The sequence below is a fragment of the Podarcis bocagei genome (assembly GCF_964188305.1).
Source record: "Podarcis bocagei genome assembly, chromosome: 7".
Lineage (NCBI taxonomy): Eukaryota > Metazoa > Chordata > Lepidosauria > Squamata > Lacertidae > Podarcis > Podarcis bocagei.
The window spans coordinates 37,991,318-38,119,578 of NC_138132.1; the positions used below are offsets into that span (position 1 = coordinate 37,991,318).

The 128,261-nt window shown below is 46.3% G+C and overlaps 2 protein-coding genes across 2 annotated transcripts in view; one reads left to right on the forward strand and one right to left on the reverse strand.

Moving 5' to 3' along the window:
• LOC308591729 (uncharacterized protein) overlaps positions 1 to 9,134 on the reverse strand; it is a 10,387-nt gene extending 1,253 nt beyond the window's left edge. Inside the window, exons 1-3 of the mRNA XM_081202624.1 lie at positions 8,922 to 9,134; positions 2,675 to 2,801; positions 1,581 to 1,798 (exon numbers count right to left, since the gene is read on the reverse strand). Of these exons, the coding sequence (XP_081058750.1) occupies positions 1,581 to 1,798; positions 2,675 to 2,692 (236 nt within the window). The 5' untranslated portion in view covers positions 2,693 to 2,801; positions 8,922 to 9,134. The remainder of the gene's footprint in view (positions 1 to 1,580; positions 1,799 to 2,674; positions 2,802 to 8,921) is intronic.
• Positions 9,135 to 47,284: 38,150 nt separating this feature from the next.
• Positions 47,285 to 121,639, forward strand: FA2H (fatty acid 2-hydroxylase). Its single transcript, XM_081203396.1, has 7 exons — positions 47,285 to 47,625; positions 88,918 to 89,010; positions 107,572 to 107,714; positions 109,696 to 109,802; positions 112,391 to 112,563; positions 116,201 to 116,453; positions 117,395 to 121,639. The coding sequence occupies exons 1-7, from the start codon at positions 47,338 to 47,340 to the stop codon at positions 117,472 to 117,474; spliced, it is 1,137 nt and encodes a 378-aa protein (XP_081059522.1). The 5' UTR covers positions 47,285 to 47,337; the 3' UTR covers positions 117,475 to 121,639.
• Positions 121,640 to 128,261: the final 6,622 nt, after the last annotated feature.

Genomic DNA, 128,261 nt, shown 5'->3' on the forward strand with positions numbered 1-128,261 from the left:
CCGCCTTTTCGCATAAAGGTGAACTCAAAGCAACAAGGACATGGGAGAGCAGGGTTCAAATCCTCGCTTGGCCACAAAGCCCACTGGGTGCCCTTGGGGCAGTCACTGCCTCTCAGCCTAACCTACCTCACAGTTTCTCCCCTATATACTTCAAAATATATTCTTCAGTGTCCCCTATAATGGGCTCCCTGGCTGAACTTAATTCCAAACACCACTTCTTTTTTTTGCTGCTTTCTGTCTTCTGTGCTGTGAGATGTCTTCAGTCACTGCTATCAGGCTGGTTTCCTAAGCAGTTTTATGAAATGGCTCCATGCTAGGGCTGAAGCCTAGGCCTGCTGCAGATTTTTTCCTGGATCTGGGAGGCTGGACTAAACTGAATCAGAAAGTGCGCAGTTACAGCAGTCTGTTGGTGCCACCCAGCTCCACTTCCCCATTCAGATTCCAGGCCAAGGGCTGAATGAGGGCCAATAAGCTGAAGGTGTATGTTAACAAGATGGAAAACTGGACCACCCGGTGGTCCCCTCAGACAGAGCAGTGGGTCCCAAAGTGGGTGGTGCTACCCCTTGGGGGGGGTGCTGGGATTACTTAGGAGGACCCTAAGAGGCAGGGGTGTGGTGGAGATGTACATTGATCATGGCATCAGGTTCATTAGTTTTGTTGACTTAATGAAACTTAAAACAGTTTTAATTTGATTTTGAATATGCAAGTAATTGTAGGTTGTGCAAACTGCTATTCTGAACGAGGGTTTTCGTAGGGTAGGGTTGGGGCACGGAGGGTGAGTTTATGGAGCCAAGGGGCAGGGCCACCCAAAAGTTGTGGGAGTCACTGAGATAGAGGATACCTTCAAACAGAGGGCTAGCTTTCATAAAGTGCAACACACAGCCACCCTAGGAAAAAATGTTTTCTCCCTCTCTGAGATTCTCAGCCCCCTTTCCCAGCTCTAGAGTAGCCGCTTACTCAGGACAGATCTAGAACCAAGATTGAACCTGGGTAGAACCTTTAAGCAGCAGACTGCCTGGGATGCTGGAAGGCTGCTTACCCCCCCCCCCCCGCAGGCTATGAATGAATGAATTGGCCTTTTCCAGCTGCTCCCTTGTAAGGAGTGAGGGAGCAAAGAGCTTCATTTAGGAAGGCTGAGAGAAGGGACAGGACCATAGCTGCTCCAATGCCTGCTGCCTCGAGGGTATGGGGTAGGGCAGTTCCCACCCAAGGGACTTCCCAGTTTCCCTGGAATTATGCCATCTGACTTGGTGGCCTGTTCTCGATGGATTAATCAATCAGATTTATACACCTTTTTCTCCAAGGAGCTCAAGGGGGCATACATGGTTCTCTCCATTCAATCCCTCACTACAACCCTGTGAGGTGGGCAAGGCTGAGAAACGGTGACTGACCCCCCCACGGTCACCCAGTGAGCTTCATGACCGCGTGGGGATTCAAACCCTGGTCTCCCAGGTCCTTGCCTGACACTCTTAACCATTGGATCACACTGGTATTTCAGCCTACAGAGATTTCCCCATGCCCCAGTTCCCTAATGGGCTGTGGCAGCTATCTTTGTTTCCCCCTTGCCCCAGTTTGCTCACCTCTGTGCTTCAGGCAGTTTGTTCCCCTTGGCATCCCGGAGGTTCAGCTTCCTTAGGACGCGGATCAGCTTGCTGATCTGCCGCAGAGTCATTTCTGGGGCCTGGCATGCCAGCCGCTGCCGCTGGCTGATCAGGCAAGGCGGGTTGGCAAAGAGGGAGAAGTAGCTGTTTCTGCCCAGGAGCTGCACCGCTTGCTTGTTCCCATAGCAGGAGGCGTACTGAGGGCGCAAGGAGGGGAGAAAGGCAAAGCAGGTTAGCGCCAGTCGAGAGGCTGACCCAGAGCAGGATCACCAAGTTGCACGTTTCATCGGATTAGGTAAGGCTAGCATATTAGGTGGTGGCTCTTTACTCCGTAAATATAAGGTGTATATGTTTTAGCCAGAATCTCTTTGCAGTCTTCTCTGCCAGCTCCTGTTGGTTAGCATCCTTTACTTTCAGTATTGCTGTACCATTTTAAGAACATCTTTAAAACATGCTGGACAAAGCCAATGGCCCCTCTGGTCCAGCATCCTGATCTCACAGCGGCCAGCCAGATGCCTGTGGGAAATCTGCAAGAGCACAAGAGCTCTCTCCTACGTTTCCAGCAACTGGTATTCAAAAGCATTGCTGCCTCCAACTGTGCAGGCAGGGCACAGCTATCACGGCCAGCAGTCAATAGCTGCCTTCTCCATGAATTCATCTAATAACCTTTTAAAGCCATCTAGGTTGGTGGCCATCACTGCCTCCTGGGGTAGTGAGGGCCATAGCTTAGCTATGCACTGCAAAAATCTTAACTCCACCTTAGTAAAAGAGATGCCTTCACATTGAGACACCTTCCCACGGATGCCCTTCTCTCCTAATATAAAACATGCTGGTGATCAGTTTAGCTGTGATTCTTGTACTGCGGGGGTTTGGACTAGATGAGCCTTGGGGTCCCTTCCAGCAGTTCAATCCCGGGATTCTATGTACTAGCTGAGTTCTTTGATCCTGTTGCACCTTAGCAACATTTTAGATTATAAGCACTAGCAACACTTGGTGCAGATATCATTCTGGGGAGAAAGGTGGTCCACAAATGGAGTAAGTAAATCAATGGGCGCAGCTGGATTGTTTCTTACCGGGACAAAGGTGGCCATATGTCTTCCGAAGCAGAAGAGGTGGTCCCAAGAGTTGTCTGTGAGGTTGATTAGCTGCTCAGCCCTTGAGAGTCCCGTCACTTGCCAGCTTTATAGGGATGCACCAGTGCTGTGCCGGAAACCAAAGGATACAGGCTGAGCTGTGCCTGCTGCCCACCCCCTTGCCCCGTTCCAGTGACCTCATCCCTGGTCAAGTTTCTCTAAGCAGTGCCTGTGCCTGCCTCTGCTGGCTCATCTTACCCAGAGGGCGGAGGCAGCCAAGAAAAGCAATCAATTAATTATTGGCCGCCATTGTGCTCTCACAAAGAGAGAGTTGGGCCTAGGAAGAGCGGCAGCAAGAAAGTAGGGCTTTTGCAAGTAAGTGATGTGAGTTGGGCTTACGGCATTTATACTCCTGAGCCAAAATGAATACAAGACAAAACACTCTGAGGCTCAGAGATCAAACATAGATAGCCACATTGGTCCATTAGCACAAAGCAACAACAGCAACACAAGGGCACCAGTACTTGTCTTTGTTCAGCCATTAGTCCCCCAAAGCAGCTAACAAGATGCAGGAATTAAAAGCCAGCAGAAATGGATAATAAAAGCAGCAATAGCATAGGACTCCAAATAGTTGCTAAGGATGCTTCTAGATGGGTGCTTAATATGTAAATGGCTTATTGGTAACGGACAGACTGCGTTTCATACTCTCCCAAGTGTCCCTATTTTCTGGGCACATTCCCAGATTTACGAAAGCCATCCCGGCTTCTGATTTGATCCCGGAATGTCCCTATTTTCTCCACCAGCGCCACAGTGGCAGCTGTGAAGGGAACGTCCTGTTGTCTCTCCTTGGCCTCTCCTCCCTTTGGGCAGCTTGTAGCAGCTTCTGAAGAGCGGCTGAGGAGGAGGAGAGGCTTCTGCTGCCAAGGCCCGGCCTCGCATGATGCGCCAGCTCTGAGCGGCAGGCAGAGGGAAGAGGAGCAGAGTTCAAGGAGTCTTGATTTAAAAGAAACACAAAACCTTTGTGTGTCTGCATCTAATATTGCCCCTTTCCAAAATTTATTTGTTGGTGTTTGTTTTTCTTTTTGTAAATCAACCAAAGAATAAAATAAAATCAGAATTAAGAGGCTTTTTCAGGACAATGGAGGGCATGTGTGCTGTGTCCCGTTGGTGAAGTGGTGGCATTCATCCTTCCTCGCTAGGTGTGGGTTGACAAAAGAGTGGGGGCTTGAGGAGGGTCAGTTGGGGGCGGGGAGTGAGAAATGTCCCTGTTTTCATCTGAGGAATGTTGGAGGGTGTGGGATTTCCCCCTGAAAAGGATAAATCTGGATAAAATTGGTGTGTGGGGGTGTGTGGGGGGAGAGAGAGATGGAAAAAAACATAGAGGCTGGTGGTTTTTATATATATATATATAAATTTTTATTAGTTTTACAAAATTTTTAAAACAATACAAACATATAAAAAGACATACAAACACATATAATTTCATGACCTTTTTTTTTCATAAACCTTGTTTCTCGGACTCCCCCATACCTCCCCTTTCTGCATCCCAATGTCCAAAATTTTCCAGCAACTTCTAAGTTAGTTCTGTCAAACATATGTCTTCTTAATCTTTCCTTCAGTCTAATCTTGTATCACTGTAACCCTTTCTTTCTCAAAACCTCGACATTCTAACATTCATCAAGTTTATAATAGTCCTTAAGATAGATTTTAAATTTCTTCCATTCTTCTTCCGCTGTCTCCTTCCCCTGGTCGCGGATTCTGCCAGTCATCTCGGCCAGTGTCATATAGTCCATCACTTTCATCTGCCATTCTTCCAGAGTGGGTAGATCTTGTGTCTTCCAATACTTTGCGATAAGAATTCTTGCTGCTGTCGTAGCATACATAAAAAAGATTCTATCTTTCTTTGACACCAATTGACCGACAATGCCCAAGAGAAAGGCCTCTGGTTTCTTAGAAAAAGTGCATTTAAGTACCTTTTTCATTTCATTATATATCATTTCCCAGAAAGCCTTAATCTTCGGGCACGTCCACCAAAGGTGATAGAAAGTACCTTCAGTTTCTTTACACTTCCAACACTTATTATCAGGCAAATGATAGATTTTTGCTAGCTTGACTGGGGTCATGTACCACCTATAGATCATTTTCATAATATTTTCCTTTAAGGCATTACATGCCGTAAATTTTATACCGGTGTTCCACAACCATTCCCAGTCAGCAAACATAATGTTATGACCAATGTCCTGTGCCCACTTAATCATGGCCGATTTAACTGTTTCATCTTGTGTATTCCATTTCAGCAGCAAATTATACATTCTTGACAAATTCTTGGTATTGGGTTCTAACAATTCAGTTTCTAATTTTGATTTCTCCACCTGGAAGCCAATTTTCCTATCTTGTTTGTAAACCTCCATTATTTGATAATAATGGAGCCAATCTCGTACTTTAGGTTTCAATTTCTCATAACTTTGTAATTTCAATTTATCTCCATCTTGTTCCAAGATTTCCCAATACTTTGGCCATTCGGCCTCCATATTGCGTTTCTTCAATGCCTTAGCCTCCAATTGTGACAACCATCTAGGGGTTTTGTTTTCCAACAAGTCTTTATATCTTATCCAAACATTAAATAACGCTTTTCTGACAATGTGATTTTTAAAGGCCCTATGCACTTTGATTTTATCATACCATAAATATGCATGCCAACCAAATGCATTATTGAAACCTTCTAAATCCAAGATATCTGTGTTCTCGAGGAGCATCCACTCTTTCAGCCAGCAAAACGCTGCTGCTTCATAGTACAGTTTTAAGTCCGGCAGGGCAAATCCCCCTCTTTCTTTTGCATCTGTAAGTACTTTAAATTTTATTCTGGGCTTTTTGCCCTGCCAGACAAATTTCGCAATGTCTTTCTGCCACCTCTTGAAACAGTCCATCTTGTCAAGAATCTGCAAAGTTTGAAACAAAAATAACATTCTAGGCAATACATTCATCTTAATAACTGCAATTCGGCCTAACATTGACAATTTCAAATTTGACCATATTTCTAGATCTTTTTTAATTTCTTACCAACATTTTTCATAGTTGTCTTTATACAAGTTCAAATTTTTAGATGTCAAGTGAACCCCTAGGTATTTCACCTTCTTAACCACTGTCAGACCTGTCTCTTCTTGAAATTTCTCCTTCTCCATGACTGTTAAATTTTTTTCTAAGACTTTAGTCTTTTGTTTGTTCAGTTTGAATCCGGCTACCTGGCCAAATTGTTGAATTATCTCCAACACCCTTTTCGTACTAGTGTCTGGCTCTTGTAAGGTCAATACTAAGTCATCTGCAAAGGCCCTTAACTTGTAATGTTTAGCTCCGACCTGTACACCTTTAACCTGCTGGTCATTTCTAATCATATTTAGCAACACCTCCAGAACAGAAATGAAAAGCAATGGGGAAATTGGGCACCCCTGTCGTGTTCCTTTTTCTATCTTAAGTTCCTCAGTTATCACATTATTTACAATCAGCTTAGCTTTTTGTTCAGAGTATATCGCACCCATACCATTCTCAAATCCTTGACCTACCCCCATCCCATGAAGATTCTTTTTCACAAAACTCCAAGAAATATTGTCAAAGGCTTTCTCCGCGTCCACAAAAATCAGCACTGCTTTGGTGTTTATGTTCACCTCTAGTAGTTCCAAGATGTCTATTATATTCCTTACGTTGTCTGACAAATGCCTTTTTGGGAGAAAGCCTGCTTGGTCCTTATGAATCTTCTCCATCAACACTCTTTTAAATCTTTTTGCCAAAATGTCTGCAAAAATTTTGTAATCCACATTAAGTAATGATATTGGGCGGTAGTTCTTTAGTTGAGTCTTTTCAGTCTCTGTCTTTGGTATGAGTGTAATATAAGCTTCTTTCCACGACTCTGGTGCCTTTCCCCCCTCTAAAATCTCGTTGCAGACTTCCTTTAACGGTTGAACCAACCACTCCTTCAAAAGACAAAAGAGTGGGGGCTTGAGGAGGGTCAGTTGGGGGCGGGGAGTGAGAAATGTCCCTGTTTTCATCTGAGGAATGTTGGAGGGTGTGGGATTTCCCCCTGAAAAGGATAAATCTGGATAAAATGGGTGTGTGGGGGGAGAGAGATGGAAAAAAACATAGAGGCTGGTGTTTTGATGCCTCTGACATTGTGTGAATGCAGCTCCTTTTATGAAGAAAAAAAGAGAGACTTGCATGCATGAGTAGCGCCCATTCCACCATAACTACCCATCTGGAAGCAACCTAAATAAGAATAACCCATGGCACCTTCACAAAAGCACCGAGCAAGATGGCTTACAGTTGCCTTAAGTGATGGCCACCACCTTGGATGCCTTTAAAACAGGGTTAGACAAATTCATGGAGGAGAAGGCTATTGAGGGCTACTAGCCACGATGGCCATGCTCTGCTTCCGCAGTTGAAGGCAGTAATGCTTCCAGATACCAGAGGAGGTGAGAGTGCTTTTGTGCTCATGGAGTTGCTGGGAGTTGCAGTCCAAAACTTCTGGAGGGCACCGTGTTGCGGAAAGCTGCTTCAGATAATAAATCTGTTGGACATTTCTAAGCACCGTAGAGTTCCTAACGTGCTCTTGAGAGAGCATCAGTATTTAAGAATAATGATAAATATGCTTCTCAGGGAAACCTTGCAGGTATTTTATATTCTGTGGCAATACAAAGCCAGCTGTGTCCACCAGCAGCTGTCAACATCATCCATAGCATGTCCCACCTCACACTGCAACTTGGGTGAAAAGGGCCTTGTCTTTGGCAATCAACTGGATGCAGAAAGAGCTACCTTGCAAAGCATCCTTCTGTCTTGTTGTGCACTCAGGGTGGGGACAGTATTTATTTATTTTTCAGAGGGACTGGCAACAGATACAGCTGAGGACAGAAAATGTCAGTGGAGGGGCTTATGACCGAGGAAGAAGAGCCCCAGGAAGGGACCTATGCCATTGTGTAGTTAATTGTGATACACATTCACTGTACCAACAAATGCTATGGTGGCAGATTTCCTCCATCATCGGGATGTCAGGCAGAGTGGTGTGTCTGAAGGTGGAGCATCAGGTTATCAGTATCCAGGAAAAGAAATGCATGACCACAAAGAGAAGAGAGATTTATGTGCATGCATGCAGATGCACACACTCAGAGAGGTATATTTGAACGACATATGGCAAAACCTCAAGAGAAACAGAAATTCTGCCCCCCAAACCCCCCCCCACATCAACTTCAGAATGAAAACAATATTAACGGACAAAAAGATGAAATCAAACAGAGAAATTTCTTCTGTCATTTTGAAGCCCATTTCACAAGAACTTTACAAGACAGGTGAGATGAGAATTTGTAAAGGAGGTGCATGACTTTTTATGGGAACTTGTATGGTGCCTTGAAGACTAGCAGGTTTTTCACCACAAACCTATACAGTGGTACCTCAGGTTACAGATGATTCAGGTTACAGATGCTTCAGGTTACAGACTCTGCTAACCCAGAAATATTACCTCAGGTTAAAAACTTTGCTTCAGGATGAGAACAGAAATTGCACGACGGTGGCGCAGCAGCAGCAGGAGGCCCCATTAGCTAAAGTGGTGCTTCAGGTTAAGAACAGTTTCAGGTTAAGAACGGACCTCCAGAACGAATTAAGTTCTTAACCTGAGGTACCACTGTGCCTGTTTCTGTTTTCTGTAAATCCTCTTGAATGCAGTGGGGTATATTCTCAGGTGAGTGGGTGTTAGGAGTGCAGCCTTATTGTGTGACATCTTCTACTGACTACAGCTCACTTGACTGGATGCATGGAGAGTGATTCTCCATAGGGAGGGGAGGCTCCTCACGAATGGGAGGAAGGCCTTTTTTTTAAGTTTAATGCAAGACTACCGGATCCGCTCTTCTCATGCCAACAAATGATCTGAAACACAGCTGTCCTTCAAAATTCACGGTTCTCCAAATTTTGTGGTGCAGTTTGACCAGAAAAATGCATACATTGGTGAAAAAGAAATGCGAGAGCTTAAAACTGACTGATTCATTTATCCCTCAAGTGAAAACATACATAAATAGGTACAGGAAAAAAGGGGGTCAAATGTTAGCTGCCTAATTGATGAGACCACGTTATTCATATCCTTTGATTTCAGTGGCTCTGAGTATGACAGACATTGGGTGCAACCCTATATTTCCCTGCACCAAGAAAACTAGCAGGCCATGTGGGCAGCTAGATTCGAATCCCTCTCTGATTTCCCCTGTTCTTGTACCTGGTCCAGACAGAAGTGAAGCAGGCGCAGATGGCAACATTTTTGATGTGGCCTCAGATGATGGTGTTGCGCTGACAAAGCAGACACAAATTCTACCAGGCAGTTCTGCTTTCCCCTTCTGATCACCTACAGGATTTTGATGAAGAAATCAGGTTTGTCAACCTTTAAATTGCATAATGTTTTCGGGAAAGTCTACTGCACTACAATAAATAATCACTCCAGGGTGTATTGTTCAAGTTCTCGTTTAAAGTTGTGGAAGCCAATTCTGGATCCACACGTCCTTCCACAGTGGGAGCATAGGTTACAAGGCAGGAGTTTTTGTGTTTTTTTTAAATAATATTTTATTAGGTTTTATCAATAGAAAAATTTAGAAAAAACAAACAACAAATGCAAAACAGATACAAAATACAAAAGCACAAAAATACAAAATACAAAAATACAAACATTAAACACAAAAACCAGAAAAAAGAAAAAACACATATAAAAGAAAAACAAATTTTCTCTCTTTTTTAATCTCTCCACTTTAGTTAACTTATTTTCCTGACTTCCTCACGTCTCCCATTTTTGTATCCCTTTTAAATTTGGTTCAGCAAATTCATAATCTATTAGTTTATCTATTATTAATCCCCTCATACTTTTTACCTTGTTGCTAGAGCCCCTTCAATTCATTTCAATGTCATCAGCATTCAAAAATTTTACAATGTTTCTGCAAATAAATTTTAAATTTCCTCCAATCTTCTTCCACCGACTCTTCTCCCTGGTCTCGGATTCTGCCAGTCATTTCCGCCATCTCCATATAGTCTATTAGTTGCATCTGCCATTCTTCCAAGGTGGGTAGGTCTTGTGTCTTCCAATGCTTTGCGATGAGAATTCTTGCTGCTGCTGTAGCGTACATAAAGAAAATTCTATCCTTCTTTAACACCACTTGGCCAACAATGCTCAGGAGGAAGGCCTCTGGTTTTTTTGGGAAAGTATATTTAAATACCTTTTTCAGTTCATTATATATCATTTCCCAGAAAGCCTTAATCCTTGGGCACGTCCACCAAAGGTGAAAGAATGAACCTTCAATTTCTTTACATTTCTAGCATTTGTTATCGGGCAAGTGATATATTTTTGAGAGCTTGACTGGGGTCATGTACCACCTGTACATCATTTTCATAATATTCTCTCTTATGGCATTACAGGCCGTAAATTTAATCCCGGTGGTCCATAACTTCTCCCAGTCAGCAAACATGATGTTATGTCCTATATCTTGTGCCCATTTTATCATTGCAGATTTTACCGTTTCTTCCTCAGTATTCCATTTCAACAGCAAATTGTACATTCTTGAAAGTGTCTTAGCATTGGGTTCTAACAATTCTGTTTCTAACTTTGATTTTTCCACCTGGAAACCAATTTTTTTATCCAAGTTATAAGCTTCTCTTATTTGAAAGTAGTGTAACCAGTCTCGCACCTTCTCTTTAAGTTTGTCATAACTCTGCAATTTCAATTTGTCACCTTCCTGTTCTAAAATTTCCCAATATTTTGGCCATTTAGCCTCCATGTTGAGTTTTTTCAAAGCTTTCGCTTCCATAGATGATAGCCACCTTGGAGCTTTACTCTCCAAAAAGTCTTTGTACCTTATCCAGACATTAAACAATGCTTTCCTGACAATATGGTTTTTAAATGCCTTATGTGCTTTTACCTTGCCGTACCATAAATATGCATGCCACCCAAATATGTTATCATACCCTTCAAGGTCCAAAACGTCTGTGTTCTCAAGAAGTAGCCATTCCTTCAGCCAGCAAAAGGCTGCTGACTCATAATAAAGTTTAAAGTCTGGCAGGGCAAACCCCCCTCTGTCTTTAGCATCAGTAAGAATCTTAAATTTTATTCTGGGCTTTTTGCCCTGCCAGACAAATCTAGATCTATCTCTTTGCCACCTCTTGAAACAGTCCATCTTATCAATGATTTGCAATGATTGGAATAAAAATAACATTCTCGGCAATACATTCATCTTAATAACAGCAATACGACCCAGCAAGGAAAGCTTCAAATTCGTCCAGATTTCTAGATCTTTTTTCACCTCTGACCAGCATTTCTCATAGTTGTCTTTAAATAAGTTCACATTCTTGGATGTCATGTTAACCCCCAAGTATTTTACCTTCTTTACTAATGTTAAATCTGTCTCTTTCTGAAACCTCTCTTTCTCTATCGGCGTCAAATTTTTCTCCAAAACCTTAGTTTTCAGTTTATTCAGTTTAAAACCTGCCACTTGACCAAAATCCTGAATCACTTCCAGGGCCCTCTTAGTACTAGATATTGGCTTCTGTAATGTCAAAACGAGATCATCTGCAAAAGCTTTAAGTTTGTATTGTTTAACTCTGACCTGAATACCTTGAATCAATTGGTCCCTTCTAATCATATTTAGCAAAACCTCCAGGACCGAAATGAAAAGAAATGGGGAAATTGGGCAACCTTGTTGTGTCCCTTTCTCTATTTTAAACTCTTCTGTAACCACATTATTTACTATCAATTTAGCTTTTTCCTCAGAATATATCGCCCCTATACCATTTTCAAAGTTTTGTCCCACCCCCATCCCCTGAAGATTTTTCTTCATAAAACTCCAGGAAATATTGTCAAAGGCCTTCTCCGCATCTATGAAGATCAAGACTGCTTTTGTATTAATGTTCACCTGCAACTTTTCCAAAATGTTAATTATATTCCTCGTATTATCCGATAGATGTCTTCCAGGGAGAAAGCCAGCCTGGTCTTTGTGAATCACCTCTGCCAAAACTTTTTTCAATCTTCTAGCCAATATATCTGCAAAGATTTTGTAATCCACATTGAGTAGGGATATGGGGCGGTAATTCTTAAGTTGTGTCTTTTCAGACTCAATCTTTGGTATAAGTGTGATATAAGCTTCTTTCCACATATCTGGCGCCTTTCCCCCCTCCATAATTTCAATACAAACCTTCTTTAGTGGTTGAATTAAATAGTCTTTCAAAATTCTGTAGTACCTGGAGGTCAATCCATCTGGCCCTGGAGATTTGCCCAGTTGCATATTCTGAATGGCGCCTTCCACCTCTTGTTCAGTTATTTTGTAGTTCAATAATGTTTTATTTTCTTGAGAATTTTTTTGTAATCCATTAATCTTCAGAAATTGGTCAATTTTCGACTCGAACTGTGGCCCTTGTGTGTAAAGTTGTTTAAAATATCTCTGGAAGCAAATCCTGATCTCCTGTGGATTCTGAATATTCTTTCCATCCACTTCAAGATTGGTGCCTGTATTTAATTTTTGTCTCTTCTTCAACTGCCATGCTAGCAACTTTCCACATTTGTTAGCTGATTTGAAGGTCTTTTGTCTCATCTGTTTAACTTTCCATTCAATGTCCTGATTTATCATTTTCATATATTGTACTTGGTATAACTTAATTTCTCTCAAAATCTCTTGTGATTTTGGTTTAGCTCTAAGTTTTTTCTCTCCTTCTCTTATTTTTTTCAAAATCTTCTCTTTTTTCTCATTTTGAGTTCTCCTTTTTATTGCATTTTTATACTCTGGCTTCTCCTCAGATCGTATAAATCTTTCGCCTTTTACAAGGCAGGAGTTCATCACAGTGAGGGTTTGTCAAACTTGTCTTTTAGCTCTTAGCTCGTTTCTCCTTGTCACCCTAAGTTTGTGCTTCTTCAAAGTCCATGACACCTCTGGTAAAGGCTGTTCTCCAGTAGGAGCGCTCACAGGCCAGTGTTTCCCAGTTGTCAATGTTTATACTACTTTTTTTTAAAGATTTGCCTTGAGAGAGCTTTAAACCTCTTTTGTTGTCCACTGTTTTTGTTGTCTTAAATTGGGAATAGAGTAGTTGCTTTGTAAGACGATAATCAGGCATCCGCACAACATGACCAGTCCAACGAAGTTGATGTTGAAGAATCCTTGCTTCAACACTGGTGATCTTTTGCTTCTTCCAGTACACTGAACATTAGTTTGCCTGTCTTCCCGAGTGATGTGTAGAATTTTTCGGAGACACCGTTGATGGGATCTTTCGAGAAGCTGGAGGTGGCATTTATAAGTGGTCCATGTTTCACAAGCCCACAGTAAAGTTGGTAGTACAATCGCTTTGTAAACAAGCATTTTGGTCCCCCTGCGAATGTCCTGGTCCTCAAACACTCTGCACTTCAATCAGGAGAAAGCTGCACTCGCAGAGCTCAGGCGATGCTGGATTTCGACATCGATGTCGGCCCTTGTGGAAAAATAACTGCCCAGGTAGGAAATGTGATTGACACTTTCCAACATTACACCATTAAGTTGGATTTGTGGTGCTGCAGAGGGGTTGTTTTGTGCACTTTGGTTTTTTGGATATCGAGTGATAGACCAAGCTTTCCATAAGCTTCTGCAAAAATATTTAGGATGGTATGGAAGTCATCCTCTAAGTCAGTGTTTCCCAACCACTGTTCCGCGGCACACTAGTGTGCCGCGAGATGTTGCCTGGAGGGAGGCGGGCGAGTCGGGTGGCGAGAGGCGGGGCGGCGACGGCGAGGAGAGGCCGCCCAGCGCGGGGCTCTTGCTGTCTGCCTGCCTGGCTGCCTGCGAGCTCGGCGGGCAGCACCTCCGTCCGCAGCGCCCGCCTCGCGGCTCTCATTCCCTGCCAAAGCTCACCCAGCCAAGCCGCGCTCTCCTTCCTGCCTCGCTTTGCTGCCTCCTCCCCCCCCACCCCCAAAGCTTGGAGGTTCCCCGGCAAGGGGGAGGGGAAAAAATTGAAACTTACACTTTCGTGCGTCCCTCCCGGCGTGACGCTGCGCGCTGACGTCACGGGGCTGTAATGGTGGTGTGCCTCGAGATTTTTTTCATCAAACAAGTGTGCCTTTGCCAAAAAAGGTTGGGAAACACTGCTCTAAGTGCACACACTACATTGCCATCAGCATGAAGCTCTAAGTACTCCCAGTACAAATACAAATACAGCAAAACAAAGCATCAAACTGAAACACACCATAAAAGCAAACACAAAGGTCAGAGGAGTAAAATTTTCACACCTATTGCTGCTCCCAGTACTTAATCACTGGTTGAAATGATTGTGCCTAAATGAGTCATACCCCTTAATTTCACTGGACAGGCATGACTAAATAAGAAACTCTTCAGCAGACACCAAAAAGAATACAGTGAAGGTGTCTGCCTGATATCAACACTCAGGGGTTCCAAAGTGTTGCCACACTAAATGATCAAGTTTACAGATGTGGCGCAGGTATTATGTGGCATCTGTAGTAGTGCTAGTTCTGCCAATCAAAGTGGTCAGGTGGGCATGTATGGGCTAAGGCGATCTCTTAGGTAGCATGGAATATAGCTCACAGACACAGTTTCCTATTCTCCCTCTCTGCTATTGCAGTACAGAGCACTGAAGTTCATTGTTTGCTCAGTGTGTGTGTGTGTGTGTATTGTTCAGGCAATTGTTGGGGGAAGGGAGCAAAAGGCAAGGGGGAGGCGGGGGGAGTATAAATGACTGGAAGTATAAATGACTACCAGACTTTGAAAAGCAGATACAGTATGACTAGATCAAGTGCATCTATTTTGTTGAATTAATCAGAATTTGAATAAATGTGCAATTAATTGTTAGTACTTTCAATCTTATTCTGTTTATCTTCCTTAGTGGGTCATGAAACCTGCCAGTCTGCAGAATGCTTTTTATAGTATGTGTCAGGGCTGCTTCCAGATCCTAGCTCACAGAGGATCACGCTAGCCAACGTTCACTTTATAAAAGTCTTTATTGAGTTACAGTTTCCAATTTCAAACTGCCGCAGGCAGCCCTACGTCTTATCAGCTAGACCGGCGAAGCTCCGTCTGAGTCCCCGCCTCCTGTACACCAACTTAATAACCTCGCCTTACTCCACCTTTTCCGCCTTCCCCTCCTTCTCTGGGTCCCTCTGCCCCCCGTGGTCTCTTCCTGGATTCTTCTGACGCTGACCACCCGGACCCTTCTGTCTCCTTGCGGCGGGCTTTAGGACCTGGCTCCCTTTCCGGGCTGCTTACTCTGCCGCCTTCCTGTGCATTTGAACTTGGCGCGCGCGCCCAACCTCCCACTTTCCGCTTGACCGTTCCTTCGCTCCCCGATGGGGGTGTGGCCACTCCTGACTCATGCCCTCCCCCCTGCGGCGAGCCGCCGGATCCCGATACCTGGCGCCCTTCCTCCCCACTGCGCTCTGTTGGGGACGTTGGCCCCGATTTCCAACTGCTGCTCTCTGAACCCCCTTTTGTCCCTTTTTCCTGGGGTGTCCCCTTGATCTCCCCCCTCGCTCTGGCCACTGGCGCTCCTTTCTGTGAATCTTCCGATTCACTGGAAAGACTCGGAGATCTCGGGTCGTCGTCATCGCTCATCTTCCCTTCGGACTCCTCCCCCTCGCTCTCTGTTTCCTCCCTTGCCCTCGCCTCTGCTCCTGAACCCCTGACAGTATGGTATGGCATAGCATGGACTAGGGATGAGTTTTTGGAGCCAAGAAGGCAGTGGCCTGAAAAGGCATTTATTATTTTTCTTATGCTACCCCTTGGATGGTGAAGTAACTTCTGTTCATGGCCTTCTTTTTTGTTAATCCTTTTTATGCCTGTAATAAAAGATGGCAGAGAACTCCCTCCCCATACCTTCTCTCCTTGTGAAGAAGGTGTTTGAGGCCAGAGGACAGAGGCTTTCAACCTTTTTGAGTCCACGGTTCCCTTGACCAATTACATTCTTTCTGCAGCACCCCTGTGGGGCTCAGGAGCCCAGTTATGTCACCCCTTGCCTGCAGAGCTGGCAGCCTCTCACCCTTTTCTCAACACCCTCCCTTGTGGGCTGTTCCCTCTGGGCAGCCACCGCTGCCGTCCCTGGTCTCTGAGCTGCCAGTCACCCTCCCACCCCAAAGAGAGGTGCCTCCCAGAGGCACTATCCGCTTGCAGAGCTTATAGCCAGGGCTGCTGCAATAAACAGCTGTGTAAGCCTTTGGGAGGCAGAGACGCAAGAGGGCACCAGAGAAGGGAGGGAAGGAAAGAGGGATGGAGGCCAGTGTAGCCCACAGCACCCCTGACCATCATTCAAGGCACTCCAGGGTGCCACGGCACACTGGGTGAAAACCACTGCTATAGGACATCCGTCACCCCATCTAGTTCATCACTAGGCTTGCAGCTGGGGAAGGAAGGCTGTCTCCAAATTTCCTCTCCCCCTTAAGTTTGTGGGAATGTTCTGGGGTGCAGGAGAGGATATATTGGCTAATTATATCCTTATCCAACTTGTGCTAACAAGTTCCCAAAATATCAGCAGAGTTTATGGCATTCCCCTTTTAGTTCACAACGGTAACGTGTGCACAGGTTCGCTAGAACCTCTATAATAATTACTCTGGTAATTTCCCCTTTGTTCCCTCTTAAAATACAAGACACAACAGTCTTTATAAAAGTATAAAAGAGTTTACTCACGTTCTGTTCACAATATGATCCCAGAAGGCAGACAGCTTAAAAAGGTTACATACATTCAGAATCTATCTTGTAGCAAGACTAGAAGAAATTTAAAGACTATTTACAGAAACATTGTAAAATTAATGAATATTAGAAGGATGTTGGATAGAAACTAAGCGGTTTCCAGCTGTAATGCTTTAAGAGATATGAAAAAAAAAGGTTTCACAAATGGTTAAAAGTTTAATGGTAAGGATTTGCTGAACTAACAAATCGAACTGGAATACAGTGGTGCCCCGCAAGACGAAATTAATTCGTTCCGCAAGTTTTGTCGTCTAGCGAATTTTTCGTCTTGCGAATCACGAAATCCCATAGGAATGCATTGAAAATCAATTAATGCGTTCCTATGGTCAAAAAAAGTCCAAACAAAGCCAAATTTGGTACAACAACAGTTTATTAACTGCTCTTTAAAGTCACACATACTGTAAAGAGCAGTTCAAAAATTGAAGGGAAAATAAATTAACTTTATAAACATGACAGAAAAACATTTAAAAATCAACAAAGTGTACAGTACATTTTCTAAGACTCTGGGGGACCACTCGAAGAAGGCTCCTCTTCCACTCTTTGCTTCTTGCTCAAGAACCTGTCCATAGTCTGCTGCTTCATCCGCCTTTTCAGCACCTCCCTGAAAGGCGACATGACCCTCGTATCAAAAATGTTCCCAACGTCATGTGCCACGTGCTTCTCAGGGTGGTGCTGCTCTGCAAAAGTCTGCACCTCCTTCCACTTCAGGCAAATGTCCCTCAGTTTTTCGGAGGACAGCTGTTCCTCAGTTGCTTCCTCCTCTTCCAGTGAGGCCTGCTCCTGCGCAGCCTCTGCCTGCAGTTCGACCAGCTCCACGGTGGTCAGCTCGTCGTCGTGCTCCTCCACCAGCTCGCAGACGTCCTCCTCTGTGACCTCCAGGCCCATGGTCCTCCCCAAGGCAACAATGTCCTGCACCACTGTTGACTCTGGTGCATCAGAGTCACTTGGTGCCACACAGTCCGGCCACAGGCTGCGCCAAGCGCAATTCAAATTTCTCTGGCTGATCCCGTTCCAGGCCGTGGTGATCATCTTCAAGCAGGTGACGATGTCGAAGTGGTCCTTCCAGAATTCCCGCAGGGTGATGGTGGTGCAGTCAGTCACCTCGAAGCATCGCCTGAAAAGCTCCTTGGTGTAGAGTTTTTTGAAATTGGCGATGACCTGCTGATCCATCGGCTGGAGCAGTGGCGTGGTGTTAGGCGGCAGGAACATGATGTTGATGAAACTGAACTCCTCCAACAAGTCCACCTCAAGGCCTTTAGGATGGGCAGGAGCATTGTCCATCAGAAGCAAAGCCTTCAGCGGCAGGTCGTTGTCCAGCAGGTACTGCTTGACAGCAGGGCCAAAAGCAAGATTGACCCAGTCCACAAACAGCACACGTGTGACCCAAGCCTTGCTGTTGGATCGCCACATGACACTCAGCCGCTCCTTGTTGATCTTGTGTCTCTTGAAGGCCCGTGGGTTCTCCGAGTGGTACACCAGCAAGGGCTTGATCTTCAGGTCGCCGCTTGCGTTGGCACAGAAGAGCAGGGTCAGACGGTCCTTCATGGGCTTGTGGCCAGGCAACTTGGCCTCCTCCTGTGTGATGAAAGTCCTTTTGGGCATCCTCTTCCAAAACAGCCCGGTCTCGTCGCAGTTGAAGACCTGCTGTGGAACGTAGCCCTCCGTCTTCACAACCTCCAGGAACTCCGCTGCAAAGTCTTCAGCCACAGAAACATCAGAACTGGCAGCCTCTCCATGCCAGAAAAAAACACACAAGCTTCCAGATTCTTGCAAACCCCTCCCCAACTGTTCCCCCAGCCACCCAGCACACAGAAATTCAAATCCAGAATTTTTTTTAAAAAACAGCAGAGTGGCCCAATGGTCACAGAAAATCATAAAAATGCAGAAAAAAACACACAAGCTTCCAGATTCTTGCAAACCCCTCCCCAACTGTTCCCCCAGCCACCCAGCACACAGAAATTCAAATCCAGAATTTTTTTAAAAAAAGAGCAGAGTGGCCCAATGGTCACAGAAAATCATAAAAATGCAGAAAAAAACACACAAGCTTCCAGATTATTGCAAACCCCTCCCCAACTGTTCCCCCAGCCACCCAGCACACAGAAATTCAAATCCAGAATTTTTTTTAAAAAAGAGCAGAGTGGCCCAATGGTCACAGAAAATCATAAAAATGCAGAAAAAAACACACAAGCTTCCAGATTATTGCAAACCCCTCCCCAACTGTTCCCCCAGCCACCCAGCACACAGAAATTCAAATCCAGAATTTTTTTTAAAAAAACAGCAGAGTGCCCCAATGGTCACAAAAAATCATAAAAATGCAGAAAAAAACACACAAGCTTCCAGATTCTTGCAAACCCCTCCCCAACACCAAGTCCTTGAATTCCAAACACCCCAACCCAAAATCCAAACCCCCCCCAAAAAGTTTTAAAAACTTAACTTACCAAATGGCTGCAAAAGAAGTTCTGGAAAAGCTTCAAAAATCACCAAAGTCTTTAAAAACCTCAAAAAAGGCTACTATGTACACTGCGTTCTATGAGTTGCTCCTCGAAGTCAAGTCGCAACTGTATTAACAGTGTTAAGAAAAAGGAAACAAACTTGCAAGACGTTTTCGTCTTGCGAAGCAAGCCCATAGGGAAATTCGTCTTGCGAGGCAACTCGAAAACGGAAAAACCTTTCGTCTAGCAAGTTTTTTGTCTTGCGAGGCATTCGTCTTGCGAGGTACCACTGTACAAAGAAGGGAGGTATGAGGAGGTCCGAGGAAATAAGTGTATGGAAGTTATGTTATTGAAAATTAATGTGTGTTTTTAACTGTTTTTTATTTTGTATGTTTATTTTTCTTTTCTTCTGTTATATCTTAAAAACTTTTAATAAATATCTTTTAAAATATATATATAAGTATAAAAGAGTTTACTCACGTTCTGTTCACAATATGATCCCAGAAGGCAGACAGCTTAAAAAGGTTACATACATTCAGAATCTATCTTGTAGCAAGATAGACCTTATCTCCTCTCTTGGCTGGGAGCCAAGAGAGCATCCTTGGATGTTTCCTCATCGAAGGAAGATGGCAGAGAGAGAGAGTGGCTGCCTGCCCTGTGCTTTTATCATTACCTGCACAGGTGAGGCCACACCCACCTCTGGTCACATGCGGAGGAAGTCCGTCCCCAGGAAGTTTACCTGCTTGCTGGACAGACATCCCTCCCCATGTTCTAACATGTACACTCTAGGAATGTTGTCATTGACTGCTCCTGTGTTTACATCCCACAAAGTTTTGTTAAAACAAATAATTAAATGTGCAGCAAAGCCTTTGTTTAAAGGTCTTCTTGTAATGTTTCTCTCTCACAGAGGCCAAGCAAACTTCTAGGCACCCTACCGAAGCCAATCAGAAGCATGCATTCTTAATGTGCTACTTGAAGTGTGCAGACATCATGCATACCTAAATAAAATAAAATAAAATTCCTTCCTGTAGCACCTTAAAGACCAACTAAGTTAGTTCTTGGTATAAGCTTTCGTGTGCATGCTGGGGCAGATGTTCCCACCCCCCGCTTCGGAACAGCGTTTTAAAATGCTGGGGGTCGGCAGCGAACGCTCCCGACCCCCAGCATTTTAAAATCTCCCCGGGACAGGGGGAGATTTTAAAATGCTGGGGGTCGGCAGCGCTTCGCTCCCGACCCCCAGCATTTTAAGATCTCCCCGGGACACGGGGAGATTTTAAAATGCTGGGGGTCGGCAGCGAACGCTTCACTCCCACCCGCCAGCATTTTAAGATCGCCGGGGCAGGCGGGGGGAAGGCAGGTGGGGGGGGAGCAAAGACTTTTGCCCCCCGCCGGCCTTCAGAAGAGGTCCTCTTCTGAAGGCCGGCTGTGGGCGAAAGTCTTTGCTCCCGACCGCCAGCATTTCCCTATGGGCTTTCGTCTTGCGATGCAAGCCCATAGGGAAATTCGTCTTGCGAAGCGCCTCCAAAACAGAAAACCCTTTCGTCTTGCGGGTTTTCCGTCTTGCGAGGCATTCGTCTTGCGGGGTACCACTGTACTAATTATTCTTGGGTTTTTATGATGGAAAAACCACAAGAAACCTTAGAAAGGTTTCAGGAGTTTTGTGACAAGGTTAAGAATATGCATAATGCTAACATTGATTGTCTCTTCACAGATGACAAGCAAGTTTTTCTGTTACAGAAGTTTCAGAAGTTCCTGGATGGAAAAGGGATAGACCACAAAGTTGCTGTTTCAACCGAAGCATGGAACAGGGGGGTCTGTGTGAGGGTGAACAAAGAATTGCAAAAGGGGATGCATGCGCAATTGCTGAGTTCACATTTGCCACATGAATATTGGGCGGAGTCGTTAATGTCCTATGTTCACGTGTGGTTGAGAAAAGTCTCAAAAGAGTTGGGAAGTTCTCCTTTTGAGAAGCTGTTCCACAGAAAACCTTCTGTTGCCTATTTTAAGGTTTTCGGGTCTCATGTGAGAACAGAAGCTCCAGGTGGAGTAAAGAATGCCAGAGGCATTTTTGTGGGTTATGAAAAGGGTCTCTACAGAGTAATTTTGTCTGAATCTGGTCAGGTGATTCTCACAAAGTTTCTGGAGAGTGCTCCTGAACAGGAGCGGGTTGTAGTACACACATTTCCCACAGATGACAATTCAGATGATGATGATTTTTCTGATTTCACAGATTACAGTGGTACTGAAGATGACAGTGATAGCTCAGAGAGCTCAGTTGTAACAGTCATTGAGAGGAAATCTCACACAGTGGATAGACCTTCACAGGTGAAGGGTGAACCACTGTTAGCCATTGATACTGGTTCTCATCAAAATCCAGAGGTTGAACCAGTGAGCAGAGAGGATCAGCAACTCGTACGCAGGTCTGAGAGAGTCACAAAGGGTGTACCACCAAAGAGGTACTCGAAAGAGTTTGCTAACTTAGCTGTTGCATGTGTTGCTATAGTTAACAACTCGAAACAGGTTAAAGCAGTGTCTAAGTCAGAGACAAAGACACGACAGAGGGCTGCTAGCTAAGGTAATGCAGAAACACTCATTCCTTGGAAGCCAGACAACCAGAGTGGTACACTGGTGGAACCAATGATGGGGAGTTCCAAGGGTGGAACTGAAACAACAGGGGACTGTTATATGTATAACAACTGTTTGTTCTCTTCTCTGGATCATGTTTTGCCCATTGATGCTTTTGGGGGAGGTTGTCAGGAAAAAGCAGCAATGCAAAAGCCAGCTGCAGGTGGCTGGAAAGCAAAACAGGATGTTGTGGTCTGGAACTGTACTGATGGGAAAAAGGGGCAGTCCATTCTCTGTACTGAGCACCGGATGTTAGCTCAGAGTGTCATCTGACCTGTACTGGAAGTGCAGGGGTGGAGCAGTGACTCTACTGCCAGAGTCTAGAGGGTACAGACACGTTTTCTCTGTACTGCTGAATGACAGGAATAAAGACATGTAAATAGGACTCCTGTCTGTCTTTCTTCCCCTCCCTGGGGAGTGCAGGGAGGGAGAGAAGGAGGAGGGTGTGTTCTCCTCACGTTTGAGGAGGATCGCTGATTTACGACCTTGCCTGCCGGGAGACGCAGACGGAAGGTCAACAAGGATCCCAGCCGAATGCCTGGAGAGAGGCCAGTTTACCTGTGACCACGGCTGGAATCCTGACAGAAATCACAACGGGGGTCTCCATTTGAGGAAGAAATTTAAAATCGTGTATTTATTTTTTACATTTATATACCACCTTTATCTTCTAAGGATCTCTTCCCCCCTCTTTTATGAACTTATTTATTGATACTTATTCATAGATATACAAAAATACATACCCATTACATCTTTTTAGGGTTGCCATATGTCTGGGAAGCCCTGGGCATGTCCTCTATTGGGGGGCCTACATGCCCATCCAGGGGGATTTTTACAATTTTAAGCAAGTGTTTGGGTTTTGGGGGGTTTAAAAAATTGTGTGTCTGTTCAGGTTCAGGCTCGTGCTCAGGTGTGGGCAAGGCCACGGTGGATGGCAAGTGGGCGATAACTCAAAAAAAGCTCAACAACTTTTTTGCCCAGATTTTTTTTACCTCTGGAAATATGGCAATCCTAATTATATACTAAGATAAGACAGCCACTTAGTCTAAAAAAGAACCAAGTCAGACAGAAGAAAATACAAGAAAATAAGAGACCTAAAAAGAGAGAGAGAGAAATGGAGAGAAAAAGGACTTCCGGGGTGGCACCATTGGTAATGGCAGACTCCCTCTGATCCGGAGGGACCAGCTCTGCGGGAATCGGGTCTGTTCCGCTGCGGCGAAGCGGGGACCCTTGAAAAAATCACAGGCGGGTGAAGCCTGTGACTGTGGGACTCAGCGGGCACCTTTTGCGCCCCCCCAACTTGCAAAGGAGCCCGATTACGGTTTCCGGAGCGGAGCAGGGAAGCGGCGCGGTGCTGTGAATCAACTGCTTTTTCCGTGGAGCAAAGCTGCACAGCTGTTACCGGAGAGCGCTGCCTTTTTCCTGGGACAATTTGGCTACAAAACAACTATCCGTGAGTAGGCTAATTTGGGAAACAAAGGAACAAAGAAGCAATTTGACACCGAAGCGGAGAGGCATAAACAGGAAGTCTGCCTTCCGTTCTTTGTAAATAGAGCAAAGCAATGAACTTGTAAGCGAAAACCTTGAAAGACGTTTGAAAATACAACCTTTGAAAGAGGTCTGTAACGAAATAATGGAGGGGAAAAGGGCACCAGAATCGTGGAAAGAAGCATATATCACACTTGTACCGAAAACAGAGACTGAAAAGACGCAGCTCAAGAACTACCGCCCCATATCACTGCTTAATGTGGATTACAAAATTTTTGCAGACATTTTGGCTAAAAGACTAAAAAGAGTGCTAGTGGAAGAGATACATAAGGACCAAGCAGGCTTTCTCCCAGGAAGACATCTATCTGATAATGTGAGAAACATAATTAATATTTTAGAAAAACTACAAGTGAACATAAACACTAAGGCAGTTTTAATCTTTGCAGACGCGGAGAAAGCCTTTGACAACATTTCTTGGATTTTTATGGGGGAAAAACTTACAGGGTATGGGGGTAGGCCAAGGCTTTGAAAATGGTATAAGTGCAATATATTCTGAACAAAAGGCTAAATTAATTGTAAATAATGTGGTGATGGAGGAAGTTAAGATAGAAAAAGGGACACGACAAGGTTGCCCAATCTCCCCATTGTTTTTTATATCGGTCCTGGAGGTTTTGCTGAATATAAGAAGGGACCAGTTGGTATACAGGTATACAGGTCGGAGCCAAACAGTACAAATTGAGAGCATTTGCAGATGACTTAGTATTGACGTTACAGGAGCCAGAATCTAGTACTAAAAGAGTTTTAGAACTGATTCAAGAATTTGGTCAGGTTGCAGGGTTTAAACTGAATAAGTCAAAAACCAAGGTTTTAGAGAAAAATTTAACACCAATTGAGATAGAGAGGTTTCAGAATGAGACAGGTTTAACAGTGGTTAAGAAAGTCAAATACTTTGGGATTAACATGACAGCAAAAAATGGGAATTTATTTAAAGACAACTATGAAAAATGCTGGGTTGAAGTGAAAAAAGATTTAGAAATTTGGTCAAATTTGAAGCTTTCACTGCTAGGCCGTATTACTGCGATAAAAATGAATGTATTGCCTAGAATGTTGTTTTTGTTTCAAACATTGCAAATTGTGGACAAAATGGGCTGTTTCAAGAAGTGGCAGAGAGATATTTCTAGATTTGTCTGGCAGGGCAAGAAGCCTAGAATAAAATTTAAAATACTAACAGATGCAAAGGAAAGAGGTGGATTCGCCCTGCCAGACTTGAAACCTTACTATGAATCAGCAGCTTTTTGCTGGTTGAAAGAATGGCTGCTTCTTGAAAACGCAGACATTTTGGATTTAGAAGGTTTTAACAACGTATTTGGATGGCATGCATATTTGTGGTATGATAAGGTCAAAGCGCATAAAGCATTTAAAAACCATATTGTCAGGAAAGCACTGTTTAATGTCTGGATAAGATATAAGGATTTATTGGAAAATAAAACCCCAAGGTGGCTGTCACCGATGGAAGCGAAAGCTCAGAAAAAACTCAATATGGAGGTCAAATGGCCGAAATATTGGGAAATTTTGGAACAAGATGGAGATAGGTTGAAATTGCAGAGTTTTGAAAAACTAAAAAACAAAGTGCGAGACTGGCTTCATTATTATGAGATAATGGAGGCATACAATTTGGACAAGAAAATCGGCTTCCAGGTGGAAAAATCAAAATTAGAAACAGAATTGTTAGAACCCAAAACTAAGATTTTGTCAAAGATGTATAATCTGCTGTTGAAATGGAATACTCAGGATGAAACGGTGAAATCTGCTAAGATTAAATGGGCACAAGATGTTGGACATAACATAATGATGGCTGACTGGGAACAGTTCTGGACCACAGGTATGAAGTTTACGGCATGTAATGCCTTAAGAGAGAATATTATGAAAATGATATACAGGTGGTACATGACCGCAGTCAAGCTTGCAAAAATCTATCATTTGCCCGATAATAAATGTTGGAAATGTAAGGAAACTGAAGGTACATTCTTTCACCTATGGTGGACGTGCCCAAGGATTAAGGCTTTCTGGGAGATGATTTATAATGAATTAAAAAAGGTATTTAAATATACCTTCTTGAAGAAACCAGAGGCCTTTCTTCTGGGCATAGTCTGCCAATCGGTGTTAAAGAAGGACAGAACTTTCTTTATGTATGCTACAACAGCAGCAAGAATACTCATTGCAAAGTATTGGAAGACACAAGATCTACCCACTCTGGAAGAATGGCAGATGAAACTGATGGATTATATGGAATTGGCGGAAATGACTGGCAGAATCCGGGACCAGGGAGAAGAGTCGGTGGAAGAAGATTGGAAGAAATTTAAAGACTATTTACAGAAATATTGTAAAATTAATGAATGTTAGAATGATGTTGGATTGAAGTTAAGGGGTTTCTAGCTGTAATGGTATAAAAGAATATGAAAAAAATTGGATTCTTAACAGGTAAATTTAGGTTACAATATATCAAGATTAAAGATCAGGATAAAATAAGGAGGGAAAGGAATTGCTGAACTAATAAATTGAACTGGAATACAAAAAGGGGAGGTATGAGGAGGTCCGGGAAGCAAGTAAATGAAAGATAAGTGATGAAAAGATCAAATTGTTTTTAACTATTTTTATTTTGTACTTTTTCTTTTCTCTTTTTCATTTTGTAACATTGTAAAAACCTTAATAAATATTTATTTTAAAAAAATGAAAAGGACTATAATTCTAACATCAAACAAGCGATTTCCCCCCTTGATTGCAGGAGAGCAGGGGGGAAAGGACTTCAGGTTCTGCTCTGCCTTAATAGAGGCAACACCCACAACAGTAGGAGATCGTTGGCTAAGGAAAAACAAGGATGATTGAGGGTAATTATCCTTCAAATTCCCCCCAGGGATGGGGACGGACGGACTTTACTTGCAGTTTATCTCGGTACCTGGCTATCACTCCAGCATGGGTTGCACGAGGCAGGGAGGCGCTGAGTGCTAAAGCACTTTGCCTGCCAGTAACCCTTCTACACTGCCATTAAGAAGCAGATGTTCTCCTGTTAATTAGAATTTAATTGGACGCGTACTAGAAGAGATGAGATCACAAACTGCGGAACAAACTAACTGCAAGGACTTTAAGGTTTGAACTTGAGATAAGACTTCATTCAGTGCAAAAGACAGTGGGAGTGAGGGGAGCTACAGATTCTTTGTTTAAAATTTTCTTCGCTACATTTATGATTTGGCAACCCTCCTCTGAATCTTAGTTCAAATTATATTTCTACAAGCAAGGAATTGGATTATAAAGATGGAATATAACATCAAATGGAACTGTGTATGAAAAAAAGGAAAAAGGCAGAGAAGCTCTATTTTGCAAAAGATTTACGATGGAAACTTAGAGCTGATTCTTTCACATCCTTTATTATTTATGAATTGAACTGAATGACACTAAGAGGACTTGGAATTTAATTTACTTGGCAGTATAATTGCTCATAAATCTTCAGTTGGAAGGGAGGATGAAAGGAGTCTGTGAACTGCCAAGGAACTGATGAGGATATTTATATTAGAATTCCTGCTCCATAATTGCAGTCATGGGATTCTTGTCTATCACATGATGGTGTATGTTTTGACTCCACAGAGTGGGACGTGACAGAGGCAGGATGTTTGTGTCACTTTGTTCCGTGAAGTAGGACTATTGTCCTTTGTTCTCTCTCTTTGCTGTCTGATGCTAGAGAGAGACGGAGCCATGTTGCAGTGCTCCATGTGTGTTTATATGTAAATAAAGTAAATAAAGTAGATTAGCCAAAATAAAGTAGATTAGCCAAATTAATAAAGTAAGTAGAGTAGCCAAAATGCTGAGTTGCTGAGGTCTGTCACGTGAACTGCACAGACTCTGCGGATCCCTAAGTGTGCCAGTGTCTGTTGGCATCAGTTTCTGTGATGTTCGGGCAGAAGAAAGCTTTTGAAGCTCCCAAACGAACGACCAGGAGGGAGAGAAAGTGCCAGTCGGGCATGTGTCTCTGCCAGGGTCCTACTCGAGTGTAGGATGAGCTCCTGGCAATTTACTGAGTTATCGGCAGTTCGACAGACTGCTCTTCTTCCTAGGTTGAGAGGAAAAATGGTGACAACAGGTAATATTTATTGGGACAGAGCGACTTTTGCAGCTGTTGTTAAAGTTACAAAACAATGAAGGATGGGACAGAGCAATGGAGAAATTTCTCGAACAACAATGGGCTATCAGCTCTGCCCAAGGCATGACGGATAACTGTAACAACCAAGGAAAAGAAAGACATAACATTTTACAAGGACAGGAAGAAACACCATGGACAGAATAACTGCCATACAGAGTAAGAACAAGGATATACAGTGGTGCCCCGCAAGACGAATGCCTCGCAAGACGGAAAACTCGCTAGACGAAAGAGTTTTCCGTTTTGGAGGTGCTTCGCAAAAGGAATTTCCTATGGGCTTGCTTCGCAAGACGACAATGTCTTGCGAGTTCCTGCTGGGTTTTTTTCCTCCCCCCCTTTTTCTAAGCCGCTAAGCCGCTTATCAGCTGATCCGATCAGCAGATAAGCCACTAAAAGCCGCTAATAGCGCTAATCCTTCAATGGGCTTGCTTTGCAAGACGAAAAAACCGCTAGACGAAGAGAATCACAGAACGGATTCTTTTCGTCCTGCGAGGCACCACTGTAGTTTGAGTTCCTCACTTGTAGTTTTATAAATCACTTAATGTATCAACATGAATAGAAGTTATTATGATTGGAATGTAATTGAAATTAATAAGATTTTGGAACACAGATACAAAGAAAATCATCAAACCATCAAACCTAGCATGTGGGGGGCTACTTTATCGAAGTTATATAATTCGGTATTTGAACAATTTGTATTAATAATTGTATTATAAATTGGTATTGTTATAATGAGGCTATTATTGGACTGTAATTGAAAACTAATAAAGCTATTATTTTAAAAATATTTTAAAAAGGACTTCCTGCTCTCTGTTCTCCAGCTACATATGATATTCATTCCTTAAAATCCAAGCATGCTATCTTCCATAAACCAGTATTTTTGCAGTCTTCACATCATGATATTACAAGTTCATTTTCTCTTTCATAAGAAATTTCCAATCCTTAACGAATGTCAGTAATGATGTTTTTCTAATTAAACATGTTAACTTTGCCCTCTCAGCCAGATCCAATAACTTTATCAGCCATTCTTCTATAGTGGGTAGGGCTTTATCTTTCCATCTCTGTGCATATAGCAATCTCACCACTGTACTGATATATTGTAGTAAAAATAAAAATAAAAATCTTCCAAGGATCTCAAGGTGGTGTACATGGTTCTGCTCCTGCCCATTTCATCTTCACAACAACCTTGTCAGGTAGGCTAGGCTTAAGCAATGGTGACTGGCTGAAGGTCAGTCGGAGTGGGGATTTGAACCCTGGTCTCCCAGGTCATAGTCTAGCACACTCACCATTACGCCACACTTATCATTGCTCCTCCTTCTCAGGGAGGTGGGAGAGGAGAGGAAGCACCCTTGTAGTAGGGTTGGTTGGAGGAGATGGGAAAGTGTGAACCCAGAGGAGAGGGAAGTGAACTGGAAAGAAGTGGGAAAAGTGAAAGAAAGAAGAGAAAGGGGGGAGTAGGGAGGATGGAGAGGAATAAAAGTGCAGTGAAAAGAGCCAATCATGACCAGGAGAGAAGTACTTGACACTTAGCTTACCCTGCCCACAATGAAAATCACTGCCACTCTCCAAACATTTGGGGCTGGGGAAAGAGGGACTGCCCACTTGGAAGTCTACAAACAGCTGCTTCTCCACTTCCAGCTCAAAAGTGGAACAGCAGCAACCCAGAGTTGAATGATGGATCTACAAGGAAAAGACAGTGAAGAAGGGACAACCACAATTTTTAGCACCGGAGGCTGCTACAGAGACTGAGTTACAAATTTCTGTGAGGGAAAAGACACAGAAATTGGGAGGATCACCAGAAGCAGAGCAGATAAACATACAACAAGTGCTGGCAATAATTCAAGATATGCCTTCTCAGATCCTGTTGCTCTTTTTTGATAAAGTTACAAGCTTGGTGGATCAGAGAAATGCGTTTAATTACTGGATCAATAGTGTAAGTCCACACTTGACCTTTGAAGGTACATCTAGTCCACATCATTTACTTTTTCTTGATGTAGAATTTTTTGTGGATGAGTCCAGAATTAAAGTGCGTCCTTATAAGAAATTGTCTTCCAATACTTAGCGATTAGTATTCTTGCTGCTGTTGTAGCATACATAAAAAAAGTTCTGTCTTTCTTTTGCACCAATTGGCCGACAATGCCCAGGAGAAAGGCCTCTGGTTTCTTCAAGAAGGTATATTTAAATACCTTTTTCAATTCATTGTATATCATTGTATATCAAATTCCGATTTCCCCTTGTTAGGTGCATAAATTCCCACAATCAAAAATTTCTCTCCTTGTACTTGAATCTCAATTGCCAGAAGTCCTGTTCAACGCCACACAATTCTGAACAAAGACTTGCAAAGTTCTGCCGTAAACCAAGCATCTCCGACTCTCTATGAACGTTCGCTGGTGCACTTTGATGGTACAGCAGCGCAGCCTCACCATATTATGTGCAGTGTGTTTGTATGGTTTTCGTATGCGAACATCGTGTGAATGCAACACTGTTGCTGGGCGATACACGTTGTGTTTTGCTACGCACACAAGTTTAACGTTTGAATTATACAGTTAGTTCAGCAACGGCCGTGCGGGCGATGTTACTATTGAAATTAGTCATAAGGATATGAATAGTCTCAATAAATATTATCATATTTATTACTAATAAAAATGAGAGCATGCATTTATTTTATATCCTGTGTAATGATTTAGAACTGCTCCACCCTTTGTTTTGTTGCCTGAACTCCCTCTTGGTGATCCAGGTGACCACTGGGACTGGAGAAGATAAGGGGAGTGGATGAGCCTGATTAATATAATATAATAAAATAATACAGTGGTGTCAGGGCTGCCACTCAGTCCCAGCTCACATAGGACCACGCTAGCCAGCGTTCAGGTTAAAAGAGTCTTTATTGGATTACAGGTTCCATTTCCAAACTGCAATGTGCAGCCCTACTTCTTCTAGGTCAGACCGGCGAAGACCCGTCTGAGTCTCCGCCTCTAGCACACCAGCTTAATACCCTAGCCTTGCTCCACCTCCTGCGCCTTTCCTTCCGTCTCTGGGTCCTTCTGCCCCCCGGGGTCTCTTCTTTCCTACTCTCTTCTGACGCGGACCCCCCTGACCCTTCCGCCTCCTTGCGGCGGGCTTTGGGACCTGGCTCACTCTCTGGGCTGCTTACTGCGCCAGCTTCCGCTACATTTGAACTTGGCGCGCGCGCCCAACTCTCCACCTTCCTCTTGATCGTTTCGTCGCTCCCCGAGGTGGGCGTGACTACTCCTGACTCATGCCCTCCCTCCTTCTGAAAGCCTCCGGAACCCGATATCTGGTCCCCTTCCTCCCCGCTGCTCCCGGCTGGGTACGTGGGTCCCGATCTCCAACTGCTGCTCTCTGATCCCTCTTTGGACCCTTCTTCCTGGGGTGTCCCCCTGTTTTCCCCCCTTGCTCTGACCGCTGGCGCTCCCTTCTGGGAATCCTCGGACTCACTGGATAAGCTCGGCGATCTCGGTTCGTCATCCCCACTCATCTTTCCTTCGTATTCCTCCCCCTCGCTCTCTGTCTCCTCCCTTCTCTGCGTCTCTGCTCCTGAACCCCTGACATCCATCCCCCCCTCGAAGCCCCCCCTTCCCCCCTCCCCGCTTTCAAGGGTGGTTGCTGGGTGCTCCATCATCACAGGAGTGAATGCCGGATACAGTTCGCTCCTCGTCGCTGGCCGCCAACTGAAGATCTCCGAGTCTTCCTCCTCGCGTTCGTCAACGTTGAGCTGCTCCGCCTCCATTTCAGTGCCGCCGTGCTCGAAACCAAGATCCTCCCCGCACACGTCCATGTCAGTCTCTGCGTCGGTCGCTTGACCTGGCATCTCCAGCCACCTCCGGCGCCACTGCTCCTCTGGCCGATCGTCCCACCAATACGAGGTGTCGGACGCCGAACCCTCCGGTGACCCCTCTGGGGAACGTGTGCACTGTGCGGGCTCCCCGTCCGAGTCGAAGCCATGGAACGTGCTGGAGGAAAGTGTGGGTGTGAACAGCCAGTCGTCGAAGAAGCCTGCTGGCATGGGTCTGTGTGGGAAAAGGGCATGAAACTCGTCCTTGAGCAGGGGTTCCTCCAAAGCGTAGTCTGGCACCCAGCTATTAGCACTGGCCCGGGTGCCCTCTCTGGCTAGGAGGTATTCCACTCCGTCTTCCCCCCATCTGGAGTCCAAAATCTCCGTGACTTCGTTGATGGGGTCCTGCTGTGGCAATCTCCCCGCCTCCGTCCGCTCCTGAGACGGACTCGGTGCTGTTCCTGATTCCTGGAACCTGTGAGGTGTCCTGTAGGGAGTGAGCACCGACCTGTGGAACACCGGATGCATCCTGGAACCCTCCGGTAGCACCAGCCTGAAAGCTACTGGGTTGATCTGCGCTTCGACTTGGTATGGACCGAGTTGCTTGTGCCCCAACTTCTTTTTGGCTAACGATCTGGTCGGCACTGCGTGGGCTGCCAACCAGACCCAGTCTCCCACTCGGATCTCTTCGCCAACCCGCCTGTGCTTGTCCGCTTGCACCTTGTAAGCGTGCTTCGCTAGCTCCAGCTGCCGTCGGAGTTGATCGTGGACCTCCTGCAACTCAGACGCGAAAGCGTCCGCTGTCTGCGGTTCCCCTTCCCCCACTCTGTCCAGTCCCGGGAAGGTTCTGGGATTCCTCCCATTGTTGGCGAAGAACGGCGTCACCCCTGTGGACACGTGCTTCGTGTTGTTGTAGGCGAACTCGGCGAGCGGCAGGTAATCCACCCACGTCGCAGGCTGTTGATTGGCATAGCATCTCAGGTACTGCTGCATGATGGCATTGACCCTCTCCGCTTGCCCGTTGGTCTGCGGGTGTCTCGCTGATGTCAGGTTGATCTTGACGTTCAGGAAGCCCATCAGCTTCTGCCAGAAATTCGAGATGAACTGGCGACCGCGGTCGGACAGTATAGACCGCGGCAGCCCGTGCACTTTGAACACGTGATCTATGAACAGTTTGGCTGTTTGTTCTGCCGTGGCCACCTTCGCACACGGTATGAAGTGTGCCATCTTGGTGAACAAGTCCACCACCACTAGTACAGCTGTCTTGCCTCTCGAGCTGGGGAGATCCGTGACAAAGTCCAGGGCCACCCTCTCCCACGGTTCAAACGGCGTTTGCAGCGGTTCCAGCAGTCCCGCCGGTGGTTTGTGCACCGGTTTGGCCCTCTGGCAGGTGTCGCACCTCGCGACGTAGTCCGCGACTTCCCCTCTCAGTCTGGGCCACCAAAAGTCCCTTGCGACTAATTCCACCGTTTTTTCCGTGCCAAAGTGCCCGGCCGTGGGTGCGTCGTGCAACTGCTGCAGTACCTTGGCGCGAAGTTCATCTCCCGGCACGTAGATGGCCCCTTTACGTAAGAGCAAGCCGTCCCGTATCTGGAACTCGTCGCTCTTCGCTGTGCCCTTGTGCACCTCGGCCATCTTCGCCTGCGCGAATGAGTCGTCCTGCAACGCCCGCCGCACCGCATCCAGGTCTACTGTGGCTGAAGCGCACGCCCACGCAGCTGGCGCGAAGATGTGCATGGCTGCCGCTGGCGTCGCCTCTTCGAGGTATTGCGGTTTTCGGGACAGTGCATCCGCCATGATGTTGGTGTCGCCTGGGACGTACTCTATTCGGAAATCGAAGTCAGCAAAGAACTCCGCCCAACGTATCTGCCTCTGGTTCAGGAACTTCGCCGTGCGCCAGTGCTCCAGATTCTTGTGGTCCGTGCAGACCTGCACCGTGTGCTTGGCGCCGATCAGGAAGTGTCTCCACGCCTTGAAGGCTGCATGAATGGCAAGCAACTCCCTGTCCCAGATGGTGTAGTTCTGCTCCGACTTGGTGAGCTTTCTGGAGTAGAACGCTCCCGGCCTCCAGACCCCCTGTGGGTCCCTCTGCAGCAGGACAGCTCCCACTGCTCTATCGGACGCGTCTGTCTCTACCCGCATCGGTCTGCTGGGGTCGATATGCAGCAGTTGCTCTTCCGACGCGAAGAGACGCTTGAGTGCCTGAAAGGACTGCTCCGCCTGCTCCGTCCAGATGAATTTCTTTTTCTTGGAGCTTAGCGTGTCCGTAATAGCCGCCGTCTGCATCGCGAACCCTTTGATAAACTTGCGATAGAAGTTGGCGAAGCCGACAAACCGCTGGACCTCCTTCCGGTTGCACGGGCTCTTCCAATCCAACACCGCTCGAACCTTGGCGCTGTCCATGGCTAGCCCCTTGTCCGACAACTTGTAACCCAAGAAATCCACCTCCGTCGTGTCGAACTGGCACTTCTCCAGTTTGGCGTACAGTCTATGCTGCTGCAACCTCTCCAGCACCTCCCGAACATCCTGGTCATGCGCTTGCTGCGACTCGGAGAATATCAGGATGTCATCCAGAAAGCAGACGCACTTCTTGTAGAGGAGTCCCGCCAACACATGATGCATGAAAGCTTGAAAACAGTGAGAACCGTTTTGCAATCCAAACGGCATCACTCTGTACTCGTAGGTTCCCAGAGGCGTGAACATGGCTGTCTTCCACTCATCGCCCTCCCTCATGCGGATGAGATTGTACGCCCCTCGCAGGTCCAACTTGGTAAACACGCGTCCCTTGCGCACCGTCGCCAGTAGGTCGTCAATCCTGGGCATGGGGAAATCAGAGGGCTTGGTCATCTTGTTCAAGAGGCGAAAATCCACCACCAGCCTTTTTTGGGGCGTGTCCTTCTTCTTCACAAAGAAAACAGGACTGCCCCCTACTGCCCTGGACTCCCGGATGAAACCGCGCTCCAAATTGTGATCTATGAACTGTTTGAGTTCCTGTAGTTCATCCTCCGACATGGAATACAGCTTCCCCTTCGGTAGCGTCGCCCCTGGTAGGAGGTCAATCTTGCAGTCATATTGCCTGTGCGGTGGTAACTTGTCTGCCTCCTTCTCGCAGAAGACCTCCAGAAAGTCTGCGTATTTGTGGGGGACTGCTTGCAACGTTCCCAACTGCAGTTGTGATTCCTCCTCCTCTCCCTCCTGTTCGGGCAGGATGCAGTGTTCTGCGCAGTAAGAGGAGCCGAAGATCAGCTGTCGCTGGTACCAAGCCAGTGTCGGACTGTGCCTGTCCAGCCAACTCATGCCCAACACAATGGGTGTGTCCGACAGGCGGGTGACGTTAAAACTGATGACTTCCCTGTGGTTGCCAAGGCGCATCACCATTGGCGGCGTTTGCTTCACCACCTGCCCCCCCAGCAACTCTCTACCATCCACTGTGACGACTTGCAGGGGCAGAGTGGCCGGTAATAGCTGTATAGCGTGCTGCTCCACAAAATCCTGTGCTATAAAGTCTGCGTTGCTTCCAGAATCCACAGAAAGCGGCACTTCGATAGTGACGCCATCGGGCAGCTGGAGAGATGCTGTGAGTTGCACTACTGGTTTGGGTGGGAGGGGGTCCATGGGTTGCAAGATTGCTGGGGACTGCTTCAGTGATGCGTCTGGCTGGGCCCCAGTGCCTCTGTCTCCAGCCAGACATCGTCGTTTCCCTGCTGTTGTTCGCTGTGTTGCGTGGCCGCTTTCACCGTTGCGGAGGCTGCAGTGTGCTTGGAGCTCCTCTGGGGACACTCTTTCGCCAAGTGTTGAGAGCTGTCGCATATATAACACTTCCTGGTCCCTCTAGGAGGTTTAGTCTTGACTGCCGCCGGTGCAGGGGCTCTGGTAGCTGACTGAGCCCTGGCGCCTCCCACCTCCATAGGTTCCACTCCCCCTCCTGGCGGAGGTGTGGATTGCGCACGCGCAGCTTCCCTGGGAACGAAAGAGAAACTTCTCACTGCTTCGCGCCCTCCACGTCCTTCGTCTCTGCACCATGGACGTTCTTCCAGCCTCACCCCCACAGTCAGCGCCCTTTGGACCACCTCCTGCGTGCTCCGGGGCCTCTCCCCCCTCGCAATTTCGTCTTTAACAGCACTGCTCAAACCTTCCCAGAAGAGGTCTCTGACTGGGGGCGAATCCCGGTCCCATTCTAAGGCACTGACCAGCGCAAAAAAGCGGGCGTGATACTGGCGTACGCTCGCCCTCCCTTGTTTCAGTCCATGAATCTCCCGTCGGGCAAGATCCACGTCAATGGTAGATAAAAAGCACGCATCCATCGCTTTGATAAAGGCATCTGCATTCTGAAGCGCCGGATCTTTATCCCTCCACAAATTGCGTAGCCACGCTTTCGCATCCCCATGCAAATGGGATAGTATAAACCCCACTTTCTCTTCCTCATCCCTAAAGTCTTTCGCCAGCAGTTGCAGTGCGCACATTACGTCTGCTCGAAAATTGGGGTACTGTTGTAAATTCCCATCGAAGTGAGCCACAAGCCCTCCTGCTCTCCGTGCCAACCCAACCCCCTCCGGTCTGGGTCCTGGCTGCCCATGCTTAACCAATGCTTCAAACCTGGCGTGGAGATCTCTGTAGGCGGCTGCCGCATCCTCCTCCCTTTTCTTGGATGCCTGTACCTCCGCGTTCAATTGGGTCACTGCCTGTTGCAGCGCTGAAATTTTCTCTGCTTCCGTCATCTCTGCCAACCGTTGTGAGCTCGCTCCCAAACACCAATTTCCTCCTCTCGCTGCTTCTGCCTCCGCTGCGAGGTATCAGGTGTCCGAAGCTTTAAAGAGACGGGTCTTACTGTCAGGGCTGCCACTCAGTCCCAGCTCACATAGGACCACGCTAGCCAGCGTTCAGGTTAAAAGAGTCTTTATTGGATTACAGGTTCCATTTCCAAACTGCAATGTGCAGCCCTACTTCTTCTAGGTCAGACCGGCGAAGACCCGTCTGAGTCTCCGCCTCTAGCACACCAGCTTAATACCCTAGCCTTGCTCCACCTCCTGCGCCTTTCCTTCCGTCTCTGGGTCCTTCTGCCCCCCGGGGTCTCTTCTTTCCTACTCTCTTCTGACGCGGACCCCCCTGACCCTTCCGCCTCCTTGCGGCGGGCTTTGGGACCTGGCTCACTCTCTGGGCTGCTTACTGCGCCAGCTTCCGCTACATTTGAACTTGGCGCGCGCGCCCAACTCTCCACCTTCCTCTTGATCGTTTCGTCGCTCCCCGAGGTGGGCGTGACTACTCCTGACTCATGCCCTCCCTCCTTCTGAAAGCCTCCGGAACCCGATATCTGGTCCCCTTCCTCCCCGCTGCTCCCGGCTGGGTACGTGGGTCCCGATCTCCAACTGCTGCTCTCTGATCCCTCTCTGGACCCTTCTTCCTGGGGTGTCCCCCTGTTTTCCCCCCTTGCTCTGACCGCTGGCGCTCCCTTCTGGGAATCCTCGGACTCACTGGATAAGCTCGGCGATCTCGGTTCGTCATCCCCACTCATCTTTCCTTCGTATTCCTCCCCCTCGCTCTCTGTCTCCTCCCTTCTCTGCGTCTCTGCTCCTGAACCCCTGACAAGTGGTACCTCAGGTTCACTAAACTCACTAAACTAAAGGTAATACCGTGAAACGATTCATACAGTTTATATTCCATAAAATGACTGGGTCACGCTTCAGGGGGAAGCCTTCTTAGAAAATAATGTCTTCATTAGCTATCTAAATGCCACAATGCTTGCCTAATTTCAGTTGGCAATTTATCCCAGATGGATGGAGTTGCAATACTAAAAGCCCATTTTCAAAACGCAAATGAAGCACACCTCTGGGACATACAGTACTCTCAACCAGTGTTCAAAATTAGCCAGATGCCAGGGACATTTTGCTACTGGCATAGATCCAGTTGAAACTATGTGGAGATTTCTGGGTGCCAGGCTGGCAACCACAGTTTAAAAACCTCTGTGCCTTACTCCATAGTTAATTTGTTGTTTAGTTGTTTAGTCATGTCCGACTCTTCATGACCCCATGGACCAGAGCACGCCAGGCACTCCTGTCTTCCACTGCCTCCCGCAGTTTGGTCAAACTCATGTTAGTAGCTTCGAGAACACTGTCCAACCACATCCTCTGTCGTCCCCTTGTGCCCTCAATCTTCCCCAACATCATGGTCTTTTCTAGGGAGTCTTCTCTTCTCATGAGGTGGCCAAAGTATTGGAGCCTCAGCTTCAGGATCTGTTCTTCCAATGAGCACTCAGGGCTGATTTCCTTAAGAATGGATAAGTTTGATCTTCTTGCAGTCCATGGGTCTCTCAAGAGTCTCCTCCAGCACCATAATTCAAAAGCATCAATTCTTCGGCGATCAGTCTTCTTTATGGTCCAGCTTTCACTTCCATACATCACGACTGGGAAAACCATAGCTTTAACTATACGGACCTTTGTTGGCAAGGTGATGTCTCTGCTTTTTAAAGATGCTGTCTAGATTATTTGCATTACTTAGTGCTTTAACTACTGATGAAGCCCAGGACGGCGAAACAAGGCCAATATTCTGGAAATCCTTGTCTAGACTTTGTGAAAGGATTTTGTAGAACTGTAACAACCTTTCATGTGGATTGTTTGGAGTTTATGAACAGACAGGTGGAATAGACACCATTACACGGATGGACCTTATGCATGAACTGACTAGAGAATGATCTGATCCACTGGGTCTTCTGCTTTGTTTGTTTGTTGAACTTTATGAGTTACTTCTGTTGAAATTTACATTTTGATACAATGAATAGTATACCTTATTTATCTAAGAACAGAGCCGGTTACATCTCGTGTGGTTATTGAGGATGCTTTATGTGACCATAGGTTCTACACTTATGCAGGAAGAACCAGCTGCACAAATATAAGATGGGAACACATGGCTTGCCAGTAGTACATGTGAAAAGGATCAAGAGGTCTTAGTAGACCACAAGATTAACATGATGCAGCAGTAGGGAAAAGGCTATTGCTATTGCATGCTGCCTCAGCATCCTGTAGTCTACAATTAAGGTCGACGATTGACAGGGATTGCAATATAAAATTGATTTGCAACGCTGCATAGCTGTGGCTTTAAAATATATAGCAATAATGTTGGCAGGGGGGTGCTCATGATAATCCTAATTTTTACCAGGGGAACATCATGAATCTTTCTTAAGGATGAGCTGTACCGTCAGGACAATGCACATTCATAGACACTCTCAGCACATGGGCAGTTCATAGCAAAAGGGAAAAGGAATAAAAGCTTTCCAGAATATGGGAAATGTGTGGGTTGGGCTCTGTGCAATGGCTGTTGCAGGCTTTTATTGTAGAGGCAGCTGATGGGGGAGTGGCTCCATTTATGGGGCTTCAGCCTGAGAACCACAGATAAATGAAGGCGAGGAACGCCATTGCTCAATCCACCACCAGAAAGAGCCCTGTTGGGTCAGACCAAAGGCCCTGCCACCTTCTCCCTCTCTAGTCCACAGGGAACAAGTATTCAGAGATGTGATGCCTCTGAGAGTGGAGGTAATACAGCCATTGGTGGTCTTGTCCATATAAGGCCTTCAACCTTTGCAGGACCGTCTGTCTCCAGGAACTGCATTCCAAGGAAACCAGAACCTGAATATGCATTGCACCACTGGGTTTCTCCCTGCTTGGAGGAGCGTGCAGAACAATGCAGCACATTTTAATGGCATGTTTTGAGGCTGTCTGATACATTCCATGCACAATCATGGTGCTAATCCTTACAGCAGCTGGCAGAGTCTGAGATGGTGGCTTGCTTCCTGTAAGCCGCCTAGTGATCTCAGAACTGAGGGGAAGGTTTAAACCTAGGACTTCCTAGTTCCCCCATTTAGCCGCAATGTTCCACCAGCAGTCTTTAAGGGAGGAGTCTGACCAAGGGGTAGTCAAGGAGTTGTGGACTGTGGGGTGGTGGGCAACCAATGGTCTTTCAGGCAAGGTTCCTCAGGAAGTTGTCAGACTTGATTAGTCCTGCATTTCCTTGACCATCATTCTCCAATTAATGAGTGGACAATGCATTCAGAAATTATCAAAAGGAAGAGAAAATTCTAGAGAAATTCTCATAGGTGGCATGAGTGCAGGCAGGAATGTATGAATGTGCTTCAACCTGTTCCAACATTCATTTGAACTTTGACCCGGTATTTTTCATTCTGCTGCATTGGATTTATTTTGCACTAGTCTTCCTTCAATTTCGCCAAGGAGCTATATATGTTTTTTGAGGTACAGCATATCCCAGTGTACAATATGCCTGCAGATCTCAGCCATCAACAGACATTTACAAATCAGTTACCTGCCTGCGTGTTCCCTTTCAAAGCTAATGGACTTCCAGAGGGGTAGCCCAATTAGTCTTTTGCAGCAAAATCAACAAAAAAGCCTTGTGCTAAAGCTAATGAAGGAGCTAATGGTCCCTCATAAAGCCATCTATGTAGCCTTGCTATCTTGACTTAACCATTTGGTATACTGTATTTTTCGCCCTATAGGACGCACTTTTCCCCCTCCAAAAATGAAGGGGAAATGTGTGTGCGCCCTATGGGGCGAATGCAGGCTTCGCGGACCTCTCTGCAAGCAGCGGGAGCCAGCGCTGGGCTCCCACGGCTTGCAGAGAGCTGCCTGTTTGGGGGCTGGGGTAGGGGGAAGCTCGGGCTTCCCCCGCCCCAGCCCCGCGCCTGGGGAAAAAATAATCCCCCCCCTTTATTTCCCCCCCAAAAAACTAGGTGCGCCTTATGGGACGGTGCGTCCTATAGGGCGAAAAATATGGTAAACTTATCCTTCTCAGACATCAAAGAAAAGACAGTTTCACATCCTGTTGACAGATTGTTCTTAGTGTCTCAACATGCCCACAGGAATTCATTAAAACATTTCTCATTTGTTCACTCTCCTATGATGTACATGTATCATTTTTGTATTACAACACTTCATTTCATAAGTGTGTTTCATACAGAAAATGGACATGTGGGTGCATCAACAGAAACGTAACACGGAAGCTTTTATCTGCAGAACTGGTCCTGTTACAGGTGCCAAATAATACCTGCTCCTCTTCTGTAATAAATATATCTTTTAGTGTGCCAGCACTCACACTGGAACTCCTTGCCTCTTGATATCAGGCAGGAACCTTCACTGTACTATTTTCACTCTACTATTTTGCTTAGACAAGCCTACCTGGATATTTAAAACATTGATGCATGTTTTTATCTGCTTTGTTTATTGCTGATTTTAATATTTTGAATGGTTTAAATTGTTGTTATTCATTGTTTCATTTTTTGGGGGGTAAACCTGGACTGGGAAAGGCTTGCAGTAGTTCATGCATTGCTTACTTCAAGACTAAAATGTGCTCTGTGTGGGGCTTCACTTGCACTTGATCTGGAAGCTGCAGTTAGTGCAGAATGCTGCAGCATGGTTGCTTACAGGAGTGAGGTCTTGTCAGCATAGAACACCTGTGCTCAGAGATCTGCACTGGCTGTCAATCTGATACTGGTCCAGGTTCAAGGTGTTACTATTTGCATGCAAACCCTATCTGTAAGACCTCTTTTAGTGTGACGGCGCCTAGACTTTGGAAATCTCTGCTGATTAAGACCAATCAGGTGCCTTCAGGCGTGCCTTTTTCAGCACCTGCTAAAAACTTGGCACCTACCCAGATGCTTAGAAAGTTGAGGTAATTTTAATCTGCTTTTGTATGTTTTATAGTGTGGTTGTTAATCTTTCTCAATTCCCCCCCCCCTTTTGTAAACTGCTTTGAGGTGGTGGTGGTTTTTACAACCCAGCAGTGCATTTATGAAATAAATGAATAAACTAAGTAAATAAATTGGTGAACGGAGGAACTGATTGGGCTGCTTAGATGTGACACAGACCCACCAGGGTGAGATTCTCAAGGAATAAAACTGGGGCATCTGACATAGACTCACAGTGGAAAATCGATATGTCTGCCCAAAGTACAATAATGCCAAAAAGTTCGTTTTAATGGTGACCGACATTTTGTGTAAGCATACATGGGCTGTCAGCCTGAAGGATAAGATAGGGAAAATGTGGGGCATTATTCATACCCTCCAACATACTTCTGCATGTTAAGATTTTTTATAAAAGTTTTTCATGATACAGGCAACCCTCCCCGGCTAACTCCAGTACCCACGCTCAACCCCCATAATCTCCTTATCCCCTGCCCGCCAGGCCTGCCTGCACCCTTCCCCACTACTCAACCATCCTAAGGGCCTGCCCAGGACCTCCTCCAGCTGCTGCCTTCTCTTCAGGCCCGACTCGTTCTCCTTGTTTTTATTTGGCATGGCTGGCAGGATGGCTGGCGGGGGAAAAGTGCCAGCCTCCCACTGCAGGGATGGTTGCTGTGGCATTCCTATTGCCTCACTCCCCCCTCCTTCTCTTCTTCCCACTACTTCTGCTGCTACTCCACTGGCCAGCCGACCGGCCTTCCTATCTCCTTCCCTCAGATCCAGTGCAAGACTCTTCCCCCCACACCCTGCCTGCCTTCTCCAACTCCCAGGAGTGGTGACAAAGGAGGTGGTGATGGTGGAGGAGTCCTCAGTCAGCAGCACTCTCTTCCTCCCTGCTTCCCCCAATGTGGAGCCATTTCTGGTTAGCGTAGCCTCAAAAATGATGGGTATTTTTGACTCTGCATGAAAAAGTGAGAAGCCATGGCAGCTTAAGGTCAGCAAGCTTTTTCAGCAGGGGGCTGGTTCATCTTCCCTCAGACCTTGTGGTGGGTCTGGACTATATGTGGGGGGGGGGGATGAATGAATTCCTATGCCCCACAAATAACCCAGAGATGCATTTTAATAAAAGGACACATTCTACTCATGTAAAAACATGCTGATTCCTGGACCGTCCGTGGGCCGGATTTAGAAGTCGAGTGGGCTGCATCCGGTCCCCAGGCCTTAGTTTGCCTACACAAGGCTTAAGGGTTTCCATGACGACCCTTGTGGGGGGTCTGGACTATATATGTGTGGGGGGGATGAATGAATTCCTATGCCCCACAAATAACCCAGAGATGCATTTTAAATAAAAGCACACATTCTACTCATGTAAAAATACCAGGCAGGCCCCACAAATAACCCAGAGATGCATTTTAATAAAAGGACACATTCTACTTATGTAAAAACATGCTGATTCCTGGACCGTCCGTGGGCCGGATTTAGAAGTCGAGTGGGCTGCATCCGGTCCCCAGGCCTTAGTTTGCCTACACAAGGCTTAAGGGTTTCCATGACGATCCCAGCATTTCCAGGGCACTTGGAGACTATGCTAATAGAATCAGCTAACCATAGGACTGTGAGGAGGGCAGGCAGGAAGCTTCATAAGCTCAGGGGCACCGTCTTCTCTTCTGCTCACTCAGGGACCCTGTACAGTAAGGAAGCAGGCCTCTCAGGGCACACAAGTGGGATGGGTGCCACTATCAGGGCAGATGAGGCAGCAAGGTGGAGGCTGCCATATTTTCAGAGGTAAAAAACTGGACAAAAAAAGTTGGGATGTCGGCGAGCCCACACCAGAGACACCTGAAACAGAGCCCGAAACAAAGCCCAAGATCTCCATGTCAGAGCCCAAGACAGAGGCAGAGCCCAGGTCGCCTGAGAACAATCCTGAACCTGAGCTGTCTGCATGCACACAATTATTTAATGCCCCCCTACCCAGACATTTACTTAAAATTGTAAAATAAAACCCAGGTGGGCATGCAGGCCCCCCAAAAGAGGATATGTCCCGGATTTCCTGGACATATGGCAACCCTACAGTAAGGGGGAGGAGGATAAGGAGGAGGGTGGGGAATGAGTCCTCCTGGGATGCCACTGGACAGCACCAGCCTATCAGACAAAACAGCAGTGGATAGTGGATTGGTCATACAGACTGTTAGGTGGATCCAAAGTGTTGTGTTAGTCCAGCCTTCCGCAACCAGGCACCTTCAGATGTTTTGGACTATAACTCCCAGCAGCATGGTCAATGGTTAAGGGTGATGGAGTTGCAGTCCATAACATACGAAGTGTACCGGGTTGCGAAAGGCTGGGTTAGCCCATGCACGGGCCAGTCTATTGCTCCATGTGGCATTCATCTTTATTTTTTTGTGCGTGGATGTCTCCTTACCTTATTAAAGGATTAGATTTGAACTTTGGACCTTGTACATGTAAAATGCAACCTCTTCCAACAAGCTATGTCTCCTCTTTCAGGCCCTCCGGTTCCGCTCTGCCTTAATGGAGGCAGCCCCCACAACAGTAGAAATTGTTGGGGAAGGAAAAACAAGGATGATTGAGGGTAATTATCCTTGCAATTTCCCCCCAGGGATGGGGGGGCGGGCGAATGGGCTTCACTCACAGTTTGTCTCTGTACCTGGCTCTCGCTCTGGCATGGATTGTGAGAGGCAGGGAGGCACTGAGTGCAAAAGCACTTTGCCTGCCAATAACCCTCCTACACCGCCATTAAGAAGCAGAGATTCTCCTGCTAATTAGAGTTTAATTTGGACTAATGTACAGGCACGTGCTAGAAGAGATTAAATAATAAATTGTGGAACTGAATCAGCTGCAAGGTCATTAAGGTTTGAACTTGAAATGCAAAAGACAGATAGGGGTGAGGGGAGCTATGGTTTCTTTATTTAAAGTTTTCTTCTCTACATTTATTATTTGGCAGCCCTCCTCTAAATCTTAGTTCAAATTATATGATAATAGTTTTTACCGGCAATAAGTTATATGTAATTGAATTAAGGAGTAAACAGGAGGTCAGGTCTTTATTCAAAAGACCTATTTTCTTTTTGTTACAATGCTTTGTGTTTGTTGTTGTTTTTTACTTCACTTATTATTATTTCTACTTGTTTTTTTGTTTAGTTTTGATGTATGATTTTTCCCATTGTGCATTAATAATAAATAAATAAATTTTAAAAGTAAAGAAAAAAAGAAAGAAGACTCCATTCGGTGTAAAAGACGGTGTTGGGGGAGGGGAGCCTACGGCTTCTTTATATAAAGTTTTCTTCTCTACAGTTATGATTCAGCAACTCTCCCTTGAAATGCTAGTTCAAGTTATGTATGTACAGGTTAAGAGAGATGTAACTGGATTGCAGTTATGGAATATAATGTTAAATGGAACTCTGTGTGTGTAAAAAAAAAAAAGGAAAAAGGGAGGGAAGCTCTATTTTGCAAAAGGTTTACAAAGGAAACTTAGAGCTGATTCTTCCCCATCCTCTATTATCTACAGACGGAACTGAATAATGCTGAAAGGACTTGGAATTTAATTTAATTGGAAGTATATTTGCTGATCTTTGGCTGAATGGAGGGATGAAAGGAATCTGCGAGCTTGATTGTGGATGGAGGACTTGACCAGGCATGTGTAACAGAGACTTGGCTGGATGAAGCAGATGGACCTGTCTTAGCTGCTGCTTGTCCACCAGGTTTTTCTTACGCACAGCAATCCAGATCATGTGGGTCGGGAGGGAGGGTTGCAGTGATTTTAGAAAGTCACTAGCTTGCATCAGGCATCCTACTGGGAAGACCCAGTTCTCTGAGTGCATGTTCTGGAAGTTGGGCAATAGGGGCAGTACAGGATTCCTTTTGGTGTACCGACCTCCCCTCTGCACCAAGGATTCCCTGCCTGAGCTGCTTCAGGTCATGGTAGATGTTCTCCTGGAGACACCTAGTTTGGTTGTCCTAGGGGATTTTAACATCCATGCCGACACGACCTTACAAGGGGCCGCTCGGGACTTCGTGGAAAGCATGGCCTCCATGAGGCTGTCCCTGAATAAGTTTGGCCCAACTCATAGTTACAGACATGCCTTAGACCTGATGTTCACCTCTAGTGACATGAGTGATCTGACACCAAGTAAAAGTGAAACAAAAGAAGTGCCATGGTCAGATCACTTCCTGGTGCAGCTGGACTTCTCCGTGACCCTTCCCCTCTGCAAGGAGGTGGGACCAATTCAGATGGTCCGCCCCCACCACTTAATGGATCCAAATGGTTTCCAGAGAGTGGTAGGGAGTGCTTTATCCCATGTTGATGGCCTTTCAGCTGATTCCCTGGTGGCCCGCTGGAATGTGGAGTTAACCAGGGCTATCAACTGTCTGGCTCCAAAGTGCCCTCTCCGATTACATGGAGCCCGGACAGCCCTGTGGTTTTCTTTGGAGCTGAGGGTGAGGAAACAATCGCTGAGACAGCTAGAGCGTCAGTGGCAAGAAAACTCATTCTGAATCTGACTAGACACGGGTTAGAGCTCAACGTCATCTTTAGACCCGGCCAATTTGGCCAACTATCGCCCAGTCTCAAATCTCCCATTCTTTGGCAAGGTGATTTAGCGAGTGGTTGCTGAACAACTTCAAGTGCACCTGGAGGATGCAGACCATTTGAATCCCTTCCAATCAGGATTCAGGCCTCATCATGGGACTGAAACTGCCTCGGTCGTTCTGGTTGATGATCTCTGGCGGGCTAGGGACAAAGGTGAGAGCTATTTCCTAGTTCTGCTGGATCTCTCAGCGGCGTTTGATACAATCGACCATAACATCCTTCTGGACCGTCTAGAGGAGCTGGGAGCTGGGGGCACTGTTATACAGTGGTTCCGCTCCTTCCTCCTGGGCCATGTCCAGAAAGTGGTGGTGGGGGGAAATGAGTGTTCAGACCCCTGGGCCCTCACTTGTGGGGTGCCTCAGGGTTCCGTACTCTCCCCCATGTTTTTTAACATCTATATGAAGCCGCTGGGAGAGATCATCATGGGGTTTGGACTGGGTGTCCATCAATATGCAGATGATACCCAGCTCTACCTCTCTTTCAAATCAGAACCAGTGAATGCAGTGAAGGTCCTGTGCGAGTGCCTGGAGGTGGTTGGAGGATGGATGGCGGCTAATGGATTGAGGTTGAATCCTGACAAGACAGAAGTACTGTTTTTGGGGGACAGGGGGTGGGCTGGTGTGGAGGACTCCCTGGTCCTGAATGGAGTAACTGTGCCCCTGAAGGACCAGGTGCGCAGCCAGGGAGTCATTTTGGACTCACAGACGTCCATGGAGGCGCAGGTCAATTCTGTATCCAGGGCAACTGTCTACCAGCTCCATCTGGTACACAGGCTGAGACCCTACCTGCCTGCAGACTGTCTCGCCAGAGTAGTGCATGCTCTAGTTATCTCTTGCTTGGACTACTGCAATGCGCTCTACTCAGGGCTACCGTTGAAGGTGACCTGGAAACTACAACTAATCCAGAATGTGGCAGCTAGATTGTTCACTGGGGGCGGCCACCAAGACCTACATTGGCTCCCAGTATGTTTCCGAGCACAATTCAAAGTGTTGGTGTTGACCTTTAAAGCCCTAAATGGCCTCGGCCCAGTATACCTGAAGGAACGTCTCCGCACCCATCGTTCTGCCCGGAGGCTGAGGTCCAGCGCCAAGGGCCTTCTGGCGGTTCCCCCACTGCGACAAGCAAAGCTACAGGGAAGCAAAGCTACAGGCAGAGGACCTTCTCAGTAGTGGCGCCCACCCTGTGAAATGCCCTCCCATCAGATGTCAAAGAGATAAACAACTACCTGACATTTAGAAGACATCTGAAGGCAGTCCTGATCAGGGAAGTTTTTAATGTGTGACATTTTAATGTATTTTTAATCTTTGTTGGAAGCTGCCCAGAGTGGCTGGGGAAACCCAGCCAGAAGGGCGGGGTACAAATAATATATCATCATCATCCTCATCATCATTATTTTGGCTGTGAGTCCTGGAAGACCTGCAGGCATTTTTCCACCTGCGCTGGGGGGGGGGGCGCAACCAGATGCCTTTGGGAAAAGCCCAAATAGGACCCAAGAGCACTTTCCCCACCGATGGTTCCAGCAGCTGGCATTCAGAAGCTTCTCTGCCTCCAACCATGTAGGAAGAGCACAATCATCTTGGTTAGTAGCCACTGGGAGTCCTCTCCTCCAGGAATTTGTCTCCTCCTCTTTTAAAGCCCTCCAGCTTGGTGTCTCTCACCGCCTCCCGCAGGAGTGAGTGCCATAGTTTATGTTCCGGAAAAAAAAAACCTTTTCTCCCCACCCCCCGACTTCCCCCAGCTTCGTTGGCTGGTGGTGTGGGGGAGAAAAACTTCTCCGCTCCCGCACAAATTGTTTCAACTTCTTTTAGAACGTCGCCAAGTTCCGCCGCCCACCCCGCTGCCCATCATGGGTGCTCCGTCTCGCCCCGAAACGAAAAGGTCCCCAATGTTGTAACCTTGTGGCTTTTGGTCGCCATCCTCGGTTAGTGAGAAGGTGGATGGGCGTGGGGAGGGAGCGAGGCGGCAAGCGCGGCGCTGCGTGGCGCCCGGAGACCAACGGGACGGGGCGTGTCCGCGCCTCTGGCTTAAGTACTCTTTGGGAAGCCTGGGCAGCAGCAGCAGCAGGTGCCTGGCTCAGTGCTGTGGAAGCCGTCGGAAGAACTGCTGCGCCGTCGCCCTCGAGGATTTCGCTGCCCAGCCATGGCTCCTTCCCCGCAGCAGCCCCGCGGGCACACACGCACCGAGATCCAGCAGCGCTGCGCGGCGGGCGAGTGCCTAGTGCTGGTGGGCCCCCGGCGCGTCTACGACCTGTCAGCCTTCGTGCGGCTCCACCCGGGCGGACCCGAGCTGCTCCTCCAGCGGGCCGGCACCGACGTGAGCGCCCAGCTGGACGGACTGCCGCACCGGCACTCGGAGAACGCGCGCCGCTGGCTCGAGCAGTATTACGTGGGCGACCTTGAAGACGACGACGCGCGGCAGCAGCAAGAGGTAACGCGGGCGCCTCCTCGAAAGCTTTCTCCACTCTTGGCTAGGGGCAGGCAGGAATCCAACCGGGAAAGCCGCCGCCGCCGGGCAGCTGGTTCTTTCGGAGGGGTTAATCAGTGGGGCGGGGACGGGCGCGCGGATTACAAACCCCAGACATAATTAAATATACTCTTTCTTTGTGGATGTTGAGTGGGCGAGTGCCTGAAGAAAAACAAGGGGTGTGTGTGTGTCTATCTGTGGGTAGCCTGGAAAGCCAAGTGGTGGCTGCCAGGCACGTCTACAGGTGTTCAGCAAGCTGGGGGCATCATCATCATACCCACCATCACTGCAGTGGGGTGTCTGTGTAGCAGCACCTGTTGCCCCAGGTACACCAAGGTGGAACTATCAGCTGAGGGAACATGAGCAGTTCAGTTTTGCTCTTAGCTGTAGCCAGGATTTGTAGGGGGAGGGCATCATCCCTCACCATCCTCTGTCCGGCTCTGTCTACTAGCAGATTCGAAACGAAATGTCTCAACAACAGTTGTTACATTCTTTTGACCCCAAGTGTTCAGAAAAATATCTCAAAATCTTCTTACGATTTCTACTTTTAGTTAAGTATTTTTATTTATTTACTTGATTTAGTGGGGGGGGGTAGCTGCTATCCCCACCCACTGGCTACACCCATAGTTGTGCTGTCATTGAATGGTGGAGGGGGAGGCTGAGGGGGCAGAATGAACCCTCCCCCCTTCCCCATCCTTTGATATTTTCCCTCCAATCTAGCCATTATTTCCCCTCCAGTTCAGCCAAATTGTGGTCCCCCACTCCTAGAAGCAAGAGCTAAGGGGGCGGCTATCCCAAAAGGCAACTGGGGGCTCGACTGGCTTGGTCTGGTCTGGCCTGGCCTGACCCCCATCTGGCCTTCCTGTAATTTGAGTGTGGCTGGATGTGCATCTTTCACAACCCTGGAAGAGCCTGTGTTGAAGTAGGCAAGTTTACTGGCAATGGGCAGTGCCTGTGCTGGGGGTGGCTTGCCCCCTTCCCCAATGGGGTGTGTGTGTGTGTGCTGGTTGAGCAATGCTGCAGGTGAGGAGCAGGAATGTGCTTTTACAAGGCTGTTCATTCCATTTTTGAAACATTTCCCTAACTGTTTATTTCCACATTTTATTTGAGCTTTCTCATGTGCCTCTTCCGGAACTATAGTGGAACGTAGTGCAAGTTTGGTGCTTATTTCCATATTGCTTGCAAATGGATTGTTTCTGGAAGCAAACGGCACGGAATACCAAACTTGCACTATGTTGCAGTTCCAGAAGAGGCTTTTGTGTCATATGAAAGCTCGGATATAATGTAACGCAGGTGTGTGCTGTGTGAGGTGAGGTGCCATGGAAAACCCCCAAACTGCTACATGAATTGTAGAGTTGGAAGGGATCCCAGGGGTCATCCAGCCCAACCCTCCCTCCAGAATGCAGCCCTAGAGCTCCAGTTGGGGCTTGAAAACCCAGCTGGGCTTGGCTGTGTCACAATAGCACAAGGTGACAGTAGCTCTAAGCAGGGCATTCCTTGATCAGGAGAGGCGTTGGCAAGTGCAGAGATTGTGATGCCATCAGCAACGGTGGGTGGAGGGCACCTCCTGTGCCCTTGGGAAACTTTATGGTAGGTGCTTAACTAACTTGAGGAATTCACCTGGGCGGCTTGTAATGCGCCGAAGGGTTAGGAAACTCAAAAGGCCTTCCCTGCTCCCGCCGCTGTCACCCACCCCACCCCAGATCCCTCAGCATGGCTGATGGTTGGGGATAGTGGTCAAGCAATATTCGGAGGTCCTCCCCCCATGCACCAGAGAGACCTTTTGTCTGATTCTGTTGGGCCATGTGCTTGCGCTCGCACAGCGAGTGAGGTCCCCCCTCCCCGTTCTGACCTCTGATTTGCCAATGTCTGTGGGGTGTGTGCAAGGAAGGCACTTTCAAAGACAATGACTGTCTGCTGTCATGAAGGAGTGGTGCTTATGAAACGATATGTAATGAATGGTGCTGCTTATCTCCTTGTCTCTCCTCCCTATTGCAGATCATGCCCCTAGTCCCTTAGTAAGTATTCAGCCTCTTAGGGCCATGATTGAAATGATGAGATAAACTTTGCCACAGTGTATGTGTTTCACAGTAAAGAGAGGTAGATCCCCAGCGAGGCTGCCCTTTTGAGTAGAAGACCAGCATTCTTCTGCTTGGTGCTTTCCGCTCTTGTCATTTTCCTGCTGAAGATCACCCTCCCTAGACTGCTTTGCTCAGTGAGAGAGTCCCCTTGCCATGATAAAAGCACCTTTGGAAGGGTACATGAAAACATCCACACAAAGAAAACATACCACCACAAGTTTTTATTTTACACAAAAGCAGCAAAACGAAGGAGAGGATCATTTTGGTGTGTGATTTTGATCTGAGAAAATGGCTCTTTCTCCACCCACCCACCCACTGATTTTTCTGCTCAAGTCTGCAGCCTTCTGGGGCAGATTTATCTTTGTATACATTTGCGAAAAAATGGGGACAGAGTAACCTGCTGCTATGCAGCTCGTCCTCTTGGTTAATTTAGTGTTGGTTGCCTTTAGGGCACAGGTGAAAGGTGGGGCTCAGTGGAGGGATCCACCTGCAAGCTGGATGCCACAGCAAATAGGAAGCACCTTTGTATGAGCCAGCATGGCCAGGCCTGGGCTGCTAATGATTATCTGGGATATTTTGCCTCCCATGCTTGAGCTGAGCTCCCCTGCAAAGCTACACACTCTCCTCCACCTGCTCCCCCCCCCCGACTTAATCAGGTTTCTGAGAAAGGACAGCATGGTGGGGCTGTTTGTGGAAGACCCAGCCGGGCCATTTTAAAACTGAGCTTGCTGACTTGAAACGACAGGTGTGCACAGATGCAAAACCAACTATTGGGAATCTTAGGTGCTTTTGTTTTAAATGCATTTGTTCAGTTTCCCAGGATGCTACATTGCAACATCAAAATGCATGACAAATGGACATTGATTTCAATCTTGCAGCAGGGAGGAGTCATGTTCTTGAGAGTTACTTTCCATATTAATTAATTAGCAGAAGGCGTGAGCCTCTGAAAAACTTTGATTAAAACATCGTAAAAGCCCTGTTGGATCAGAACTCTGGCCTACTTAGTCCTGCACCCTGTTCCTCATAAAGGCAATCAGATGCCCATTAGAGGAAAACTGCTAGGATCACCATGTGTCTGGAATTTCCCAGATGTAGCTGAGATATGTCCATCGAAAATGGTGTCTGGGTGGAATTTTCAAAAAGCGGCTGAAACGTCCAGGAAAACCCAGGCACATGGCAGTCCATATTGGAAGTGTTAATTATTTGGCGATTTCCCTAAAAAATAGGTTAAAAAACTCAACAACCTTTGTGTCCGGATTTTCATTTTTTCAAATATGGCAACCCTAAAACCTGCAAGCCTCACCTGAGCATAAGAGGGCTCTCCCTCCCTACCCCTGTTGTTCCTAGAAAATGAAAAGAAATGAGCCTGAAAGGGCAAGGCATGGGACAACCTTGTTGGTGTTGTCCCCTGCCCAAGACAATATGGCCAAGTGGGTGGGTGAGGCTTGGAGGGCAGTTTCTTTGAGTCTGCTCCTCCTGTATGACCAGTCTTTTAAGGGCTTGCCCATCGGTGGGTATTATGTCCTCTCTCCTACTCTTGACAAAATGTTGAGGTTTAGGAAAAGGCAGCAGAAGTGTTGTGTTCCTCCTGCAGGGAATTTTCAAGGTTCGTTAATATGCCCTTGCATTGAATGGATAGCGCTGCATTTGGGGCCTTGGTGTGAAGACCTGACTTCTGAAAAGACCTGTGGCCGAGCACCAAGGGGCCTTGCGGTTTGGAAAGCTCAGTTGCAAATAAAAATAGTAATGATGATGATAACAACAACAATTGTAGCCCGCTCATCTGATTGGGTTGCCCCAGCCACTCTATGCGGCTTCCAGCGTACATAAAAACAGAATAAAACATTAAACATTAAAAACGTCCCCATACAGGGCTGCCTTCAGATGTCTTCTAAAGGTTGTATAGTTACTTATCTCCTTGACATCTGATGGGAGGGTGTTCCACAGGGTGGGTGCCACCACCAAGAAGCACCTGGGTTTGGGGTTAGTCCCTTGCTGGTGTGGGAATGCTTACCTTTGGCTTGTGCGACCGGAAGAAAAGCAGCCAGGGAGGGACTGGCATGCCTGATGGCGTGGGGTGCCAGATCCACAGGTGGGCTAAAGCTGAGGTGGTGGTGAGCCAGATCATGGAACTGGGGATGCTTTCTGAACTGGGGGACCAGGGGTTGTGGTGGAACTCTGGACTTAATAGACTTTTTTGCTGGGGGACAGTGGTCTTTAGATTGTCGTGTGTCTTCATTTGCTTTCTCAAAATGTGCAAGCCAGGCATTTGGGGGCCCTCATTCTGCTGAGCGGTGCCCTTGATCTCCACCTCTAAAGTCCTGCCCTCAAAGTTCCAGAGAGGACAGGAGTTGAGGTCAAGGGTAGCTAAGAAGAGTACTGAGTTGGGGGAGCTAAGTGGTCTGTCCCAAGGAGTACAGCTGGGACGGGACTTTCGCTCCAGGCAAAGTAAAGTTCTGGTCAAGCAAAAATCCAAGCCTGACCTGGAAGTACTTGCAGCCATGCCAGGAAGAGCTGCTGGCTGCTCTGGGGCTTAGGGTCATGCTCAAAATTAGGAGGTCACCTCTGGCTCCTCTTCCCCTGAATCCTTGAGTCCAACACCAGTTGTTGGAAACCACAGGAAGGCAGAGTGCTGCCCTTGTGCTTCGGCCCTGCTTGCTAACTCCCCACAGGTATCTGGTTGGCCACTGTGAGAACAGGTTGCTTGGGGCTGATCCAGAAAGCTCTTCTAATGTTCTTATGGCTAATGCTCAAAGAAGATTTCCTGTGCTCCTTCTAGGAGACTTGGGCATATACATCCTTGATTTGACTCAAGCTCAAGAAGCATGCCAATATAATGTGGAGACGGTAGCAGTTGTTGATGCCCAATTCTGGGAGAAATGTGTGTTTTAGTCTTCTGAACTGTTTGTGTGTGGACAGAATAGGTGCTTTATTCCTCCTGTGTAATCTATCATACAGGTGTGGCCTTCCCTGTTTCGCCATCTGAGGCCTTGCTTACCAGCTGCTGCGGCCGCTGCTGGAGATGGGACGCTTATAGGGACACTGCCCCATGGCATCTCACCATCTGAGGCAGGTGTTTCTGTCCGCCTCATGGGTGGGCCGGCCCTACTGCCATGTTTAGGAGCAAGTTTCAGAAGCAACTTGACCTATGGCCAAGGTCTTTATGAAGGCTTGTACTCAGTGAGGCAAGAGCACATGGCAAAGCACCTTTCTCTAAAATCCATGTGTGGTAATACAGGGCCTTTGTTCCCCTCCAGGGCCTTTTGGGAGCCTCAGTCAGTCACTCTGGGACAGAATTAGCTCCCTGCTTGTCTCAGCGCACCAAGGTAGCTTTGCAGTGGGGCCCGAGGCACAAGGATGAGGCAACCACGCTTCTGTGAGACAGTGAAAAGGAAGCCCTCCTTCATGCAAGCACGTAGTTAAACTATGGAACTCGTTCTCACAGGATGCAGTGAGGGCCACCAACTTGGATGGCTTTCAAAGAGGGTCAGGCAATTTTCTGGAGGAGAGGGGCTGCTGATGGCTGCCTCTTGTTCTGAGCCTGCAAAGTGTGTAACTCTGCCATACAGATTAAATAAGAAACTTAGCAGCAGAGAGGGAGCAAATCTAGATGATGTCAGCCATTGGGAAAACCGAGGGATTTAATCCAGAAGTGGAAGGAGGGCCGCAAGACTTGGGCCAGTACCATTTTCTGATTCTGATTAAAATTGTTATTAGGATTGGAATAGCACTTGCAGTTTACTGCTGAATTTTGGATATAATGGAGATGTAAAAGATTTGAATTATTATAAAAGAGGCAGGGGGAAATGATTAACAATAGGACCCATAAATTTAAAAAAGTGTGTGTGTGTGTGTGTGTAAAAAAGTTTGGGCCAGTACCTCTTGGCTAATGATGGACAAAATGCAATCTTTCTCAATGTTTGTAGAAGCAAAGCTTGCTTCATTTTATGAGGCTCAGTGCAGCCATATAAAGCCTCCCTCCCCCACTTTTAAACATACCCACACATTTCTTTGCTTATAGGGCAAATAAAGAGCCCAGCATCTTAATTTCCTAGAGGGGTTGCCCAAGCATCCTCCTCCAAGGTCTCAGCCACCTCCCGGGGAGTGCGCAGGTGCTGGGCTCCGACCCCCTTCCTCCTGGCTGCCTGCTCGTGTCTTCTGCGCCTCTCTCTTCGCCATCTCCTTCCGTGCCCCTCGGCTCTCCTTGCCCCTCCACAGGCAGAACGAGTCCAGCGAGGTTTCGGGAATGCGCCAAGCCAGACAAACGAGTTCTTATTCTCTCCCCTTTGAAATGCCATTGATGATGTGTAAAGGCAGGCGATATGGGGAAGCAGCCACGGAGGCAGACCGAGCACAGCCTGGCACCAAGGGAGCGGCTCGCCAGCGGCGCTGGGGGCCACTGGCCTCGGTGACAATCGCCTTATCTTGCCCTTGTCAGAACCCGACCCAAGAGAAACACTCCGCGGTGACATGGGGAGGAAAGAAAGCAAACAGGGACCTCCTGCTGCCGCACAGCTAGCCTCAGGCGGTGCCTTGCAACGGAGCTTCTCGGTTATTCTCTGGGGAAAGAGCCAAGACGAATCAGAAATTAGGATGCTTGCGTGTGCCTGCGAGTGCGTGCTCTCACGCTGCTGTCGGCACAGGGGGCGCTTTCAGTGAAAAACGACTGAATGAAACAAAGACACATTTTTAAAACACACATCAGAAGTCAGGTGCGGAAGGAAGCAGGTGTGCTGACAGGCGAGGGGAGGGTTGGTTTGGATTGCATTTGAGCCAAGCCAAGCTGCTCTTTCCGAAACGATACAGGCGTCCTTTGAAATTTGTACTTATCGGAATCTTGCAATGCAGATACAGATAGGTAGCCGTGTTGGTCTGCCGTAGTCAAAATAAAAAAAATCCTTCCAGTAGCACCTTAAAGACCAACTAAGTTAGTTCTTGGTATGAGCTTTCGTGTGCATGCACACGAAAGCTCATACCAAGAACTAACTTAGTTGGTCTTTAAGGTGCTACTGGAAGGATTTTTTTAATTTTGCAATGCAGAAAGATGCATATCTAGGAAAACAAGTGTGCATTTTAAAAAACCACAACCCACAACAATATTAGTGAAATCAACCAATTAATTAAATTTCTATACCACCCTTCCTTTGAAGATTACAGGGTGGTTTACAATAAAAAACCACAAAAATACGTACCATAATAACAAGCAAAACCATACTCCCACAGTTTAAAATGCCATAGATTGTTTAATTAGCCCAAGGCCTGGGAGAAGAGGAATGTTATTGCCTAATGTCTAAATATATCTAATGAAGGCACCAGGCAATAATAATAATAATAATAATAATAATAATAATAATAATAATAATAATAATAATTTATTATTTATACCCTGCCCATCTGGCTGAGTTTCCCCAGCCACTCTGGGTGGCTCACAATCAGTGTTAAAAACAGTACAGCGTTACATATTAAAAACTTCCCTGAACAGGGCTGCCTTAAGATGTCTTCTGAATCTCAGGTAATTATTTATCTCTTTGACATCTGATGGGAGGGCGTTCCACAGGGCGGGCACCACTGCCGAAAAGGCCCTCTGTCTGGTTCCCTGTAGCCTCACTTCTCACAATGAGGGAACCGCCAGAAGGCCCTTGGCGCTGGATCTCAGTGTCCGGGCTGAACGATGGGGGTGGAGACGCTCCTTCAGGTATACAGGACCGAGGCCGTTTAGGGCTTTAAAGGTCAGCACCAACACTTTGAATTGTGCTCGGAAACGTACTGGGAGCCAATGCAGATCTCTCAGAACCGGTGTTATGTGGTCCCGGCGGCCACTCCCAGTCACCAGTCTAGCTGCCGCATTCTGGATTAATTGCAGTTTCCGGGTCACCTTCAAAGGTAGCCCCACGTAGAGCGCATTGCAGTAGTCCAAGCGTGAGATAACTAGAGCATGCACCACTCTGGCGAGACAGTTCGCGGGCAGGTAGGGTCTTAGCCTGCGTACCAGGTGGAGCTGGTAGACAGCTGCCCTGGACACAGAGTTAACCTGCGCCTCCATGGACAGCTGTGAGTCCAAAATGACTCCCTGGCTGCGCACCTGGTCCTTCAGGGGCACAGTTACCCCATTCAAGACCAGGGAATCCCCCACACCAACCCGCTCCCTGTCCCCCAGAAACAGTACTTCTGTCTTGTCAGGACTCAATCTGTTAGCCGCCATCCATCCTCCAACCGCCTCCAGGCACTCACACAGGACCTTCACCGCCTTCACTGGTTCTGATTTAAAGGAGAGGTAGAGCTGGGTGTCATCTGCATACTGATGAACACCCAATCCAAAGGCAAGTCTTCCAGGAGAGAGCAATCCACAAACAGTGCCCCTGATGATTAAATAAGGTTAAAACGTATTATATTAGGGATATCAGCCTTGCAAAAATGTGTATATTAAGAGAAGTTAGCACAAAAAATGTTGATGAATTGGCTTTTTTCTTTTTTAAATCACAAACTGATTTATGGTGGTTGTTGGGTTTTTTTTGGTAATTCTGTCACTTTTCATACCACAAATGTTTTCAGTCTTTTTGCCGCACGTTCTTTGTGCTACAGTGCAAGATGGCAATAATGTGCTAACGTTAGGGAAACATTGCAGAAGAAGTAATACAGCACAATGATGTGTGGATGGTCCAGTATAATTCCAACATTGATGTACTATAATTGCATCAGTGACATACTGCAGAATATACCCCTTATAATAATAATAATAATAATAATAATAATTTATTATTTATACCCCGCCCATCTGGCTGGGCCTCCCCAGCCACTCTGGGCGGCTTCCATAAAAACCAAAAATACAGTAAAATGTCACACGTTAAAAACTTCCCTGAACAGGGCTGCCTTAAGATGTCTCCTGAATGTCAGATAGTTGTTTATCGCTTTGACATCTGCTGGAAGGGCGTTCCACAGGGCGGGCGCCACTACCGAGAAGGCCCTCTGCCTGGTTCCCTGTAGCTTTGCTTCTCGCAGTGAGGGAACCGCCAGAAGGCCCTCGGCGCTGGACCTCAGCGTCCGGGCAGACTGATGGGGGTGGAGACGCTCCTTCAGGTATACTGGACCGAGGCCGTTTAGGGCTTTAAAGGTCAGCACCAACACTTTGAATTGTGCTCGGAAACGTACTGGGAGCCTTCCCCTCGAAAAAGCCTATAATATGAAAAGTAACAGGATTTCTGCATAAAATTGTGGGATATTGCAGTGACGGAGTGAAGCTGTATTTGTGCCCAGAAACAGGTGCAAAGAGTATTGAAAGGGGAATTGTGTCTAACCACCTTGAATACCATCATAAATACCAGTAATCACGAATGCACGATGAAAAGAACCTCTGGAGGGATTGCTTACTGCAACATTTCCAGAAAACTCACATTGTTGACTAAATGAATTGACCCCCACATTGTTCGCATTAAGGGGCAATTCAGGTGTGAAGGGGCTGTGGCCGTCCCACTGCTGTGCTTGATTCAATAGCCTGGATGTTTGAGGTAGGGGAGCTTATGCAGGTAGCGGTCTCTATGTGAGTCAGGTGCCTATACACAAAAGCTTCCTGTCCATTTGATATGATGCAGCCTTTCACCCGAATAATGTGTCTGGAGAGAGAGAGAGGTGGTGTTGGCAAAGGAGGATCCCTGCTGATCAACTGCAAATCATTTGCAGGTCTCCCCAGTGCCGGATTTATGTATAAACTATAGCTTAGGGCCCCAGTCTCTTGGGGCCCCCAAAAAAATTAAAGGAAAAAACCCCCTGGATGTACATTTCCAAAATATAAGATAAAAAACAAATAAAACTTACATACAGGTAGAGCTTAATAATTATTTCACTATTAATATACTTCTTACTTGTATTTCAGTTCAACAATTACTTTAATAAAATACATATTATGTTATGTGCAAATGGCTTTAGATGCCTATTAGGTCCATAAATTACCATACAGCATATATCCAACACAAAAAACAGTGACAATTTGTTGTTGACAAAGGATAGCTGGACATATAAAGGGCCCCATTACCTTCAGTAGCTTAGGGCCTCATCAAACCTAAATCCGGCCCTGGTTCTCCCAGTCAATCCTTCACACAAAACACCTAAACCTAAATACAATAACAATACATAACAGGACACATAACATCCTTGCATCGTAACACTGAAAAGTTAATTATCAACAACAGCTCATTTGATTTATGTTAACATTTAAGTAAGTGTGCAGTTTATTAAAAGGACACGTCAAATAATCCCTTAAGCAGCTGGAAGGTTGGGTAAAGCAGGTGAAAAAACGCCAACACTGAGCCTCTCCTTCCTTTGGAAACAGCTCCCTTCCATCTTCCATAGTCAGCTTGCGAGATGCCAGTTGGCACCTCCTAGCCCAGGGCTTTCTAGACGACATCTGCAACCTCACCTAACTCCAGGTTAGTTACAGTACTTCCTGGGAACATAGAGCAGGGGTTTTGCAACCCACAGCCTCCTAAGTTCTCCATCACCGGCTGGCTCATCCGGTTGCCCATTGTGGGACTTTGTCAACCCTAGCTAGATTTGCTTGGCTGCATTCTGACCATGCATTTAATTTTGATATAAGAAACCGTGCAGTAAAGAGGCAGCAGCCACACACCCTTTGAGAGAAGTGAGCGCTGCTGAGTAATCCACTTTTGCAACAGGGTTGATGAATTGTTGGTCATGCTTGCAACCTGCTCTTTCAGCTGAAACACTCACAGATTTGTGTGTTAGTGTGGGCTGAGGTTGTACCTCACACCCTCTCAGTCAACTCGACAGGACCCAGGATCAATATTTACGGTGTTTGACTCCACTCCTTGGTCGCGTTTCGTCATTCTGGATAGTTTTCAGTAGCAAGCATGTGAACGGTGCCTGGTTCTCTTCCTTGAAAAGAGACATGTACGTGTGTCTGTAGGGGTCCCTTAGATTGCTTTTTATATTGCTTTAGTTTTATTAGTGCTCAATTACTACTTAATGATGGTATTTCCTCCCCCCCCCTTTTTGCTTGTGATTTGTATTCTTTTTGTAAACCAGCTTGAGTCCCAGTTTGGGTGAAAGGTATGAAACAAAGAAAGAGAGAATGAATGAATGAATGAATGAATGAATGAATGAATGAAGAGCCTGTTGGATCAGGCTAATGGACCATCTAGTCCAGCCTCCTGTTCTCACAGTGGCCAGCCAGATCCCTCTGGGAAACCAGGATCTCAGCACAAGAGGACTCATCCCTCCTGTGGTTTCCAGAAAGTGCTATTCAGAAGCATTGCAGCCTCCAAGCATGGAGGCAGAGCACAGCCATCATGGCTAATAGCAGTGCTTTTTTCTGGCGGCATGCAACATTATGCAGTACCGCCACCTTTTGCCCAGCTTAGGGAAGGAGGCATGATGCTTTGACAGGATCTTGGACCCTGCTGCCTCCTTCCCAGAACTGGGCGGGGGAGGCCTCTTTGCCTGGGTGGCAGCACCCCAAGTAGGTAGGTGGGTGAGGGAACATCAAGCAACTAACCTGCCCTCACTGCCCAGCCTTGCCATCAGGCCATGTCCCTCCCCAATGTGCTTGCCCCTCCTGCTGCTTGCTGGTGGCTGCTGGCACTAGCTGGTAGCCATTGGTAGCCTCCTCCCCCATGAATTTTTCCATGCCTTTTTAAAAACCCATCCAAGATGGCGGCCATCACTGCCTCCTGTGGGAGGGAGTTTCATATCTTAACTCTGTGCTGTGTGAAGTAGGACTTTATCTTGTCTTTCCTGAATCTTCTAACGTTCCACTACTAGTATTATGGGGGGGTATTTTTCTAGCCACTTTACATATGCTATACATAATTTTATAATATTTTTGAGCTGTGTCTGAGACCTGCGGTGGGATTCTTGTTAGAATAAAGTTATAAACTCAAACAGAAAGCAGCCAATCCCTGGTGCCCCCTTCCTCCGCCAGCTTACGCTCCGTGGCCCAGAGCATGTGTACCTGGCTGCCCCACCCCCCACACTTGCTTGTTTCCCCCCCTGTGGCTGACTTAGCTCTTTTCTAGGTCACCTCTAGATGACCAGTTCATTGAGTACTCATCATGATTTGTTTTTGGGAGGGGTTAGATGAGGCAGCATTAAGCAAAAATGTCCAGGTTTTTGGGGAAGTGGGTTTGCTGCACAGGGAGCACAAAATCCACTCCAATGGCACCACCTGAATTTGCTCTGGTGCGCAATTGAATCTCACCCACTAAATAGGGATGGTCAGGAATCACCCTAAATTGAGTAGCAAGTGTCCACTCCATCGATGTTACCTGCTGGTTTTAAGTGGTAGCTATGAAAGTTACGAAATTGAGAAAATAAAAGTTACAAACATAATAAGCAATACATAAACAAAAGGACAAATGAAAATGGCACAGAACAACATACCACCTTTTGAGTTCTCAGGACCTGGCTCTTTAGGATGTTAAGCAAAACCAAGGAGTGGGTGAGAAAGTGAAGGCCCAGAATGATGCTGGAGCACAAAAGTCTGCAGGTGCATCAATATGATGATGAAATGCAGGAGCAGTTCGACCAACTTAATTGGATTAGTCTCTGGTAGGTGCACAACGATTTCAGAATCCCCTGAAAGTTGCTGTGGTGAAACGAAACAAACCTTTATTGTTACAATGGCCAAGACGGAGGGAAAAAAATGAGAAGCACATTAAAAATGCTATCCTAATGTGTCTAATAGCATAAAGGAGAATCAATTAAAATGAGTTAGATTAAAAAATAATAACACCAAGGAAAATAAAATGGACATTGATGTCTTGGCTCACCCCAGCTAAGGAAGACACCTGTCTGATAGTTAAGTCTTTATTGACAAAAGAAGCACTTTCAGCAGCTTCCACAGTACTCTGGCTGCACATGCACACACACACGTGCTTCTAGTCACTAGGCAGCTGTGCCTTAGACCGTGCCCCTCTTCCGGCTTATATACCCTCCCCGAAGGATTACGCACCTGTAACCTGAGACTTCTCCTGCACAGAAGTCTCCACTGCTCTTCCCACTTCAAGCCCCTCCTGGTTCTAGGAGACAGTGGGGTGAGGGAAGTTGAGGCGTCTACTGACCTGCCTGCTGTCAGAACAGCATCTTCTTGAGCCATATCTGGCTCATCTTCCCTCTCCTCGGACTGCCCTGACTCTTCCTCTTCCCCCTGCCCTCACTTCTGCTTTGCAGGCTGTGCCACACCCCCTACATCACTAGTCCCCTCTCCTGGGTCACTCCCCTGGTCCCCGGCCTCCGCCACCCACTCTTCAGAGCCCTTACAGTCCCCGACAGTTGAGATGAAATCCTCTCACCAACTCCAAGCAGGGAAGCTGCAGAAAATCTGCAATCAGTTCTGGCGGGTTTTGCTCACTGAAGAGCCCAGTCCTTGGCCACACTGAACATGACAGATGCATCCTGAGCCAAAAGGCATAAATTAGGAGGTTATAAAATGCACCTGATCATCCTGGCAGATTTGATCAGAAGGGTTTGATAAAGTAACAATAAAAGGAGAAATATAGGATGACCAAATGGTCACCAACTGGTCCTCTCCAGAGTCTCAGGGACACTTGTATCCATGGTGGTGGTGGAATTATTCCCCCCCCCCAAATCTTGAGGATATAAAATTGTCCCTTGCTCAAATGGGAAAACTGACTCCTTTGTGAGGCAGAGAGCAACACCCAAGGGAAACATGGTGGTTTTTGTATATATTTGCAAAGTTGGAGGTTTTAGGTAGAGCCACCAGGTAAAAGGGCAATGAAAGCTGACGTGGGTAGCACGGGCTGTTGGTTGGGACCTTGTAACTCCCACCCCCCACAAAGTAAAGAACTGTGTTCAAGTGGTAGAAGGCATATTCTGTCAGCGTTACAATCCCATCTGTAGCCAGCTGAACTCAGCAATTTCATAAGCTGTAAAAATAGGGAAGATGCTATGTTTATTCATTAGAAAATAATTTTCAAAATCACTATAGCGCAGTAAGTGTTGTGATGCCCCCCCACCCCCTGGACCAGCACATCTGCCTGGGTTTATGGTATAGAAAACAGCAAGTTTTGCCTAGGACAATCTTGAAATCTCTCTTCAACCTCCTGCATCTCTTGATCAAGACAGGGCAACTTGCCACCCTTCAGATCTTACTGGACTCACAATTCTCAGCAGCCAATGATGGGAGTTGGGAGGGATGATGAGAGTTGTAGTCCAACAACACTGCAAGGGTCATGAGTTTCCCACCCTGAGGTATACATTAGATTCCCCACTCTTCCCTTATATGTGAATAGGGCAGATCAGTGCGAACCAATAGGTGTGGCTGCTGATTGTCCCAGTTGGTGTGACCCTTAGATAAGGTATGCAAACCTCTTTTTTGAAGGAGCAGAATCTGGGCAGAGGGGAGAGGGTTGGGCACATGGCTGGGGAGAGCTTTGAATGGGAGGACAAGGAAGCAGAAGCGGTGCAGCCTGAGTCATTTTGTGGCCTGATACAATTTAGCAAATGGCTCCCCTTACCCCCAAGGCAAGGTGCAGCGTTCCCAAAGCTCCGTGAGAATCTCACGAGTGCCTCTATTTGGGAGTTAAAATTGGGAGTACTAATTAGATTACTGTTGGAGAAAATATACAGAAAAGGTTTTCTCCCTTTCTCTGAACACTAGAAGTTGTGGACATCCATTGAATTCTGGATGGTCCAGGACAGATAAATAGGAGGGACTTCTTCATACAGAGCATAGTTAAACTATGGCACTCCCTCCCACAGGAGGCAGTGATGGTCATAAACCTAGATGGCTTTAAAAGAGGATTAGACAAATTCATGGCTACTAGCCATGGCGCCTATGTTCTCCCTCCACTGGAGGTCCATGAGTTCTAGTGCTATGAGGCAGATAGAAAAACCATTCTCTATCCGTTTTATCCATGCAGTGCTTAACTTTATAAACTTCTATCATGTTACTTTTTACTCGCCTTTTCTCTAAACTAAAAAGTTATAGATACGGCAACCATTCCTCACACAGGGGTTGCTCCATCACCCTCATCATTTTTTGTTTCCTTTTCCAATTCTGATGTAAACTTTTTGAGAACAGAACAGGACTGTATAAAGTGTTCCAAGTCCGGTCACATCATATAGGTTTGTCTAACAGTGTTGTAATATTGGCAGTTTTATTTTCAAGGGCTCTTATTTTCAACAGCCAAGTCCAAAACAGGCTGGATTATTAGAAACCTCAGAGAAAAGGGAGGTATCAATGGCCATTGTTGGTTGCATCCCAAAAAACAAAAATAAACTCTATTTGGCTGTTCCTGGTGATTAGCTAAACCGAGATTGCAAAGCTTTAAGGCTTGGGAAACGCTGCTTGTTGGATGAGGCACCTGCTGGCTAAGGGTATGAGAAACCCTGCTTCCTCCTTGGCTGCCCAGCATTTGCCAGCTTCAGCCCTAAGAGGCAGGACAAATGTTGCAACAGTTGGAACATGTACATAATTTTAATTGCTTGGACTACTGCAATGCGCTCTATGTGAGGCTACCTTAGAAGGTGACTCGGAAACTACAGTTAATCCGGAATGTGGCAGCTAGACTGGTGACTAGGAGTGGCTGCTGAGATCATATAACTGAAAGACCTATATTGGCTCCCAGTACGTTTCTGAGCACAATTCAAAGTGTTGGTGCTGACCTTTAAAGCCCTAAACAGCTTTGGCCCATCTCCACTCCCATCATTCAGCCTGGACACAGAGGTCCAGCTCTGAGGGCCTTCTGGTGGCTCCCTCCCTGTGAGAAGCGAAGTATAGGATAATAATAATAATAATAATAATAATAATAATAATAATAATAATAATAATAATTTCTTTTCCACTTTTTCTCTGAGGGAACTCAAGGTAGCAGATACACTTCTCCCTCTCTGCACATTTTATCCTAGCAGCAACTCACAGCAACTGTAGGTTAAACTGAAAGGCAGGGACTGGCCCAAAATCACGCAGTGGGCTTCATGGCTGAGTGTGGAATGGAACCCTGGTCTCTCAGCTCCTAGTCAAGAATTCTAGCCACCACTCCACACTGGCTCTGGTAAGTGTTGTTTGGTCAGCTTCGGAGGTTTCTGCTGTTGTCTTCAGTTGTGCCACTTCTGTACACATTAGCAAATTTTTCATGCTACTGAAATATGGGGCAGGGATCTAGAAAGAGAACGAGGATTGCTCCATGTGTAGGCAGTTGTAAAAGAAAAAAACCACCCAAAACGTTCTGAAAGAGTTGCCGAGTCAAGATTTCTGAGCAGGTGATCTGGTACGTGAAGGAAGGGACTCATTTTTCCCCAAAAAGATGTGAAGGGGGCAGAAAGGTCAGGATGGAAGCTGTTTTTTGAATTATTTTATTGTTCAGTACCATGAAAGGATGAGAGAGAAACATCACTTGGGATGAGAGGCATGGGGGAAATTCTATTCAGTTGGCATTTAGAGGCAAACCCACTTAATTCGCACTTTTGGAACAATGAGTGAATCGAAACACAGCCATCCTTTTAAATTTGCCCTTTCCCAAAATTTGCAATGCGGAATTTCCAGCCAAGAAATGAGTGTATATACTAGGGCAAGGCATGCAGAGATCAGGCAACATCATACAAGAATAGATTATATTATGGAAAATTGCTTTGCAGAAATGTGTATATACCAGGCAAAAGTATGTACAGTACACAAAATGTGTCAATTTTCCCAACAACTTTCTTGGTTTTTTTTTTTAAATTGTGATCACAAACTGATGTGGAAATGTGAAGAACTGGACTTAAGATGGAGGGAATGAGAAACGGACAGAAACTGAAATTGTCAGGTTCTGCCGTCTCTGCTGGGGAGTGAAAGGGAAGGTAGCAGTTTATGGCTAATCAGCCTGAGGGCTTTCCCTCCCTGCTTCCTTTTGGAGAACTGGGCTTTGCTGCTAATGAAAGGAGTGCTGTTCCAATCCACACCCCTTCTCTGCCTGTCCTACAACTTCAAGGGGATCAGTTGCCTAATTCTATGGTCTCTTGGAAATGATGCTGTGACTCTTATGAAGGCAATTGTGGAACTGCCTTTCTATGAGTCATGTTGGTACCACCCCAGAAGTCAGAAAGATGTCATGGGATAAATTTCTCTGGTTTCCATTTTGAAATCTTTGCCTGTGGGGATAGGAAAAGTTCTTGTGCCAGTAGTTTGAGCTCGCTTGTGTAATACAAATGATGAGCCAAATCCTGTGTCTTGAAATGCTGCGCTCTCAGAATAGGGATGGGTTAAGAACTGGGGTAAAAGCACATAATGCTTCCTCCAACCTGTATCACCTCCTGATTGCCAGTATTTTGCGGGAGAGATTCAGCCACATACCAGAAATTTACATTTGTGCAATTAAAGTAGCCTAGTGCAGCAAATCCAATTTTCTTTTTCTTTTTTTAAAAATGGACTTTTCCCACTTAGGAAAGTGTCAGGGATAATAAACAACTTATGAATGGGAAGACATGTGTGAAAATCACCTGTGTGATAATCAGGAGGAAAACTCCTACCCACAAACCAACTGGAACAAATGCTCACTAAAGACCAGACATTGTCTTGCCTCCACCTAAGCTTTGCGCAGGCGAATCAGGGTGAATGCTCAATAAACAGGCTGTCTGGAGGAACCCTGGAAGTGCCCCATGGATGGTTTGAACTCCAGCTATGTCCTCCACAGCCAGCATGGCCAGTTATGAGGTGGGGTATAGTTCCACAATATCTGGAGGGCCATAGTGTCCCCATTCTGGCTCTACTGACTCACTGGACACATCTGCACTACAAACATAATGTTATGAGTTGGGGGGGGGGTTGGTGGGGGGAGTAGGCTGTATGAGAGCTCCTTCTAACCCCTGGATCCAGAAAGTGTTAAAATATAATCCAGGCTTGCTTCCTCTGTTGAGGTGATCGCTTGGGTGATGGGCCATTAAGGGAAACAAAGGAAAGAGGTATCTGAAGAAGTGTGCATGCACACGAAAGCTCATACCAAGAACTAACTTAGTTGGTCTTTAAGGTGCTACTGGAAAATTTTTTTTTTATTTTGACTATGGCAGACCAACACGGCTACCTATCTACTAAAGGAAAGAGGCTCTGTGTGAGATGGCAAATGGGTGCTCTCCCCATCAACTGGCTAGCAGTTAGAAAAAGACAAAGGTGAGAGTTGGGAGAGGGCAGTGAGGTGAGCTAGGTGTAAAGCAGCAAGCTGGGAGAAAACGGAGACAGAACAATTTTTGAATCTGAGGCTGCGGCTATGGGAGAAACAAGACCCCTTTGAGGTGTTGATTCTATGAGCCCCTGCATCGTAGGCTCAGGTTGTATATATGCGCTGATTTTCCGCCCCCAGAAAAAGAGGTATCAGAGCTCACCATGAACACCTCCCTTGTTCTCTTAGAATGGCAATGGCCACTGGAGAGGTGCTGGAGCTGAGTTCCGGCTAAAAAACCCCTGTATATATGTGTAAATAAACCATATATTATAAAGACACCACAGTCGCCGCTGTGCCTCATTTCCAAAAGGAAGCATGAACCCTGGGTAAGTTCCAGGAGCTCCTGGCATCTCGTACCACTCAGAGATTGGGGTGGCAACAATACTATCTATCAGTTTTGGAACAGGTGCACTGTTGTGGATTTCCCTTACAGTTCCTTAAGTCTCCATTTCACAACTTCTGCTTCTAGAGCTTCCTAGCAAAAAGGTAAATGATGATTGATCCAATTTGTGCAGATAACCTCTCTGCATTAGGGCAACGATGTTGCCTCCCCCCTCTAGGCATACAGGTGACTAAACGGCTACTGCAGGGGTGCTCTCCAGATGTTACTGAACTACAACTCTCAACAGCCGCAGTAGCCAGCCAGCATGATCAAAGGGTCAGAGATAATGGGAGTTGTAGTCTCAACATCTGGACAGTATGTTGGCTATCCCTGAGCTACTGGAACCATTGCAGATTGTTTCTGCAGGGCTGTTGTAATTCCAGTTCAGAGAGAAGTGTTTTGAGAGTCCAAGAATGCCTGGAAAGTACCTAGAACTTGCCCAGGCAAGAGCAGTTTTATCATATAATAATAATAAATTTTATTTATATCCCGCCCTCCCCAGCCGAAGCCGGGCTCAGAGCGGCTAACAACAGTAAAACGATAAATCATTCTAAAATCATTTCATTATCAAATTAATTCCAATCAAATTAATGGGAACCATTGGGCTAGAAGTTCTGTGAGGATTGCCAAAGGAGGGAGTCAGGCTGTGCCCTGGCCAAAGGCCTGTTGGAACAGCTCTGTCTTGCAGGCCCTGCGGAAAGATGTCAAGTCACGCAGGGCCCTAGTCTCTTGTGACAGAGCGTTCCACCAGATCGGAGCTACAGCCGAAAAAGCCCTGGCTCTGGTTGAGGCCAGCCTAACCTCTCTGTGGCCTGGGACCTTCAAGGTGTTTTTGTTTGAAGACCGTATGTTTGAAGTGGATGAAGGCAGCGATGGATGTACTTTAAAAGAGTAAAGTGTGAGAACAAATGATACCAGGGAAACCAATAATCCCTAATAACTTCGGTGATTGCATATATTCAAGACACAAATGAGAGGTGCAATTAATTTATATGAGTTTTCCTGAAGGAACCACCCACATGCTTTCCTTAGAGGTTTAAAGGAAGCTCAATTAATTACTAGCTTCATTTAATTTATTCAGTGTTGGCTTGGGTTTCAATATTTCCAGAGGTAAAAATCTGGACAAAAAATGTTCTTAAGCTTTTTTTGGGTGATCACCCTGCTCAGCTCCTGGCTGTCCACTGCTGCCAAACCCAAAACAGAGCCCAAGACAGAGACAGAACCCAGGTCACCCAACCACAAGCCTACGCGCGCACACACACTTTTTAAAAACCCCTACATACCTGGGTATTTGCTTAAAATTGTAAAAATCCCCCCGGATGGGCATGTAGGCCCCCCAAAAGAGGACATGTCCAGGATTTCCCAGACATATGGCAACCCTAATATTGGCTCCCCAGCTGTTGTAGCACTACAACTCACTATTCCCAGCCAGCTTAGCCAATGGGCAGAGATGATGAGAGCTGTAGTCCAACAACATCTGGGGCCCAGGTCTGAGGAACACTCCCCCAACCTTCTGCCCTCCAGGTGTTTGGGGAACCAATTCCCATCAGCGCCAGCCAGCATGGTCAATGGTCAGGGATGAGGCAAGCTGCAGCAGAGGCATAGGAAGGGGGGTGCGCTGGGTCTCAGACCACCCCGGGTGTCCTCAATGGGGGGGGGGTTGACATTCAGCACGCCACCTGCCCGCAACTCCTGAATACAAACATGAAACAATATCTTCAAGGGCAGCCCCATAAAGAGCGCATTAGAAGAGCAGGTTGTGACGGGTGGTTTCTGAAAGCTCATCCTTTTCTGAGAAGGAATGTGGCTGGAATAGTGGATGCAATTGGTCAGTGCTGTTCAGGGCTACTCTTGGGCTCTCTTTCTAGTCTATAGAAATCTAGAAACATGGAATGGTAGAGTTGAAAGGGACCCCAAGGGTCATCTAGTCCAACCCCCTGAAATGCAGGAATCTCAGCTAAAGCATCCATGACAGATGGCCACCCAACCTCTGCTTAAAAACCTTCTCTCCTGGAGAGACTTGAAGTGGACCAATTCTTTGTTCTTCAACTTCTCCTGATGCATTGTGAAAATAAGGGTCATGACACCAAAGGAACTATTGTGCACCAGACAAACCAGACCAAATATGACTTCTGTGTACCACAATGACATGTTGTTATACGTGAAAAATGGAAGAAAAGCACTCACGTGCAGATGTTCCTCAGCATTCTCTCCAGTGGTGCAGCTTCATTAGTTTCTGCAGAATAGAACAGAAATCACCACCCAAACCTCCAGCTGTGGTGGTCTCATCAGGACAGCCTAGCCATGTGTTTTGCCAGCTTTGCCTTTCCTAGGACTTGCGAGGCAATGCAGAAGGGAGCAAGGCCAGCTCTTGCCTTGCTCTGCCTTGTTGTTAGTAGCTGGAAGAGATCAAACACTGCTGGTTTCCATTCCCATAGGCAAGTCTGAAAGAGGAATCTGTTTGTCCTCTTGTGGCTTCTGCGTTGCCCTGGAGGATGCCACTGAGGGGCATTCAATGGGATTTCTGGCCTGGCAGGCAAGGCCTTCCAACTCCTGAACAAAAGTCCGCTTGAAAGCTGCTGCCACAACCTCCATTTTTATCACTCCTGCCCAGCGAAGGCGTGGGTTTCTGCAAAAGCGAGATAATTAGCCTTGGCCAAGTTAAAACTGGGACTGCCTTTGTGCTCTTATGGACCGAGGGTTTGTGTGTCTGCTTGCAAGCAAGCCCTAATAAAAGGCATGCAAGTTTGATCTAGAGTTGCGTAGGTGAAGAATCTGAGTAATGCAGGAAGACCAAGGCGCAGAAGAGAATTTCATTTGCTGCTACCAGCTGGACCTGAATGCCTGTTGTTCTTCCTGGTTCTGTCCCCGTATCATATCAGCAGCTGTGGCACAGCTCACGTCTACAATCTTTCATGATAGACATCCACACCCACAGTGCTCCAGTGTCCTGTCCCTCTGGGTATTGCTAGCTGCGCCCTGAGGTTTATTGTCAGGGCTGGAGTGAGGCGTAGGTCACTGACAAAACAACAAATAATCTGAGGCCAGTGAAGTTAATTCTTTATTCAAGGAAACAAACCAGAGCCAGAAACTCTCTTTAGGAGGCCTAGTTCCGAGCCTTCTTTCCCTGGGGGTTCCCTGTCTGGTGTCTCCCACCAACTCCTCTGAACCAACCAGTCCATGACACAAAGGGATATACAACTGGGACATTTACAATTTGCATCCCAACATTTTTAATTTTTAAGACAACAACTCTGGCACCTTAAGGTGAGTTCATGCTGAGTATAGAATCATATGTGTTCCACCCTCCTTAAGGGGGATGAAAAGCTTTGTTCTCTCTCTCTCTCTCCCCCCCCCCCCGCCCGCCCGCCAAGAAGGACCAAACACCAAAGTCTGGCTTGGAAATGTGAGGCATCTCAGCCCCCTTTGCAAACAGGAGCCAGTAATGTGTGCAGGGAATGGCTCTGAGTATGGACAGAGTGTTTCTTTCTCTATGTTTTATGTATTGTTACAAGGGGGTGGGTAGTCCACTGAGCCACTTGGTCAGTGTTTCAAATCCCCACAATGGGGTGAGCTCCCTTTGCTCTGTCCCAGTTCCTGCCAACCTAGCAGTTCGAAAGCACACCAGTGCAAGTAGATAAATAGGTACCACTCTGGCAGGAAGGTAAACGGCGTTTCCGTGCGCTCTGGCTTCCGTCACAGTGTTCCATTGTGTCAGAAGCAGTTTAGTCATGCTGACCACATGACCCGGAAAGCTGTCTGTGGACAAACGCCAGCTCCCTTGGCCTGAAAAGAGAGATGAGCGCCACAACCCCATAGTCACCTTTGACTGGACTTAACCATTCAGGGGTCCTTTACCTTTTTACATAGAATAGAATCATAGAATCATAGAGTTGGAATAGACCACAAGGGCCATCGAGTCCAACCCCCTGCCAAGCAGGAAACACCATCAGAGCACTCCTGACATATGGTTGTCAAGCCTCTGCTTAAAGTCCTCCAAAGTAGGAGACTCCACCACACTCCTTGGCAGCAAATTCCATTGTCGAACAGCTCTTACTGTCAGGAAGTTCTTCCTAATGTTTAGGTGGAATCTTCTTTCTTGTAGTTTGGATCCATTGCTCCGTGTCCGCTTCTCTGGAGCAGCAGAAAACAACCTTTCTCCCTCCTCTATGTGACATCCTTTTATATATTTGAACATGGCTATCATATCACCCCTTAACCTCCTCTTCTCCAGGCTAAACATGCCCAGCTCCCTTAGCCGTTCCTCATAAGGCATCGTTTCCAGGCCTTTGACCATTTTGGTTGCCCTCCTCTGGACACGTTCCAGTTTGTCAGTGTCCTTCTTGAACTGTGGTGCCCAGAACTGGACACAGTACTCCAGGTGAGGTCTGACCAGAGCAGAATACAGTGGCACTATTACTTCCCTTGATCTAGATGCTATACTCCTATTGATGCAGCCCAGAATTGCATTGGCTTTTTTAGCTGCCACGTCACACTGTTGGCTCATGTCAAGTTTGTGGTCAACCAAGACTCCTAGATCCTTTTCACGTGTACTGCTCTCAAGCCAGGTGTCACCTATCTTGTATTTGTGCCTCTCATTTTTTTGCCCAAGTGCAATACTTTACATTTCTCCCTGTTAAAGTTCATTTTGTTAGTTTTGGCCCAGTTCTCTCTTTTTTTTTAATAATAATATTTTATTAAGATTTTCACAAAAGAATTAACATCCACAAAAAAAGCAACAGAAAAGAGAAAAAACAAGCAACAAACATCAAGAAAAAAAGAACAAACAAAAAAATAATAAGAAAAATACAAAAAGAAAATTTTGCATAAAAAAGAACACTTTTTTGCATTATTACCTTTCAAAACCTTATTCTCTTTGCTTCCACCCGCCTTCCCTTCTTGTATTCTATTTTAAAAGTTAGTTCAGCAAGATCGTTTGATATTCATTCTGAATCCTTATCCCTCCCTTTATGGTCTTATTTATCTTAAACGCTAGAACCCCTTCATTTCATTTTCAGAGCCTTCAACATTCATAAACTTTGCAATGTTTTTGTAGATAGACTTTAAACTTCTTCCAGTCCTCTTCCATCTGCTCCTCTCCTTGATCTCGGATTCTGCCGGTCATCTCTGCCAGTTCCATATAGTCTATCACTTGCATCTGTCATTCTTCCAAGGTGTGTAGATCTTGTGACTTCCAATGCTTTGCGATAAGTATTCTTGCTGCTGCTGTAGCATACATAAAAAAAGTTCTATCCTTCTTTGGCACCAATTGGCCGACTATGCCCAGGAGAAAGGCCTCTGGTTTCTTCAGGAAAGTATACTTAAATACTTTTTTCAGTTCATTATAGATCATTTCCCAGAACGCCTTGATCCTTGGGCACGTCCACCAAAGGTGAAAGAAAGTTCCTTCAGTTTCTTCACATTTCCAGCATTTATTATCAGGCAAATGATAGATTTTTGCAAACTTGACTGGTGTCATGTACCACCTATAAATCATTTTCATAATATTTTCTCTTAAGGCATTACATGCCGTGAATTTCATACCGGTAGTCCACAACCGTTCCCAGTCAGCAAACATAATATTATGACTAATGTCTTGTGCCCATTTTATCATAGCCGATTTAACCGTTTCCTCCTCCGTATTCCATTTCAACAGCAAATCATACATTCTCGACAATATCTTAGCTTTGGGTTCTAACAATTCTGTTTCCAGCTTTGATTTTTCCACCTGGAAACCAATTTTCCTTTCCAGGTTATAGGCCTCTCTTATTTGAAAGTAATGTAACCAGTCCTGCACCTTATCTTTAAGTTTCTCATAACTCTGCAATTTCAGCCTATCCCCTTCTTGTTCCAAAATTTCCGAGTATCTCGGCCATTTAGTTTCCATATTAAGCTTTTTCAGAGCTGTAGCCTCCATTGACGACAGCCACCTAGGAGTCTTACTATCCAGCAAGTCTTTGTATCTCATCCAGACATTAAATAGTGCTTTCCTAACAATATGATTTTTGAAACCTCTATGAACTTTAGCCTTATCATACCACAGATATGCATGCCACCCAAAAGCGTTATCAAAACCCTCTAAATCCAATATGTCGGTGTTCTCAAGAAGTAGCCATTCCTTCATCCAGCAAAAAGCTGCTGCTTCATAATATAACTTAAAGTCTGGCAGGGCAAACCCCCCTCTGTTCTTAGTATCAGTAAGGATTTTGTATTTTATTCTGGGCTTTTTGCCCTGCCAGACAAATCTAGAAATTTCTTTTTGCCACTTCTTGAAACAATCCATCTTGTCAATGATTTGTAACGTCTGAAACAAAAATAACATTCTTGGCAATACATTCATTTTGATAACCGCAATTCTACCCAATAAGGAAAGCTTCAAATTTGTCCAAATTTCAAGATCTTTTTTCACTTCCAACCAACACTTCTCATAGTTATCTTTAAATAAGTTAACATTTTTTGAAGTCATGTTCACCCCAAGGTATTTTACTTTTTTAACCAGTGATAAACCTGTTTCTCTCTGAAACTCTTCCTTCTCAATTGATGTCAGGTTCTTCTCCAAGACCATTGTTTTCGATTTGTTCAATTTAAAACCTGCCACCTGGCCAAATTCTTCTATTATTTCCAAAGCTCTGTTAGTACTGGGAATTGGCTCCTTTAATGTCAATACTAGGTCATCTGCATACGCTTTAAGTTTATATTGTTTAACTCCAACCTGTATACCCTGGATCTGTTGGTCCCTTCTAATCATGTTCAGCAAGACCTCCAAGACAGAAATAAAAAGCAGGGGGGAAATTGGGCAGCCTTGTCGTGTCCCTTTCTCTATCTTAACTTCTTCTGTAACTGCGTTATTCACTATTAATTTTGCCTTTTGTTCTGAATACCGTAAATCGCACCTATACCATTTCCAAACATTTCTCCCACCCCCATCCCTTGTAGATTTTTCCTCATAAAACTCCAAGAGATATTATCAAAGGCTTTCTCCGCATCAATAAATATCAAAACAGCTTTAGTATTTATATCAACTTGCAATTTTTCCAAAATGTCAATCAAGTTCCTTGTATTACTTGACATATATCTACCTGGGAGAAAGCCTGCTTGGTCTTTGTGTATCATCCCATCTAAAACTTTTTTCAATCTTTTAGCCAGAATGTCAGCAAAAATTTTGTAATCCACATTAAGCAGGGATATGGGGCGGTAGTTCTTAAGTTGTGTCTTTTCAGACTCATTTTTCGGTATTAGTGTGATGAAGGCCTCTTTCCACGATTCCGGCGCTCTCTTCCCCTCCATAATTTCATTGCAAACCTCAGTTAACGGTTGAATTAAAAAGTCTTTCAAAACTTTGTAGTACTTGGAGGATAGCCCATCTGGGCCTGGAGACTTGCCTAGTTGCAAATTCTTTATGGCACCTTCAACCTCTTGTTCAGAAATTTTTTCATTCAAAGTTAATTTGTTCTCTTGAGATATTTTTTGTAATCCATTTGTTTCTAAAAATTTCTCAATCTTAATCTCATTCTGTGGCCCTTGTGCGTACAGTTGTTTGAAATATCTCTGGAAACAGTCTTTAATTTCCTTTGGGTTTTGTATATTCCTCCTATTTACTTCAAGATTAGTCACGGTATTTAATTTTTGTCTTTTCTTCAACTGCCAAGCTAGCAGTTTTCCACACTTATTAGCCGATTCAAAAGTTTTTTGTCTCATCTGTTTAATCTTCCATTCTATGTCCTGGTTGACCATTTTCAAATATTGTGCTTGATATGATTTAATTTCTCGTAGGATCTCCTGTGACTTAGGTTTAGACCTTAATCTCTTCTCTCCTTCTTTAATTTTCTCTAGAATCTTTCCTTTTCTCTCCTCTTGAAGTCTTCTCTTTATAGCATTTTGTTGAATCAAAGAACCTCTCATTACAGCTTTACTTGCGTCCCAGATTCCTCTCTTTTCCACCGTAGTCTGCAAGTTTATTTCAAAATAGTCTTTTATAGTTTTTTGGGCCTTTTTAATAATTTCTGGATCTCTAAACAAGGCGTCATTCATTCTCCATCTGAAGGAACCAATCGGAGTTAATTTCATTTCCATTCTCACAGGGTTGTGGTCAGAGCAGGTTTTTGGGCAGATTTCCACCTTTTGGATCTTGGGTGCCATCCCTCTTGTAGTCCAAATCTGGTCAATTCGTGTCCAAGTCATGTGGGTTTCAGAGAAAAAGGTCCCCTCTCTACCTAGGGGGTTTTTAGTTCTCCAAATGTCAATCAAGTCCATGTTGTCTGTCATTTCAAAGAAGGTATTTGGTAGTCTTCCATCTTTAGTAGCTAGCTGTCTTTCAGATTTATCCATATTTGTCGACACCACACCGTTCATGTCTCCCATCAAGATAATATTTTGATCCATGTAGTCCAACAACGTCTCATGCAGTTTCTTGTAAAATTCTGATTTCCCCTCATTAGGTGCATAGACTCCAAATATTAATATTTTCTCACCTTGAAGTTGTATTTCAATTGCTACAAATCGTCCATGTTCATCTTTGAGGAGAAATTTTGGTGATAATTTCTCTTTTGCATATATCACAACTCCTCTCTTTTTGACTTTGTCTGATGAAATGAATTCTTGGCCTAGTTGTTTATTTATCAGCAGTTTTCTGTGGAGTCTTGTTATATGTGTTTCTTGTAAACAAATCAAATCTAATTGTTTTCCTTTTTTAGAATATGAAAAATTCTTTTCCTCTTACTGGGGGAGTTCAAACCCCTAATATTCCAGGTTAAGATCTGCAGAGACATGTTGTAGTTACAGTCGGGTTCCTCCAACCGCTCCTAAAAGTTGCTCTTGTTCTGACGGTATCTCTTTCTCAAGTTGATCCAACCCTAAGGGGTGCCTTCCCAAGTCAAGTGGTCCCACACCAGGTAATTCTGATTCTTTTGTTCTGGCCTCTTTTCGCAGGTCCTGACCTAAGTCTCTCAAGAAGCTCACTTTATCTTCCTTTGATCTTATCCTTATTTTCTTTCCTTTAAATGAAAATGAGAGGCCTTGTGGAAATTCCCACCTAAACAAAATGTTGTTTTTCCTTCACAGGCCTACCAAGTCTACGTAGTTAGCTCTGAGGTCCAGTAAGTGTTTTGGGATATCTTTGAAGATCTCAATTCTCACACCTTCTATCACGAGTGCTTTCTGATAGTGAAGATTCAAGATTTTATCTCTTTCTTCCTTTGATCTTAGCGAAATCAAACAGTCTCTTGCTCTATTTTTCCTTTTTACCCTTCCCAGTCGGAAAGCACTCACTATCTTAAATTCCTCCTTTTGTGGATCCAGGTCCCAGTAATCTTCCAATTCCGATGAAAGAAATTTGATTAATTCCCCTTCTTCTGATTCTGGGACCGCTCTTATTCTCAAGTTATTCTGTTTCTCTTTAAGTTCGATCAGGGAGAATTGTTCCTTATAGTCATCCAATCTTCTGTTTATTGGCGGTATCTTCTCCTCCACCGCCAAAACCCTCTCTTTTGCTTCCTCTGCTGTTTTCTTTGTCTCCTTGGATTCCTGCAGCAACTTGTCAATAGCCTGGGTGTTAATGTTCACTTTCTGTCCCACATCATTCACCTTCTGTCCAAGATCATTAATAGTTGAAGTATTTAAGTCAATCTTAGCTGTCAAATATTGTATAGCCAAAAGAATCTTATCCAATGTAGTAGAATCCGTTCCTGCTCCTTCTGTGGCTTGTGGAGCAGAGAGTCCCACTACAGATGCTCTTCTGTACGATTGTTGTTGGTGTGCCTGTAATTGCTGTTGCTGTCTAGTTTTAGCTCTAGTCGCCTTCTCTTGAGTCTTCTCAGATGTTTTATCTTGTTGTTTACCCTGATCCATTACTCAACCTGTGAGAGTCAAGGCCGTTCGCACAGTTCACACCACTCCCAGGCTTGTCTTTTAACAGTCACGAAAATGACAGCTGCAATGGAAAATCCCCAGCAATAACACAAAGTTCCTCTAGGGGAGCAGAGTAGCAAAATGTTTCAAGATGATGATCCTTCAGCAATAAACTTCCCAAATGTTATACAAGTAGCAACAGTTATAAACTTAAATGTATCCTTTAAAAAGTTGCCAGTCTCTTGCAGAAAATCCACAGTAAAGATTAAAGTGTCTATAAAAACGGTGCCTTCAAAATGACCTTTAAGTTGTTTAAAGCAGTCCGAAATCAATAATTAAATGATGATTTTTCCCCCTTTCCCAACTTATAGGGGGGGGGGTCGTTTTGCCAGGCAATGAAGTTTAGCTCTTTACAGTCAATCAAATTTTACAGTTCAAAGCTTCTTTGTCCCTTGCTTTCAGATATTTACAGGATCGGCAAAGCGGGCTTCCTGTTTACGCTTTGCCGGTTTCAGATCCGAATTCCATAATAGCGTCCAAGATCAAAGTCAGAGCCAAGTTCAAAGCTCATTTATTTCAGTTCTTATTCTTTGATCTTTTCCAAGCGCCCCAGTTCTTACTCACGGATAGATTTTTCAGTTCGGAATTTCGCAGGAAAAAGGTCAGCGCTCTCCGGTAACTGCTGTGCAGCTTCGCTCCGCAGAAGTAGCGATCGACTCACAACACAGCGCAGAACCCCCGCTCAGCTCCGAAGCTCTTTACAGAGCTTCTTTGACAGTTCGGGGGCGCGCAAAATGTGTCCGCTGAGTCCCACGGCCCCAGGCTTCTCCCGCCTGCGGGTTTTTTGAGGGTCCTCCACTTTCGCTGCAGCGGTGGACCCGATTTCCACGGAGCTCTCCCTCCCGTTCAGAGGGAATCCGCCATTACCGTTGGCGCCGCCGCCGCCTCCAAATACCTTGGGGTTTTGGCCCAGTTCTCTAATCTGTCAAGGTCGTTTTGAAGTGTGATCCTGTCCTCTGGGGTGTTAGCCACCCCTCCCAGTTTGGTGTCATCTGCAAATTTGATCAGGATGCCCTTGAGTCCGTCATCCAAGTCATTGATAAAGATGTTGAATAAGACCGGGCCCAAGACAGAACCCTGTGGCACCCCACCAGTCACTCTTCTCCAGGATGAAGAGGAACCATTGATGAGCACCCTTTGGGTTCGGTCAGTCAGCCAGTTACAAATCCACTGAGTGGTAGCATAGTCAAGACAGCATTTTACCAGTTTCTTTACAAGAATATCATGGGGCACCTTGTTGAATGCCTTGCTGAAATCTAGGTAGGCTACATCCACTGCATTCCCTTCATCTACCAGGCTTGTAATTCTGTCAAAAAACGAGATCAGGTTAGTCTGACATGACTTATTTTTCAGAAATCCATGCTGACTATTGGTGATCACAGCATTCCTTTCTAGGTGCTTACAGACTGTTTGCTTAATGATCTGCTCCAGAATCTTCCCTGGTATTGATGTCAGACTGACTGGGCGATAATTATTTGGGTCCTCTCTTTTCCCCTTTTTGAAAATAGGGACAACATTTGCCCTCCTCCAGTCTGCCGGGACTTCGCCTGTTCTCCAGGAATTCTCAAAGATGACTGCCAGTGGTTCTGAGATCACATCTGCCAGTTCTTTTAATACTCTTGGATGCAGTTCATCTGGCCCTGGAGACTTGAATACATCTAAACTAGCCAAGTATTCTTGTACTGTCTCCTTAGTTATTCTGTGCTGTGTTTCCTCTGCTGAATAATTTGCTCCAAATTCTTCAGGTCGGGCATTGTTTTCTTTATCGGAGAAGACTGAGGCAAAGAAGGCATTGAGGAGTTCAGCCCTTTCTGTGTCCCCTGTTTGCATTTCACCATCTTCTCCTCTGAGTGACCCCACTGTTTCTTTGTTCTTCCTTTTGCTACGAACACACCCATAAAAGCCTTTTTTGTTGCTTTTAACCTCTCTAGCAAGCCTGAGTTCATTCTGTGCTTTAGCTTTTCTGACTTTGTGTCTACACGTGCTGGATATTTGTTTGAATTCCTCTTTGGTGGTTTCCCCCCTTTTCCATTTTTTGTACACATCCTTTTTAAATCTTAACTCAGTTAAAGGTTCTTTAGATAGCCACCCTGGCTTCTTTAGGCACCTTCCATGTTTCCGTCTCATTGGTATTGCCTGAAGTTGTGCTTTTACTATCTCCCTCTTAACAAACTCCCAGCCATCATGAACTCCCTTTCCTTTTAGTATTACTGTCCATGGGATCTCACCCAGCACTTCCCTAAGTTTTATGAAGTCGGCTTTCTTAAAAGCAAGAAATTGAGTCCTAGTATGCTTGGCTGCTCCTTTCCGCTGTATAGTAAACTTCAGAAGAGCATGATCACTCGCGCCTAATGATCCTTCCACTTCTACCCCACTAACCAGGTCATCAACATTGGTTAGGACCAGATCTAAAATGGCTGTTCCTCTTGTTGCTTCTCCCACTTTCTGGACAATGAAGGTGTCTGCAAGGCCAGTGAGGAATCTGTTTGACCTTATGCTCTTGGCTGAGTTTGACATCCAACAAATATCCTAATCCCTGAGCTGTGAGAGACTGCAGGGATTCATGGAGAATTATTCAGGGTTTGGTTTCTTTGGGATCTTTAGGATGTGGGCTTTTTATCCATATATACAACCTGAGTATAGGATGGAGAGGCTCACAGCATTAACATCCCAACAGATCTTGCCCCTTCATTAGGTTCACAGGGAAGCTCCAAGTCACAGCCTTGGATTCAACACATGTCTCTGACTCCTCAGCTTCCAGCATCAACCCAAACTCTCTCACACACAACTAGCTCCCTTTGGCCTATTGTTCTGCATCCTAGGATGAGGTAGCGCCCAGCCAGGTGAGGTGGAAAAGGCCCATCCTTTTGCCTCTCTGGCAACCTCTTAGGACATGCAACCTGCCACACTTAACTGGCCAGCCAAAGTCATTAATTTTGAACGTTTACAAATTTAGAATGGGTGTGCTGGCTTCCTCTAATGGATTTGAACCTTATGCAAACAGGATCACAGGTTTGGAAGGGGCCTAGGGGTATCATCCAGACTAACCTTGCCTCAAACCCATTAAACTATTGTATTAAAAGCAGACAAATAACAAAAAACATCAAACCATGCCCCAACCCTGCCTTCTGGCATTCATTATTCTACCCTGGCAAATAGTTGAGGTCCACTCCCATGGGCTTTAGCAAGAAAGCAATATATTGGATTGGGAGTGGTGGGGGGAAGGGCCAGTGCTTGCATAACGTGCCAGGGAAACTGCCCAAATGTATTATTTCAGGCAGGTGATAATTTATTTCAGACCTAAAAGCCCAATAAAATTAATATGGACAGCCAAACGGTTAAGTCTTTAAAGACTTACTATTGAGTTACTGCAGTAAGGCAAAGCATTTTGACTTTTTCAGACCCTCCAAGCGTCCCTATTTTCCAGGGATGTCCCTGATTTAGAGAAGCCGTCCCAGTTTCTGATTTAATTCTGGAATGTCTCACTTTTCCTTAGGATGTCCCTATTTTCATTGGAGAAATGTTGGAGGGTATGGAGTTATCCGATCCCCAAGCTGTCTGAAGGCAATCCTGATTAGGGAGGTTGTGGTTTTTTTTTAATAAAATAAATGTTTAATGCTTTATTATGTTTTTATATCTGTTGGAAACTTAGCAGAGTGGTTGGGGCAACCAACCAGATGGGTGGGGGTATAAATAGTATTTATCTTTATGGAATGGGACGTCCCTATTTTCATCGGAGAAATGTTGGAGGGTACCCTTTTTCCTTAAGGTTGGCAAGTGACAATATTAATGATGCCAACCCATCTTCTTTACAGATATATAGAATTTGCAACTGCTACGATGCTTCTTTGCTAATTTCAAGCAGGGCCGACTCATTAGGCAGAGTGAGATGGATGACTTAGGAAGCAAATGCTGTGGGTGGAAGGAAGCAGCTGTTATCCCAGCTGTTTTCCTGAGTACCCCCCCACCCCCCTCTGCCTGCTCTGAGCCTCCTAAGCTAATGTGCTTTATTTAGGGCTGGCACAGAATGTTGCTGCACCACTGGGGTTGCAGTCAGCTGCAACTGCCAGTCTTGACAGCTTCTGTGTGATGAAGGTGCTGTCTTGTTTTTTGCCTCAGGCGGCAAAACATCTTGAGCTGGTCCTGATAGTTTCATAATCTCTTTCCTTTGGTGAAGGGTCAACATTTGAGCAAACTCAAAAAACAATTAATTTAGCAAGAGCTGGAAATAGCGCCAACTAGCTTCCTCATGAAACAGAATCATAAAGCCCTACTATGTCAAGGGAAACTGATCACAGCATTGCATTTGTGTATGGGCCCATATAGTTAAAGCTATGGTTTTCCCAGTCGTGATGTATGGAAGTGAGAGCTGGACCATAAAGAAGACTGATCGCCGAAGAATTGATGCTTTTGAATTATGGTGCTGGAGGAGACTCTTGAGAGTCCCATGGACTGCAAGAAGATCAAACCTATCCATTCTTAAGGAAATCAGCCCTGAGTGCTCATTGGAAGGACAGATCCTGAAGCTGAGGCTCCAATACTTTGGCCACCTCATGAGAAGAGAAGACTCCCTAGAAAAGACCCTGATGTTGGGGAAGATGGAGGGCACAAGGGGACGACAGAGGACGTGGTTGGACAGTGTTCTCGAAGCTACTAACATGAGTTTGACCAAACTGCGGGAGACAGTGGAAGACAGGAGTGCCTGGCGTGCTCTGGTCCATGGGGTCATGAAGAGTCAGACATGACTAAACAGCTAAACAACAAATTAACTATGGAGTAAGGCACAGAGGTTTGTAAACTGTGGTTGCCAGCCTAGCGCCCAGAAATCTCCACATAGTTTCAACTGGATCTATGCCAGTAGCAAAATGTGCCTGGCGTGTGGCTAATTTTGAACAATGGTTGAGAGTACTGTATGTCCCAGAGGTGTGCTTCATTTGCGTTTTGAAAATGGGCTTTTAGTATTGCAACTCCATCCATCTGGGATAAATTGCCAACTGAAATTAGGCAAGCATTGTGGCATTTAGATAGCTAATGAAGACATTATTTTCTAAGAAGGCTTCCCCTGAAGCGTGACCCAGTCATTTTATGGAATATAAACTGTATGAATCGTTTCACGGTATTACCTTTAGTTTAGTGAGCTGGTAACCTTTTATCTTTTATCTTTATTCTTATCTAATTGTACAGTGCTTGGGTAGCTTAGGTCTTTGAAGTGGTTTTAAAATCTGCAGATAGATAGCAAACAGATAGCATGAATACGACAGGCTCTGGGGGCATTTCCGTTCCAGTAATTCTGTTTTTAAAACTTTGTTTTAATATTTAGGTTATAATTAGGAAGGAAGGAACTAATGGGAAATAAGGTGGAGATGTGAAGTGGGGGAAGGGAAAGTAAGAGAAGTTGCGTTGTGCTGGCAGATGGAGGTACAACAGAGTAGATCCTACAGGTAACTCGTCGTCAAGGAATGGGAATGCATCTATAATGGGGGGGCCACCAGGGGGCGCATTGGAAAATGGCCGACAATAACATCTCTCAAACCACACGAGGTAATTAAGAGGCTGCTATGGGAAGTATGCAGCCTTCCTTGCCCCCCCAAGGGGATGGGGGGGACTGCCTTGCCAGCGGTGTCCATAATTCACCCCCGGATTCGAAAGAAGGGGGTGTGGACACTTGGCAAGAAGCCCTCGTGTGAAGTCAGCTCTTCCTGACGCTATCTCCAAACAGCACACTGGTTCGCATTAGCTCGAAGCATATAATTGGAAATTTATAATTGGAATGAAGATAATGCACATACATCAAGTGAAGATCGGGAGTAAAGACTGCTGAATAATGTGATCTCTGTGACCGGAGCAACGGGCAGGACAATAAATCAAGTGAAGAACCACCATCAAAAGACTGGTATGTTGGAGTCAAACGGAATGAGGGAGGAGGAAAAAACTTTTCTTTTTTCTGCCTTATGTGAGTACCAATAATCCTCCCCCCTTGAGAGAAGAATCGTTGCCATTACTAATCACAAGCAGGAGACTAATAGCTGTGTGGGAATGAATTATTGGCTAAAGAAAGGACTGGTGGAAACACCGGGGAATGGAAGGAAAATTTTATGACGCAGTTATAAATCGAGTCTCGAGAAGACAGGCTTGCCTAAGGAGGACGAGAGCACGAGAGGGAGGAGGACCAGGGTCATTGGAATGCGAATGTATGGTTATCAGAACATTATCTGGACCTGGCAGAACCCTCTGAATTATAGATTGGCAAGCCTGTGAATCAGCGGACAGACTGTGGGAATGTTTCTAACGGAGGTGTGGAAATGGCGTCTGTCCTTTATGTGACATGACTTTTGGAGAGTATAAAACCCACACAGAAGATGTTTGTCTTTCACCCGCTTGTGAAGATTATCAGAGACCACAAAGAAAGGAATATATGATAACAACAAGAAGATGAAGAAAATAATAAAAAGACTATCTGGACAGAACTGGATAGAACTGTTTAATCAAAGCAGTAGCAGGAGAAGTTTGGTCCCCTTTCGCAGCTTGGAGTATGGGTACCCCCAACAAAATTTTTAAAAATCTGGCTGTATAATTTGGAATTGATGTGATTTGGAATTAATGTGATTTGATTGGCCTGTTAATAAAAATTATATTTTTTAAAAAAGGGAATGCATCTATAATGCATTTCCGGCACTTGTTTAAAACATTTTTGTTTAGACAAGCCTACCTAGACGTGTAGAATGTGGATGTATTTTTAAAATCTGATTTTAGTTGATTGCTGATTTTATCTTTTGAATGTTTTAAATAGTTGTTTTCTTGGTTTTCACTGATAATTTTGTCGTTTCATTCTCTTTGTAAACAGCTTTGAGGTTTTGCAGCCAAGCGATGTAGGTATTTTATTAAATAAATAAAACAAATAAAACAAATAATATAACTCTGTCTGCTGGATCCTGTCCCCTTGCTATACTATAAGAGTGGATACCAGGCAGCCCCCCCCCAGATGTGTTGGACCCCAACCCCCTCCCCAGCGGCCCCAGCCAGCTTGGGGTGGTCACGCAGAGACCTATTAGAGTAACATTTACCATTTGTTCCTGTAGGTGAGCAGATGTGGGTGCCTTCCCTTTCTAATATGCCCCCCAAATGTTACATATTCTGATATCTTCCTGCTATTAGTGCCTTTATTCCCCCCCCATCACCTTCAGTTGCAGACATTTCCCTCTTTTATTCCCTGCTGTTTTGAACCCAGAAGCTGCTCAAAGCGGCTCATAGCATCATAAAGATACATAGCCAAAGCAATCAAATCAATTAAAGACGATGCAAACCTTCCTCGGGGGTGTGTGTGTGTGTGTTCACATTGCTGCCTTAAAATGCAGTGCAGTTGCCCCCCCTCCATCCCATGCGTTTCATAGCCTCCCGCCACCCTAGCTGTTCACATCAGCACGGCTTAATTAGTGTCAAATTCTGATAATCTATCTGATAATAGTCTCTGAACACGGAGCATGATGCAAGGTCTCTGGTGGAGGACCTGAGTGTGCCATCAGACAGAGGGCCTTCTCAGTACTGGCACCCTCCCTGTGGAATGCCCTCCCATCAGATGTCAAGGAAATAAATAACTATCTGACTTTTAGAAGACATCTGAAGGCAGCCCTGTTTAGGGAAGTTTTTAATGTTTGATGTTTTATCGTGTTTTTAATATTCTGTTGGGAGCCGCCCAGAGTGGCTGGGGAAACCCAGCCAGATGGGCAGGGTATAAATAATAAATTGCTATTATATTATACAGTGGTACCTCAGGTTAAGTACTTAATTCGTTCCAGAGGTCCGTACTTAACCTGAAACTGTTCTTAACCTGAAGCACCACTTTAGCTAATGGGGCCTCCAGCTGCTGCCGTGCCGCCGGAGCACAATTTCTGTTCTCATCCTAAAGCAAAGTTCTTAACCTGAAGCACTATTTCTGGGTTAGTGGAGTCTGTAACCTGAAGTGTATATAACCTGAGGTACCACTGTATTATTATATATTATATTATATTATATTATATTATATTATATTATATTAATCAGGCTCATCCACTCCCCTTATCTTCTCCAGTCCCAGTGGTCACCTGGATCACCAAGAGGGAGTTCAGGCCAACAAAACAAAGGGTGGAGCAGTTCTAAATCATTACACAGGATATAAAATAAATGCATGCTCTCATTTTTATTGGTAATAAATATGATAATATTTCTTGAGACTATTCATATCCTTATGAATAATTTCAATAGTATCATTGCCCGCACGGCCGTTGCTGAACTAACTGTATAATTCAAACGTTAAACTTGTGTGCGTAGCAAAACACAATGTGTATTGCCCAGCAACAGTGTTGCATTCACACGATGTTCTCATGCGAAAACCATACAAACACACTGCACATAATATGGTGAGGCTGCGCTGCTGTACCGTCAAAGTGCACCAGCGAACATTCAGAGAGAGTCGGAGATGCTTGGTTAACGGCAGAACTTTGCAAGTCTTTGTTCAGAATTGTGTGGCGTTGAACAGGAAATGCATATATTGTTAAGAATTACATTAAAATTATGCAAGGTAGCCGAGCCCCCTTTCAGACCCCCATGCCCCGGCAATTTGTATCAGCTCCCTGAGGCTCACCCTGCTGTCAGGTTAATGAAGCAAAGCCCGCTTGACGAAGCTATTGAGGTGGTTGGTTAACAGGTGACTCTCAATGGGTCAGGGCACTTGGCTGTTGACCAAAAGGTTGGTGATTTGAGCCCACCCAGGGACGGCTGTGGGTAGGATTCCTGCATTACAAGGGAGTTGGACAAGATGACCCTTGGGGTCTCTTCCAGCTCTACAATTTTTTGATTCCATGACTTTGGTATGCGGTAGTTGCAGACAGAGCTTGTGCATAGATTGCTGCCCTCCATGAGAACTTTTGGCAGTAGCTTCCTTGGACTTTGCCTGGGGTCCAGATGATGTCTCAATGGCATGAGTTGAGCATGCTCACTCCCCAAGGCCTGGGGGAGAGGCTCTTGTTGGTGCAGACTCCAGCAGCATGGGCCTTATGCACAACAGCATCACAATGAGGGATGGAAGAGGAATCCAGCTGGCTTCACATTTTAATATCTGCATGCCCCAAATACTGGAGAGAGCGCCTCATTCCCTACAAACTCTCTTGTGTTAAGACTGGCAAAGGGGGTCCTCTTGGTTGCCATCAGAAGTTTGGGGTGGCTGGCCCAGGAGAGGGCCTTTTTGGTGGCAGCCCCTAGATTATGGAATTCCCTCCCCAAAGAGGTGTGTCTGGCAGCTTCACTGTATAGCACTTTGCAATTGCTGGAGACACACTTCTTTGACATAAGAACACAAGAAGAGCCCTGCTCAACTTGGTCCAGTGGCCTGTCTAGTCCAGCATCCTGTTCTCACAGTGGCCACCCAGATCCTGAGTGCAAGAACAGTCACCTCTGCCCTTGTGGTTTCCAGCAGCTGGCATTCAGAACCATACAGCCTCCAACCATGAATGAAGCAGAGCAGAGCCATTGCAGCTGGTCGCCATTGATAGTCTTCTCCTCCATGAATTATCTAATTCTTTTTTTAAAAAATTAATAATATTTATTTAGTTTCCAAAAATTTAAATTTAAACACTACAAAAAAGCAAAAACAACAACACACAAACGAAAACAACAACACAATACAATACAAAAACACTACAAAACTAACACATAAGACAAATAAAACAAAACAAAGACCATTTAAAACATATTAAACAATTTCAATGTCATATCTTTCGTTCGCTTATTTTCATGACTTCCTCACACCTCCCTTTTTGTATTCCACATCAATTAATTATTTCAGCAATTCCTTTCCATCTTCCCCTGTTTTCTATCCTATAATTATCTTAACACATTCTAACCTTATTTTGTTCCCTTTAATACTCTATTGATCTATTTATACTTAATTCCTTATAACATTTCTGCTAAAGCCATATAACTTCATTCCAACTGTGTTCTAACATTCATTAATTTTGCAATATTTCTATAAATAGTCTTTAAACTTCCAGTCTTCTTCCACCAGCTCTTCTCCCTGGTCTAGGATTCTGCCGATTCTCTCAGCCAGCAAAAAGCAGATGACTCACAACAAAACTTAGGGGTCTGGCAGGGCAATTCCACCTCCTTCTTTAGCATCCATTAATATCTTAAGTTTTACTCGGGGCTTCCTGCCCTGCCAAGCAAATCTAAAGATGTCCCTCTGCCACCTCCTGAAACAACCCCTCCCATCCAAAGCTTGCAATGTTTGAAACAAAAGCAGCATCCCCAACATCACAGCAACCCTCATCCCCACCACAACAACTCGGCCCAACAATAACCACTTCCAATTTAACCCTGTTTCCAAATCCCCCTTCTCTTCAAGCCAACGTCCTTCACAATTGCCCTTGAATAAATTCACATTTTCCTCGGGTAGGGCTCTGATCCTCAATTTCATCTGATTCTCTTTAAGTTCAGTCATAACCAGTGTCAGCTTGAATTCATAAAGTTGTCCTTGAATGGATGGGACTCTCTCCAGTTGAATTACTTTAACTTCAGCAGCAAGGGTTTTCTCCTTAACTTCATCCGCAGTTTGCCATATCAGGATAGATTCCTGTATCAATTTCTGGGTGGTTTCTATATTAGTATTCACCTTTTGTCCCAGGTTATTTAAACTTTCTAACATTAAGTCAGTTTTAATATTTGCAGCATCCACTTTCATATTTATCACGTCCATTTTCTTGTGAAGTTGTTCCAGCGAGTCATTTATTTTCACTAATACAACCGCTAAGGCCTCTTCTGGCAACATTCCGTCTTTTCCATCTGCCATAACACTCAATAGATTCAAGGTCAATCTCACAGTCTCACGGGTGTTATCTTACCGCTGGAAATTTCCCAGCCCAGATCTTATGTAGCCGCCAGTTTCAAGAACTTCCAATAGAGGGAAACAGTTTCTATTTGTATTAATACATAGTATCCTCTTATAGGCACACTTGAAACGACCCAAAACTAATTTCAAAGTTACTTTCACTGCTGGAGACAGTAGAAACAATGTATCTTCTCTTATGCTAGCTGTCAATGAACAATCCAAACGCTGTCAATAAACATCCCACCAAACGTTGGACCTACTAGCAGCCCGTTCCCAGGGTCCGAGTGGCGGTATTTTGCCTCTCTTGGTCTCTTCCGCAGGCAAACTCAATCCACAACTCCCCCCCCTTCTCCTGCCTCCAAGGGGGGGATTATATTCTTTACTTATGGAAATTTAGTCTTTACAAAAGGCTTTCCAAGACTTCAGCTTGCAGCCTCAATTGCTTCAGTCTATTTACAAAAGGGGAAGGCGGACTTCCTGTATTGAACCTTCCCCGTTTCGATGCCAAATTAGACATTTTTAAAAATCCAATTTTCCTGATTAAGCTCTACTCATGGGTAGTTACTTTAGAGTCAAATTGTCCACAGGAAAAAGTCAGCGCTCTCCGACAACAGCTATGTGGCTTCGCTCCGTGGAAGAAGCAGATGATTCGAAGCACTGCGCCGCTCACCCCACGTCGCTCCGGATCCCCGAAATTGGGTTTCCCCACGAGTGGGGGAGGCGCAAAAGGTGCCCGCCGAATCCCAGGCTCACAGGCTTCTCCCGCCTGTGATTTTTAATGGGTCTCCGCCTTCGCCGTGGCAGCCAGACCCAGATTTCCATGGGGCTGATTCCTCCCGATCAGAGGAATCCAGCCATTGCTGGAGGCGCCTCCCCAGAAGTCTATCTAATTCTTTTTTAAAGCCATCCAAGTTGATGGCCATCACTGCCTCCTGTGGAGCCAGTTCCACAGTCTAACCCTACACTATAGTTTATAGTTTAACTATGTGTTTAGCAAAACTACAGTTTAAACTGTAGTTTAACTATGACACATGAGATGTGTGTTTTCGGAACCCGCCAAATTCCTAGAACTGTAATTTGTTTTAACCGCTTTTAATTAGGGTAGGGCATTTAATCGTTATCTTCATCTATCTGGTTTTCCATTTTCAAAACAGTACATGAACCCAAACTGTGCTCTCCTCCCAAGTTCACACGCCTCTGAAATTTGCAATGCAGCTCTTTGAGTAATGTGTAGAAAAATGTGCATATTAAAGGAAAATTTTTAAGAAAAATATATATTAACTAAATAGCATTCAAAAATGGAATGGCAGAGCACACATACGCCTGCTCCTTCTTGCTGTGCCCCCTTTTTTGGCCACTTCTGGTTCACTGTATAAAATGTGTAAAAAAGATCAGGAGTGATACCGACTGCTAGTGAGTGGGCAGAGTGAAAATGTGGTAGTTTGCCTAAATGACCAGCTTAAGGGATTATGTCAGATTTAACGAGAAATTGGCAGGCATCATTGACTCTAGCAAAGATGAAGGGTTAATTAAAACCTATTGAGTTTTTGCACTGTTTCGTAGTCAGGTTTGTTGAGGACAACTCAGTCTATTATGTGGTGTTATGGCTAAGAGTGTCAGACTAGGAACTGAGAGACCAGGATTAAAATACCCACTCGGGCCATGGCTCTTACTGGGTGACCTTAGAAGCCAGTCACTGCTTCCCAGTCTAATCTACCTCACAGGGCTGTTGCCGGGATTAAACAAGGTCCTTCTGATAGCCAGCCAGGGTGGGAACCGGCAACTAAAGTGAAGGAGTTTGGCCTTGGGCAGTTGCACATTTGCATTAAAACGTCTCTGCTTCTTTTGATCTCCTAGGATCACTCCAAGGAACAGAACTCCTCCAGTTTTCCAGCAGTAACGAAGGACAGCAAGATGGACCCCAGGTGTAAAGCAGTGGATGAAGACCAGGTAAGAGGCAGAGCAGAAGGTGTGCTTCAAATGGTTGGGGGCGAAGAGCCAATTGCAGAAGGATTTGGAGACACCCCAAAAAGCATCTCAAGAAGGGCATGTTCAATCAGTCGCATGTCGCAGGAGTCGGTGGTAGCTGCTCAGACTTCCTTTTCAGGTGCCTTTGCAAGGGCATTGTAAATTTCATTCAGGATGATTTGTGCTCTTGACGCTATCTGTGGCGTCTTAGGCATTCCAGCATAGGGTTAGCAGACCTCCAGGCTTGACCTGAAGTCAAGGTGAAGTGGCAGGTACGGGGCTTGAATCTCCAGGGGAGATGTATGTATATATAAAATATTAAGAAGACTGTACATGCAGCTTGCAGGCATCAGCCTGGTATCAGCTGGCTGCAAATTATTGCATAGAGACACTCTGGGCAGTGTGCAGAAGGCCTGCCTGGAGGCACAGTCTTTTCCCATGAGTCAAAACCACAATGGTTTTCTCTTGTCTTCCACACATTTAATTATGACTTGGGCATTTTTGCCTTTCGTGGTGAGCTGCTTCAAGATGGCTTCCAAATGTGGACCGTTTAACCCGATGGTTGCTGTTCTGTTCTGAACCTAGAAGCAGAAGAGCAACTCTGCACTCAGACTTACATCACCCTGTGGCAGAGGGGGCAGTCTGCACATGTTGGAGGGGGGCAGTGATTATGTGGGTGAGGAAAGGGTTAAATATTCCCATCCATCCTCACTGGAGTCGCAGTCACGATTCCACCCCACACACTGCAATTTAGGAGGAGAAAGAGGTGTTATCAACCTGGCACCCACAAGTGCCATGGGGCCTGTAAAAGCCTTCCTTGAAACCCCCAGGCAAGAGGCTTCCATTTAAAAACAGGGTTAGTCTCTATCCCTCCTAGAAAGAAAGTTAGGAATCAAAATGTGCAGGTACCCATCTAAACAATTTCTGTGAAAGGATCAAGCCTGGTTGCTTCCACATGTGTGGGGGTTTTTTGCCAGTGAGTGAAGTAAGAGCTGTGATTAATGAGTGAGTTTTTTGGACACCATGCAATAAGAACCCACAGTGTCTGAAAGAGCTGCTGTTTTCCCCTGCCCTTTCATTCACTTTTCCTGTTCCTGTCTTATTTTCAACAGAAATTCAACAAGTTAAGCCTTTTCTCCATTATGAGAAAAGCTTCATTATGGTTGTATGCTAATTTTGTGTTATGCCATGCTCCCCATTGCAGCCATTTTCTGATTGGCACTCTCTCAAAAATCAAAATGTGTCACTGGCTCAAAAAACGTTGACAATCCCTCATGTAAAATGTTTTGAAGAACAGGAGTGAAGGGACACTCTTTTTCCATCCTGGTTATATTCTAGGGATGAGGAAAAATCCAATTCAATTTTCATGTAAAGATGAATCTATTTAATCCACACTTGCTGAAACAAGTTGTGAACCGAAACACAGCCATCCATTGATATTTGCACTCCCCCATAATTTTGCAATGCAGTCCTTGAGCCAAATAACGTGTACAGGCAACTCTCAACTGACTCAAGAGTTATGTTCTGGGGATCATGTGTTAAAGTCAAATTTGTGTATTAGTCAAAGCAAATTGTGTTCAATGGTGGATGGGATTCCCAAAGTCATTTTCCCTGCAACCCCGCCCCTTTTACATTCCCTTTAATTTCCCCCCTTTATTCTCTCCCCCCAAATGCGTAAAGCCAAATATGCACAATTTAAATGCACGTAAGTTGTGCGTTACCTGTACAAATATCCATACATTCTTTGATTCTTTGATTAGGGTAAAATGCTCATAAAATGCACACAAAATAAGATACAAAAATGCGTTTCATTAGGGGAAATTCCACACAAAAGGTGTATATTAGGAGAAATTCACATTAAAACACTGAAGTGCATGAGGACACGCTTTCTCTCTCTCTCTCTCAGCAATGTGGAAATGTCAAGAACTTAACTTGCCACATGCCCGCTATGGGAGAGAGAGAGAGAGAGAGAGAGAGAGAGAGAGAGAGAGAGAGAGAGAGAGAGAAGGGATTGTGGAGACTGCCACAGCTGGTGCCATCACCTCATAAGGAAGAAGATGCCTATTTCCATTTCTCTGTTTATCATTTTCTCCATAAAAATGGAAATAGCAACAAAGCATTATAGAATTTTAGAGTTGGAAGGAACCCAGAGGGTCATCCAGCCCCTTGCAATGCTAAGATCTTACTTTCCTACTGGATGGAGTTTTGTTCTGCTGCCAAGCACCCACTCTTTTTAATAGTTGGGGAGAAGGTAAGAGGGCAGGTGTTGTGGTGAATGCTGCCACCGAATTGCAGTTGTTTTTGTGGGCTGAGGTCAGTACTATAATGCAGTGCGTTGTTTTGTTTTGTTTTCTTTGAAAAAGAAGCAGCTTTAAACAGGCAAGAGTAGGATTTAATAAATTCTAGGCTGTTGGGTTTTTTGTTGTTTTGTTTTACATTCATTATTGTGTGAAACACTCCTCAATCCATTGCTTACTTACTTCCTCCCTTGCTAATATTCTTCTGTACTCCAAGTCCCTTTCATGGTTTTGTGACAGAGCACCTGCCTTGCATGCAGAAGGTCCCACATTCAGTCCTCGACGCCCTCCCTGCCTGAAACCCCAGAGAGCCACTATTGCATTTGTATCTCCCCCTTCCTCCAAGGATCTCAAAATGGTGTGCATAGTCCCCCCCCATTTTATCTTCACAACAACCTTGTGAGGTAGCTTAGGCTGAGACGCAACGATTGGCCCGAGAGCTTCATGGCTGACTAGGGATTTGAATCCGGGTCTCCCAAGTCCTAGTCTGACACTCTAATTCACGCCGCTATAAAAATGTATGGTGCAACTTAATTTGGAATACGGTGTACAGTTTTGGTTGCCTCACTTCAAAAAGGCTCCAGTTACAGATAGGTAGCCGTGTTGGTCTGCCATAGTCAAAATAAAAAACCTTCCAGTAGCACCTTAAAGACCAACTAAGTTAGTTCTTGGTATGAGCTTTCGTGTGCATGCACACTTCTTCAGATACACTGAAACAGAAGTTGCCAGATCCTTCTATATAGTGAGAAGGTGGGGAGGGGTATTACTCAGAAGGGTGGTGGGAATGGGAAATTGGCAGATAGCTGAGATGAGCCTGTTGACGACGGGTCATGGAGCTGCCCGTCAATTCGGAGTACCTGGACACCAGGTAGATTGAGTAGACACAGATGTCTGTCACCTGGTCACAGTCCTCTTCACTATGGTGGCATGTGCTCTATTTCAGTGGATACTACAGACCTTATTCCTAAATGTTCATCTACGTGTATGCCCATTTTATGCAAACCTGTGTCCTCTTTCGCCCCTCTCATTTGGCAATGGGTAAGTGGCCATCCTAACTTGGAAAGAGGGAGAAAAGGGGAATGTGATGATTTGACAGCATCTGGATTTGTGAGAACAAGCCAGTGAGTGGGTGGTATGAGGCCTGGGAAGACTGTCTCCCTGTGAAAGCAACTCAGGTGAGTGACATAAATGCAGCCCCTAATCATCGTGGGAGAAAACCATCGGTCTCAGCATATGATATAGAATATAATAGGCCTGCTTGATTTTCTATTCCCCCGGGTGGCATTAGATTAAATTGTCACTCGTTTGGCAACCATCCAGAAGAAACTGAGGTGCTTATTAGTACCTCTAACTTGAATTTGTTTAACACATATCAAGCCAACCTATCGTCTTCTTTAGAGAACGTAACCATTTTAGGGTTGCCATATGTCTGGGGGAAATCCAGACATGTCCTCTTTTGAGGGCCAACATGCCCATCTGGGCATATTTTTACATTTTAAAGGAAATGTCCGGGGGGTGGGGTGGGGGTGGGGCTCAGGCTGTCCTCTTTTTTGCTCTTCAAGATCTGGCAACCCTACCATTGCTGACAAGTAAGAGGGAATCCTTTGAACACAACTTGCCTTTTGCAAGGTTTTGATGTGGTTCTGTACAATATTCTCGGGCAGTGCCAGATTTACATATAAGCTAAACAAGCTATAGCTTAGGGCCCCACTCTCTTGGGCCCCCCAAAAAAATTTAAAGGAAAAAAAGGGGACAGTGAAGGGAGGGAGGGGTGTGTGTGAAATCACACTCAATTCCTCTTCACAGGGAACTCTAGGAACTCTAGGAATAGATAAGAGATCAGTAAATTCAAGTGTGTACTGAACACAGCTTTCCAAATTTGAGCATATTAAAAGGCTTTGCCCAACTCCTAGCAGAAATGAAGACTAGCTCCAGGTAATCCCTGTGAAGGAGGACACCCTGTAATAAGCAGCAGCCACTGTTGAAAGAGATGCAAAGCAACCTTGACAGATTAGAGAACTGGGCCAAAACAAACAAGATGAATTTTAACTGGCTTCTTTAGGCACCTTCCATGTTTCCGTCTCATTGGTATTGCCTGACGTTGTGCTTTTACTATCTCCCTCTTAACAAACTCCCAGCCATCATGAACTCCCTTTCCTTTTAGTATTACTGTCCATGGGATCTCACCCAGCACTTCCGTAAGTTTTATGAAGTCGGCTTTCTTAAAGTCAAGAAATTGAGTCCTAGTATGCTTGGCTGCTCCTTTCCGCTGTATAGTAAACTTCAGAAGAGCATGATCACTCGTGCCTAATGATCCTTCCACTTATGTTAATGTTCTTTGACGTCAACTATATTCCTAAATATTTTACCTTTTTGTGGGTTTCTGTGTCTATAGATTCTGATAACTCCTTTTCTCTTTCATTAAGGTTTTTAACTAACAGTTTAGTTTTGCTTTTGTTGTTTGAATCCTGCCACCTGTCCAAACTGTTGAATTTTTTCTAGTACTCTAGGGAGAGAGTTCTTTGGGTCTTCTACTATAATAACCAAGTCATCAGCGAAAGCTTTCAATTTATGCTCATTTTTCTTTATTCTTATTCCTGCCACCTCTTTGTCAAATCTAATGTTTCTTGCTAATACCTCCAGGACCAGAATGAACAAAAGTGGTGATAACGGACATCCTTGTCTAGTTCCTTTTTGTATTTTACATTGGTTTGTTATCACCTGATCAATGATTAATTTTGCATTCTGTTCTGAGTATATAGCTTGGATTCCCTTATTGAATTTTTCTCCAAATTACATTTCTTCAAGAACTCTTTTCATAAAGTCCCAAGAAACATAATTGTTCGTCGACGTCGATCTCCTCTGCTTCCAGTTCAGTGTATGTGTGCTCGAACCCGGGCTCCTCCCCCAACCCTTCCCTGTCCGCCTCTCCCCCTGTTACTTTGGGAGATGCTGTTTGCCAAGGCCACCTTCGCCACCTCCTGTCCCACTTCACTTCTGGTTGATCGTCCCACCAGTAAGAGCGGTCCGTGTCCACCCCCGAACACGATCCCCTTGGAGGGCTTGATTCTGGCGTCGTCTCCTCTGCGGATGAGAACCCCTGGAACGTGCTGGCGGAAAGTGTGGGCGTAAAAAGCCAGTCGTCGAAATAATCCGCTGGCATGGGTCTGTGTGGGAAGAGTGCATGGAACTCGTCTTTGAGAAGAGGTTCCTGCAGAGCATAATCTGGCACCCAACTGTTGGCGCTGGCCGGGGTACCCTCCCTGGCGAGGAGGTATTCTATTCCCTCCTCCCCCCATCTCGAGTCCAAAATCTCCGTGACCTCGTTGAGTGTCGTGGCCCTCGGTGACTTCCACCCCCCCCGGTGACTTTCTGGGTGGGTCTGGTGCTGTCCCTGGCTCCTGAAACCTGTGCGGGGCCTTATAGGGTGTGAGCACTGACCTATGAAAGACCGGGTGCATTCTGGAACCTTCTGGGAGGGTCAACCGAAAGGCTACTGGATTGATCTGGGCTTCGACGTGGTACGGCCCTAGCTGCTTGTGTCCTAGCTTCTTCTTAGCTAACGACTTGGCCGGCACCGCCTGGGCCGCTAACCATACCCAGTCCCCCACCTGGATGTCTTCCCCTGCTCTCCTGTGCCTGTCTGCCTGCACTTTGTAGGCGTGTTTAGCTAGCTCCAAGTGCCATCGGAGTTCCTCGTGGACCTCCTGCAACTCTGCTGCTAAGTGTTCAGCTCCCTGCGGCTCCCCCTGTGCCGTTGCCTCCAACCCCGGGAAGATTCTGGGATGCCGCCCATTGTTGGCGAAGAACGGTGTCACCCCCGTTGACGCGTGCTTCGTGTTGTTGTAGGCAAACTCGGCCAGCGGTAGGTAGTCTACCCAAGTCGCAGGCTTTTGATTGGCATAACATCGCAGGTACTGCTGCATGATGGCGTTGACCCTCTCCGCTTGTCCGTTGGTTTGCGGATGTCTCGCCGACGCTAAGTTGATCTTGACGTTCAGGATACCCAGCAGCTTCTGCCAGAAACTGGAAATGAATTGGCGACCCCGGTCGGACAGGATGGACCGTGGCAAGCCGTGAACTCGGAACACGTGGTCTATGAACAGCTTGGCGGTCTGTTCCGCTGTGGCCACCTTCGCGCAAGGAATGAAATGCGCCATCTTGGTGAACAAGTCCACAACCACAAGCACCGCTGTCTTGCCTCTCGAACTGGGTATATCAGTAACAAAGTCCAGCGCCACCTTCTCCCACGGCTCTAGCGGCGTCTGCAGCGGTTCCAGCAGTCCCGCTGGCCTCTTGTGCACCGGTTTGGATCTCTGGCAAGTGTCACACCTGGCGATGTAATCCGCGACTTCTCCTCGCATCTGGGGCCACCAAAAGTCTCTGGCTACTAAGTCCGCCGTCTTTTCCTTGCCAAAGTGACCCGCGCTGGGCGCGGCGTGCAACTGCTGCAGGACCTTGGCGCGGAGGTCGTCTCCCGGCACGTATAGAGCACCTTTGCGGGTTAGCAGTCCGTCGCGTATCTGGAACTCGTCGTCCTTCGCTGTGCCCCTTCGCACCTCCTCCATCTTGGATTGTGCGAATGGATCCGTCTGCAGTGCGCGACGCACCGCGTCCAGGTCCACAGTGGCTGAAGCGCATGCCCATGCCTGCGGTGCAAAAATGTGTCTGGCCGCCACCGGAGCTGCTTCCTCGAGATATTGTGGTTTCCTGGAGAGCGCATCCGCTATGACGTTGTTGTCTCCCGGGATGTACTCTATCTTGAAGTCGAAATCCGCAAAGAACTCCGCCCAGCGTATGTGCCTCTGGCTCTGGAGCTTCGCCGTGCGCCAATACTCCAAGTTCTTGTGGTCTGTGCGGACTTGCACGGTGTGTTTGGCTCCGATGAGGAAGTGCCTCCACGCCTTGAATGCCGCATGAATGGCCAGCAACTCCCTGTCCCAGATGGTGTAGTTCTGTTCCGACTTGCTGAGCTTCCTGGAGTAGGAAGCGCACGGCCTCCAGTTGCCTTGCGGATCTTCCTGCAACAGGACCGCCCCCACGGCTCGGTCGGAGGCATCAGTCTCAACTCGCAATGGTCTGCTGGGATTCACGTGCAGAAGCTGTTCTTCGGACGCGAAGAGGCTCTTGAGTCTCCGAAAGGACTGTTCTGCTTGGTCCGTCCAGGTGAATTTCTTCTTCTTGGAACTGAGGGTGTCTGTGATAGCCGCTGTCTCCTTCGCGAAACCCCTGATGAACTTGCGGTAAAAGTTGGCGAAACCGATGAACCTCTGGACCTTCTTCCGATTGCGCGGGCTTTTCCAGTCCAACACCACGCGGACCTTGGTGCTGTCCATGGCGAGTCCCTTGTCGGACAGCCTGTAGCCCAGAAAATCCACCTCCGTCACGTCGAACTGGCACTTCTCCAGCTTGGCGTAAAGTCTGTGCTCCCGCAGTCGCTGCAGGACCTCCTTGACGTCTCTGTCGTGAGCTTCCTGCGATTCCGAGAAGATCAGGATGTCGTCGAGGAAGCATACGCACTTCTTGTAAAGGAGTCCCGCTAACACGTGGTGCATGAATGCTTGGAAACAGTGGGAGCCATTTTGGAGACCAAACGGCATAACTCTGTATTCATAGGTGCCCAACGGCGTAAACATGGCCGTCTTCCACTCATCACCCTCCCTCATGCGTATGAGATTGTATGCGCCGCGTAAATCCAACTTGGTGAAGATCCTCCCCTTCCTCACCGTCGCGAGCAGGTCGTCAATCTTGGGCATGGGAAAGGCCTTGGGCTTTGTCATCGAGTTTATGAACCTATAGTCCACAATGAGCCTTTTTTGGGGCGTGTCCTTCTTCTTCACGAAAAACACAGGACTGCCCCCCACTGCCTTGGATTCTCGGATGAATCCCCGCTTCAAATTGTGCTCTATGAACTCCCTGAGTTCCTGCATCTCATCCTCAGACATGGAATACAGCTTCGCAGTCGGCAGCGTCGCCCCTGGTAAGAGGTCAATTGCACAGTCGTAGGGCCGGTGGGGTGGCAACTGGTCAGCTTCCTTTTCGCAGAAGACCTCCAAAAACCCCTTGTACTTTTGGGGCATTGCCTGCACCATGCCTAGGTGCAGCTGCTGCCCCTCCTCCTGGCCGGTCTGGATGCAATGTTGCACGCAGTAGGAGGAGCCAAAGGTGAGCTGTCGCTGGTACCACGCTAAGGATGGGCTGTGTCTATCCAGCCAACTCATGCCTAACACTATAGGCGTGTCTGACAGGCGGGTGACATTGAAGCTGATGACTTCGTGATGATTCCCAATCTGCAGCACCATGGGTGGCGTCTGTTGTACCACCTGCCCGCCCAGCAACTTCCTGCCATCAACCGTGACGACGTTCAGGGGCAGCGTGGCTGGTAGAAGCGCTATGCGATGCTGCTTGATGAACTGCACCCCCACGAAGTCTGCGTTGCTTCCAGAGTCAATCGTAATGGGGACTTCCAGGGTGAGTCCATTAGGTAGCTGGAGAGTTGCAGTGAGCTGCACCACTGGCTTGGGTGGTAAGGGATCTGTAGGCTGCAAAAGCGCTGGGGACTGCTTTACTGACGCGCCTGGCTGAGCCCCAGCATCTCTGCTTCCAGCCAGGCATTGTCGTTTCCCTGAAACTGCTCTCCGTGGAGCGCTGTTTCTGTTACTGTTGCTAAGGCTGCAGTGTGCTTCTGGAGCCTCTGGGGACACTCTTTGGCCAAGTGTTGCACACTGTCACAGATGTAACACTTCCTGCTCCCTCTAGGAGGCTTCGTCTTGACTGTTCCGGGCGCTGACTGAGCCCTAGCACCACCAAGCTCCATTGGTTCCTCCCCCTCCCTCAGCAGAGGCGAGGGATGCGCACGTCCCAGGTCCCTGGGAAGAAAAGGAGGCGCTCTAGCTGGTGCACGCACCTGGCGACCCTCATCATTGCGCCAAAGGCGTTCTTCGTGGCGCACTCCTATCGCGAGCGCTCTCTGCACGACGTCTGCGAGGGTTTGAGGTCTGTCCCCCCTTGCTAACTCATCCTTAACGGAGCCATTGAGTCCCTCCCAGAACAAGTCTCTTACTGCCACGGAGTCTTTCTCCCAGCCAAGCACATTCAGCAAAGCAAAAAAGCGAGAATGGTACTAGCGTACAGTAGCCTTGCCCTGCCGCAATCCATGCATCTCCCGTCGCGCCACATCCACGTCCACGGTAGACTGGAAGCAAGCGTCCATGGCCGCGATAAATACGTCAGAATCCCTGCGGGCAGGACCATCTTCGCGCCACAAATTGCGTAGCCAGGCTTTAGCTTCCCCATGCAAGTGGGATACAATGAAGCCTACTTTCTCTTCCTCATCTTTAAAGTCTTTCCGAAGCAAATGCAGCGCATATAGGACGTCAGCTCTGAAACTGGGATAATGCTGCAAATTCCCATCAAAGTGGGCTACCAAACTGCCCCCCCACCGTCCAAGTCCAATTCCCTCTGATCTGGACCCTGGGAACCCTTCTTTGCACGCACGCTCCCACCTGGCTTGCAGATCCTGGCATCGCGCTTCAGCTTCTTCTCCTTACTGTTTGGAGATGACTACCGCAGTGGAAAGCTCTGTGACTGCGTTTTGCAGGGCTGTTAGTTGCTCCTCAGTAGTCATGTCTGCCAAACTTCGTGAGCTTGCAAAATTTTTTTTGCGGTTTTGGAGAGGGGACTTTCTGTCAAGGCTGCCTCAGGTCCCAGCTCACAAAGGACCAACGCCAGTGTCTCTTTATATACAGAAACGTTTATTGAAGTTCATTGTCCGTTTCACAGCAGAGGCGCGCAGCCTCACGTCCGTAACGCCCCTCTGAGTCAGTCCCTCCCCTGCACCAGTTCAAGAAGCTTGCGCTGCTCCACCTCTTCCTTTCTCTCCTTTTCCGCAGGGTCTTCCTGCCCGCTGGGGTTTCGCCCCTCCTGGATTCCCCTGACGCTGAATCCCCAGACTGCTCTCCCTCCCTCCTGCGGGCTTTGGGACCTGGCTCCTCCTCCGGGCTCCCTGTTCTTCCGCGCGCCTGCACATTCGAACTTGGCGCGCGCGCCCAACTTCTAACCTTCCTCTTGACAGTTACGCTACTCCCCTCAGTGCTCCCCTCCCCTTCCGGGAGGATGGCTTGCTCTGATCTCCCCTCCCTTTCTGCTGCCGGAGTTGCTTCCCCTGTTACACTGGAACCTCCTCCCCCTTCGCTGCGCTCTGGGGGGGAAGCTGGTCCTGACTCCCAGCTGCCACTTTGGGATCCCCTGCTGGCCCCTTGCCCTCTCTGCGTCCCCCCTGGGACTCCCCTTGTCCTGCCCACAGGCGCCCCCTCTTGGGAATCCTCAGATTCGCTGGAGAGGCTCATGGAATCCTCTGACCCACTGCCATCCTCTTCCTCGGCGTCCTGGGATTCTTCCCCATCGCTCTCCATCTCCTGCCTCCCCTGTGCCTCTGTCCCTGAACCCCTGACAATAATCAAATGCTTTTTCTGCATCTATAAACACCAATGCCACTTGTTTTTCATTTTGGACTTCCAGGTATTCAATTATATTTAAAACATTCCTAATATTATCTTTCATTTGTCTATCTGGAAGAAATCCTGCTTGATCTTGATGTATATATTCTTCCAAAACTATTTTTATTCTATTGGCTAAGATATATGCAAACAGTTTGTAATCATTATTTAATAATGAAATGGGCCTATAATTTTTAACTAAAGTCATATCTGAATCTTGTTTTGGAATTAATGTTATAAACGCCTCTTTCCATGTTTCTGGTAATTTCCCTGTTTTTAAAATCTCATTCATCATATCCTTTAAGGGATGCCTTCATTATACACCTTTAGGCGCCAGGCGAAAATGTTCCTTTAGCTGATTGACATCTGATGCCCTTTTAAATGTGTTGTGGGAAAGGGGATTATTGTGTTGATTTTGTTCATATTTTTATTATGTATTTTATACTGTAATTTTATGTTGTGAACCACCCTGAGATCTGTGAATAAAGTGTATTATGCAAATGTTAATAATAATAATAATAATCATCATCATCATCATCATCATCAATAGGTAGACCAATTCTTCCTCTGCCCTTTCCTCCTGGGGATCTTTGTCAGCCTCCTGCTGATCCTGATACCAGTTGCCACCTAACAGCTATCAGGACCCTTAACAAACTACAGCTCCCAGAATTCTTTGGGGGAAGGCGTGACTGTTTCAAGTAGCACCATAATGCTTTTAAATGCATGGGGTGAATGTGGCTTTGAAATGTCGTGACTTATCTGAGTCCCAGGAGGAGGTGGATAATTAGCAAGATGGAGTGATGCTTTTTGTAGCAACCTCTCAGCTTTTGTAAGCATCTAGTTCTTCCTCCAAAATGCCAGACTTCTCAAGATGCGACTGTCAAAATAACCAACCCAGGTTCATAGCATTATTCTCCTCCCTTTTAAAAATGTACAGGTTTTCTGCTTGATTCTTGTCTGCACCAGTTGTCATAGTATCTGTCCCTGCAGCCTGGGTGGAACCTGGCTGAAACTGATCCTTATCTCCCCAGATTGAGAAAGGCACTTTGAGGGAAACACTGTTATGAAGCAGGTGGAGGGGGTGTTAGCAAGCTCAGTGTTAGGTGATGTGGCTGCTTTCTAGGCAGAAATGTTACCACCCCGGATTCCATTGCAGCTTCAGAAGGCAGCCTTCTTCAAACTAGAATGACAGCTACGTTTAAAATGACTTATTCCAGGGTGGTACAGTAGTTGGTGTGTTGAGGTACCAACACAGCAACAAAGCTCACTGGGGGTCAAGGCTTGAGTCAGGCGTAGGTAGGGCAGCAAGAAAAAACAACAAATCACCTAAGGCCGGTGAAGATAAATCTTTACTCAAGGAAACAAACCACAGTTCAGGCCTAGTGGTCTCGGCAACTCTTCCTAGGAGGTCCTGCCCCAAGGAAGCAGTTGTGAGGACTGAAGGTCCCTGCTTTCCAATCCCTCTCTAAGTCTCCTCTTTTCCCAGGTTTTCCCCATGCAGACTCAAACTGCACCCAGCTAATCTCTGTTCCGCTCTTTCATTTCTCTGTGTGTTCCTTGATAAGAGGGGGAAGGGGAGCTGGTTGCAACAGGAGGGGGAGACCCCTGGATTCTTCAGCAACCTCTTGGCCACCCTCCTCTCCAGCCTCTGTTCCAGCCTCAGAGTCTGAACTGCACTCTGCCACAGACCCTTTCTGCTCACAGAACCCTGTTGCCCCTCTAGCTTCTAACACCTCCTTCCCCAGCCTTCTCCCCCTGGCCACTCATCACTGTCCCACCACCAATCCCCTCACTCAGAGCCTTCTTCCCCTGGGGCTTCCCTAGGGGGGTGTCCCTGGCTGGTGCCTCCCACCACTTCTCAGCATCCAGTCATTCCATGACACTGAGTGACCTTGGGCCAATCACTCACTCAGCCTAACGTACCTCACGTTATTAAATGAGAGGGAATTAAATTAAATGAGGATGGGGGAACCATGTACACCACTTTGAGCTGTGTATCTGGCTGTGTTGCACGTATGGGCGGGGGTAGGGGGGCAGTTGCCCCTCGATTATGCGGCAGATCAATTAAAAACTAACTGAGGTTCTGCATCCTGGCTACACCCATGGTTACACATCTGCAGCATCTCTCCAAGGCCTGAGGCATGGCTTGGTCCCTGCTGCAAGAGCATTATCGCAGGACTACAAGAACATTTCTCAGTAGGTCTTGTTTTAGGTCATGCTGCTTGGCATGGAAGTCTCCACCTCACCTCAGGCACCTTATTAACCAAATGAAGTGTGCTAATCCTTGCTAGATTTCCAGGTGAAATTTCGGGAGTTGTTCATTCTTCTTGGGAAGTTCCTGCTGACTAAACATTGGACGCCCTAATATCAATAGGATAGCACTCAAAACTCTTGTTCTGTCATTGCATCATGGGTAGCATAGCATTGGGCATTTTGGGTGTTCAAGTTCATAGTCCTGGCTTTACTTGTTGCTTTTTCTTTAAACCGCATCGAGTGTCTAGTACTCAATGACTGGCCTGAAAATGTGTAGGCCAGTGGTGGCCAAACTTGGTCCTCCAGCTGTTCTGGGACTACAATTCCCATCATCCCTGGCCACTGGTTCTGTTAGCTAGGGATGATGGGAGTCCAAAAAGAGCTGGAGGACAGAGTTTGGCCACCACTGGTGTAGGCAATGCCTGCAGTCCAGTCTGTGCTGCTACAGCAGAGACAGCTGGTAGGTTGAGGTTGGTCAGGGCAATATGGAGAGTTGGGGGGGGAGGAGTGTGAAACGTGGTTGGGGGACGGTAGTTGTGGGGGAGCTAAAAGTAGGCGGTGAGGGAACAACTAGGGACTAAGTGGGAGTTGAGCGAGAGGGGATGGAAAGTTCCCCCAAAGAAGGGGCAGTAGGTTAAAGTGGTGGGGAAGGGGGCTTTGGTGTCTGGGAAGGATACTGGAGGGTAGGTGTGGGGCTCTAGGTGGCCTTTCTCTCTCCCCCCCCCCCCGCATTGGGTGATCTTAGTACATTGAAATTTCTTGTTGTGTTTTTTGAAATACAATCACAACTCGGGATAAATACGCTTTGGGTTGAGCACTTTCGGGTTGCCCTCCGCAGCGACCCAGAAGTAATGGAGTGCGTTACTTCCGGGTTCCATCGCTCGCGCATGCACAGACGGTCAAAATGACATCACGCGCATGCACAGAAGCAGTGAAATGCGACCCTCGACACGCGCAGATGCGCTGTTGCATCTTACGTTCCGTTCGGGATATGAACGGGACTCTGGAACAGATCCCGTTTGCATCCTGCGGTACCACTGTATGTAACTCAGTTGTCAGCTGTCTTGGAAGGTTTGGTATGGCAAGGAGGATGTCAGAGCAACTTATAGAGTGTGGTAAGTGGGCATTAGTGGGGTTGAGGTGGTAAGGGAGCAATCTCTGTGCATTGAAAGGAGAGTTTGAAAATACAAGAGAAGCATTGCTGGGTTTCAAATATTTCTGTTCTCAAGCCTCTAGTACAGAGATTGGCAAAGAGAACTGAAGGTGAACAGATTGCTAGGCACTAAGAGGGGAAAGATAGGAGGCGTGATAAAGGATTGGGAGATGGTAAGCCAGCTATGCAGGGCAGCTGGAGTTGAAACATGAGGGCCAGCTTGGCCCCATGACAGTGCCCAGCCCCTTCATGGGGAATTTTGTGGGTGCTCAGGCACCCAGGGCCCCAGTGAGCCGGCACCTATGAGTTGAAGCAAGGGGGATTGGCTTGGAAATGAGCAGGGAGAAGCTTGCATTACAGTGTGGTGTAGTGGTTAAGAGCGGTAGTCATGTAATCTGGGGAACCGGGTTCGCGTCTCCGCTCCTCCACATGCAGCTGCTGGGTGACCTTGGGCCAGTCACACTTCTTTGAAGTCTCTCAGCCCCACTCACCTCACAGAGTGTTTGTTGTGGGGGAGGAAGGGAAAGGAGAATGTTAGCCGCTTTGAGACTCCTTAAAGGGAGTGAAAGGCGGGATATCAAATCCAAACTCTTCTTCTTCTACAGGAAGGAGCGCATTAGAAGGAATCCTACGGTGCACTTCTCTTTTTATGTGCGGGATTAATCTATTTGTATTTATAAAAATGAGTTATGTAAGGGTAATAGTTTCTTATGTGGCAATGTTATTAAATGTACTAATGATGTTGATTGCACTTTGATGTTTGATTAAGTTTGATTTGCTTAAATACACATTACTCCATTAAAGTAGTAATGGATTGGCCTGGAAGCGGACACTGGCCCCACTCCTGCCAGCCTGGTAGAAAGTTGATCCTCTACAATGTACAGAATAGGCCTGTGATCTGCTTAGTTGGTGCAATAGAGCAGCTGAAGAATGGGGTTGTGTTTGTGCAACCACTCAGCAATCCACTCAGGACGGAAGGCCCCATCTACACAATAAATTTACAGCAGTATTGTGCCACTTTACAGCTGGGGAAAACAACCTGCTGGGTGTGGAGAGTGCAGCTGACTGGGACCCCACTGTGGGAAGCCTGAGGAAGGAAAATCCCTTGCCCCAAATAGCAAGTCTAGACTGAGAGATGAGGATGATGCTCCACCTGCTCTGCTGTCGCCTTTGCTCTTCAGATCCAAGGTGCAAAGGGGAATCATTGGTGGATCAAGGCAGGGCTGAGGATGTGCTAGGAGGGGATTATCTATTCATTTAATACATTTATATCTCACCTTTCCTTCAAGGAGCTCAAGCTGGCAAACATGGTTCTCCCTTTCCCATTTTAACCCCACAACTACCCTGTCAGGCTGAGGGGGGAGTGACTGGCCCAAGGTCACCCAGTGAGCTTCATGGTCAAGCAGCGATTTGAACCCTGGTCTCCCAGATCCTAGTCCGACACTCTTAACCTGTATACCACCACTGGCTCTCTGGTTACGGGGAGGGAGAGGGAGACATCCATGGACTTAGTGCCTGTCAGGCTGCCTTGGGACTGCAGTGCGTTTCTGCTGGTCCTCAGCTGTATTGAGGTTCTCCCCACAGAATTGTAGAGTTGGAAGGGACTATGAGGGTCATCTAGTCCACTGGCCTGCAATTCAGGAATTTTTCACCTGATATGGAGCTCATGTTCTGTCCTGGCTTGGTATTCAGACTCATGGCTCAGCTGTTGTGATAAAATAAAAAAATTCCTTCCAGTAGCACCTTAAAGACCAACTAAGTTATATAGAAGGATCCTATATAGAAGGATCTGGCAACTTCTGTTTCAGTGTATCTGAAGAAGTGTGCATGCACATGAAAGCTCATACCAAGAACTAACTTAGTTGGTCTTTAAGGTGCTACTGGAAGGAATTTTTTTATTTTGACTATGGCAGACCAACACGGCTACCTATCTGTAACTGTTGTGATAATAATCTGTATTCCAAAATTCACTACAGCTTCCAAATATAAGTAGGGTTACAGCTCACAAAGTCAGAAAGCACGGCAGAACTTGAGAGGACTTGGCTGGACAGAAGCAAAGACCCAAGTACGCTCTCTCTCTCACTCTCACTCTCTCTCACACACACATACCAGGCTCCTCATTTGAAGAGCAGGACAGTCACCTTTGTCAAAGGTGTGGTCAAAGTCCTGAGGGTCAGAGCAAACGCTGTGCCAAGTACTGGCACAGTCCCTCCAGGCCTTGCTGACAGAGGTGGAGACCATGAGGCAGGATCATTGTCAGGTTTCTCCTTCCGTCCCACTCACAGAATCCCAGAAGTGTAAGTTGGAAGGGACCCCAAGGGTCATCTAGCCCAAACCCGCCTCAATGCAGGAATCCTGCCCACAGCTGTCCCTGGGTGGGCTTGAACCACCAACCTTCTGGTTAACAGCCAAATACGCAACCCATTGCACCACCTGAGGGGTTGGCCCCCATGCTGGCAGAGGTTGGCTCTGGAGCAGCCTTGACCTGCTTGGGATGTTGTGCCTGGGGTATCAGATGACACTGAGTTGGGCTGTCCCTCTGACAACCCTTCCCCCACTCAGCCCTTCCCCCAGGTCAGAGGCCCCCCACAGGTGCTTTGTCCTGCCTCCCGATCCCATAGGCCCCTCCCTGGGCCAGATGCCTCTCTTTCCACCATTCCTCCTCCCCATCGAAAACTCCTGCCCAGACATTCCCACAGAGTTAAGTCCCAAGCATCTTTCTCATCAGAGGTATCCCTGTGATCTGGGACACCTTCCCATCTGCACCCGCCCCAGAACTTTGTGCATGCCTCAGCAAAATGAAGAAATGAGTGAGAATTAAATCCTGCTGCACTGATTGCAAGCCCCTGGCCCTCCTGGTGACAGGCGTTAGCAGCCAATGCAGAACAGAGCCCCACCCTCTTGGCGATCAGTTGATGAAACTTACAACATCAGTACGTTAGCAGGTGGACATGGTTTGAAAAATGGCATCATGAGCCAAGATTGGCTCCAAGGCTGAAGGTTGCTCAGCCCTGTCATAGACTGAAAGGACAAAAAGGGGTATTGAGTTCTCTCAAATCAGCTTATTTCCTTTTACATAAATACAGCATACTCTGCAACTGAGGCCAGTTGTGCTTTCCAGATGCTCATGTAGTGAAATTTTCTGCCTTAATTAAACCCGACTCACCTTGTTACTTGTGTTTAAAGAATGGAATTAATTTTTAAAAATTAAGAGGTTATGTCACTGAAATCAGTTTCATAATGAGCTTATGACAGTCAGGTGAAAGGTATGATTGATTCTTGCAGGAACGCATCATGCCCTGCATTTTGAGCCTGAGATCCTGCAGCTTATCAAGCAACAGATTCATTTGTGACTGGGATCATCATTTCTTATATCACACTGCCAGTGTGAGAGTATGCAATACCATTATGCAATGCCATTATTAGTATTATGTTTTATTGATTTTTTTTTAAAGTTTGATACTTTTGCATCTTAAGATTTTGTAAAGTGCTTTAAGAGGTTTTGTAAAAAGTGATGAACAAATAATCCTTAAGGGTGGAAGTATTTAATGTTGGTTCTTTCATTTTCTTTTTTCTTAACTTAAATTTTGTTCATTACATTTTGCAGCAATTTGTTGGGTTTTTTTTGTTTAAGTCCTCATGAAAATTCCCTGGCATTTCAGTCTGAATTTCTCCCAATAAACACTTTTTCGATGCATTTTCGATGCACAGTACACATTTTTGCAAGCGATTTCCCCAAATATAATACATTTTGCTAAACTCTTTTCAGTAATATGTGCATGTTTATGAGTACCCTCCACTGATATGTGCATCTTTAAAAAACATTGATTGGGGAAAATTTGGATAAGCGTGAATTTCAAGGAATAGCTGTGTTATGATTTGCTGCCCTTGAAGCAATGCATGTGTTGGTTCCATGAGAGTGTTGATTTAGGATCATTAACTATGAACTAATGGGATGGAGATGTTCCTTGTTGCAGCTTGGAGAGCAAATTAACCACTGAATTATTTTTTTTGGGGGGGGGACGTGTTGTACTAATTTAGCCAATGCATTCTAATGGACAAGGGAGAGGGGCTTTGAGACAAGCACTTCCTATAATCCCAATATTTCCATTGTTCTATTGTCTCTTTCGTGCCCTTTTCTGATTTTGCTTATTCTGCTTAATTAATTCTGGAATTACAGAATGTGTCCACAGCCCTGACTGTTGCTTAATCCCCAGAAATGGCTAAAACCTGAGAGTGCTTCATGAGAAATCCCATGGCTCTGACCAGCCAGCTGGGGAGGTGCAAAAGCTGCTTGATCTTGCTGAAACCTCTGACTCTTTGCACTCTTTCTGTTCTCTAGGAGCTCGTGGACTGGCATAAACCTTTGCTGTGGCAAGTGGGCCACTTGGGGGAGAAGTACGATGAATGGGTGCATCAACCGGTGGATCGTCCCATTCGCTTATTCCACTCGGATTTCATTGAATCTCTCTCCAAAACAGCATGGTGAGGCTCTGGGGTGCATCAGATAGCTGGGAGAATATTGGGTGAAGTTGTGTGGGTCATGTTGTGTTTTGGCTGTCGCTGGGCAATCCTCAATAGGTGGGGCGCCAAATTCACTGGTTTAGAAGGGGGCAGAACTGCTACCAGTCAAGAATTAGCCAAAATGGTGCCCTCCAAACATTGCTGGATGATGACACCCATCATACTTGGCTGTTCGCCACAGTGGCTGGGTCCCCAGTAACATGTTTAGGGGACCACATTGGCTTCCCTCTGCTCTAATCCAACCTAAATAATCCACCCCAGCTAAGGAAGCACCATTCATTCATCACTACAATTGGTTATATGGAATTAGGAGTGTTACTAGAGAAGACATTATTCATCCAACTAGAAATGGTGTGCAGAGTTTTCGCCAGGTGGGAGTGGGGCTGCAGCCATTTGTGGGTGAGTAAGTGATCTGGATTGAGACCATGTTATGGAGAAGATTTAGTCCTTTGCCGTCACCATAGTCCTGATATGGATCAGGAGGGCATCATCATCATTTAAACCATGGGTAGGCAAACTAAGGTCTGGGGGCTGGATCTGGCCCAATCACCTTCTAAATCCGGCCCACGGACGGTCCAGGAATCAGCATGTTTTTACATGAGTAGAATGTGTCCTTTTATTTAAAATGCATCTCTGGGTTATTTGTGGGGCATAGGAATTCATTCATCCTCCCTGAAAAAAATATAGTCTGGCCCCCCCACAAGGTCTGATGGACAGTGGACTGGCCCCCTGCTGAAAACGTTTGCTGACCCCTGACTTATTACTTGCTTTTTTTGTTTGTTTACAAAAGCAACTCAAAGCAACTTACAATAAATAAAAATAATGCATGCATTAAAACCAGAATAAAACAGAACAAAAACCTAATAACAGGGGGTGGGCAGGTGTGGGGGACTCCCTGGTCCTGAATGGGGTAACTGTGCCCCTGAAGGACCAGGTGCACAGCCTGGGAATCATTTTGGACTCACAGCTGTCCATGGAGGCCCAGGTTAATTCTGTGTCCAGGGCAGCTGTCTACCAGCTCCACCTGGTACGCAGGCTGAGACCCTACCTGCCTGCAGACTGTCTTGCCAGAGTGGTGCATGCTCTAGTTATCTCCCGCTTGGACTACTGCAATGCACTCTACGTGGGGCTACCTTTGAAGGTGACCCGGAAACTGCAATTAATCCGGAATGCGGCAGCTAGACTGGTGACTGGGAGTGGCCGCCAGGACCACATAACACCAGTCCTGAGAGATCTGCATTGGCTCCCAGTACGTTTCCAAGCACAATTCAAAGTGTTGGTGCTGACGTTTAAAGCCCTAAACGGCCTTGGCCCAGTATACCTGAAGGAGCATCTCCACCCCCATCGTTCAGCCCGGACACTGAGATCCAGCGCCGAGGGCCTTCTGGCGGCTCCCTCATTACGAGAAGTGAGGTTACAGGGAACCAGACAGAGGGCCTTCTCCATAGTGGCGCCTGCCCTGTGGAACACCCTCCCTTCAGATGTGAAGGAAAGAAGCAGCTATCTTATCTTTAAAAGACATCTGAAGGCAGCCCTGTTTAGGGAAGTTTTTAATATTTAATGCTGTATTGTTTTTAACACTCAATTGGAAGCCGCCCAGAGTGGCTGGGGAAACTCAGCCAGATGGGCGGGATATAAATAAATTATTATTATTATTATTATTATTATTATTATTATTATTATTATTATTATTATTATTATTATTATTATTACCCACCGATGGCTACTGCTTTCTCTCTCTCTCTCTCTCTCTCTCTCTTTTTTTTGGGGGGGGGGGGTAATTGGTTGTGGGGCCTGCAGCTGGGAGAGAGACACCTGCCTCCTCCCTCTCCCCAGCTTAGATTTTCCCAGAATTTGCAGGGCTTCCCAAAGGCTCTTCTTCGCCTTCCAGGAGACAGCTAATGTTATGAACCTAAACCAGTTTTCCCCCTCTTCCTTCCAGGTACACAGTCTGTGCCGTCTGGCTTCCGCTGGTGCTTTATCTCAGCTGGCATAGCTACACGTCGCTTGCGAAGGGAGAAACCTGGCTGTTTTCCACCTTCACAACAGGTGCCTATGCTCAATCCATCAGCCTCTTTAAAGAAGCTTCTCAGGACACTACAAAGCTCTGAGTGGGGAGAGGCAGGTCTGCACCTGGGCAATGGGGCATTAGGAAAAGGGGCATCTTTCAACTGGTGGGGCCAGTTTGCGTCTGTGTCACCTGAGGAGCAATCCTGCCTGGGAGCCCTGTGCCCTGTGCCCTGAGCCCGACCCCTCTGTTTTCCATGGAGAGAAAAGGCAGGATGAAGCCTTATTCTTGGCGGGCCAGCAAGACAGTGCATCTGGGCAACTGTGTAACGGGAAATGGAGGAAAGGCCTTCTGGTTGTTGGGAATGGAGAGAAGATAAGCATATACCCCTTTCATGGGCTGCACACATGCTTCAGCCTTTGAAGCACTTTGTTTTGCGGTTTTTTGAAAGCCCTTTTGTGGGGATCACTGCAGGGGCCCATATTTGCACTCAGTGCAGGCACCACGAGCAGCTGTTAAATCTTTGCCATATGTACGCATGGAGGGGGTGCCCTCTGTGCCTGGTGCACATTAGTTTCTTTCTGTTGGATCAATCCAGGATTGATCCAACACTTTCCCCTTTCAGTGCTCCCAGCACACACATCCTGAAAGTTTATTGCCGTAGCAATAGCACAGGGTGCACAGGCTGAGCTAGTTAAAGTGTACTCAGGCTTTGCTCCAAGGAGGCAACTTTGACTACATTCCTCCTTGTGGCTGGGTGGTGAGTCGCAAGGAGCCACTCTGGGTTCTGTCTAACTAGTGCCTACTTAATGGTCCTGAGTCAGCCATGTCTATTAATTTCAGCTGGTCTGCTCCTGAGAATGAGTTACATTGGGTGCAACCCTCTGTATATGTGTCCCGAGGCTTCCTTTCCTTGCACCGTGCAGGGAACTTCGTGACCACATGTACCTTTTCTTTCCCCAAGGCGCTCTTGAGTATGCTCAGGCGCTGCCGCACGTGGCTAATTACTGACTATTTAAGACACCCAGAACATAGTGTGCTCAGAGTCTCCCTACTATGACACCAGGCAAGCGGGGGAACATCACACAAAATGATTTATTCCATGAGGATTGCAACACAGTGGTACCTCTGGTTACGTACTTAATTCGTTCCGGAGGTCCGTTCTTAACCTGAAGCTGTTCTTAAGCTGAAGCACCACTTTAGCTAATGGGGCCTCCTGCTACTGATTTCTGTTCACATCCTGAAGCAAAATTCTTAACCTGAGGTACTATTCCTGGGTTAGCAGAGTCTGTAACCTGAAGCGTATGTAACCTGAAGCGTCTGTAACCCGAGGTACCACTGTACAGTGATTGTATCAGAAGCCGTACCTCATGCCACCACCTCAAAATATCGGCGGTTTAAGGAGCGCAGCCTCCAGGCAGGTTTCAGCAACCATAATCAGGAGTCAGGAATGGAGAAAGCAGCTATTGTCCCGAGTAGCTCCCTCCGCCTCCACGCCACCCACAGTGGGCCCTGCACAGAGAAGGGCTTGTGCTGAGCCAGAAGCCTGAATCTCACTCAGTCAGACTCCGGCTTGCGGCACCTGCAGTCTGAGGCGCATGGCCTGCCCCCTTGTTCTCCACTGGCTGGCTGTCTTTTCCCCTCAGGGGTGCCATTCTGTGCCAGCCTAGGCTACTCCTTGGGGAGCGGGGGAGCTTTCTGTTTTCTGCTCCTATCACACCCAGCCAATAATAATGCCAGCAGGCTGGCACAGTGTTAAAACAAGAGACAGATAAAAGAAAGTATACCTCTCCACGCAGCGCATAGGTAAATTATGGAACTCGCTCCCACATGAGGACAGTGGTGGCCACAAAAGAAGACTAGACAAATTCACAGGGGAGGAGAGGGCTGTCAATGGCTACTAGTCATGACGACTCTGCTCTGCCCCCACGGTCGGAGGCAGTGATGCTTCTGAATACCAATCACAGGAGGGGAGAGGGCTCTTGTGGTTGAATCCTGCTTGCTGGTTTCCCACTGGGGCATCTGCTTAGCCCCTGGGAGAACAGGATGCTTGACTAGATGGGCCATTGGTCTGATCCAGCAGACGCTCTTCTTATAGTCTTACATTCTTATTCCCACCTGGATCCTCTGGGGTCTGGTGAGTGGGGTGTTCCCACCCTCAGATTTTTCTCAGAGGGAAAGGTTGGGTGAAAGGATGAGGTCTGTATCTCCCAAAGCTCTTGGAACATGCTGAGGATGTTACCAATTTGTATAACTGGGTTTCTTTTTGGGGGGGGGCATCTTTGCCCTCTTTCTGATTTGACTTGGATCACCATGCAATGTGGCCAATGAGATTCAGCTACCTGATGACATTCGAAGCCAGCTCAGAATGAGGGGTTGCTCTCTATCTTCACTCTAGCAACTTTGGATGGGTAGGGGGGAACAGTGCACCCACTAGAGAGGGTGGCATCCCCAGCACACAGAAAAATCAAAATGACAACCCCTGGGCTGGCCAGTGTTGGAAACTAGCTGCTGGGCTGAATGGGGCTGTGTTGGGTGCTGTGTTGATGTCCTTAGAGCAAGTCCTCCTCAAGGAATGAGGAGGTCCAGACTGTAGGGCTTGCTGACCTCTCGTCTTCCTGCCGTGTAGCATATTCCATCCGTGTTCAGAAGACCTGGTTCCCGTTGCTCTTCATTGTGGGGATGTGCATGTGGTCCTTAGTCGAATATATCATCCATCGCTTCATCTTCCACATGAGTCCACCGACCAACAACTACTACCTGATCACACTGCATTTCCTACTCCATGGTCAGCATCATAAGGTAAATGGGCCACCACACGATCTAGTAGCCTCTTGGGGAGAACTTTCCCAAAACTGATTTGGACTGCAACTCCCATCAGCCTTGGCCAGGATAACCGTGTTCCCTTGGCCAGCGTGACCATTGTGGAGCCTTTCTGACAGGGGCTGATGGGAGCTGTAGTCTGAAACAGCCAGAGGGCACCAGGTTGGGTGAAAGCTACCCTAGATCAGGGGTCTGCAACCCGCGGCTCCGGAGCCGCATGTGGCTCTTTTACACCTTTGCCGCGGCTCCGGGGCGAATACTAGTGAGGGGAGGAGGCGCATTGTGCGCCCCGACACTCCCCACTGTGGCGGGCGCTGTACTGGCTGTGACGTCGCACGGGGGCGGTGCGTGCGTTAGTCACGCACCGTCCCGACGTCACCTTCCTGCCCGCCTGCCCGCTACATTGTAAGGGGCATGTACGCTGGTCACTGCATTGAAAGGGGGCATGTACGCTGGTCACTGTTTTGAAGGGTTGTGAAGAACACACACACACAAAAAGGTAACTTGTTAATTTAACGTCTATTTCTATGAGGAGGAGTAATTCTGAGGGGTCAAACAAAGAAATAATAAAAAAGTGAGAAAAAAGTTATTTTTATAATGATGAGTTTTGCGGCTCCCAGTTTTTTTTTCTTCGGAAACGGGTCCAAGTGGCTCTTTTTGTCTTAAAGGTTGCAGACCCCTGCCCTAGATGGTTGAGGGTCCCTTTACAAGGTCATATTTTTGGAATGCAAATGCCATGAGGCAGCAGCTGGAAAAAAAGAAGGCTGTCACTCGGAGCAACAGCCTTCCTGAGCACTGAAACTACCTTGTGTGGGAAGGAACTCCAGACTGAATTCAGCTACCCCATGCGAATGGATGTGGTCTATTTCACAAGGCGAGCCCTTGTCTCTTTCCACGGTATGCGTGGGGAAACCTCTGGGCCAAGGGCTGCAGGAGGCCTGCTAGCATTGTGAATTTGGCACACAAGAGATTTAGCTTTTTTTGAGAACAATCAGAAGTCTATTTTAGGTCTCTTTTTGTTTTAATTTTCTTGTATTTTTACTTTTCTTTTGTATGGGATGGGGTATAAATTGTAATAGAGTACACTGATGTATAAATGTTGAAATGTTTAATGAAGACTTTAAAATAATAATTATTTTTTTTAAAAAAAAAAGAAAGAAATTTGGCACACAAAGGGGTTTCTCTGCAAAGAAGAAATCAGGAGCACACTCAGAGCAATCTCCTGGTCCTTCTTTTGAAGTCAATCCACTTCTAGAACTGGCCCGCTGGCCAGATGCAGTTCCTAAGCGGGCCATAGCTTAGTGGCAGAGGATGTGCTTTACATGCAAAAGGTCCCATCCTCAATCCTCAGCATCACCAGGTAGGGCTGGGGGGAAAGCTCTGTCTGAACCCCTGGAGAGCTTCTGCCAGTCAGTGTAGAGACAAAACCAATGGTCCAACTCTGTATAAGGAAGTTTCTTAGTTGAGGCTAAGGTAAAACTGAGTGGTGTGCGCAAAAGCTCCCAGGTTCAATTCTTGGGATCTTCAGGTCAGGCAAAGAAAGATTACCACTGTACAGAAGGTTGGTGATTTTAGCCCACCCCGGGATGGCTGTGGACAGGATTCCTGCATTGCAGGGGGTTGGACTAGATGGCCCTTGGTGTCCTTGGTGTCCCTTCCAAAGCTACGATTCTGTGGTCCTGTGATCCTTTTTAATGTATTTATGTCGCCCGTTCCTCCCCAGCTGGGATTCTAGGAGGCTTACAACATTTATAAACAAGGTTATAAAATAAAAAGCGATGAAAACAAACTTAAGCAAAAAAGAATAATTGAAGTACATTTAGAACAAACAGTTAAAATCCAGTTTGCCCTGACAACTGCATCACCTGCACCTTAGTTTCCAAAGGTGTGTCTGAACAGGAAGGTTGCCTGCTGGGAGAGTAACAAAGAGGGAGCCGCTCCAACTTCTCTTGGAAGGGAATTCTGTAACAGGGGAGCAGCAACAGAAAAGTCTCTCTCTCCCTCTTTACACCACCAATTGTGCCTCCAGTGTGGATGGGACTGAGAGAAGGGGCTCACATGGGGATCTTAGCACCCAGGCAGGATCATAGCAGCAGATACGATATTACAGGTGGCCTGGGCCCAAGCCAGAATGATCCCCATTTGAAACCTTGGGGAGCCGCTCCCAGCCTGTATAGAAAATACTGAGCTTTTGGGGCCAACAGACTGACTCTGCATAAGGCAGCTTTCTTATGTTTCTCTCTGGGAGGCAGCAGAAGAAAAATGGTGGGAGCAGCATTTGAGGAATGCGCACAGGCTAGCACTTGAGCATGCATCGTGTGGGTTGGCGCACTTTAAGCCCCCAGGAAATAAGTATGTTTTCCTGCATTAAAGCAGGGAGTGTTTTCAGTAACACCTCCCCCCTTCCACCCACAAATACCCAGAGTGGCTGCATTTGGATGTCATGATAAACTTTAGTTTATCATGGGAACCATCTGCAGCCCCTGTTCTCTCCTTGACTGGCATACCTGTGCAGAGGTGTCCAGAAGCTTCTGTTCTGATTAAGCACCGCTTGCCATTTTGCCTGAACCCGACAAACTTAAGGTTTGTCTGAAACTGTTGTTCGTTTGAAACAAGCTAACTCCAACACATTAGCTACGAAGCTGGCTTCTTTGAACAAACCATAGTTAGGATTCACCACAGTTTAGGGTTCAGGTGTAATGCTAAACTACCATGGACTAGCTGGATGCAGAGGACTGCTGGGAGGCACCAGCGGGGGAATCCCCAAAGGAACTCCCAAGGGAAGAAGGTTCAGAGCCAGGGGACTGGTGGTGGGATGACAATGAGTGGTCAGAGGGAGAAGAGGAAGCAGACTGAGAAGAGGAGGTGTCGGAAGCTGAAGAGGCAACAGGGTTTTGTGAGCATGATGAGGCTGGGGTAGAAAGCAGTCCAGAATCCAAGGCAGGAGAGGAGGGGGCCAGCAGATAGAGATGAGGCAAGCTGCTGAAGAATCCAGAGAGTCTCCCATCCTGTTGAGACCATCTCCCCTCCCCCTGAGCAGACAGAAAAATGTAGAGGACAGAGCAAGGAGAAGCAAGACAACAGAGCCTTAGGCTGCTGGGGAAGGAAGCAGGGGAGAAGCCTTAGAGAGCGGTGGGAAGGCAGGGACTTTAGTCCTCACAACTTCTTCACTGGGGCAAGTCCTACTGGGAAGACTTTCTGTGAATGCTAGGCCTGCACTGTTTTGGGTTTTTTGAATAAAGAGTAAATTTCATGGACACTGGTATCTTTTATTGCTGACCTACACCTGATTCCAGCTTCTGACATAAACTTCAGGTAATCAAAGACATAAGCAAAAGCTTCAGAAGGTGTGGCTTGTTTCCATTAAACCTAGGAATGAGGGACATGAGGCCCTCCAGATGTTGCTGGACTGCAGCTCCCATCAGCCGCAAACTGACATGGCCAGTGGTTGTGATAAATTGCGGTTTACAGTGTCAGCCAAGTCCAGCCATTGGAACTCATTTCTGCTCTTCTGCATCATGAGTATTTTGACTCCAAACCATGGGATGTCCCTCAGCATCAACGGTGTCAGTTAAACTACTAGTAACTAATTCTGCTCCTTGCGATTCTCTTTCAGTCTCCATTTGATGGATCTCGCCTGGTCTTTCCACCTGCACCATCATCCCTGGTCATTGCCTTTTTCTATGTACTTGCCAGAGTTGTATTTCCTGAAGCATTTGGGACCTCCCTCTTTGTCGGGGGGCTCTTTGGCTACGTTGTCTATGACATGATGCACTATTACTTGCATTATGGGTCACCAAAGAAAGGCAGCTACTTGTATGAGATGAAAGCGTACCATGTGAAGCACCATTTTGAACACCAGAACACAGGTAATGGAGGGGGGATTTTGCCTCCTGAACAGCTGCTACCACAGGAATAGGAGCCTATGCCCCCTCCCCCAGTGTTGCTGGACTACAGCTCCCATCATCCCTAACCACTGGCCTTGCCTGCTACTAGCCACAATAGTTCTACCTCCACTGTTGGAGACAGTAAATACTTCCGAATACCAGCTGCTGGAAACTGCAAGAGGGGAGAGGGCTCTGGGGCTCAGGTACCACTTGCTGGTTTCCCTTTGGGGAATCTGGTTGGCCACTGTGAAAACAAGATGGTGGACTAGATGGGGCACTGGCCTGATCTGGCCGATCACTTCTTGTGAATCCAACAATATCTGGGGGGCCACAAGTTCCCCATCCTGGTCTGAATAGTTTTGGGGTAGTGTTAAGAAAAAGCAGGTACTGTTTTTTTAAAAAATGAATCCATAAAATAAAAACAAAATGGAGGGGACTTTTGCTCCCTTCCTGCTGATCTCTCAGGGTTGCTAAATGCCAAAACTAGCTGGTGGAGCCTCCAGGTGGCCACTATTTTGTGGGAAGGATTCAAGTGCATTCTGGAACTTTAGGTTTCCACAATTAAAGTGCTCTGTCACCTGAGCACAACAAATCCACTTTAGAAAAGAAGCAGACATGGTGTGGTTTGGAATGTGTTGGGGTGAACATTGAAAAAATCTAGGACGCACAGATGATCGATAGGAAGGCTTATAAGCACCACAAAATTAAATCTGGACAAATGCTCGTTTTGTCTAACAGCCCTACAATGAAACCTGAATGAATGGTTAATAAAGACCAGCATTAGTCTAACCACTGCATAAGCTTTGTGCAAGCAAATCAGGAAGACTGCTGCATAAACAGGGCAACTGGAAACTGGAAGAGCCCTGACGGAAGCCTCCAATGCCTTGACTTAACTCTACACCTCTCTGTCTTCCCTGTTTCAGGCTTTGGCATCACCAGCAAATTCTGGGACCATCCGTTTCAGACGCTGATCCCAGAGGAAACCCCTGAGAAGGAAGACTAGCACCCGTTACTCTCCTGCATGGTCTTTGGCTCCTGTTTTGCTTTCCTCTTGCAAGCCTCGGATGCCGCCCCCTGGGACTCTGCAGAGCCTGGAAGCCTGGGACCTGAGGAGAGAGGGGACTGTCCTTCTGCTGTGCTGCTTCTTTGTAACATGGTTCTGCTGTGCAGGTGACCTTCTGGGAGGAGCCCTGCAAAGACTAATGGAGAGGGAAGACCAAGGTGGTGTTGCTGAGTGTCTTAGGCAGGATGCAATGGCAAGGGGCAAACTCTGCCCAGCTCAGCACCTTGAGATCAAAGTAGAACTCTAGTTTTAGACACGTGTAAGAATTTCATTGTTGAGCACATGCCACAGCTGACTTGGAGGACTGGTATCCTGTGATGTGTTGAGCGGTAGGCAAACTGCTCTGGCTCTTAGTATTCCTGATATCTAGCATGGTGTTTGGGTGGTGGGTGCAGGATTGCATAATGGTGCAACCCTGTTGGCATCCTTTCTGTGTAGACAATGGGCAGTGGTCTAAGTCCAGCTTGTTGCATGCCACCTACTTGGCTGACCTCTCCAGGGAAATCACTAGGGGAAAAGACTGCTGATTTCCCACAAGCTGGCACCAGGTGTGGGGAATGGCCACCCCTTTTACGCTCAGTGTGATTCTGATCTCTTTAGAGCAGAGCTCTTGGGTTCTGGATTTGCTATGCAAGTGGCTGGATACAAGCCACCGGAGCTAGAAGTTATTTAAGAGGTGATCAAGTGTATCTCCCTGTCCACAGACGGAGGATCTGGCACCAAAGAGTCCCTGACTGGTCCCTATTCCATTACTAATGCAACTTCTCAACCCAGAATTTGGGGGTGAAGTGAGATTGTAGTACATAGCCTGATTTGGAACTGCTTGAGTTTGGGGACTGACTTGGTTGCAGACTGAAGTTGATAGGCAGAGGTGGGATTTTAAAGCAAAACCAGGCAAGCAAGAAAACAGAAAGAAGGGCGAGCCCCTTTCAGAAAAAATGACAGATAAATTGCCACAAATTGCATATTGCAAAAAATGATTTATGCAAAAAACAGTCCTGCTTGAGTCAAATGCAAAAAGCCAACATCTGTCCAAAAAGACGCTGCCTAGGAATCCTTGGAAAATCATACTGGGTCAACTGACTTCAGCTTTGCTTTGTATACACTACAGTATTCACAATCTGATTAATCTGCAAAACTACATTGGGCTGTCAATGAGCTGTATTCTGAACCCACTGATGTGCCTTACTTCTCCTCTGATGGGATGGCAGCCTTCACTCGATGTGCCATGTACCTTAACCGTGACATTTGAGAAACTGTCAGTGATCCATAACTGTTATACACGAAGTGCAATAAAATAAAATACTTAGTCCAGTGTAGGGATAATTGCAGGCAATAATTACAGAAACGAACAGCAATATTGTTTTTTGTATAACTCTACAGTATGTCATTTTTGCAACATTAACTGGCCTGCTGTTTAATGTAAAAGGGGAGGTGGTTTTTCCCAGAGGCAGTGATGAAGCATTTGTTCATTGGCCACCCTTTGGGAAGAAGACTTGCCGTAGTTGGACTCTCTCCGCATAAGGCACACAATTTGTATTCCCAGATCCACTTGTCCTTGCCAGCAGCATTCTCATCCCACCTTCTCAGACCTGTAAGGGCACTTTAGGAAGATGCTGGTTTGTGGTTGGGATCGAACCACAATTGAAGTGGATTTCGCACTTTTGCACAACAAACATCCAAATTTTGCGCAACAAACCTCCCCAAAAATGGGTGATTTTTTGTGGGGATTTTTTTGCAATAAGGAAATTAACAGAATACAACACTGAATGCCGATAAACATTCCTTGATGAAAAGTTGTACAACCTCCCTGCAAACAAATCAGGATGAATGCATAGTAAGTAGGTGGTCTGGAAGGTGGCCTAAGATTTGATGACCCTCCAGGAGTGTTTCCCGAAGGTCCAACTTGCCATGCAGCAGGCTAGCCCTGGTCTAATCCTGCTCCTTATGTTTTTCTATGCAAGGGGAAGCTGCTGTAAGCATCTTGGACTATGCTTTGGTGTTGTGGCCTCCTGTTCCCTTGTTGTTTTTGCCAGTGACTCCAGGAGCCAGAAGGTGGTGACCTCCAGTCACAGGATTGGGGTGGGATGGTTATGTCAAGAGAGCAGAGTTGGCAGGGTTCTTCTGGGAGACACCCTCCAGGACTAGGATGCTCTCCTGCACCTGATTCCAAGACCCTTCTTCTGCTGGAAGGTGAGCGGGCAGAGTGCTGTCCCTCTACAAATAGTCTAACTGCATAGTAGTTCAGGGAGGTCACTGTTGGTATCTTCTGGCTCCTCTGGAAGAGGCAATGTCTGCTGGTCTCTCCCCCTTTGGCCTTTGAGGGCTTATCCACACTTCCTGTTCCTGCATGCTTTCCAGGCATAGTCTGCACTTTAAAGCTCTGTGTGCGAGTGCTCTTTTTGTTGGTTTGTTGCTCTGGAGCTTTCTCCATGAAAACCTGCTCTTTAGCACTGAATCGGAGCAAACAACAGTCTGCGGGAAAAACAAATTCTTGTTTGTTGCACTTCAGCTTTGAAGAGCAGTTTTTGCTGGGGAAGCTTGGGGGGGGGGGAGAGAGAAAGGAGTGCTCAGACATGGAGCTTTAAAGTGCGGACCTCTGCCTGAAAAAAGTGGGGCAAAAGGTAAGCATGGATGAACCTTGAGTCATTGTTTTGCTCTCCCTCTCTTCCCTGCCAGAGCACAACAAAATTGTGTCCAATGTGGTCCTTCATGCTGATAAAGAGGGAGGGCGATGGCAGCCACTTGCTAGATGATGTGCCAAATTGTGGTCCCTTCTTCTCTTCCTCTTTTTACCTCTGGTGCTGCTTTCATGTGTTCAATGGCCTTGTGAGGTTCTGTAGTGTCTACACACAACACGAGGCAGGAGAGGCTCCTTCCCCTTGTTCCACTGGGAAGTTTATGGGGCTATAATCAGAGGGAGAACATTGCACAGATGGGGCTACTGCAGGACAAAGTTTTGCTCTCTCCCTGACTGCCACTGTCCGGAGCGTCCTTGGAAAGGAGGACACAGAGAAGGACTTTAGACTTACAATGTCAGGTTCTGGACAAGTTCATATGGGGGAAGGTGGTCCTTTAGGTATCCTGAGCCATATTAGGCCTCTAGATCCCCAACTCTCTGGTGAGATTCCACCATCCCCATAAGAGGGCGAACTCCAAACCCAGCAGCATCTGTTAGGCCATGATGGTTTTTCCAAGGCAACGCGCAGCTGTCCTTACAAGGCCTCTGCAGATTACACCCCTTCCTCCTTCCAGGCAATGTTCACATTCCAAGTGCTTACTGTGCACTTGTTGGGTTTCAAGGGCGAGGTGTTCTTAATCTGTGTTTGCCCTGCATTATCCAAAGCACATTATGCATCCAGATATAAGATACTTCTGTTCAATGTGTTGTTTGTCAAACCGGCTTCATACCAGCTGGAGTCCACAAACGGTTGTTAATTTGCCTCTAGCCAAGGTGCAAACACTTTTGTATAGGGTAAAGACATCAAAGGAATCAAAGCTGTGCTGATGTGAACATCTGGAGGGTGGTAAAGCTGCTTAATGCACTGGGAATGGGGGAAAGAACCTCACTACATTACAAGCCGGTAATATGAACACACCCTGGGTCTGTGGTGATCTCTCTCTCTCTTTCTCTCTCTCTTACTGGGTCCCAGTCTTGAGTAATTAGATTGTGGAAGACTTCAGGTTCTGGGGTCACCATCTGCTTCCCCTCTCCAACCCACAATCACAAATACAAGTGAGCTTCTCCACCACTGTTTCATCTCCTCCCAAACCTGTGTTTGGCCAGGTCAATTTTAATGGTGTGTCAGCTTTTCTATGCTACCCTGCCCTTTTGCCTGAAAGAATTTATGCAAACCTCGACTAACCTGGAGTTTTGGCCTTCCAGTAAAGGCAATTGCAAAGAGATGCTCACTGGGTTGTGGATTTTGTCACTGTTTTCGGTTATACCCAACCTTCTGATTTCTCTTTGCCCTCCCTCCATGTTTGCCGCAGGATTTTTTTTATAAAAAAAAATAAGGATGAAGTTATATAAAATTGTAGACGTTAAGATCATTGTACATAGATATGATGTATATGTTGAAAAAATTAAACCATTTGAAGTGTTGATGTGTGTGGCGGCAACATGCTTCTGGAAGAGGGGAGGTGGGGGAAGGCGCAGCAGAGCAATTGTGGCTGCCGTGTTGTGGGTCTGTTGTAGCTTTTGGAAGCAGAATCACCTAGAAGAGAGCCTTGCAGCAGCTTGCCATGAGGCTGTTGCAGTGGTCAGCTGCTGCAGTCGCCCCAAGCAAAGAGGGTAGGAGGGGGACTGTTGGCTACCTCTCATCTCCCTTTTCTCAGAGACCCCAGTGCAGAGGTGGTAGCTGTGACTTCTGACATTGCACCCCTGCTCGGGGTTGCAGGCTGGGTTCAGGTGGTTATGGGCAAGCCAGAGCCCAGAGGTCAGCAAACTTTTTCAGCAGGGGGCCGGTCCCCTGTCCCTCCGACCTTGTGGGGGGCTGGACTATATTTTTTTGGGGGGATGAATAAATTCCTATGCCCCACAAATAACCCAGAGATGCATTTTAAATAAAAAGACACATTCTACTCATGTAAAAACATGCTTATTCCCAGACTGTCCGCGGGCTGGATTTAGAAGACGATTGGGCCAGATCCGGCCCCGGGGCCTTAGTTTGCCTAGCCATGCCATGACCCACTGTAGGACACCTGCTCTGCATGCAGAAGATCCCAGGTTCAGCCCCCAACACCTCTTCCATGAACGTCCCTGGCCTGAAACCCTTTTCATACATTCTCAAGTTGCCTCCCTCTGGCATTGGCCTGTCACTGGGCAACCTGCTGCCAGAAGCATGTTTGGCCTTTCTCTCTCCATCCTGAAATGCCTCTTGCTTGCCTAGAAGGAGAGAGAGAGTGTGTGTAAACCTCTTGTTCCTGGACGCCTGGAATGTAATCACCTGAACAAAGGTAAGAGTTGCATCCATTGCTTTGCCCATCTTGTCTATGGCCCCTAGAATGTTGGCCAAGAGTGAATGCTGCCTTCAGGCTCAAGAATGTTTCTGACTCCAAGTTCAGACGATACTGAACTAGCCGTTCTATAGGGCAGCTTCCTATGTTCCTATTGAGTGTGCATCACTTAGAGGCCTTTTGCTCCAACAAGTGGAGTACACAAGTGGTGCCAGGCGTGCAGAGACAAATGCACCCCCCCTCCCGCCAACAAGTGGTAGTTGGTTCTGGGAAGCAAAATGCGCTTTTAATAACAGGTAGGCCAGTGATACAGTCCTAGAACTGTAGTGTTGGAAGACAGCCAAGTGGTCATCCTGTCTAACCCACTACATGACTGAAGCAGCCTTCGCCAACCTGGTGCCCTCCAGATGTTTTGGGCAGCAGCTGCCATCAGCCACAGCCTACACTTCTATTTTGTAGCCCAAAATGTTTGGAGGACCCTAGGTTGACAAAGCTTGGGTTAAAGCAGCCTTTCTCAACCTGTGGGTCCCCAGATGTTGTTGAACTACAACTCCCATCACCCCTAGCTAGCAAGGCCAGAGCTCAGGGATGATGGGAGTTATAGTCCAACAACATCTGGGGACCCACAGGTTGAGAACTGCTGGGTTAAAGCATCAAGAAAATTGCGTCCTAGGATTTCCCTGTCCTCAGAGGCAGCCCACCTCTTTGCTTGCTCTGGATAGAACCTCAGGTGCCCCCAAGCACTCCACACACCCTTCCCAGCTGAAATGGGCCAAACATCTGTATTAACTGTAGAACAACTTTGCTTTAGTCGTGACAGAAAGACCCGACTTCCACACCCCTGAGTCTTTATGGAAGGCAAAGCATCAGCAGCTGTTTGAGAAGTGGCTCCCCTGCTCAGTTTCCCATCCCATCAGAGTTCCTGTATGTTTCCTCATTTAACCCAGCCCCCCCCCGCCACTTTGGACGTAGTGGAAGAAGTTTCTTCAGACAAAAAACCAGTTTCTTTTCTTTCTTTCTTTTTAAAAGCACCTAGTTGTATGATTTGAGGGGAGAGGAGTCCTTCCCCCCCGACTCCCAAGCAACCGGAGAACAAATTGGTAAGCTTTTGCCATGTTGATGCAGAGTGAAGGACTAGGACCTGCAAGATCAGGCTTCAAATCCCTCCTCAGCTCACTGGGACAGTCACTGTCTCTTTGCCTAGCCTACCTCACAGGGCTGTTTGGAGGATTCAAAGGGGGAGAGGAAAACCAATGGGTGCTGCCTCCTCGAGTTCCTTGGAGGAAAGAAGGTGGGATAGAAATCGTATCTATAAAGAAACAGCACACACACAAAAACCCCACTTGCTTTCTACAATGGTAGCTAGTTTAAAAACCTTGAGAGTAATACCATCCGACACAGTGGAGTTGCATAGGACTGGGAATTCTAATCTGTGGTAGCCATGGTGAAAACTGAAGCGGGATGGGCTTTATTCCAGGTCCATGAATCCAGAGCACTTTGGTCTTTGGTGCTGTCCGTGGCTGGCATGCAGGATATGATTCCTGATAAATCAGCTTGCCCCAAGAGAATGGAGCCCTCAAGGAGTTGGGCAGCCCATCCCCCTTCCGCCCCATATGAAATATCTCCTCCTGGACATCTTTGGTCTGTGTTACTTTAAGCACCTTTCTGGAAACAAGCCTGTCCTTATATATGCAGAGGGCAGGTTGTTTCCCAACACCAGTGGCTGTCTTTTGACACAGTCCATAACAATTTATATACGTACATGCATAAAATTTTGTATACATGCAAAACCAGTTTGTTGGCTCTTTAATTTTGCTCAAGCAGCTTATTTTACACAGAACTTGCTGAGATTTGGCATCTTGGCCTACGCCAAGGCGCAAGATTGAGCAGTGACTGGGCAAAGTTGTAGAATGAGGCATAGGAGGAAAAAGGTCCTCAAATTAAAACAAGAACCCAAAAATTAATAGTAGGGAAGAAGTGGGGGGACTTTTGCAGCCCGAGGGCCACATTCCATTACATGCAACCTTCTGGGGGCCACATGCCAGTGATGGGAGGGGCCAGAAGCAAAGGTGGGTGGGGCAAATGGTACCTTTGTGCAGTAGGATGCTTTCTACACACACACACACACACACACACACACACACTGCAATGTGTGGGAGGAGGAAGATGTAGGAGATTACCATGGGGTGATTTCTGCGCAAGGGGGGGGGGTACTACAAGAGAAGAGGAGAGGAGGCATGGGCATGGGGGTGAGATGGGGTGCAAAGTGGGGCTGTGGAATAGAATGAGACTGGGAAATTGAGGAGGTAGACTGGAATAATCTATGGGCAAAAAACACTTAAGATAGATGTCTGTCATTACCAAAACTCTTAAGATGGAGTGGAAGAGTGAATGAAAAGAAGAGGAAATACAGAGCATGCGTAGAATGATTTAGTGCTTTCTATGCCAACCTGATACCCTTCTGCTGGGATGCCTGGGACTGATGGGAACTGTAGAGCGAAGGATCCACAGGAAAACAGGTTGCTGATTTAGTGTTTTCAAGTGCTTGTGTAGAGCAGGCGTCAGTTCTTCCTGGAAGTGTCACATGGCAAGAAGGGAGTTTTTCATCTCAAGGCTGTGCCTAATCAGTAGCTCTGAAATATTTTCTTTCGTTCCTTTGCACAACTTCACCTTTGACCCTAGGACTCGATGTGGGATCTAGGGCTGAGCTCCAGCTCAAATTAAGCCTGGGGTGACCCAACCTGTGTGTGTCCCCGAAGCATGTCCAAAGCCTGTCATTTGGAGGATGCACTTTGCCCAGCCACCCACCTCTCACACAAGGAGGAGTGCTGGGGAAGGACAAACCAATCCTAAGCAGGCAGCTGCACTAGGGGAAGATACTCCAAAGTGAATTCCCCTGTGTCAAAGTTCACCCTAACTACTTCTGGACAAGGCATTTGTTTGGGGAGTAGTGTAAACATTTGTTTTCTGCCTTTCCACTGACTCCTGTTGAGTGAACTTTATTTATACCTGTGTTTTTAGTGGTGTCTGCAAGTATGTTTCACCAGCTAGGAGAGGTTAGGATGTGATGGTATCTCTAGGTGTCCCAGTTGCATTGTAAAGCCATGTACATAGAATACCACCACCATCTTGTGGTGACTCCTTGTAAGTACTGTTATTAGGTCAATTGGTTGTGGCAAAGGGGGTTGAAATTACAGTACAGCACCCTGACTACAGAATCAAGAACTGAAACCAGTCCATGGGGGGCTCCTGCTAAAACACTGAGGCCAAAGGCAGCTTCCCTAAAAACATTTGTCAGTTTGAGAGAGTTCGACAAAGGACTGTTAGGAGCACAGACAGCTAACCCTATATGAAGTGCCACACCCCGTATTAAGATTAGCACTACTGTTGGTGGATTGTAGCATCTGACAGGTCCCCACACCATGGGGACAGGCACCCCCATGAAACACAGAGCCATCCTTCAAAATTCACACATCTCTGAATTTTGCAATGCAGCTGTTCCACTGAGTAAGGTGTATGGAAGTGCACCTCCTAAGGTAAAGTGTACATAAAATGTCAGAAGTCTGAGCATCTCTGACTTAAAGGACCTCCTGCGCCCATATATAGTCTTGTGGGTTTCCGTAAGATGTAGCGCAGAGGGGTTGCCTGCTTCAGAGCCTGCAGGTAAAGGTGAATAGACTGGTGAGTAGACATAATGGGGCCTTCTCTCTGGTGGCCCCACTAGTATGCCATGCCATTCTTGTGGGCATTGGGCAGGCTTCATTTCCCATGGTAGTTAATGGCCGTTGGGTAGGGCAGAAGGCAGGGAAACCAATGACAGGCAGAGCCAACTAATTCTTTCTTTTCCCTGCTGAGTTTTAGAAGGGGAACACTGAGAATGATGAGAAGGAGGAAGCTGAAAACCAAGGCCTGAAATCCCCTGGACTGATTTTTTTTTTATATATAATTTTTTATTGTGTTTCTTTCCATAGGTAAACAAATTTGTTTGAACAACAATATACAAGAAACATTTTCCATATATATAAAAAAAAACATAGAAAAAAGAAAAGATCATCACAAAATTTCTTCGACAACTTTTTGGACCTCCTCGCATCCTCTCAGCATTGCGTTCATCATTCTAACCAATTCAGCAATTTATTATCTTATTTCCCGACTTATTATGCCTTTGTATTTATTATGTTACCAGTTTCAAAAATTTGTAGTTTAATTTTAACACTCTTAATAAACATAATATTTTGTTTCTAATTTGTCTCATTTTTTCCCATCAATACTTGCTTTATCATTTACTTAAAATAAATTGCAGAAGCATAACGTTTCTTAATCGTGCACAGTCTTAGCACTCAAACAACTTATAATGTTTTTGCAAATAGTCCTTAAATTTTTTCCAGTCCTCCTCCATTGTTTCTTCGCTCAGATCTCGAATTCTGCCGGTCATTTCTGCCAACTCCATGTAGTCCATCAGCTGCGTCTGCCAGTCCTCCAGTGTGGGTAAATCTGGTGTCTTCCAGAACTTTGCGATAAGAATCCTAGCTGCTGTGGTTGCATACATAAACAAGGTTCTGTCCTTCTTTGGCACCTTCCGGTCCACCATGCCCAATAGAAAGGCCTCTGGTTTCTTAGAAAAGGTATATCTAAATACCTTTTTCAACTCATTATGTATCATTTCCCAAAAGGCCTTTACTTTCGGGCAGGTCCACCAGAGGTGAAAGAATGTCCCTTCTGCCTCCTTGCATTTCCAACACTTATTATCAGAAAGATGGTATATTTTAGCCAACTTGACTGGGGTCATGTACCACCGGTATACCATTTTCATAATGTTCTCTTTCAAGGCACTACATGCCGTGAATTTCATACCGGTGTTCCATAACCTTTCCCAGTCCTCAGACATGATGTTGTGTCCTACATCCTGTGCCCATTTTATCATAGCAGATTTAACTGTCTCATCCTGGGTGTTCCATTTAAGCAGCAAGTCATACATCCTCGAAAGTACCTTAGTCTTTGGTTCTAGTAACTCCGTCTCCAGTTTCGATTTCTCCAACTGGAAACCCACTTTTTTGTCCATTTTGAATACCTCTTGAATTTGAGCATAGTGTAACCAATCTCGCACCTTACCTCTTAATTTGTCCTGGCTTTGGAGCTTCCAATTGTCTCCAACTCTTTCAATCAGTTCCCAATATTTTGGCCAATAGGCCTCCATATTGGGCTTTTTTTTAGAAATCTTGGCTTCCACAGGTGATAACCACCTCGGGGTCTTGTTTTCTAATAAATCCTTATACTTCATCCAGACGGCAAAAATTGATTTTCTGACAATATGGTTTTTGAACAATTTATGAACCTTCGCCTTGTCATACCACAAGTATGCATGCCAACCATACACATTATCAAACCCCTCCAGATCTAGGACATCGGTGTTTTCCAACAGGAACCAATCCTTCAACCAGCAGAAGGCTGCGGCTTCATAATACAACCTTAAGTCCGGCAGGGCAAACCCCCCTCTTTCTTTTGAGTCGGTTAATATTTTAAATTTTATTCGGGGCTTTTTGCCCTGCCAGACAAACTTAGAAATATCCTTCTGCCATTTTCCAAAACATTCCATTCTGTCCACGACCTGAAGGGTTTGAAATAAAAATAGCATTTTTGGCAAAACACACATCTTTATAGCTGCGATTCGGCCTGACAAGGTAAGTTTCAATCTTGACCAAATATCCAGATCCTTTTTAATTTCCAACCAACATTTTTCATAGTTATCTTTAAAAAGATTTAAATTT

Bases quoted from the DNA above. Each gene is read 5' to 3' on its own strand.
- FA2H (XM_081203396.1), top strand. From the start codon at position 47,338: ATGGCTCCTTCCCCGCAGCAGCCCCGCGGGCACACACGCACCGAGATC. The intron at 47,626-88,917 runs GTAACGCGGGCG...TTGATCTCCTAG, and splicing joins ACGCGCGGCAGCAGCAAGAG to GATCACTCCAAGGAACAGAA. The intron at 107,715-109,695 runs GTGAGGCTCTGG...TCTTCCTTCCAG, and splicing joins TCTCTCTCCAAAACAGCATG to GTACACAGTCTGTGCCGTCT.